At 45.3% G+C, this 140,271-nt stretch overlaps 16 protein-coding genes and 1 pseudogene across 28 annotated transcripts in view; 5 read left to right on the forward strand and 12 right to left on the reverse strand.

The window, feature by feature from the left end:
* LOC310803037 (ephrin type-B receptor 2) overlaps positions 1-14,983 on the forward strand; it is a gene marked incomplete at its 5' end in the record, with an annotated part of 17,920 nt that extends 2,937 nt beyond the window's left edge. Inside the window, 10 exons of the mRNA XM_083667674.1 lie at positions 1-104; positions 1,887-1,995; positions 2,555-2,619; positions 5,013-5,135; positions 5,330-5,577; positions 9,688-9,903; positions 10,342-10,491; positions 11,916-12,109; positions 13,039-13,194; positions 14,856-14,983. The exon at positions 1-104 is cut by the window's left edge and continues 59 nt beyond it. Of these exons, the coding sequence (XP_083523800.1) occupies positions 1-104; positions 1,887-1,995; positions 2,555-2,619; positions 5,013-5,135; positions 5,330-5,577; positions 9,688-9,903; positions 10,342-10,491; positions 11,916-12,109; positions 13,039-13,194; positions 14,856-14,964 (1,474 nt within the window). The 3' untranslated portion in view covers positions 14,965-14,983. The remainder of the gene's footprint in view (positions 105-1,886; positions 1,996-2,554; positions 2,620-5,012; positions 5,136-5,329; positions 5,578-9,687; positions 9,904-10,341; positions 10,492-11,915; positions 12,110-13,038; positions 13,195-14,855) is intronic.
* Positions 14,984-26,797: 11,814 nt separating this feature from the next.
* LOC310804126 (BOS complex subunit ncln) lies at positions 26,798-33,316 on the reverse strand (the record flags this gene model as incomplete). Its single annotated transcript, XM_083669231.1, has 14 exons — positions 26,798-26,854; positions 27,239-27,317; positions 27,547-27,600; positions 27,852-28,024; positions 28,257-28,295; positions 28,586-28,673; positions 29,969-30,287; positions 30,467-30,555; positions 30,744-30,847; positions 31,323-31,400; positions 31,582-31,679; positions 31,904-32,048; positions 32,549-32,739; positions 33,172-33,316. The coding sequence occupies 14 exons, from the start codon at positions 33,314-33,316 to the stop codon at positions 26,798-26,800; spliced, it is 1,659 nt and encodes a 552-aa protein (XP_083525357.1).
* Positions 33,317-34,355: 1,039 nt separating this feature from the next.
* Positions 34,356-39,750, reverse strand: LOC310803360 (protein FAM219A-like). 2 transcript variants are annotated; one of them, XM_083668099.1, is made up of 6 exons: positions 39,560-39,750; positions 38,157-38,241; positions 37,956-38,058; positions 37,748-37,828; positions 36,724-36,778; positions 34,356-36,290 (listed from the first exon to the last, which is right to left on the reverse strand). In XM_083668099.1, exons 1-6 carry the CDS (start codon positions 39,617-39,619, stop codon positions 36,132-36,134), a joined length of 543 nt encoding a protein of 180 aa, XP_083524225.1. In that variant the 5' UTR covers positions 39,620-39,750; the 3' UTR covers positions 34,356-36,131. The 2 variants fall into 2 exon arrangements, with proteins under 2 accessions (XP_083524225.1, XP_083524224.1); XM_083668098.1 differs by having other exon boundaries at positions 36,703-36,778.
* Positions 39,751-41,940: 2,190 nt separating this feature from the next.
* Positions 41,941-49,687, forward strand: LOC310803965 (ras-related protein rab7-like). The gene is made up of 6 exons (XM_083668999.1): positions 41,941-42,253; positions 45,193-45,255; positions 45,839-45,965; positions 47,474-47,692; positions 47,831-47,959; positions 48,153-49,687. Exons 2-6 carry the CDS (start codon positions 45,203-45,205, stop codon positions 48,246-48,248), a joined length of 624 nt encoding a protein of 207 aa, XP_083525125.1. The 5' UTR covers positions 41,941-42,253; positions 45,193-45,202; the 3' UTR covers positions 48,249-49,687.
* A 1,010-nt stretch (positions 49,688-50,697) lies between these two features.
* On the forward strand, positions 50,698-51,883 carry h1-10 (H1.10 linker histone). Its single transcript, XM_083669291.1, has one exon. It carries the CDS (start codon positions 50,748-50,750, stop codon positions 51,390-51,392), a length of 645 nt encoding a protein of 214 aa, XP_083525417.1. The 5' UTR covers positions 50,698-50,747; the 3' UTR covers positions 51,393-51,883.
* A 1,056-nt stretch (positions 51,884-52,939) lies between these two features.
* Positions 52,940-56,863, forward strand: arpc4 (actin related protein 2/3 complex, subunit 4). Of its 2 annotated transcripts, none has more exons than XM_083668120.1 (6): positions 52,940-52,994; positions 54,301-54,419; positions 54,565-54,676; positions 55,093-55,188; positions 56,001-56,185; positions 56,298-56,863. In XM_083668120.1, exons 1-6 carry the CDS (start codon positions 52,992-52,994, stop codon positions 56,311-56,313), a joined length of 531 nt encoding a protein of 176 aa, XP_083524246.1. In that variant the 5' UTR covers positions 52,940-52,991; the 3' UTR covers positions 56,314-56,863. The 2 variants fall into 2 exon arrangements, with proteins under 2 accessions (XP_083524246.1, XP_083524247.1); XM_083668121.1 differs by having other exon boundaries at positions 56,001-56,171; positions 56,285-56,863.
* A 2,160-nt stretch (positions 56,864-59,023) lies between these two features.
* LOC310803038 (uncharacterized protein) lies at positions 59,024-60,314 on the forward strand (the record flags this gene model as incomplete). Its single annotated transcript, XM_083667675.1, has 3 exons — positions 59,024-59,212; positions 59,437-59,583; positions 59,715-60,314. 3 exons carry the CDS (start codon positions 59,024-59,026, stop codon positions 60,312-60,314), a joined length of 936 nt encoding a protein of 311 aa, XP_083523801.1.
* Positions 60,315-60,341: 27 nt separating this feature from the next.
* Positions 60,342-62,380, reverse strand: LOC310803039 (contactin-2-like; the record flags this gene model as incomplete). Its single annotated transcript, XM_083667676.1, has 5 exons — positions 60,342-60,347; positions 60,631-60,805; positions 61,135-61,237; positions 61,501-61,636; positions 62,372-62,380. The coding sequence occupies 5 exons, from the start codon at positions 62,378-62,380 to the stop codon at positions 60,342-60,344; spliced, it is 429 nt and encodes a 142-aa protein (XP_083523802.1).
* Positions 62,381-62,898: 518 nt separating this feature from the next.
* On the reverse strand, positions 62,899-77,145 carry pfkfb4b (6-phosphofructo-2-kinase/fructose-2,6-biphosphatase 4b). Of its 10 annotated transcripts, XR_014554168.1 has the most exons (15): positions 69,863-70,246; positions 67,669-67,785; positions 67,466-67,562; positions 67,109-67,175; positions 66,939-67,013; positions 66,780-66,836; positions 66,377-66,498; positions 65,943-66,150; positions 65,471-65,617; positions 65,277-65,381; positions 65,045-65,174; positions 64,765-64,827; positions 64,490-64,554; positions 64,317-64,385; positions 62,899-64,083 (listed from the first exon to the last, which is right to left on the reverse strand). XR_014554168.1 is itself a non-coding variant. In XM_083667753.1 (14 exons), the coding sequence occupies exons 1-14, from the start codon at positions 70,095-70,097 to the stop codon at positions 64,024-64,026; spliced, it is 1,548 nt and encodes a 515-aa protein (XP_083523879.1). In that variant the 5' UTR covers positions 70,098-70,246; the 3' UTR covers positions 62,899-64,023. The 10 variants fall into 10 exon arrangements, 9 of the variants coding, with proteins under 9 accessions (XP_083523879.1, XP_083523880.1, XP_083523881.1 ...); XM_083667753.1 differs by lacking the exon at positions 64,317-64,385; XM_083667754.1 differs by having other exon boundaries at positions 62,899-64,385.
* A 231-nt stretch (positions 77,146-77,376) lies between these two features.
* On the reverse strand, positions 77,377-83,474 carry LOC310803040 (actin nucleation-promoting factor WAS; the record flags this gene model as incomplete). The annotated part of the gene is made up of 11 exons (XM_083667677.1): positions 77,377-77,505; positions 77,705-77,795; positions 77,984-78,210; positions 78,727-78,880; positions 79,083-79,125; positions 79,457-79,577; positions 79,768-79,809; positions 80,012-80,099; positions 80,528-80,614; positions 81,524-81,670; positions 83,376-83,474. The coding sequence occupies 11 exons, from the start codon at positions 83,472-83,474 to the stop codon at positions 77,402-77,404; spliced, it is 1,203 nt and encodes a 400-aa protein (XP_083523803.1). The 3' UTR covers positions 77,377-77,401.
* An 814-nt stretch (positions 83,475-84,288) lies between these two features.
* Positions 84,289-91,008, reverse strand: LOC310803041 (MAP kinase-activated protein kinase 2-like; the record flags this gene model as incomplete). Its single annotated transcript, XM_083667678.1, has 11 exons — positions 90,170-91,008; positions 87,872-88,011; positions 87,454-87,518; positions 87,241-87,320; positions 86,779-86,878; positions 86,447-86,522; positions 85,572-85,696; positions 85,199-85,284; positions 84,981-85,061; positions 84,562-84,738; positions 84,289-84,303 (listed from the first exon to the last, which is right to left on the reverse strand). Exons 1-11 carry the CDS (start codon positions 90,437-90,439, stop codon positions 84,289-84,291), a joined length of 1,215 nt encoding a protein of 404 aa, XP_083523804.1. The 5' UTR covers positions 90,440-91,008.
* Positions 91,009-91,359: 351 nt separating this feature from the next.
* efcab12 (EF-hand calcium binding domain 12) lies at positions 91,360-94,878 on the reverse strand (the record flags this gene model as incomplete). Its single annotated transcript, XM_083667681.1, has 8 exons — positions 91,360-91,585; positions 91,993-92,100; positions 92,349-92,556; positions 92,802-93,015; positions 93,329-93,468; positions 93,772-94,030; positions 94,113-94,319; positions 94,411-94,878. 8 exons carry the CDS (start codon positions 94,876-94,878, stop codon positions 91,360-91,362), a joined length of 1,830 nt encoding a protein of 609 aa, XP_083523807.1.
* A 3,301-nt stretch (positions 94,879-98,179) lies between these two features.
* Positions 98,180-105,045, reverse strand: uroc1 (urocanate hydratase 1; the record flags this gene model as incomplete). The annotated part of the gene is made up of 19 exons (XM_083667587.1): positions 98,180-98,320; positions 98,611-98,710; positions 98,918-98,999; positions 99,196-99,295; positions 99,426-99,524; positions 99,653-99,842; positions 100,097-100,169; positions 100,396-100,493; positions 100,681-100,860; positions 101,053-101,115; positions 101,316-101,404; positions 101,516-101,659; positions 102,597-102,663; positions 102,853-102,914; positions 103,052-103,180; positions 103,713-103,772; positions 103,882-103,975; positions 104,152-104,282; positions 104,920-105,045. 19 exons carry the CDS (start codon positions 105,043-105,045, stop codon positions 98,180-98,182), a joined length of 2,028 nt encoding a protein of 675 aa, XP_083523713.1.
* A 783-nt stretch (positions 105,046-105,828) lies between these two features.
* Positions 105,829-107,845, reverse strand: chchd4b (coiled-coil-helix-coiled-coil-helix domain containing 4b). The gene is made up of 3 exons (XM_083669222.1): positions 107,663-107,845; positions 107,185-107,283; positions 105,829-106,995 (listed from the first exon to the last, which is right to left on the reverse strand). Exons 1-3 carry the CDS (start codon positions 107,682-107,684, stop codon positions 106,619-106,621), a joined length of 498 nt encoding a protein of 165 aa, XP_083525348.1. The 5' UTR covers positions 107,685-107,845; the 3' UTR covers positions 105,829-106,618.
* Positions 107,846-108,686: 841 nt separating this feature from the next.
* On the reverse strand, positions 108,687-109,747 carry LOC310803044 (beta-1,3-galactosyltransferase 2-like; annotated as a pseudogene). The gene is made up of 2 exons: positions 109,730-109,747; positions 108,687-109,228 (listed from the first exon to the last, which is right to left on the reverse strand). The product of its transcript is annotated as a beta-1,3-galactosyltransferase 2-like (transcript).
* sec61a1a (SEC61 translocon subunit alpha 1a) lies at positions 109,461-115,034 on the reverse strand. The gene is made up of 12 exons (XM_083669140.1): positions 114,927-115,034; positions 114,161-114,228; positions 113,966-114,031; positions 113,769-113,847; positions 113,328-113,459; positions 113,112-113,221; positions 112,844-112,997; positions 112,307-112,467; positions 111,890-112,087; positions 111,455-111,646; positions 111,150-111,226; positions 109,461-110,957 (listed from the first exon to the last, which is right to left on the reverse strand). Exons 1-12 carry the CDS (start codon positions 114,931-114,933, stop codon positions 110,771-110,773), a joined length of 1,431 nt encoding a protein of 476 aa, XP_083525266.1. The 5' UTR covers positions 114,934-115,034; the 3' UTR covers positions 109,461-110,770.
* Positions 115,035-129,045: 14,011 nt separating this feature from the next.
* ip6k2b (inositol hexakisphosphate kinase 2b) lies at positions 129,046-135,596 on the reverse strand. The gene is made up of 5 exons (XM_083668009.1): positions 134,986-135,596; positions 131,783-132,020; positions 131,431-131,600; positions 130,960-131,135; positions 129,046-130,855 (listed from the first exon to the last, which is right to left on the reverse strand). Exons 1-5 carry the CDS (start codon positions 135,197-135,199, stop codon positions 130,235-130,237), a joined length of 1,419 nt encoding a protein of 472 aa, XP_083524135.1. The 5' UTR covers positions 135,200-135,596; the 3' UTR covers positions 129,046-130,234.
* Positions 135,597-140,271: the final 4,675 nt, after the last annotated feature.

The following is a 140,271-nucleotide window of genomic DNA, read 5'->3' on the forward strand; positions in this document are numbered from 1 at the left end:
TGGTCTCAAATCAGGCGCTATCTACGTGTTCCAGGTCCGCGCCCGCACCGTGGCCGGGTTCGGACGGTACAGCGGCAAGCTCTACTTCCAAACCATGACGGAAGGTGAGCGACAAGGTGCAGACAAACTTCCCATTTTTAACCCTCTAAATGCCCAATGTGTCCTTTTTTGTTGAGATAGGAATGTCGAATTGTCGTTACTGGCCGATGCGCTTTATTTGCATGCAAGGGGAATCTGGGTTGGGGACTTCTAAGGGTTAAATATGGAGAGATGTTTCTCTCATCACGTCCCATGCATGGCCCATAAATACAACACGGACCATTAGAACCTTCTCCCAGACCATCGCATGGATGTTTATGGGAAAAAGATCTGACATGAATGTAGGATTGCAACTATAATGCGTAGAAGCATTTATCCAGATATCTTATACCATATTGAGATATTTTTGTTGTTGTATCATATGTGCTGTATCATATACATTCATCACTGTTTATTTCTCCCTCCCTGTTTAAAACACTATAACACTATAACACTATAAAACACTAAAATACTACTACTCTGCCATGAAAACATGCCTAATGCCCATCCATATAGCGTGTCTCACTCATTCTAAGACGTGTCCCATGGAGGAGTTTGAATCAGGTCATTTTCTACTCAGCACATCCCAAGAACATGTCATTTTCTGCCATTGAATAAGATGATACGTTTGAAAGCAGATATTGGGTTGAGTTAGCTATCAGTGCTATCAGTGCTATCAGTGCTTTCCGACAGTAGCAACAAACCTGTGAGTCAGAGATCAGGTTAGAGCAGACTCATCTCTATACAAGGACACTCCCATCTGGCCAGGCTACCCTCTCCTCTCGCCTCCTAGCCTCCTAGCCTCATAGCCTCATAGCTTCCTAGCCTTCTAGCCTCCTAGCCTACTAGTTTCCAAGCCTGCTAGCCTCCTAGTTTCCTAGTTTCCTAGCCTGTTAGCCTCATAGCCTCCTAGTTTCCTAGCCTGCTATGCTCATAGCCTCATAGCCTCATAGCCTCCTAGTTTCCTAGTTTCCTAGCCTGCTAGCCTCCTAGCCTCCTAGTTTCCTAGCCTGCTAGCCTCCTAACCTGCTAGCCTCGGAGCCTCATAGCCTCCTAGCCTGCTAGCCACCTAGCCTCCTAGCACCTGCATGTCAGAACGCAGGCAAGCCTGGGTGTTCTCTAAACATCTCATTACCTACAGAGCCGAGTGCCAGCACTAGCCTGATCTCTCCTCCACACAGCCACGCTGTCTCCAAACTCACCCAGACCGAACCCTCTCTCCTCCACGCTGCTGCCCAACTCACCCAGACACAACCCAACAGTATAGGAGGCGTGTATACATGTGCTCTATTGTAGGCTCCCCTGTAGAACCCAGAGACACTATCTATGGCAACACATGGACCCGTTAGCTCTTAGACTGAGATATAGCAGTCATGACTGGTTCTGGGAAGACAGTTCTGAGGAGCATCAATGCTGGGTTGTCTCACACGTACACACACACACACGCACACACACACACACACACACACTCTCTCTCTCTCTCTGTGCCAGATGAACAGCCATATCGCTGGCATCTGAGCCTGCTCAGTGGGCTTTGGAGAGAGGTTTCTCTGCTGCCAGCCAAGATGCCCATTGGTCTCCCCGACCGTCTGTCTGTCTGTCACCCACTGCTGGCTCCATATGCATCCGCTCAGATGCCTGCCCATATGTTTCAGTGTGTGACCGACTGTGTGTGTGTGTGTGTGTGTGTGTGTGTGTGTGTGTGTGTGTGTGTGTGTGTGTGTGTGTGTGTGTGTGTGTGTGTGTGTGTGTGTGTGTGTGTGCGTGCGTGTGTGCGTGCGTGTGTGTGTGTGCGTGTCTAATCACAGAGGAGTACAACACCAGTATTCAGGAGAAGCTGCCCCTCATCATCGGCTCAGCAGCAGCAGGCCTGGTTTTCCTCATCGCCGTGGTTGTCATCATCATCGTTTGCAACCGGTGAGTTATTCCTGCTCCAGCTCCAACCAACACACACACGCACACACGCAAACACGCACATGCACATGCACGTGCACACACACACACGCACACACACACACACACACACGCACACACACACACACACACACACACACACACACACACCCACACACACACACGGCAAACCATCCAACGCTGTCAGCCCGCCACCCTGCTCCTGCTCCAACTCCAACCAAAACACACTCACACACACACGCACACCCACACACACACGGCAAACCATCCAACGCTGCCTGCCTGCCTGCCTGCCACCACCCGGGCCACAAAACATTTACACGAGCCAGCTTTAGTAGACACTCACTGGCTTCAGTGATTGTGTTTTTTTCCCCCTGCTTCATTAGTGCTCTATAACTGGGTCCTGTGGGTTGTTAAAGGTAGGGTTTACAATCTGGATGTCTTTAGTGGTCGTTAGCTAGCTGGGGAGGGGAGAGAGGGAGAGAGGGTACCGTACCCCCACCCCCCCCACCACCCCCTTCTCTAGGCCAGCGCTATAGCTCTTTGTCTTTCTTCCCAGGAGGCGTGGCTTCGAGAGGGCGGACTCGGAGTACACAGACAAGCTGCAGCACTACACCAGCGGCCACAGTGAGTACACCAAACCTAGCCCCTCCCTCTGTTTCCACCCATGTCCCAACCGGCACGGCCCACCCCCCCCCCCCCCATCCCCATCCCCATCCCCCACCACCATCCACCTCACACACACCTGTCTGTCGCCACGGCTACCGCCGTCTCACACAGCCGTCTCCGTGGCTACCACCACCGTCTCACACACCTGTCTCCATGGCGACCACCGCCTCACACACACCTGTCTCCATGGCGACCACCTTCTCTTGGCTGGTGCCCTTGGCTAGCGCCCAACCTTGTGCTACTTCATGTCGTTTCACTCCCCTCTCCTCTCCTCTCCATGAGTAATCTTGTTTATGGTTCGTCTGAATCCCTCTTAATGCTGGGATTTAGCCCCATCATAACCTGTGTATACAAGAGTGTGTTTTCACCAAACACGTGGTCTCATTTCATAGTTAACTAAGTCCATTGTTGTGGAAATAGCATTTTAGCTCTCCGTCTTGTTAATGCCATTAACATGCTAATACCACATGAGTCATTGGCCATTGTTGTACAAATTGAAAAGGAACGGTGGGTGAAAGAACATCATTTATGAATGATGCTGTTAATATATACTGTATATTGGCACCGGGGGAGGCCTGGTGGAGGTAGAAATCAGGGGATTGTAATGCATGCAATGGAATGAGGAATGGTATCTTACAATGAGCCCGTCCTCCTATTTCTACCTCCCCAAATTGGCAGGGAGTTCCATAATACAGAAATAAATCTGCAGGATATGGGCTCAGGAGCAGTAATATAAACTAGTTGGCTCTTTCTGAGAGATTAAGGCTTATCGTCCTCTCCTCCCTAACACAGCTCAACACACACACACACACACACACACGCACACTGATGTATTTCCTGCCTGGGCTTATTCCAATTTAGTTAGTTATTTTTTTGTTTACCTTTTCCGCCCTTCCCGCTTAGCAGCGGGGACAACGTTCCCATGTGTAATCAATAGCGTATCAGATTGCAGTAAAAGCTGTATTTACAGAAGACGTTCCTATCACTGTGTGATTCAGTGAGGAGGATGTGTCAGAGAGAGAGAGCAAGAGAGGCCATTTCACAGCTATTTATACTGTTCCACGCTCCTGTGTGTGCGTGTGTGTGTGTGTGTGTGTGCGCAAACTCTACTCCATCCTTCTCCCTGGTCCCAGTCTGTGGGTCTCCCCCCCCTGTGTGAGGTGGTCTGTGCTGCCCATCCACGGGTGTGTGGTCTTTGGGAGCGCTCCATAGTCTGGGAAGGGAAGCGTTAGCGGGGTTCTGACAGGGAACGTGGGGGGTTCTCGTCTTGGAGGAGCCCCTCCATCTGTTCCTCTCCAACTCCCTTCTTCTTCAGCCCCAGTCTGGCAGCTTTCATGGCTCCTCACCGGCGGAGCCCGGTGGAGAGAGACACCGGAGGACAGGCTGATTGTAATGGACGGAACAGAATGTGGGAATGGTATCAAATAAACACGGGTTTATACCATTCCGCGAATGAGCTCCTCCTCTTGATTTCTACCTCCTCCAGCCTCCCCTGCTCCACACTCGTTCACTCCGGTTTCTCGGACGGCCTGCGCGTCGCGCACGCACGGGCCATAGAGTTATAAAACATGAAGGAGGTGCCTCCTCTAGCCTCTATAGCTCTACGGCACACCGCACAGCATCCATTTAAAAAAACCCTGCGGCCAGGTGTTAGGAGGAGTGTGAGGCGGATAATCGGATTTGAAACCCAGGACACTTAAGTCCCTGAACACTTAAAGGCCACCTTAAGCCAATTTACCTGGCATCAGGGGCTTAAGAGAGCCAATTTATTTTTCCTGGAGCAGAGCGATGCTGATGTGGAGTCTGACTGTCCCTCTCCTGGGTGTTAATGTAGCGCTGTGGCTCTCTGTAGGCCATACATACATTAACCTGCCTTGTCACTCTGCCAAGAGGCCAGGAAATACCATGCCACTGGCTATTATCGTTACGAGAATCATCCAGTCATAACGACATCACCTGCACTGTCACCTCTGACCCTCTGTCATCATCACCTGCTCATCATGGCTACTCACTCATTCACGTGTTCTACATGTATTAACATATAGTTGCACCGTTTGTGTTTGAGTGTGTCTGTCTACGTGTGTGCGTGCCAGGGGAGGCTGCTGGAGGTAGAAATCGGAGGATGGGCTCGTTGTAATGCACAGAACGGACGGAGGAATGGTATCAAACACGTTTTTGATACCATTCCTCATTCCGTTCCGTGCATTACAAAGAGCCCGTCCTCCGATTTCTACCTCCAGCAGCCTCCCCTGCTGTCTATCTACATGTACGCACGCTTATGTTTGTGTCCTCTACTGTACCGTATGTGTCTGGAAGAATTGAAAATTATAGCGGCCTTTCCTTTTCCCAAGTGACTCCAGGAATGAAGATATATATCGATCCGTTTACATACGAGGACCCCAACGAGGCGGTGCGGGAGTTCGCCAAGGAGATCGACATCTCCTGCGTCAAGATCGAGCAGGTCATTGGTGCAGGTAAAGAGAAGGCATCGACTGGTAGGCTGAAAATAACAAATCACTTTTGACAACAATGACATATTGGCTGCTGTCCTCTGAAATTCCTGTCTGGTCAAAAATGAGTATGTTTTTGATAAATGATTCTGTTTATGTTCTGCGAGACTTGAGTTCGAAACGTTGTGTCACGTACCACCGTGCGTTGTCTCTTCCAGGAGAGTTCGGGGAGGTGTGCAGCGGGAACCTGAAGCTCCCGGGCAAGAGGGAGATATTTGTGGCCATCAAGACTCTGAAGTCTGGCTACACAGAGAAGCAGAGGCGGGACTTCCTGTCGGAGGCGTCAATCATGGGCCAGTTCGACCATCCCAACGTGATCCACTTGGAGGGCGTGGTCACCAAGAGCAGCCCGGTCATGATCATCACTGAGTTCATGGAGAACGGGTCGCTGGACTCATTCCTCAGGGTGAGAGGCTGTGTGTGTGTGTGTGTGTGTGTGTGTGTGTGTGTGTGTGTGTGTGTGTGTGTGTGTGTGTGTGTGTGTGTGTGTGTGTGTGTGTGTGTGTGTGTGTGTGTGTGTGTGTGTGTGCGTGCGTGCGCGTGTGTGTGTTGCGCGTGCGTGCCCGAGCGTGTGTGTGTGTGTTTGTGTTGTGTCTCACTGAGTTGAATATTAACTTGCTAGACAGGTAGACACACAGATAGAAAGATAAACACACGTCGGCAAACACACACACCACCCCCCCCCCCCACACACACACACACACATGCTCATTCACTTACTCAGTAATTACCACTAAATACACGCTCTAATGCACACCCATCTCCGTTCAAGTGAACATTAACATGCAGAACATTAATCATGTGAAGTTCTTCTCTCCTCCTTAGTTAGCATAGCGTCCATCAATCGGTCCTTAGAGAGACCCTCACCCTAACCCATCCAATCACGCTGCAGTATTCCTGCTCTCCGAGAGGCTGTCTAGCCCAATTATTGATTCATGCTCTGCTGCCACTATTGCTGGCTGTTGAACGGTATTTTCCCCATGTTGTGATTCCGGTTAAAACAGGAGTCTGACAGGCTAGCTAGCTGGTGGTGAGGAAGAGAGTTGGACAGAGAAGAGTTATAGTCATGCTAGTCATGTCTTCATGCATCCATCAGTAGAACCCAACCCACATCCAGTCCCTTCATGATGAGTCACAGTGTCAGACTAGGACTCATGAGTCACGGTTTAAGATTAGGACTTATGGACTTACTCTTGACTTACTGGCAGATCAAAACGTACACCTTGATCCCAAGTCATTCAACTATCTTCATAGTTTACCTTAGTATGTGGGAAGCAGAACACACACGAATGCGCACGCATACACACACACACACACACACACACACACACACACACACCACTACTCACATCCTATGAGTGATTCATGATGTTATTAGTTAAGAGGAAAACATGTCAGATTTGAGAAAATTAAGTTGGATAGAAGATGAGAAGAATCTGTCACACAGCCCCGCTCCTTCTGTCGTAAGCAGTTACACTCCAACATGTCTCTGCCAATACGACGTCTTTCTCCCAGCTTTCATCTCTTCTAATTGGCCTCATCGTGTTTTTGAAGAGAGTGGAAAAAAAGCTACTGATTTATGGTAATGGGGAGTGTATGATCTTCCCTAAAATATGGGATTTATTTTTGTCATTAGTTGAACTTCAATTTACATGAATCACGAGTCGAAGCGTATGTCGTACGTGGCACATGGCACGCGCAAGTGTGACGAGGCTCATCATTACCTCAGAAATCGAAACCATCATCATTATAACATGGGGAGAAAAAAAACACTCAGTTTAACAAGAGCAGAACATTACCGTCTGTGTTTAATCTAATCCCCCCCCAAAAATCCCCCCCAAAAAGAAAATAGAGATAGATATTTTATATTCCCCCCAAAAAAGATAGAAATAGAGATGGGGGTTTTTTCCGATTCAGTTTTCACTTGCTTTGTGTTTTGTGTGTGAAGGCTTCCCCTTCAGCACGTCTGCCATTCAGTCACCCCTCATCAGGTTGTCATTCTCTGACTCTGCATGGTTCGTACTGACTCAGGGCTGAGGGCTGTTCCAGGAGAACACACTGATGGATATGGAAGCCTGAAGCCATGGGTGGATATTAAAAGGCGATGTGAACTCTGTCTCTGAGGATCAGAATATACCTCAAAGTCCCCTGCTTTCCAGAAGAAAAAAAAAAAAGAGCCGCCATGCAAGTCTCCTGTCAGCGCGCTGCTCTGACAACAGTAGGGGTGCAGAAACCCGCAACTCTTATTTGCATTCTGCTTCAGACCTCGAAGACTCTGTGTGCCAACTCACTCCTGATGGAGGGGTGGGTGGATGTGTGTGTGTGTGTTTGTGTGTGTGTGTGTGTGTGTGTATGTGCGTGCGTGCGTGCGCGTGTCTGTGTGTGTTCGTGTCTGTGTGTCTGCGTGTGTGTTCGTGTGTGTGTGTGTGTGTGTTCTGTACATGTACTGTACATGTGTGTGTTAAACATATTTGACAGCTCATTGTATTCAAAACAACATGGCGCCACAGTGGCACCTCACTTTGACAGCTCATGACAGCGTTTGCTGACAGCGGCAACGCTGTTCCAACACAAGGCTGGTGTGTTTCTACTGGAGGATGCTGGGGTAGCGGGGGGTTAGTTACGACGGACACCTTTGACTGGAGCTGCCAGCTGAAGGATTGGCTTCCCTACAGCTCACTGTGAGACACCCGCTGCTCCGAGGCATCTGCAAGGAAACGAGGGAGCGAGAGAAAGACAGAGGGATAGATCGTTCACGGCGATCGGATGGAAGGAGGCAATAAACAACCAGAGAAGACAAAAGTTGGAGGCCCATTTACAATTTAAAATAAAAAGTACATGTCTGCAGTTTAGGAACACCGAATTATAAATACAGTACATTCAGTGATGTACAGAAAAGATAGAAAGTATGCCTCTCTCTGCTAACCTGATGATCCACATGACTTTGGACTAAGAATCCAGCCAATTAAAGTCTATGCAAACGCAGGGATTAGGCACCGTTGTGTATTTGTGAGGGATTTGGAAGCTAATGAATAATGCATGGTGTATGAGGAGCGGCTTGACGTGAGAAGTCTCCTCTCAGCTAATGAGCTGCAAAATGGTTGGAGGAGATATTGGCTAGAGGGGGAAGGCCAGGGGAGGCTGATGGAGGGAGATACAGACTAGAGGAAGCCAGGGGAGGCTAGGGGAGGGAGTTACAGACAAGAGGAGGCCAGGGGAGGCTGGTGGAGGGAGATACAGACTAGAGGAGGCCAGGAGAGGCTGGTGGAGGCTGATGGAGGGAGATACAGACTAGAGGAGGCCAGGGGAGGCCAGGGGAGGGAGTTACAGACAAGAGGAGGCCAGGGGAGGCTGGTGGAGGCTGATGGAGGGAGATACAGACTAGAGGAAGCCAGGGGAGGCTAGGGGAGGGAGTTACAGACAAGAGGAGGCCAGGGGAGGCTGGTGGAGGGAGATACAGACTAGAGGAGGCCAGGAGAGGCTGGTGGAGGCTGATGGAGGGAGATACAGACGAGAGGAAGCCAGGGGAGGCCAGGGGAGGGAGTTACAGACTAGAGGAGGCATGGGGAGGCTGGTGGAGGCTGATGGAGGGAGATACAGACTAGAGGAGGCCAGGAGAGGCTGGTGGAGGCTGATGGATGGAGATACAGACTAGAGGAGGCCAGAGGAGGGAGTTACAGACTAGAGGAGGCCAGGGGAGGCTGGTGGAGGGAGATACAGACCAGGGGAGGCTGGAAATTGGAGGACAGCTCATTGTAATGCATGGGATGGAATAAAGAATGGTAGCAAACACAACACATAGGTTGTGGGTTTGATTGCGACTTGCACCATCCTGTCTGTATGCACTGTGATTTAAGTATATTATATATGATACATATATTACAACCAAACCTAGTCAGCCTGTAGTGTGCCCCCACCCCACCCTAGGCCAAATCAGCGTGTCCAGACCCCACCCTAGGCCTAGTCAGTGTGTCCCCACCACATCCATGGGCCATAAAACTAGGTCTGTCTGTCCGCACTCCGCCCCATGCTCTCATCTCTGCTGATCCCCCCGGATCCCCTCAGCTCTCTGGTCCTCGTGGTGGGTGGTGGGGAGACTGCAGGTGTGCCCAGTTGGAGGCACAGCTGCACAGACTGCACAGCGGCTCCAGACACTCCTCATGAATGGGGTAAAGCCCTCGCCAAACCATGGAGTGGAACAGCTGCAGCCAGACCCTGCTGAGCCCAGTCCAGGCCAGCCTAGCTTATCCCAGCCCTGCCCAGCCCAGCCCAGCCCATCCCTGCCTTGCGTAGACAAGCCTAGCCTCGCTTAGCCCAGCCCTGCTGAGCCAAGCCCCGACTAGCTTAGCCCAGCCCTGCCGAGCCTAGCCTAGCCTAGCCTAGCCTAGCCATGTCACCTCAGCCCTGCCTAGCATAGCCTGTCGTAGCCTAGCTTAGCCATGTTGCCTCAGCAACAACGCTGGGAACACAGAGCATAACATGGGTTCATAACATGATAATGCTTTTGTTTTTACAGCAAAACGACGGGCAGTTTACTGTGATCCAGCTGGTGGGCATGCTGCGTGGCATCGCCTCGGGCATGAAGTACCTCGCCGACATGAACTACGTCCACCGCGACCTGGCCGCTCGCAACATCCTGGTCAACAGCAACTTGGTGTGTAAGGTGTCTGACTTCGGCCTGTCACGCTTCCTGGAGGATGACACGTCGGACCCCACCTACACCAGCGCCCTGGTGGGTACTATGATGACCTCGTCATCACACATCCATCCACACACACACACACACACACACACACACACACACACACACACACACACACATGAACGCACGCATGAAAGCATGCACACACATGTACATGCACACACACACACACACAGATATGTACGCACACACACACACACACATACACACATATGCACACACGCACACACACTTCCAATGAAAACAGACCCCCCGTCGTCGTCGTCCTCACCTCTGCTTCCCCTCCCCCTCTTGCAGGATTCCGTGTCCCTAACCTCACTCCCAGGAGTTTACTTGTATCCATCCCACAGTTTAAGTTACAGAGCATTGTTGCTGTGAATAATCTCTTGTCTCCAGAGTCAGGCCACTGTGACGGTCAGGTTTCAGCGTGACTTCCCTCTGTGAGCCTGTTTTCCTTTGTGCTTTCAGGGAGGGAAGATCCCTATCCGATGGACAGCCCCCGAAGCCATCCAGTACCGGAAGTTCACGTCGGCCAGCGATGTGTGGAGCTACGGCATCGTCATGTGGGAAGTCATGTCCTATGGAGAGAGACCTTACTGGGACATGACCAATCAAGATGTACGTACTTGAAATAAAGCGGTTTATACAGACCCCCCCCCCCACCCCCCTCTGTCTTTCATAATGATGTCTAATGGTATTCAAAACATTCCTCAGGATGGATAAACGGTTGTCTCTGAATGTCATTACCTCTCTGTGTGAATTCCACGGAGATCCATTTTTGTCATTGCGGTTCCATTCCCCTGGCGAAACAAGAGGCTTTTCGAACGCCGGTTTGATATAAAAGCCCCACATTAACCACGGAGCCATAATAAGACCATTTGGAATGCGAGGCAGACTGAGTTCCACGTGGACCGTTTCTGCTTGTGACTGGAGAATCCATTTCCCATCTCCCTCTGGGTGGTGGAGAGAGAGAGACTGAGAGAGAGAGATTGAGAGAGAGAGAGAGAGAGAGAGTAAATTAGGGGGGAGAGAGAGATAATGAAAATAGTTTCAAATTGAAAGTGTGAACACTTAATGTGCTAAGAGAGAGCTGAGGAGGACGTTGGCGGTTATCTGATTAACGGCTCCAGATAGTGTTCCCACTCCACCGGGGTTCCTCGTTGCCGGGGCCTCCGGATGAGATTCATCTGGGCCTGGATGGAGCGCCATAATGGGCACGGTAATGAGCAAGGGATTGCGAGTCCTCCTAAGAACCCTCCTCTGGGTCGTTATGCTGCGTTAGCCATGCGTCACCTTCCTCCGCCCCCCCATCCCCTCCCAAATTCTCTTTACACCCCCCACCCACCCCACCCCACCCCGTCTCTCTGGCCCCCCCCCCACCTCTCTCTACCCCCCCCCCCCCCCAACCTCTCTCTCTACCTCTCCTCAACCTCTCTATATACCCCCCCCCCCAACCCCCTTTCTATCTGCTCCCACACCCCCCAACTTCTCACTACCCCCCATCCACCCACCAATCACCACCGCCGACATCCCATCACTGGCCAATCCTTCTCAGCCCAGGCTGAGGCTACAGTAGGCCTATCACTCAGACATTTTAATGGAAGGAACATTAAATACTTTGTAAAGGCCCTTGATGCTAGGCAGGCAGAGATGAGGTCAGTGTTGGCAGAGTCTAAATGGATGTGGGGAAGTCATTGCCACAGGGCTGTGATGCTTTTTTTTATGAATCAGCTGGTAAATATGCTCTCAGGACAGAGCCAGTTATATGCATTAAGAGTTTACCCTGGCCCCTTTACCTGTGTAGTAATACAGTGATTACTGCAGTAACAACATTGTATAAATTGAACATGTTGTTTTCATCTTTTTTTTTGTGAGATAAGGAACAGTCCTTGCTCTACTTGTGTAATAACAAGCTCAGCTCATTACTGCGCAACAAACAGCTTGAGAAGATGCTTTCCAATGGGACTGTGCTCTCTCTCCGCTCCTCCTCCTCCTTGTAGAGCCTTCTAGGAACCCTTAGAGATCTTTGTCTCCCCCTGCAGGTGATCAACGCCATTGAGCAGGACTACCGGCTGCCCCCGCCCATGGACTGCCCCAGCGCCCTGCACCAGCTCATGCTGGACTGCTGGCAGAAGGACCGCAACAACCGGCCCAAGTTCAGCCAGATCGTCAACAACCTGGATAAGATGATCCGCAACCCCAACACCCTGAAGGCCATGACGCCCCTGTCCTCAGGGTGAGGGAGTGTGTGTGTGTGTGTGTGTGTGTGTGTGTGTGTGTGTGTGTGTGTGTGTGTGTCTGTGTGTGTGTCTGTGTCTGTGTCTGTGTCTGTGTCTGTGTGTCTGTGTGTGTGTGTTCGTGTGTGTGTGTGTGTGTGTGTGTGTGTCCTCTGGCCAGACATCACAGTATAAAGACCTTTAGTAGTACTATAATGTTGCTGTCGTGAATCCAAACAAAAACACTTTGATGTCAGAGGACTTCATGCATCGGGTTTTTCGTGGCGCAATGTCGCCATTCTTGGTGCAATTTATTTTTGCCGAACATTGTGTCTCTTATTTCTTCGGGCGCCGAGTGGTTATGGAAATTAAAGCCATTTGGTTTGATAGATCAAGTCCTTCCCATTCATGCTTGGGGCATAATCGTGATTCGAAGCAGTTGCAGAATTTCAAAACAAAACATTTTGAACCACTTTTACCGTGGGTGTTAGTTTCCTCTCGGAGGGTATAGTCATTTCCATATCCTCAAAGTGCTCTCTGTATTTTTCATTCCTGCTAGTGTGGAGAATACAGGACCAGATTTCCTCCAGACACAGAGAGGAGACTGGCTCCCCTAAGCCTATCACTTCATTTGGAAAGAACATTTTCTAAGAAATTAATTTGGAAAAATGTTTTCATATGAATAAAGCTAAGGCTACTTACATTTGACATTTCAAATAATCTATTACACGTATGTCCTCCAGTATTATTATTAATATACAGATTCTTTTGAGTTTGGACAGTCTTTGCCAAGGTTGTTTAAGTTTATTTGAGTTGCATTTTATATAGAGACACAATACACTGTACATTTAGATAAAACACACACACGCATGCGCACACACACACACACACACACACACACACACACAACATTTCCTAAGTGTCTGTGTTTGTGTCTGTGTCCCTCCAGCGTCCATCTGCCTCTCCTAGACCGCAGCATACCGGACTTTTCCAGCTTCAGCACCGTGGATGAATGGCTGGACGCCATCAAGATGGGCCAGTACAAAGACAACTTCGCCAACGCTGACTTCTCTACCTTTGATGTGGTCTCCCAGATGACTATGGAGTAAGTGCTGCTCCCAGAGCTCTCTTCCTGATAGGGTTGAGAGTTTATTCATTTAAATAACTTCAGCCATTTTCAGTAGACCTACTGATGTTCAGAAGGTTTTCAGAGAGAGAGAGAGGGGGGGGGGTTCCCTGTGCTGCAGAGGGGAGAGAGAGAGAGAAGAGGGTTCCCTGTCCTGCAGAGGGGGGAGAGAGAAAAGAGGGACACTGGAAGAGAAAGACGTGAGAGGAGAGAGAGAGGGGAGAGAGAAGGACATACAGGGAGGACTGGACAGAGGGAGAGCAGGCAGGTGGGCTGTTCCCGAAGAGTCTCGTACCCTGGAGTCTCATACCCTGGAGTACTATCCTGACTCATCCAGTGGAGGCTGATGGAGGGAGGAAATCGGAGGACGAGCTCATTATAATGCATGTTCTTTATTTATCCACGCATTACAATGAGCCCGATTTTCTCCGATTTCGAGCTCCACCAGCCTCCCCTGTGTCTGACTCATCGTAATTCTGGCTCTCATCGTACTGTACTGTACTGTAGTATATTAGCAGATCCTAATGGTGCAGTGGGTATACAGAACAGCTCCAAGCTATTACAGAAGCTCTTTGTTCTTCGCCATGCGGCTGCTAGCTTTTGTTCTTTAACTTTTAAGAACAGTTCACAGAAATACTGTAAGAGATATTAGAATGAGCAGAAGGGATTGTGTGCGGATGTCTAGAGACACATCCCAGCCTTTGTCTGCTGATAACTGACATGTTTATCTCACAGTCTTCAGAGATTGCGATCTAATTCGCCGCCTCGGCCTGTTTCGGAACAAATATACGTGTTACTCTGCTTATTGTCTTTTCTGTACGTCTCAGTATAATCCGTAAAGATGGCAATGGAAATTGTAGCCCCGACAAAGTCGATTTTTTTCAAATTCTTTTTCCACCCACATCACTGGTTATCATACTTAATCCGGCTGCATAGGGTTGGGGTTATGGAACAGAAATTCCATTGTCTTGTGAATGAAAGAGATTGTGCAACAGACAGAGTGAGTGTGTGTGTGTGCGTAAACAGTCATGTCTGGGACGGAGCGAGGAATGTTCACTGTTTATCCTTGCACTTGTGTTTGCTTGAGTTTACCTTGGCATATGCCATGTGACGTGCAATGAAGCCTCTGGTGTTATTTATTGTTGTCTTTGCCTCATGACTCCTATCACTGTTCTGGATATAGAATTAGAACGAAATAGAACAGAAGAGAAGAGAATAAGAATAGAATACGCCCATTAAGTGAATCCATCATAACCAAAGAACTCCATGACAACGAAGCTGTCTGGCGGACAAACATAGCAAGCTCCGTAGGAGACTAGAATAGTCTCTATAGTAGTCTTAATAATAATAATAATTAATATATTAATAATAGTCTTTTTTTAGCGTGATCAAATATTTGTATTTGATATATACCACATTTGTACTGGTACAAGTAACGTGGCTAACGTGACCAGTCGCTAATGCAGCTGAAAACCATTTCTTTTTTATAAATCTTCTAACCTGCACAGCTTTTCTCACTGTCTCTGTTTCTGTGATGATGGGGAAAGCGAAATAATGAAGACTAGTCTCCAGTGACGTTCCACTTCACCAGCGTATCAAAATGGAATGTAACTGTCTGGTTGTGTCCCCTCCTCCTACAGGGACATCCTGCGAGTGGGCGTGACGTTAGCAGGCCACCAGAAGAAGATCCTGAACAGCGTCCAGATGATGAGGGCCCAGTTGAACCAGATCCAGTCTGTGGAAGTCTGACCCCCCCTAGAGAGGAGCAAGGGAGAGGGGGGTGGAGGGGGTTGGGATGCAGGGCTCTGGATGGGGGGATGGATGATGGATGGATGGAAGGATGGATGGATTGATAGATGGAGTGGAGGTGTTTTTGCGTGACCCTGGTCTTCCTATACCAGACCACTACCGTCCGTCCCCAGACCCCACCCCCCCCACCCCGACCTCCGACCCCTCCTCTCTTCCTGACCTGACCTTTATCCCCTCCCCCATAGCCCCCCTCAGCCTCGGGATCACCTCTGGAGGGGTGTGGCCAGCATGTCTGAATGACAAGACGTCAACAAGGCCTCAACCAACCCACCTAGGAACCTGTATACTGGGAGGTTCACTGACCTGCCACATCTTTTTAACTTCCATCTTCCAGAAAATTTGCATTTCGTTGTTGAACTTTTTTCTTCCAATATTTCGGTTTGTTTGTTCGTTTTGAGAATTTTGTAAAGAATTTTTTTAAAGATAAAAAAAAAAAGCAGAGAGAAAACACAAGGAGTCTATATAAATATATAGATTGGTGTAAAGTTGTAAACTAGTTGAACTGAATAGAAAGGCTACCCTTTAAAAGGGCAACAGACAAGAAAAACAAGCAAAATTGGGAGAGACAAGACCAACCTTCTCAAAAAGGCTCTGATATCTTCTGTGTCGTTGTTTTTCCTTCTTATTTGGGATATCTAGAAGAAAAAACTAATCTGTGATGCCTCCCCGAAGGCAAACTGCGGAGAGACTGATGAAACGAATGATTGACACTCCTAAAGTTGACTTGGGAGAAAAAATACCTGTGAGAACCATGAAATGGACCTCTTTAGGCAGAAACGACTGCCACGAACAAATTCAACACTTCAGTTACCTACCATTTTAAATCTACACATAAAGATTAAAACAACAACAAAAAAAAACTTTTCTCATAAGAGAATCATTTCCTTTAATGTGTGAAATTTTGCGATGAAGATTTTCTCCCTCACCATGCTTCCTCTCACCGTGGGAAAATTGATATTTTCGTCTTTTTCAATGGAAACATCACAACCAACCTGCCAAATGGACCATCTTCCCTGTGTACCTCAGATGTCACAATCCTGTACAGATTAGATGCACTTGACATCTTGACATGGCGGTGTCATCACTATGAGCCGTGGGGGTGTCATCACTATGCGCCGGACATAGTTACTAAAGCCCTGACTGTCTGTTTCAGTTCAGGAGTTGATGGATTGACATGTTTCTTAGGGTGACTAGAGGGAGGTTTCTATTTGTTGTGTTATTATTCATTTTCCTTTTTCCTTTTTGCAAAATGTTAGTTGTGGATTTTGAAGAATCAGTGTAAAAAATAAACAGCAGCAAACATACTTCCTCCCTGGATGTATAGAAAAAAAGAACATGTTTTGGGTGTGTTTCCCTTTACTGTTTACATAGACCCTGAGTGCACATATGTTTTGGTCGTCACATTATCTAGCGTTTTCCCTCATGTTATCAACTGCACCGTGTGTGTGTGTGTGTGTGTGTGTGCGTGCGTGTGTATGTGTGTGTGTGTGTGTGTGTGTGTGTGTGTGTGTGTGTGTGTGTGTGTGTGTGTGTGTGTGTGTGTGTGTGTGTGTGTGTGTGTGTGTGTGTGTGGCTAAGCTTGCTCCGTGCACAAAGCACCGGCTCCTAAATCTGAGGGGCCGGTGTTTGATAGCATGCTGAGTTAATGATTGATTTCACAGAGAGCTTTGATTTGTTACACTTATAAGAATACTATTCTGTAAAAGCTTGGATTTGATACACTTTACAAAGTATAATGTGCTTACATTATATTTAGCTGTTATTCTTCCAGATTTGTTCCTTTGAAAAGACATTTATATTGAAGTATTATACAGTGTTTTAATACCACACATGTTTTTCTTTTTTTTTACAACCATACAGTGACATTGAAATTCAAACCAACTTTATTATTATTATTATTATTACTCCATCATAGATGATGGGGAGCACCTGTGGGGTCCGAGGGCTTTCCCCATTGCAGTCTATCCACAGTGTGTGTGTGTGTGTGTGTGGGGTCAGATCATAAATAGACTGCAAACCTTTGGACTCTCAGAGCAAGCTCCCATGCCGTTTGGAATGTTTTAGGAATTTTTTGGGAATAATTAATCATGTTGATGCACAAAGACATTGTAGATAAACAGGGGATTGATTCTCTGTGACTGGTTTCTGTTGTTATTCCATAGACAATATGTATTGCATTTACTGTATGGCTTCTGTGTGAAAAACTGTCTGCTGAATGGAGAGCTGTCAATCATTGTCAGTGTTGTTGTGGGCGATGTGTTCCATGGACCGGCGGGTGGTTAAGGAGACTGGCTGGGGTGGGGGGGGTTGTTTATTTGGGAATAGGGACGTGGGGGAGGCGGTGGGGGACTCCTCTAACCCGTCGATTTCCTCTGGATGGTAAATCACGGAGTGTACAAACTCAGCCAAATGAGATCAGCACTGCAGCAGAGATCCGACCGGGCTGAGCTGAAGAGACAGAACCAGAGCCGGGCAGAGGTACAGACTAAAGAGCCAGACACACACACACACACACATACACACAGGCCTCCAGCTGGGCTCCATCGGTCAGATGTGTCCAGCCCCAGTGGGGGGTCCACACCCTGATCACAGCTCCTCTGACCAGACTGTGATTCCCTCTATCTCTCTGTCTCTCCCCTCAGAGCTTACACTAACCCACGCCTTCCATCCACCTGCCTGCTCTTCCCACCGCTCTCTGTGATCTAGCTCCAGCGGTGGTTTCGTTGTCATGTCGACAGCCATCAAAACAAACAGACAACCCATGGACAGTTTATCTGTCTCGGTGGCGGTGCAGGCGTGTAAATGCCCCCCTCCCCCCCATTTCCCTCCCTGACTATGAAACAATGGGCTCTTCCAGAAACAGCCATCCTTCCATCTACATGTGGCCAATCCTCAGGTGTCCGCTGTCCATTTCGAGGTACTTTGACCTCTCTCTGAATTCTCCTATGCTTAGCGAGGGAAAGAGGAGAGGTGTGCTCTGTTCTGTAGGCCTATAGTGCCGGAGCCCACAGCACAGAGAGTGCAATACCTCACCCTATTCCCTCCCGATGTCGTTCCACCCTTCATGGCCGTCCAAAAGTCTTGGAACGGCGGCAGGAGAAGCGCAGGGTTTTACAGTATCCAGCTTCTCCAACATCACCCTCCTCCCTTTCGTGTTTTCATCAGCAGTTCCGATGCATCTTTGTGAATATTTCAGCTCAGACTTCCCTCATAACAGATGAACAGGAGGAGGTGCGTCAACCTCGTTATTAGTCATTGTTGAAAGTGAGAGAGAAAGAGAGAGAGAAAGAGAGAGTGAGGGAGAGAAGTCAAGCTGTGACCTCACTGTCACCGACGCTACAGTGCCGTTTTGTTTCCTTTTGAATATAAGAGCTCTGACTCTTTTCCCTTCCATTGCACAACGCTTTCATTTTTAAGGGCACCTCAGTGTCAAAGTGTTCAGTAAAGCGCCGTCGTCAGCCTGAGTCACGAGGCTCCATGTCTTCCTACGCTACAGCAGATAGATATCCAGACTGTCAGGTCAGGGCAAGCAGGGGTACTTTCTGCTAAAAATAATAATAATATCACGCTCAGCTCATGTTTGTACTGACAGACAGACGGACGGACAACTGATTCTAGATGCTGTGTGATGTGGAAGGGTCTCCATGCATGCTCTCTGAGCAGTTTGGTCATAGGTTCATAGGGTAGTCCTCGAGGAAGGTGCTTGCTTCAAGTGATTCGACTAGTGGTGTATCTATGAACTGTGCTTCCTTCATATGTTGTTCAACTCCAATCAAATCAAATACGGTTACAAATAAATGATGTTTTGTTGAGATAAAGTGATAAACACACAGTAGGGGCAGGGTTTTGTGTAGAATTATAGAACACGAATATAGGTATGAAGAAAGTGTTTTTATTTTTTGAATTACTCTTGGAAGAGTTGGCTTGGTGTGTTAAGAGTTAGGAGTTAGGCTTGTGTTCTCTCTTAAGGTGCACAGTGTTGGGCTATGGAGATTTATGGAGAGCTGTAAGCACTGTATCAACTAAGTATTTATTTATTCTGTACCTGACCCCAAAGTAGTCACAGAGCAGCCATGTTTCTATCCCACTAGTTCATACAGAGGTGCAGTACAATTTGCTCTTGTATCAGAGGTGAATTCGGAATCACTAACTTGTGGTTCACGTCTGTAAAGCGACCCTGTGAGAGGTCCCCCGGTACAAACAGCGCCACTAACAGTCTCAGCAGATAGAAGATGTTGCCCCTCTTTCATTTTCTATCAGATTGATCGTCCCAACACTTCAGAGCATCTCAGTAGTACTGCTTTACACCCCATAGCTTTCGCTGTGTTGGAGCCCCCCAAGCCCAGTGATGTTATCTCACACTGTGTTAATGGAGGTGTAGAATAGCTTGTGATTCATTGATCTGGTGTGACGGTGATGGGCTTATTTCAGAATAGATTCCACTGGCTGTGAGGATTAGAAGTTGCTATGGTTATTATGCCATTACCTCCCATTCAATGTCTCACTCAATATTTCTCCCTCTCTGGGGTGAAATGAAAGCTTTTCAAGCGCCACTATAAGTATTGTAAATGGGTTTCTTTATACAGAGAGGGAATCAATGTTTTTTTCTTGCATTGGCGAGACGTTGTATTACGATTTTGCAGCTGGTCGAAGATGAATAGAGGCTGAATGGTTTTATCTAAATCAAACATTTAACTTTTTTTTTGTTCTTCGATTGTGTGGGGGGTTTTTTCACCGGCCTTCAAAGTAACAGGCCTTCTAAGGACTTCAACTGTAAACTTCTCCAAAGCACATGCCAGTGTTTCTGTGATTCATCAGTGAAAAGATGGCTGAATTAGCTTCACCATTATGAAAGCAAAGAACATAAAGACACAGTAAACAGTTGTCCCTGTAGCATTTCAAGATGGAGCCAGTATACATAAATATACATAGGAAATGTATACATGCATTGTACATGTACAGTACAAAAGGATACAAACACACATGGAGCAGAAAAGATCACGTTGGTAGAGTTCTTTGTTTGTGATCTTCTCAGATAACTTGCTCATGTACCTCTCATTCACTTATTCAACGGAAACAATGTGGTCTCGCTGCTCGTGTAACAAACCTCTGATATACCATCTACAAGGTCAATCTCCTCCTTCTAATGGTTGAGGAACAAACATAACCAGTACTGCATCATTTCCCTTCTTTTATTTATGAATCAAAGAAAAAACCAATGTACCATATCTGAGCCGTGGATTCAATCCAAGTCGATGCATAGAACATTTCCCCAATCGCGTGCCAATTTTTGAAGGACGGAAGAAAACCGTTATGTCTCAGTGTTACAATTACATGACAGTGTGCATAAACACAAGCTGTGCGGCCTCATAACCATAGGTCCGTGTTTGTACGCCATCCAAATATGGTCGGAGCAGAAGTCCGCTTGCCTGCCTGCCTGCCTTTGTGGCAGTGTGTGTGTGTGTGTGCGTGCGTGCGTGCGTGCGTGCGTGCGTGCGTGCGTGCGTGCGTGCGTGCGTGCGTGCGTGTGTGTGCGCGTATGTACGTGTGAGAGTGTGTGTAAAATGGCTCCTGTTGATAATTATCTTGCTGAATCATCAGAGCGCCCTCTGCTGTCATGGTGGATAATAGCAGTTTAGTTGTGACAAACTTCCTTGTGTCCCTCATGCTGCCTGCCCCCACCCCCCCACCACCACTCTGGCTGTGGGTGACCATGGCCATGTTTCCCTCTGCCCCCCCCCCCCCCCCACTCTGGGTGACCACAGTCATGTCCCCTCTGACCCCCCTGCCTGTCCCCTGCCCCAGGTGACCAGGGCCATGTCTCCCCCAGTCCCCCCACTCTGGCTGTGGGTGACCAGGGCCATGTCCCCTCACCCCCACCCCCCACCCCCCACCCCCCAACTCCCGACCACTGTGACTCACGTGGGAGGTCCTGTATTTCTGTATAAATGTACATTGACTGTAACCCTGTGAATGATGTAACAATTTCATTATTTGTAATATTGTTATTGGTTTATTTTCTAAAAATGGAAAGCCCAACTTGACTCTCCTCAATAAAAAATGAGATCTGTTATACCGCTTTGTTTTGGGGAATTGTTTTATTTATTTATACTGACGTATATTTTCGACATGGTAGACATATTCAAATAATTTCATTGGACGTTCCCTTCATTGGATGATGTAGTAGTTTATAGTATTGATGAGGTGGTCACTTATTTTCAAACCTCACTGACACAACAGTTTTGAGAAATGCACCATATCCTTCAGACACAATATTAAGTATTACAATTTTCAACCCAAATGGGACTCAGACCAGCTGAACTTTTTTAGGAAACTTTTGAGGAAACTAATTTCACGGTATTTACAGCCCAATTATGGAAAATGCATTACTGAGGGAACATACTTTCAGATTCAATCCAAAGAGAAGGGATTCTGTCAAGGAAAATACAGAGACCCAGGCCACAGTGTGTATTTTATGTAACAATTTTCCTGATGAAATTATTAACCCACAACTACTAGACCCAGTCTTTCTAAATTGTTTCTACTTTTTTACCTGATCCAGCCCGACCCGCAAGTCCCCTAGTTATGGGGCCTGTAGCGCTCACACTTCACATACAGCATTAGTGTGGCCTGATCTGTTCCTCTCAGAGAGACACACAGCAGCAGCAGTTCCCAAACTTGGCGTCGGGACCCTTTGTGGGATCCCCTGATTTCAAATTGGGGTCCCCCTGAGAAAACCAAACGAACCTCTATCATTTGATAGATAAGACACAGACATTTTATTTAAGTATGAAGAGAAACATTGTCTGTGTATCGCACCTGTAGCCCAGATTGCAGTGTTTTCGGAGATAAGAATACATTTGATAAGAATAAGAATCATTTAAGAATCATTTAAAGATAAGAATCATTTAAGAATCATTTAGAGATAAGAATCATTTATAATGTGTTGGCATCGCCCGTAATCAAGTTGTTGAATGGAGTTCAGCCTCTCCTCTCCATGTTCCAGTCCTCATTAGAGGCTAACGTGTGAAAGGCAAGCAACCTCGTCATAACCGTCATAATCAGAGAGTGGCATGTGTTGAAAGGGTTACCCCATGAGTGGGAGTTGGGGTTCAGGAGTTCAGTGGTGAGACCCTGCTGCTCTGGAGGACCAAACCCTGTTCTCCTTCCCTCTAATCCTCCCGGGACAACTCCGGGAGTCTTTACATGCTGTTAACTGTGATGGCTTTAAGGCCCAGCGCGACCAGGGTGACACGCCTGTCGTCTGAGATCTACGGACATCAATGTACAACTGAGAAATTAAAATGGTGAGAGTGTGTGTGTGTGTGTGTGTGTGTGGGGGGGGTATGGTACGGAGATTACAGGACAGTGGAACGTAATGGAATACACGAGTTGTTCAGAAAAGGTTTGACAGTGTGTCTTTCGTGTCCATACAGACAGCAGTCTTGGCCACTACTCAGCCATGCGTGAAAACATGGTTAACTTATTTTACAGCCCAAAGTTACGGTAAGTACTTACTTAGAAACTACTGGGTAAAATCAATATTACGAAATAATTGCATATTGATTATGTTTGCTGTTTCTTCTAGATTCACAGGCTCAAGCACCTCTATGCACCATTTTGTACCAGGTAGTTAATTACCCATTGTGCTGAATCTCTAGAGGTTAGACCCCTTGTTACCACATAGTTACTACATTTCTTAGTAAATACTGGGTAGATACCAACAAAAACAGGGCTGTAAAATAAAGGGTAACCAAAAACTGTTCATGTTGATAATAACTGTGCATAACAGTCAAATGAAACCCCAAAAGTTAGATGAACGAACAGATGAAAACAAAAGTGTTCAAAGATCCATAATATATGCATAATACAGTATACCACACTTTCACACCTCCTCATATACACTTTGGATCAAGCATAACATTAAGACAACTTCACAGAATAGCTCGCAAAGCAGAAACAAGTATTTCTGATGCTAGTTTTGTATAGTGTGTAGTGTAAGAAGAGGTGCAATAGTATAATATCTCCCCCCAACCCTTCTGCCCTGAGTCTGTCTCAGTGTGTTGCCTAATGATCATTCATCACTGTTTGTTACCGCGGTACCTGCCTCGCTGCAAATGTCACTACACCCCGGGCCATCTGAGGGGGACGGCCGTCCGCAGGGATTCTATTACCATGCCTTGGAGATCATAACAGAATGCTGACACAAAGTTCTTCCCAGGTCAGTCCATTACCAGGTCAATATGAGTCTGCAGGGCAGGGTTCAACGGTCACCTGGGTGGGTGGGTGGGTGGACCCTGAGAGAGGGAGGAGCTGTCACAGCAGGGCAGGCCCATGTGAGGAGGGAAGAACAAGAGGTGACATGACTGACCAGGAAACCAATATGGAATTTCCGAATTGGTTAAAATTTGGTTAAGGTTAGGGTTCGAGTTAAGAGTTTTGTTAGGGTTAGGATTAAAGAGATGCTACAGGAGTTTTTTTTATTGTTAGTTCTAAAATGAGCAGTCACAAGCCCAAAACGGGTCCCCAAAAGAGCAACAAATCAAGAAGACAAGCTTATTTTGGGCCTTAAACTAAGGACTGTGTCTAGTGATAAATCGATTAACAATATATCATGAACCATACAGTCAACACTGAAGCCAAGATTTGATGTAAAGAATCAGCAATAAAAATCCCGTAGCCTCTCTTTAAGGTTAGTTTTGACCTACTCTTGCTGTCAACTGAGTGCTTGTCCGAAAAGTCCCTTTAGTCTCTCCCGACCTGAGGACATGATGGAAGGCGGAATCAGAATGAAATAAGACATAAACGGTCCTCCGGGGCGGGAGGGCTGGATCTGCTTACCACACAACTGCTCTTAATTGGCATCAAACTCAGAACTTCGTCCCAGGAGCCAGCTTTAGTGAGAGTTATGGGACAGTGGCTAACGCAATGCAGGCTGACTAAAAAGCCCTTTGTTTCGATTGATGATGAATTAATGCGTCAAAAGGAATGTAGACATCTGGATTGGAGGTTAGAGAATCCTATATGACCTGTATGGGACTCAGGCTCAGTACAGCAGTAGTGAACCACTCTTAATCCATGCCAGTAGGAAGGGAGAGAGGACAGAGAGATTGTGTGTCTCTGCTGTAATAAAGCCCAGTTTGAGAGGCTCAGCACTTAACCCAAACCCGTCATCCATAAATACTAACATCAAACTAGAGTTGTTGGAGCATTTTCAGGTCAGACAGAACAAACAAGGCCTCTTAGGGATTGCTTTTTTGGAGATGTACTGTACTGTACACGATCCAATCTCATTCCATTCACGTCCCCATCGCTTACAGCAAAACAACTCCCAGATTTTGTTTTGTGCTGCGTTGTCAAGCCGAAGCAGAGGGAATATCTCTCACGGAAACATTAACCTCGTTGTAGGGCAACTTCTCTCTTCCATTCTCGTGAAGAATGGAGGAGGAGGGAATGCGCGCTTCGGGCCGCTGCGGTTGCAAGGGGTGCCTCGGAGAGGAGAGGGATGCATGTGGAGCCTGGATGCATAATTCAGAGTGAGAGTAAGGCACTCTGGAAGCGACAGGGCTGTGTCTGACCTGCTGGGTGTGACCTATATAACACTGTGAACTACAGGACCCCAGACACCTCACAGACAGCAACACACACTGACAGCATAGAGATCTCTCAGAACCAGGGCCCAACTCAGATTAACACATTCACGCACATGACGACCATTTTGTGTGACGCTCTTCTTTACCAGATGACTGAGAAAGCAAACGAGGACAGAGTGAAAAACTGTATTTGTATGATTTCAACACTGAATAGGGAATGTGTGGTGAGTTCCATGTTAGTCGCAAACTGGGGAGTTGTCAGAGAAGCAGAATAGGCTACCATCACCAAGTCTTACTGGCTACTGCCTACAGTCTGGCTGCTCTATTCAAGGATGCTGGCTGCTGTATTCAAAATGTATGCTTGCACGCCATCTAGTGGCAGGGAGTCTGTAATGCAAACTGCATGACCATATTCAGCTTCATCACCTGATGAACTCAGGTCATTTAGTAATATAAAGGCACCATATTTACAGCTGTAACTTGTGAGCTTACTGCATGAGTGGAATTCTACTTGCGAAGTATCTGGAAGTGTTTGCTACTGCATCATATCCTTTCTGTGCACATCATCAGAGATACATTTGGGATTTTGTAGTGGACCTGTCCTGTACCCCAAATGTGTTAGTCCCCCAGGATCATTTTCAGCAAAAGAAAACAATTCAATTTCCACCAGTTTGCATTGAGCATGAGTATCTTCCTCCCTCTTTTCCTGCTGAACAGCATGCCTGCTCCCTCCATCAAACCCCTAAGGACAGAACAAAGACAGAGACAGAGAGAGAGAGAGAGAGAGAGGGAGAGAGAGAGAGAGAGAGAGAGGGAGAGAGAGAGAGAGAGAGAGAGAGAGAGAGAGATGCAGCAGAGAGAAGAGTGTGATGTATTGAACTGTTTTGACTGATATAGGCAGAGGGAGACGTTTCGGCGCTAGTCCTTCTCTCTGAGGACTGGCTCACACACACATACGCACATACACACATATGCACACACACACACGCACGCACGCACGCGCACGCACGCACACGCACGCACACGCACACACACACACACACACACACACACACACACACACACCTGAATCCTGTTTGAGAGAGAGGCTGGAAGTCTGGCAGGATGGTAGTGTGAAGGATGATAAGGGTGCTTGAGAGATAACAGGGTACTTCATGCCTCTACGCCCCCTTGGACACATCCATTAGAGCAGAGGGGGACAGATGAGAACAGATGAGGACGTCTATTCCTTATTCATGAGAGAATAAGAGAGTTCAACGACCGGCACCTTCGGATAAAGTTGAGACAAGAAGAGCTGGAGTTTTCTACCACTGTGGTGAGGAGGTGTTCATACATGGGTTCATAATGACTTCCAAATCAACGTCTACTAAAACATGTGCAGGAACAGGTAGAACAGGTAGAACACATAGAATAGGTAGAACAGATAGAACACATAGAACAGGTAGAACAGGTAGAACACATAGAATAGGTAGAACAGATAGAACACATAGAACAGGTAGAACAGATAAAACACATAGAACAGGTAGAACAGATAGAACACATAGAACAGGTAGAACAGATAGAACACATAGAACAAGTAGAACAGATAGAACACATAGAACAGGTAGAACAGATAGAACACAGAACAGATAGAACACATAGAATAGGTAGAACAGATAGAACACAGAATAGGTAGAACAGATAGTCCTCTGTGGCTCAGTTGGTAGAGCATGGCGTTAACAACGCTTAGGTTGTGGCTTTGATTCCTGCTGGGACCATATATACTGAAATGTGTGCACTCACTGCAATGTAAGTCGCTTTGGATAAAAGCATCAGCTAAATGGCATATATTATATATATTATATAGAAGGCATACAGTATCTTGCAGTTCTTTATATCAATGAGCCTGAATATCGCATCAATGAGCACATTATGCAGAAAGCAAGCACAAGAAAATGGGGGTGGGGTGGGGGGCCAGACACAAACAATGGATGCAGGTTATTCAGAGGATTTGTGTTTAATCAAAAAGGTAATAAAATGCTTCGGTAGGATTACAAAACATACTGAAGTGGGGATTATCATGGCTTTCAAATTCTGAAAATTCTGAAAATGTCTCTGATCCATATGGCAAGACATTGAGACTGGAGAAAATGTAGGCATGGTAACACTAAGACCCTCTCCATTCTCTTCCACCTTTTACATCACTGTTGTTTGGACTTCACAGCTGCTCTGAGTTTAGTGTACATTTGTTCAAAGTTCTGAAAGGAAATTGAGCACAAGGTCAGTGTTTCCACCTGATACTCATAATGGCATGTAGAGCTGGGTGGTAGAGATGTAGGGCTGGGTGGTAGAGATGTAGGGCTGGGTGGTAGAGATGTAGGGCTGGGTGGTAGAGTGGGATGTAGGGCTGGGTGGTAGAGTGGGATGTAGGGCTGGGTGGTAGAGTGGGATGTAGGGCTGGGTGGTAGAGATGTAGGGCTGGGTGGTAGAGATGTAGGGCTGGGTGGTAGAGAGGGATGTAGGGCTGGGTGGTAGAGATGTAGAGCTGGGTGGTAGAGATGTAGGGCTGGGTGGTAGAGAGGGATGTAGGGCTGGGTCAGGTGGTAGGGATGTAGGTGGTAACAGTAAACAGTGGTACAAACCTGGATGGCAAGGTAAACTATCCCCAGATAAGCTGTGATACAGCCACCAAGGAACAAGTCAAAAGCTGCAGGCTTTACTCTGGTGACAAAACAAGCAACAATAATCAGTTTTGCATGAATTAACACAACATCCTAAATATGTCTTAAAGGTGCAACATGCTACATTTCAGCAATCCCTGTGATTTTAGAAGGTGTATCAGGTTAGGGTTAGGGTTGGAGTATAGGGTTAGGGTTAGGTTTAGAGTAAGGGTTAGGGTTAAGGTTAGGTTTAGAGAAGGGCTCTTTGAATGTTGATGTTGCTCTCTTACCTGTACATTGTTATTGGTTGGTCCATTTGGTTGAAGAAGGTAATCTCAGGATCCCTGAAACAGAAACACAGAAAAACAAAGACTTGGCGTGTGTGCTTGTGTGACTGTGTGACTAAGTGTCTCTCTGTGTGTGTGTGTGTGTGTGTGTGTGTGTGTGTGTGTGTGTGTGTGTGTGTGTGTGTGTGTGTGTGTACATGTGTGCGTGCGTGTGCGTGTGCGTGTGCGTGTGCGCGTATGTGTGTATGTGTGTGCGTGTATGTGTGTGTGTGTGCGTGTGTGTGTGTGTGTGTGTGTGTGTGTTGTACCTCTTGTCTTGGCGGAACGTGTGCCTGTGGACCTGATGCAGGTAGTGCCTCAGCTCCTGCTCTAGTGAGTTGACTAGGAGGCCGTGTCTCGCCTCCTTGTCCAAAAGCTGCGTGGCCCGAGGGACGGATGTCAAGAAGGACATGAGTGACGCCAAACGACTGTCCTGGATCTCCTGAAAGACACGTAATGGAGACTTAGGGTTAGGGTTATGACCTGTGATGCCCTAGTAACAGAATGACTGGCTCAGAGTGATTCTGAACATTCTCCAAGTTACTGCAATACTAGAGTATGAACACTAGGTGGCAAGGATTCCCTTTACAGCTTGTGCTATGAGACATTACAAGAAAGATATGTACTGACTGAGTTAGTGTTTTGTTTGAGAGCAGAAACCTTAAACATCTTACCATTTGACCCTTGAAGACTTGTATGTCTTTCGGGGAACCCTGGAGGAAAACAGTTCAAGGGATAATTATCCAAGACAAACAAAACAACATGAAGTCTGAGTTGATGTGTGTGCATACATTCATGGTAATAAAGACTATTAATAATAACTTACGATGTCAAATGCTTTTCAAATAGTATGCTTATTGTGGTCATACATCTGTGACTTCTCAATAGTATAGGTTCTTGTTTTGTAACTTTGTTTCATGGAGGTTTCAAATTCAGTTCTGTGCGTGCGTGCGTGTGTGCGTGCGTGCGTGCGTGCGTGCGTGCGTGCGTGTGTCTTTCATACCTTATCAGTAAGATTGTACATAAATCTCGCAAGGGACTCTGCAATAACAACAGCATTGCGCTTGAGCTTCCTGAAGTCCACTTGCGACCTGTGGAGAGAGAATCACCATAATACATACAACACTGTCATAACACTGTCATAACACTGTCATACATCCCCTCATACAGTACATCACTACCTAATCCTCTCATACATACATGCTCATTCAATCAGATTACAGTACAAAAAAACATGCTTTCCCCCCCTTTTGAAATGTGCGATAAGCACATTCTATAATAGGTTTTTGATATTCTGTTGGCAGAAGACCTAACTACGGCCCAGAGGTTTTCACATGGTCAGGGAAACAAGGCATTTAGGGTTCGGGTTAGGTTAGGTTAGGTTAGGTTAGGTTAGGTTAGGTTAGGTTAGGATAGGGTTAGTGTTAGGGTTAGGTCAGGGTCAGGTTAGGTTAGGTTAGGTTAGGTTGGGTTAGGTTAGGTTAGGTTAGATTAGGTTAGGTTAGGATAGGGTTAGTGTTAGGTTAGGTTAGGTTAGGTTAGGTTAGGTTAGGTTAGGTTAGGTTAGGTTAGGTTAGTTTAGGTTAGGTTAGGTTAGGTTAGGTTAGGTTAGGGTTAGGTTAGGTTAGGTTAGGTTAGGGTTAGGTTAGGTTAGTGTTAGGGTTAGGTCAGGGTCAGGTTAGGTTAGGTTAGGTTAGGTTAGGTTAGGTTAGGTTAGGGTTAGGTTAGGTTAGGTTAGGTTAGGTTAGGTTAGGTTAGGATAGGGTTAGTGTTAGGTTAGGTTAGGTTAGGGTCAGGTTAAGTTAGGTTAGGTTGGGTTAGGTTAGGTTAGGGTTAGGTTAGGTTAGGTTAGGTTAGGGTTAGGTTAGGTTAGTGTTAGGGTTAGGTCAGGGTCAGGTTAGGTTAGGTTAGGTTAGGTTAGGTTAGGTTAGGTTAGGTTAGGTTAGGGTTAGGTTAGGTTAGGTTAGGTTAGGTTAGGGTCAGGTTAAGTTAGGTTAGGTTGGGTTAGGTTAGGTTAGGTTAGGGTTAGGTTAGGTTAGGTTAGGTTAGTGTTAGGGTTAGGTCAGGGTCAGGTTAGGTTAGGTTAGGTTAGGTTAGGTTAGGGTTAGGGTTAGGTTAGGTTAGGTTAGGTTAGGTTAGGTTAGGTTAGGGTCAGGTTAAGTTAGGTAAGGTTGGGTTAGGTTAGGTTAGGTTAGGGTTAGGTTAGGTTAGGTTAGGTTAGGTTAGGTTAGGTTAGGGTCAGGTTAAGTTAGGTTAGGTTAGGTTAGGTTAGGTTAGGTTAGGTTAGGTTAGGTTAGGTTAGGGTTAGGTTAGGTTAGGGTCAGGTTAAGTTAGGTTAGGTTAGGTTAGGTTAGGTTAGGTTAGGTTAGGTTAGGGTTTGACTCACATGGTGTCCAGGATGGAGCGTCGCAGCTCATCTCTGGGGTCCTCCAGGTGAGACAGCGTGAGCCCTGGAATCCTGCGCATGCCGTAGCGCTCGTGTTCCCAAGATACAGTGGACTCCCCCAGGTTGATCTTCTTATGGACCATCCCAAGCTTCACCCAGGGGAATCTGGTAGAAACCACCTGCTCCAGCTGTTGTATGAAGGTGTGCTGGAGGGTTCCAGGTTTGGGAGGGCGGGACACATGCAGGAAAAGCTCGTCCCCATTAGCCAGTGTGTCCAGACACAAAACAAACGCCACGTTATCATGGAGGAGGCTGGACTCTGATTGGAGGAATAACACACATAAAGGTCAAACCTGCCTGCAATAGTCTGGAGAGCTGAAGGAGTTTAACTAATATACTACTACTATGTCTATGGTTAGTAATATACTACTAACCATAGACATATACAGTATATTCATGTGTGTATAAACATTGGTACTAATCCTAACCCTAACTCACCAGCGTGGTCCATGTTCTCGTCAATCCATCTCTTGGTTCCCAGGAAGTTGTACTTGCCACCTCCAGTCAGAGAGAACAAGAGATGGTATCTATAACACCAAAACAGACATGTTATATACAACACCAAAACAGACTTGTTATATACAACACCAAGACAGACATGTTATATACAACACCAGGACCGAGATGTTATACACAACACCAAGACAGACATGTTATATATGAAGAAAAGACTTTGTGTAACTGTGTAGTCAGGTCTGTGTGTACAGTAACTTACGGTGACTGGGTGCGGGGGTTGCTGTACAGCTTGTGGAAGAGACGAACCAGCTCAAGCAGGATAGTGACCCCACTACCATTGGAGTCTGCTCCATACGACAGCCACTGTTACAGAGAGAGAGAGAGAGAGAGAGAGAGAGAGAGAGAGAGAGAGAGAGAGAGAGAGAGAGCGAGAGAGAGACAGAGAGAGAGAGAGAGAGAGAGAGCGAGAGAGAGACAGAGAGAGAGAGAGAGAGAGAGAGAGTGGCATTGAAGAATGCAATGTGAAGAATGCAATTTTGAGGGAAGCCGGGACCACATCTTATATGTCATATTTCTTATATGTTATTGTTCTTATATGTCTATATTGATGTACACCACATCACATCTCTAAATGGAACTAGACCTCATCACATCTCTAAAGAGAACCAGACCACATCACATCTCTAAATGGAACTAGACCTCATCACATCTCTAAAGAGAACCAGACCATATCCCATCTCTAAATGGAACTAGACCACATCACATCTCTAAAGAGAACCAGACCATATCCCATCTCTAGACCGCTGCCTGAAGTACTCATGTTTATTTCATCACTTACCGGGGTAAGGCCAAATGAGTCATAGTGTGCGGTGATTACGATAGTGGGTGGGTCCTCTCCGGATCCAGGAAGTACACCCTAAACACACAGAGGACCAATCACACTCAAGAAGCTATCACCATTTACAGTAACTGTAGAAGCTCCTGTAAGAACTGAACTAGCAGCAAATTAGAGGGGGAGGGAGCGGCACAGAGACGTATCTAAGGCCGGCTAACAGACTCACTTCTCAAGTATTGATATGGCCCGCTAACACACTCACCTCTAACGTAATGATAGCGTTGTCAGTGATGGGCTTTATTGGGCTGGTATTGCTGACTAAGATCTGGAAGGCGGTTGCTGTGACCATACTACGAATAACTGTAGAGGAACACATAGAGAGAGGGAGAGGGAGGGATGGTTAGTGAGAGAGAGAGAGAGAGAGAGAGAGAGAGAGAGAGAGAGAGAGAGAGAGAGAGAGAGAGAGAGAGAGAGAGAGAAAAGCCTTACCCCCTCTTACCCTCCCTCCATCCCCTCCCCCTCTCTCAGAGTGCGGGTGTGTGTGGGTGTGGGTGTGCGAGCGTGCATGTGTGTGTGTGATTTACCTCTGACCATCACAGAGGAGGCTCGCGTGGCGGCAGCCTGCTTCACCTCCTCATACATACTCAGCAGGTGCTCGTCCTCAGGCGCAACGTAAACAGGCATGATGGTCTCCTTAGACAGCGCCTCACTCTCACTCACCATAAACGCCTAGGGAGGAGAGAGGTGGTCCACTGTGGCTCAGTTGGTAGAGCACGACGCTAACAATGCTTAGGTTGTTTAGGTTGTTTGATTCCCGCTGGGACCATGTATACTGAAAAATGTATGCACTCACTGCAATGTAAGTCGCTTTGGATAAAAGCGTCAGCTAAATGGCATATATTACATTAGAGTTAAACCTCTAGAAAAGAGAGCTGGACGGGCCCTAATGTTTCTAATGTTATAATATAAAGTACAGGGGGCTTAAGAGGTTAAACCTCTGGGTGAGAGAGTCAAACCTCTGGGTGAGAGAGTTCAACCTCTGGGTGAGAGAATTAAACCTCTGTCTGAGAGTTAAACCTCTGGGTGAGAGAGTCAAACCTCTGGGTGAGAGAGTTAAGCCTCTGGGTTGGAGAGTTCAACCTCTGGGTGAGAGAATTAAACCTCTGTCTGAGAGTTAAACCTCTGGGTTAGAAACTTAAACGTCTGGGACTGATTTAAAGCTGTTCTACCTGTATGACATCGTGGGAGATGGCGGAGGTGTTTTTGGGGAACAGTATGAGTACTGCAGCAGCGTTCTGCCTCTGCGTCTCTGCGTATCGCTCCGCAGTGAAGTCCTGTAGTTTCATGATGACACAGCGGCGTGTCAGACCTGGGTCGTCTGCCGAACGTGCCTCCGCAACCACGATGGCACCACGGCAACCTGCACAGCCAAGTACAGGGGGCAAAGGTCAAACATCCCCACACACACACACATATTATACAACTTAGAGAGCCTGACTCCGATTTACTGACAACCAAACATATAATCACATTCATTGTTTGCTACTGGTCTCTTCTGATAGAAGAAGGCACTTCGAGAAAATGGTTGAGAATCAGACCACAGTTGTGGTTTCTGTCTGGCTAGGCAGTAGGGAGTAGGGGCTAGGGGCTAGGGGTTGGTATGGTATAGTACTATGTTTCTGTATGGCTAGGCAGTAGGGAATAGGGGCTAGGGGCTAGGCAGTAGGGAGTAGGGGCTAGGGGTTGGTATGGAATAGTACTATGTTTCTGTATGGCTAGGGGCTAGGGGTTGGTATGGAATAGTACTATGTTTCTGTATGGCTAGGGGCTAGGGGTTGGTATGGAATAGTACCATGTTTCTCCTGCTGCAGGTTGTACTGCTGCATCCTGTAGGCGTTGAACTCATAGGAGGAGATAGCCGGGAGGGCGGAGCCATACAGGAGCTGTGCCCATATAAGGAGTGGCATTGCCACACCCATCAACATCCTCAGCAACATGGCTACACTTCCTGGTGACACGCTCTTACCCGGGCGTTACTCTGTTGTCCTGCCTCACTGGTCTACTGGCAAGTAGTTACTCCAATACTGTGACAGAGACAGAGATAGTTACTGACATAGACTCTATACCAGAGATAGAGATAGTTACTGACATAGACTATACCAGAGAAAGAGATAGTTACTGACATAGACTCTATACCAGAGAGCGATAGTTACTGACATAGACTCCATATCAGAGATAGAGATAGTAACTGACATAGACTCTATACCAGAGATAGAGATAGTAACTGACATAGACTCTATACCAGAGATAGAGACAGTTACTCCCACCCAATAGACACTATGACAGAAATAAGGGATAGTTACTGTACTCACATAGACATGACAGAGATAGAGATAGTTACTGACACAAATACTGTGACAGATGGAAATAGTTACTCCAATCGACACAGAGATAGAGATAGTTGCTCCAATAGACACAGAGATAGAGATAGAGATAGTTACTGACATAGACACTATGTGGTAGTGGTTTGACCTTTGCTGATCATATACAATACTTAAGAAAGGCACTGACCCATCTCTCCATGCCCTCTACCCAGAGACAGAGCTGACACTCCCCAAGGACAACCTCCCTGGGCCTGGACGGCTCACTCACCTATCTCCCAAGCTTGTCTCTGCCTTCTCCCCTTAAGTGAACAGTGTGTTCTCTCTTCTTCTCTCCTGGATACTACCTTGCTCCAGAGAAGAGGCTCAACTCGCCTGGGAGCTAAGCTGCCCTACGCCATCTGTCCCTGGGGGATCAACTCCAGGCTAATCACTCCTCCCCCTCTTCTCTCAACCACCCTTCTATTCTGCTCCTCTTCTTCTCCCCCTTGCCTCACCCACCCCCTCACCTCCAAAACCTCCACCTCCACCTTCCCCCACCTATGTAGTCATGAGATGAGAAGTGGTGCTGTATTTGGGTGTTTTACTATGTCCTGTACTATATACATCATATAGAAACATGAAATCACAAGACTTTCTCTTCAGATATGCGATATTTATTTGATGATATGTTACATTACACATAACAATAACATTGTTCCAATATTCAAATGCAAGTTGTTCACATCTTCTTTACAATCATAACAATAAGCATCTGAAGAATAAAAAAAACAACACTGTGCCTATGTTCAAATGCATACTTTCCCATATTTCCAATAAATTAAAACATACCACAAGCATTAAACATCTTCCACAAAAAAAACGCATTGCTTAAGGCATACTCTACTTTAAACTCAGAGGTGGAAGTGAGGCAACGTCGCAAATGACACTCTAGTACCCAAACGCAGTGCTCCTGTAGCGGCCATAGACACCTGCACTCAACTTTAATACACACACATCTCCCATTGGCGTTACTGTATGATATAACACAGTCAACGTTACGCACACAGTTCTCAGCCAAAGATATGTTGGGTGAGAATCGGGTGTCATTTGAGACACAGCGATAGGTGTGAATCTGCAAGCTCGTTAACCGCTTGTCCGCTAACACGCTACCTCTGAGCACAACCGGAGAATGCATAGCTGATAAAATTCAACAAGCGATCGCTTCCCGTTTGATACTCTTGCATGCGAAAGCCCCGAGCAAGCCTTGGCATGCACTGTCATGTCTGCTTCACTGGCGTTACAGGAAGTTTTGGCTTGTTGAGTTTCTCAACTTTAGATTTCTCTAGAACTAGCAAGCAGTGGTTCGCTCAGAGGTAGATAGTGAATATATACTACATACAGTAGGCCCTTCCTCAACTGTTAGAAACGCGATTCCTCACATCCCTCTCCTCTGTCCTCCTCTCGCTACCTACTCAAAACGTTCTGGAGGAGGTGTGGTACCTGTCTGTAGGTTCCTCCCCTTTAGATATTCTCCTCCAATGCTTTTTGAGGAGGAAGCAAGTGGAGGACCGAAGGAGAGGACGGCGAGGAATCGAGTTTCTAGAAATCAAGAGAAGGGCCACTCTCACAGCTCGACTTCACTACATCCCCAGCCCTGACCCTATAGCTCACAGCTCACCTTCAGGTCTGATGTAGAGGACACACAGGAGAGCAATACAACTGATAGGTGAAGATGAAGAGAGGAAAGAGAGAGAGAGAGAGAGAGTGGACCGAGCGAGAGAGACACAGAGAGAAATGGGACCCAAGGCAACTACAAGTTCCACCCAAATCAAAACTTGTCTTGTTGAATTTCAATGTACTGTACAGTATGAGGTGCTTGAACGTGACCAAGTCACATATGAGTCCCAGTTTTAGTGTTTCCCCTTGAGTCTGACCTGCTGCTGTATTCCCCTTCAACCTTCCCAGGGGTTTGGACATGTTACACACATTATGATACACTCTCCAGACTGTCAAATCAAATGTCAAGTTGTTGTTTTTTTAAAACACACAGTTCATTGGCTGTTGATCCCTCTGTCCAGAACAGCAGCAACACAGGAAGGAAGTCCAAATAAGGCGGAGAGTTCCACAAGCAGTAGTCATGGCAACAACAGCGCCGTCATCGTCATCGTCTCAACACTCTTCAGTCCGTCTCTTCTCTTTTTCCCCCTGAACCCTACGTGACCGGACAGCACGTCCTACCATAGGAGGACCCAGTGACTCATTTTCATATCAATTCTAATATACCTACACCATATCTATAATATACCTAACCCTAACCCTAACCTTATGGGGTTTCTCTCTGTGGCTGTCCTGGTAGTGGGCGGGCAGATGACGTGATGAGGGAGGGACTACTGTATTCGGCAGACGGAGGAATAGGTGGAGGGGTCATGTGATGGAGTAGGGGGAGAGGCTACTGTATTTGGCAGGAGGAGGAGGGCGTGGCTTGGCAGCACATGCAGGTGGCGTTGACGGACTTGGGCGGGATCAGGTCCAGATCCTCGTCATCAGGGATCTCGTCTAGCCGGTAACCGTCCTTCAACAGCTGGATGTTCAGGTCCTGGTTGATCTGCTGCAGGAGACAGGAGGACAACAGCACAACCGGTTACTAACTAAGTAACTTACCACTAACTGACTAACTAATTAACTAAATAACTAACCATTACTAACTAACTACCACCATAGGTCCTGGTTGATGAATGTGATTAATCATGTAGTGGATAGTGGGCAGTGCTGTAGACAGAACCATGTTTCAGGTTGTTATGGTTACAGTGGGATGGCACGGTGCTCAGAACCATGTTTCAGGTTGTTATGGTTACAGTGGGAGGGTGCGGTACTCAGAACCATGTTTCAGGTTGTTATGGTTACAGGTCAGAGGGCATGGGAGTTGGAATAAGTGGTGGTGACCATGGAAGTGATATGACAGGTTATGTCATGCTTATGACAGCTCACAGGGCTTAAGTTAAGCTGTAGTGCATAGGTACCTGGTCCCTCAGACATCTCACCTCGGCTGAGGAGTATCCTGATGAGGAGTATCTGGACACATCGCAGTCATCATCACTGCAAAGACAAACACACCACACACACACACACAAAGTCAGTGTCACTACAAACACATACAGAAAGAATACATCACTTGTGTGGCTTGTGTGTGGGCACCTGCATGCGCACATCTGACGTGTGTTCAACATATTAATTATGTTCCAGCAACGCAATTTGGTCACTTAGTCATGCATATGTACTGTATATACATGTGTAAATCTGTAGGCTAGAGGAAACCATTACAAAGAGTGTCGGCTGTACCATATGGCTCTGCTGTGTCAAGCGCTGAGCAGGCAAGGGGGACACTGAGCCTCTTTTCCCCTTCCAAAACCCACCCAAGCCCCTCACCGCAACCCCCCTAATCCACCCCCCCTCCATCCTTATCCCCCTCCCTCACCCCATACTCCCCCCACCACAACCCCCGCACCACAACCCACCATTCCATACTGACCCTCACCCACCTCTCCCTAACCGCACCCCTGCCTCACCACAATGCCCCTAATCTCACCCCCCCTCCATACCAACCCTCACCCCTAGGGCTAGGGCTAGGGCTAGGGCTAGGGCTAGGGCTAGGGTATGTCAGTATCCAGCGCTACCAAGAGCTTCTCATCTGGGCTCTAGTCTAAAGACGAGTAGGGTTAGAGTGAGAGTTAGGGCTAGGGTTAGGGTTAGCTGTGGTACCTGTCAGTGTCCAGCGCTACCAGGGGCTTCTCATCCGGGCTCTGGTCTAAAGACGAGTAGGGTTAGGGCTAGGGCTAGGGTTCTAAAGATGAGTAGGGTTAGGGCTAGGGCTAGGGTTAGGGCTAATGTTAGGGCAAGGGTTAGCTGTGGTACCTGTCAGTATCCAGCGCTACCAAGAGCTTCTCATCTGGGCTCTGGTCTAAAGACGAGTAGGGTTAGGGTTAGGGCTAGTGTTCTAAAGACGAGTAGGGTTAGGGCTAGGGCTAGGGTTAGGGCTAATGTTAGGGCAAGGGTTAGCTGTGGTACCTGTCAGTGTCCAGCGCTACCAGGGGCTTCTCATCCGGGCTCTGGTCTAAAGACGAGTAGCCTTTATTTGGCACCACCAGCCTAGAGTAGAGGAGACAAAGAGAATAGAGTTGGAAACACGCCAAGAGGGAAGAGGAGCGATACTGAACAGGGACATTGTATATGGGTGCCAGACAGTACTAGTTAGTCCTAGTTAATAGTTAGTTACCTCGTTCTGGCCATAACATTGTTCTTCTTGGGCTGCTGGTTGACGGGACTTCCCACAGTGCCGTTCTTCACCGACCCCTTCCTGGACAGCTCTCGCTGTTTCTCTGCCAAATACAGGAAATGGTGTCATCAGTTACAAACACACCGCGTTGCCAGACTTAGCTGGACTCACCTATCCGTGTGACGGGGTGGCTGGACTCACCTATCTTCACCTGCAGAGGGGAGGGCTTGTAGTTGAGGGCTACAGTTTCACCTTGTCTGGTGTCTGAGTCTGCCTCCGAGGCATCCTGTACGACAAACACATGATGTTATAAACATGTCATCGGCACAGAGGGGAGAGGAGGAGAAGGGGGAGGAGAAAGGGGGAGGAGGAAGGGGGCGGGAGAGGGAGAGGGTGGGGATCAGGTCTGGTCTGACCTAGTCTACTGACAGAGCCCTCTATTATATCCTCCACAACCCCTACCTTGTTCTAGCCAGCCAAGGGCATACATGGAGGCAAGTCACACGGGCCTGGACTGCATTTATTCACCCTGCCATGTTCAAACAAGGTCTCCCTGGACTACGACCAGGCAGTGGGAGGAGCTTAGACTGCTACATGTTGACATTAGCTTTCCTCCATACAGGCTCTTTGCTGGACGGAGCCTCTCTACTGCCAATCACTGTCTAGCTGTCTCATGGTTCTGGAGTCATCTTCCCAATGGTCACTGTCAGGAAGGACGGCATTACTTGACAACATTACTGTTGTTGGGAAGTGTAATGTAAAAGTCTAGGAGGGAACCTAACTACTCTGTATTCAATAGCCTACATCGTATTCCCATCATAAACATGTGTGTGTAAACTAGTGTCCCCTCCCTACACATTCCTACAGTGGTAGGTTTTTAGAGACAGCTGAAGTGAAGTGTGTTTAGGACGTTCTGTCCTGTATAAGATGTGTCATGAGAAACCAAACCTGCGTGAATCCAAGCACATATTCATGTTCTAAATAGCCTATTCACGGTTTATTTTTAATGCTAAGACAACCTCTCTAGCAATCTTATACCTTCTTTTTTCTTTTTACATGTTTTATGTATTGAAAGCAGCCCCTGTAGAGGGAGCGAGTGCTGCCTCCCTCTCTTCCTCCCTCCCCCCTCCCCCCCTTCCAACTGCTCCCACCACTTCGGGCACGGCAGCTGCAGCAGCCGCAAAACGGGACACAGCGCCTCTTCGCCCAGCCCCGGGGAGCGCGGCAGGCCGATAACAGCCAGCTCATCAACGACCACAAGATATAACACGTCACCAGTCTGGTGTAAAGGATAGAGTCGATGGCAGTGGCCCAAACGAAGTCAGCTCAATCTAATGATAAATGTCGGTACTGATTGAACTGAATGAGAAGAGAGACAATCAACGAAAAATGTCAAACAGAACCAACTGGGGCTGTAGTGCATTATGGTTAGCCATTACTGGTCCAGCTGTGCGGTCTCTAGTCGACAAAGCTCTGACAACCCCGTAAAAAGCACGTACTGATCTCGGAATACATTTTTGGCGTTCCAATTCAAAACATTTTGGCACAATACCCTGAACAATTTCGCAGAGTAATATAGCTATAAACGCAAGCATAGCACTTACCACTGGCTGCATCTCTGTGTCGACTGGAGGGACTTGGTACCTATCAATTTCCTCCATCATTTTTGGCAAAGCATTCGTCTTTACGACAGCAGAAACGATTTTAAGGGTGATCTGTAATTAGAAGGAGAAATAGTTGCTCGAAATAGTCCTACATTGGTTATTTTGCCACGCTCCGTTATTTTGCATTATCCCAGCTTGTTTTCAGCCAGTCGTCAGAGGTGACATCTATGTTCTCTGAGCTCCAATAGTGGAACTCCGCCCATCTACCTCCGGTCAATGTAAATGTATGTAAATAAGAATTTCTTCAAAATAAGAGATAGATAGATAGATGGATACTTTATTGATCCCCGAGGGGAAATTGAGGCGTTACATCAGCTCACATCACAAACAACAACAACAAAATAAAGTGACAATAGAATAATAAAATAAAATAGACATCTGAAACATTATCTACAGTAACAACAATCCAGTATGATTTAACATCCCCCAGCCTGACTCCGATTACCCCGATCGAGCCAGACGGAGGAGGAGTTGGACAGTCGTATTGCGGCAGGCAGAAAAGATCTCCTATAGCGCTCCTTAGTGTAAGGTGGTTGTAATAATCAGTTGCTAAAGGAGCTTCTCTGCTCTGCCACAGTGTCATGTAGGGGATGGGAGGGATTGTCCATGATGGCCAGGAGTTTGGTCCTCATCCTCCTATGGGCCACCTCCTCCACAGTGTCCAGGGTGACACAGAGGACAGAACCAGCTTTCCTAACAAGCTTGTTCAGCCTCTTGGTGTCACCTTCCTTGATGCTGTTCCCCCAGCATACCAGTACAGCACTGCGCTGGCCACCACTGATTGGTAGAACATGGAACTGGTAGAGCGCCCAACTTAAACTTTATTTAGCATTTAAACATGGTAAATAGCGATCAAGGAACCACAAACAACATGCTAATTATCTTAACATATATAGATTCACAGCTTGAAAGTGCACCTGAATATACAGTATATATGTATATTATAATTCCTCTCTGGTACCACTCTACTCAACAACACTTCTCAGGTGAGTTTGAGTCTAAAGCAATGTGTTGGCAAATGTTTATGGCTATTTACTGGCGCCATATACCTAAAAGTGCCCTATCTGCACTGTGTAGGACACAGATAATGGACTGAACAAAACTATTGTCTTAGCAAATGTTGATGCCGGCCGCTATTTACTGGCGCCATAGACCATAAGGTGTATGGCGCCAGTAAATAGCCATCAACATTTGCTAAGACATCGCTATCGACTCAAACTCACCTGGTATGATGGACTGAGCAATATTCTCCTTTGCTCCTTCCCCTCTCCCCCGCCAACCAGTAAACATATTTCAGTCACGTTACAGTAAGTCTGTCAGGAATCGAAGGCAGTCTATCAACCCTTTCCCCGTTTGAATACACAGACAAGCAAAGAAGACAGAATGGCTTCAGCAAGCAGCTATCAGGCAGACTGGGCTTTTCAGATATACATATTGGGGTGAGATGGGGCAAAACAGCGCTCACACATGGTTAGCCTATAGGGTTCAGGGCAGGAATATATAATCAGAGTTATACTGCAGAGCCAGGAGTGAAATATAAAATAAAGAATGCACTCATTATGTAATAAGGATATAGTTCGACATCGGTAATTATAATAACAATACTCATCAAGAAGGTAATGACTAGTAGATATCAATGCAGCTAAGGTAAGATGAGTTTTGGGCAACACAAGCCCAGACTGCGTTATCATTCTCATCTTGAGCTCATTCATCAGAAATTAGCTAAGAGTGCCCTCTAGTGGTCTTTATCAGTGTTCTCCTCATCAACACCCTCTGGTGTTGTTATATCTATTTGAAAAACAATATAAACCGTTGGATAATAAAAACAATTATATATTCAAATGTAATCAGCCTATCTGCTTGATCATTAATAGAAATACTGTACCATAAGGAAGGCTATGTTGTGAGGTTTTATGAAATCTTCCATAATAGTCAATTATTTCCTACAACCTATCATCTCCCACTGATGCTTCATCTTGACAGGTCCATAGCACATGTGTTTATACAATTTGGAGAGCTGTTTTAATAATCCAAAAATTAGTCAGTCGGAGGGGCCAGACCCTGACCAGTGAAGTGGACGGAGTCAGTCCACTGACAAGCTTTTTTGTCAACTTGAGTAGCAGACCAAGGGCATACATTACAACATAGAGCATATCAACCAGAATGTATTCTAAAATCTCTGGTTACAACCTTACCACATCACCTGGTACGGTTATTTTGAATTCTTATTTGACATATATTCTATGGGCGTGGCGTTATAGACTGTGTGTGCGTGATCACGTTCCAGCGTGGTGACGTCGGGGTTGTTTTGAAGGAAGTAAAGGAGTAGAAGAGGAAAAAATCGGTCGCGAACAGCAGCTGGGGCCACAAGACCAGACAACCCATCTGATTCCCAACCTAGCCTACTAGCACTAGATATTAACATATTGCCAGTGGGAAGGGCCAGAATATACGTTTTAGAGAAGCTGAAGGCTATAGCGATCGATTCTGCTATTATTCTCCTCCCAACACTTGATATATTTTCTATTACGTTACCTAAAACTGTGTCTTGCTAAACATTTTTAGCGAGCTATATCGCAGCAAAAAAAAAAAGAAAGAAAAAAACATCGTTCCGCGGTGTTTTCTAAGTTGAAGGTAAGTTCTAAAGAAATGTTATGACAGCAACGTATTGTTTAGCTAGGATTTGATGCGTAGTAGGGACCGGAGAGTTTGAGAAACGAGTGACCCGAGAGTGGGGCGGCCGCAGTTTCTCAGATGGATTGAGCAATAGTGTGGGCCTGTTCTACTGTGTCCGACACAGGAGCGAACATTATGTCCGACCTTAGCTATGAATTACTGAACCGTTAAACCGGCTTTCCGACACTACCACATCGGTTTCTATCACCGAGATATGGAGGCTTCGACATCATGGACATTGTATTAGGGAATCTGCACAACCAATCCTTAACACGAAGTCACTCAATCTTTCCAGGACTGTAAATGTTTTGCTTGTTGACAATAAGGTATTGGTATTCATTCTTGAATATGTGTAGATTAGACTGATTTATGTTGTATAGCCTTACCTCAGGTCCATTCGGGTTTAAAATCGGGGAAATGTTTCTCCCATGTGATCCGATTTCCCGAATGCAGTATCATGGGTTGCAGATTAGGCTAGTAGGCGTGGGGGTGGCAATATTACAGTATTAAAATCCTACATTATGGCTCACTGCAATGCAGTGAACTAGTTTAAACACAACGAGACTATATTATTTCCATTAGGCTTCATTTAATTTGGGATGTTGGTCCCTCTGACAGGTCTGTCAGTTACATTATACAGGGGCATATGTGTGTTTCCAGCTGGAGAGTGGATAGCGTTGTAGCAACACAATTGCCACAGCTCACCCTACAGGGATCCAGGTGCTGCTGTTATGTTGACCTGGCTGACAGCAAGGAGGGAGAGTGTTGTAACTTTGTGACATGTTGGAGATGAGTTGAGCAACGTGTTCATCAAGGCTGTGCACACATCTATTATTAGGCTAGAGTGTGTTTGTGTCTGGGTGCTTGTCTGTGGGTCTGCTGTGCATACAAATCAGTTGCACTGATTTACTCCAAGTAACTCTTGGAGTTCTAGCTGCCTCTTCATGTGCAGTGTTCAGTGCAGTGTTAAGAGTCCAGTACCCAACAGTCTCTCTGTGGGGTGGAGGGGCAGAAGGCAATGACCTCAGTCCAAAACAAAATAATACTGCTTTGGGTTAGGGTTAGGCTTAGAGTCATGTTATGCATATTTACGAGGTTGTGTCAGAAAGTGAAGACGCATCACAGCAACCATGAATCACTGCCTCCTGATCGGTGGCCTCTCCGAGCTCAAGGGTCAAATGTCAGTAGTCAGGGTTGAAGGTCCTGTCTGCAGCCATGTGACTGTGGCAGTGGTGTGAGCATGCTCAGTGTGTCATGCTGCTCTGCTGAAGAAGGGCTATTCCCCACGCTTCAGAGTCACTACTCTACACTACTCACTACACTTCAATACACTACACACGTCACGGTGGAGGACAGAAGGGTTGTTTTTGTACCCAAAAGAAAACTAGTGGACTTGACCCACTTGTGTGTCAAGATTTCAATGTAAGCTGCGTGTGTGATAAATTAGAAGCGTTGTTTGTAAATATGGGTGTCATTGGTCATTTTACTAGGGTCTTGGATTTGTTGAACAAGTTCAACATTTTTACTGTGTCTATTTGCTGCATCACACAGATTGAGCAGTCTGTCTGTCATTGTAGGCCTTAGGCCAAGCCTTTGTCTGCTGAGAGGGTCACCCATGACTTGCAGTGGTGTGTGTGTGTGTGTGGGGGGGGGCTATGGGGGCTAGTTTGAGAGTAGACAGACTTTATGAGATGCCCATTAGAGTGCTGTAAGAGGCTAGGTCTCTGACCAGGCTGTTGATGGACTGTGACAGAGAGGGGAGCTAATGTCCTGTCAGTGACCCTGATTCTGGGCTCTAACTCAACAGAGACACAGGGGCCTGTGAGGTAGACCACAGAGACAAGAGAGTGTGAGGTAGAGGAGGGGGGGGCAGGACCAGGTGTGTATTACTAAATTAGGATCCTTTATACAACAGATTGCTCTATAAATAGACTGCTCAGAGAATTATGAGACGTGGCCAGACGGGACATCCCTGAGCGAGTTAGGGGTCGGTATCTGTTCGAGAAGGATGGATAGGTTAATACAAGAAGGGGGAGTATATGTATATTTGTGCATTTGCATGAGCAGTTCTCTCTTTGCTCCTTGTAAGCTGCCCTCTTTGTTGAGATGGCCAGATATCTGGTTGAGAATGCGCTTCACAAAGGCTGTTATTCTCCTGAATCAGACTGTTAGCCTGCTCCATTGTTTTTTCGATGAGAAACACCCAGTGGATTTGAATGGGTTACTCCTGGGTCACTTGTATTCTCAATATTATCTCCATCAGTGCCTTGGTTCTCACCAAGAACTGCAATTTATCTGCCCTGATCACTCACGCCTCCAAGAACACTTTTTTTTTTGTTCATTTTTTTAAATGCAAATATATTCCATATCTGAGTCGGCCGGCAGTGTTGTAGCCTCAGCTCAGACTCTTCTCAGGGTGTGTAGGTTTGGCCACTCGAGGAGATTGGTAAAAAGTGTTTTTTTGTTTGTTTAAGAGTTGGTTCCTATAATGGGAAGCATAGTGATATAGCCAAGCCCTCAGGTTCACTTCCTCTATTAATGTGTGTAAGAGAGAGAGGTTGAGTTGGAGAGAGAAAGAGAATGATGTGTTCCTCATGACTTGGCCAGCGGCTTAGAGAACACATGACTGGAATGAATGGAGCGCAAACCGTGGCCCAGTCACACACTGGCATACTGTAGCACTCTACACATATGACTAATTCACACACTCATCACATAGCCTAGCCTCGCGTTGTCTACACACAGGGCCACACATCATTGAACAGAGCTATGATTTAGAAAATATAAGGTATCTCATCGTTACTGTATTCCCAGGTGTGTGTATTCGGCTGCGCTATGTACAATGTAGCATACAACGTGTTTGTTGTCCTGACTTTGTGTCTGTGGTCTCTCCTCAGACGTGACAGAATGACATCCAGGAAGAAAGTGCTCCTGAAAGTCATCATCCTTGGGGATTCCGGGTAAGTTACAGACTTTTTGTCGTCTTGACGCCTGGCTATGGTTTTCCAGTTGAACGATGGACTCTTGCTGTTGATGGTGTTTCGGCTGAATCAGAAACATATCTGCAGTCTTTATGGCCAGACTGTTCACTAACTCTTATGGTTATCTGATGCTGACTTTCACTTTCTGTAGATGTTGCATGGCTTGACTTTGCTCATTGCTGTATTTATTTGCTTTTATTTCAACTTTCCCCTCCTCCTTCTCTTGCTTTCTCTTGCGCTTTCTATGAAATCTGATCCTGCTATGTTCAGTCAGCACTGTAGAGGAGAAACAGTATAACAGTCCACATAGTCTAGACTACATCTGATGGGCTTTTAAGTGTCTGGCCTCTCTCTCTTTGTCTTTCTTTCTCTCTCTCTCTCTCTCTCTCTCTCCCTCTGCCTATCATTGATTTTTGATATGAGTCACGGTTGCTCTTTCACCATTGGGACCGGATAGAGTAATGCAGCCATGCCAAGTAACAGCAATTCATCAACCGTTAACACTGTTCTCTCCCCCCTGCTGTTCTCTCCCCTCTGCTCTGTCCCTCTCTATTTCTATCAGTGTTGGGAAGACCTCCTTGATGAACCAGTATGTGAATAAGAAGTTCAGTAACCAGTACAAAGCAACAATAGGAGCAGACTTCCTGACCAAGGAGGTGATGGTAGATGACCGGCTGGTCACCATGCAGGTACACACAGCAACACGGCCACAGTGCCACCATGGCCACAGTGCCACTACAGCCACCACGGCCACAGTGACACCACGGCCACAGTGACACCACGGCCACAGTGACACCACGGCCACAGTGACACTACAGCCACAGTGACACTACAGCCACCACGGCCACAGTGACACCACGGCCACAGTGACACTTGTTATGGAAAATACATGGATAGAACTGTTTGAAGAACCTACACTTTCATATGACTGGTAACTTGTGTGAATACTGTGATTACATTTTGTCTTTTCTTACCACACCTCTAAGGTTCTATAGCCATTGTTCTGAGAAACATTGTATAATTACCAGATGGATAGCTGTGATTCCGGGCTGAGGGGTAGGAGGGAGAGTACAGAGACTGTCACATCCTGCCAACCGGATAGTGGAAGTGTGAAATGTTGAACGCCGATTGATCAATAGGATATGGTAGGAAGTCTCCACATTGTTCTTTCCCTCCCGCCACCTCTCACGTAAGCACAAGCTCGCAGGTGATAGCCTTTGTGGCACCGACATTTGGTGTTTCATCTCTAGAAAAGACAATCTTGAGAATCGCCTCTTTAGACTTGCGTTGAACAGACCTCCGGATTTACACTGGGCTGCTGTTACGCTCTTGTCTCTTGTTTGCAAGCAATAATAAATACCGGACTCGAATATTGTGGCTACTCAGGACTTTATTTCTTGAATCTTACCTCAGAAGAGCTGAAGTACAGAGTGGTAAATCTTAGACATCCACCACACACCACAGCCACAGTGACAACACGGCCACAGTGCCATCACAGCCAAGACGTGTCCAGAAATACATTGTACGCTTGGCAAATAGGGATGCTATCTTTGACAATCGATGAGTTGATGGATTTGATACTGACAGGGAGTGAATGAAAGAGCAGGGTCTGCTGCTGTCGGATAAAACGATTAAACAAATCCCTCCCAGAATCGTAACAGGCAAGTGTGCCGCTGAATGTTAATCGGTTACCTATTTTATGATAGATTTTGATGTGATCGATTGACTGATCAAACCCATCCCTAGACGGTCGTTTAAATGTTTGCCAGTCAAATTAAGTGGAGGTATTATCAGTTGAGTCGGAGAGCAGGGAAAACTGCAAAGGCAAACTGCTAAACTGGCAGTTCTATCGAGAATATTAAGGACTAGTCAGCATTTTACATACACTTAAAGTTCATTACCTTTGTTTAAGATACAGTTGATCATCAAGTCGGTGTGATTAGTCAAATTTGATGCTGGTCTGATTTAATCTAAGGAAGACCAAAGACATCCGATGACATGATACTTTAAGTGTGTGTTTTGATCAAGAGACTTAAATCTCATCCTAGTTAAGAAGAGAACTGTTGCCCAACAATAGTTAATCCTCTTTCCTTCCGTCACTGTCTCCTTCCCTCTTTATCTCCCCCTCCCTGTCTCCCTCCCTCCCTCCCTGTCTCTCCCTCCCTCCCTGTCTCTCCCCACCCGTCTTCCTGGTCAGATCTGGGACACGGCTGGGCAGGAGAGGTTCCAGTCCCTGGGCGTGGCGTTCTACCGTGGGGCGGACTGCTGTGTGCTGGTGTTTGACGTAACCGCGCCCAACACCTTCAAGACCTTAGACAGCTGGAGGGACGAGTTCCTCATCCAGGCCAGCCCCCGAGACCCCGAGAACTTCCCCTTCGTGGTGCTAGGCAACAAGATCGATCTGGAGAATAGACAGGTGGGTGATAGCGATGGCTGTGGGTTCTGACTTAAGTCACTGGAACAACTGCTACTTGGTCCAGTAGTTGTGTCTGTGTTTCTTCAGTCTTGATTGCCAACTCATGTTTGTGAATGTCATTCCCTACGCACACCACAGGTGACGACAAAGCGGGCTCAGGCGTGGTGCCAGAGTAAGAACAACATACCCTACTATGAGACCAGCGCCAAGGAAGCCATCAACGTTGAGCAGGCCTTCCAGACCATTGCACGCAACGCCCTAAAACAGGTGGGTGGGATGGGCCTTGTTGCCATGGCAGCTGAGAGAAGGAAAAGGGGAGGGTTGTAGATGTACAGCATTTTGATTATTGCTTTCAGTGCAACAATGTTGGTTGTCGACTATTGTTGAGGATCAGTAAGAGACAAGTAGCACACCTCGGATTCGTCTTTCTTATTACCATCTCCTTCTCTCTTCCTCTCAGGAAACCGAGGTGGAGTTGTACAATGAATTCCCGGAGCCCATCAAACTGGATAGGAATGACAGGGCTAAGCCTTCAGCAGAGTCCTGCAGCTGCTGAGAGGGGGACTTGGACTATCTTCTTTGGCTTTCTCGTCTCAACACCTGCTCCCCCCCGCCTCCCAAGGAAAAGACTGCCCCTCTGGTCTTCTGCACCCATGTCACATTCCCCTTCCCACCAGGATCCCAACGAGTACCGAATTACACACAGACACATGGGCACATGGATGTATGCCATGTACACACTTACACACATCCACACACACCAATACCCATATGCTGATGAGTCCAATGCCCAAAGATTATGTGAGAGAAGAATGACACCCCCTACTGACCTCACATTGCCTCACAGTTCCTGTCTCCATATCATGAGTGACCCACCTACCCCTTCCCCACCTGTCTGTCTCCCCTTCAGTCTCCCATTGAGGAGGCAAGATGGAGTCGTGTCCTAAGAGTGCATTTGGGAACTCTTAGGAATGGCTGATGCTCCATAATGTGAGATGATGTCGACTTGGGTCAGCGTCCTGAGACATCTTATCCTCTGTATTTTCTGTTCCTCAGAAATATATTTGTTTTTGACTTGAAGTTGCTCTCTGTTGCCTACCTAACTGATGAGGAATAATCAGCTGTACTAGAGTTTTTTTTGTATTGGTTGTAGATGTAGTCTTAAGCCAATCAGAAGCATATACTCATTGTTTTTGCACATTGTTGTTTTTGTTTTTTTTGCCTTGAAATGTTATAAACGGGGAGGGTGGAAGGACTGATTTGGGCAATGTTTGTTACACTCTTGGCAAGCCACAAACAACAACCCCACCACTCGCACCCACCCTTTTCAAATACCCCAAGGGAGCCTGTTGATGCTATTGAAAAAATAATACTCTAATGCATAGTGTGACCATGTCCTTTGTCAGGAGTGTACTGTGCATTGATTGTGTTCTCAAATTTCTGGGCAAATATTCATAAGTAGCTGATGAGAGAAGCTGACAAGTTACATAAATCCAATTAAAGACATGGAGAAAGTTCTTATGATATTAATACTATTTACTACTTAATTCTACTACTGCTACTACCATGTACTGTATGTCCTTTGTCAGCCATCTTGTTTCAACACTGTGGAATTACAGATATGTCATCTTACATCTGTCCAATGTCATGTCTGTCTTTATTTCTACTGTTTCCCTCTCTCTCTCTCTCTCTCTCTCTCTTTCTCTCTCTATCTCTCTCTGCTGGTAGCTCAGGTTGGCAAGAGTTTGTTAATAAGTGCTTAATAATATTACTTTTTAACAGATTGTTTGTGTACAGCACTACTATTGTGTGCAGATATAACAGGGACAGCAAAAAAAGCTGAGATGAAACACAATTCTGTTCTTTACCAACCACAAAGACTTGCCCTGGTATTATTCGTCTTAATTAAAGAGTCAGTGCTATGCCAATGATGAAGTTAAAAAATAAGTATTGGGATTTCAAAAGCAATGATAATAAAAGGTTCTTGAATATAAACAGCTTTGTTTCTGTGTGGTTGTTGTTGTGTGTGTGTTTTCATTTATGACCAAAGCTTAAGGCAACATGAAAATTAACACTTGATAGATGAGTTACCATACTTCCATAAGTTGAGACCCAGATTTCACATATTATGATATTACTGCACTGTAAATGTATTGGGAAATTGCTGTACAGGGTGCATATGTAGCATGCAAGCTCCCTTTGTGATGCTTTACTGGACAAATAAAGAAGATCAAATGTCTGCGCGTCGCAGGTTGACATAGGCCTAGTGTGTCTATTTCTTTCAATAATAACCAATTCATTTTGTCAGTGTGTGATATTAAATCACTGCTGGCCAAGTATTTACCTCTCAATTCTCTGATAACGCTCTCGATCTTTATTATCTATTTTTGCTTTCTAATTTTTATCACCTCGGTTTCTTAGGATGGAGTGCATCGTTTTTCATTACGGCTAATTAGGCTATAGTGTAATTATGTTGGTGAAGCGCGTGAAAAGGGGGTGCATATCTCGATTTGTCAATGAGCTGCCACGCGAGGGCGTTTTGCTGTGTTAGTTTACACAAATTAAATCGTTTGTATTTGAGTGCTATTTCGGTTTACCGGGATGGCCTTAGTCAATTTCGATTGACAGCACTCTGAACAGTTGCTTTAAAACTAGTAGTTTGTAAAATACGGTATATTTTTCAAGCATTTGACTCCTAAAGTGGGTGCCCCCATCCGATTTAGTGCTGCGACTGTGAAGAGCCCTCTTGACTTTCACTGTTTTATAGGACATTTCGACAGTGACTGATATGGCCGTAATACAGCAAGAATGTCATCGTTTAAACTTTCAAAAGGTCACTGATTATCACATAAAAACCGTCCCTGATAAAAGAAAAACACCTCTAAACTAGCGTCAAAAGCACAACTCCGAACACACTGCAACAATCTGTGTTGTTGTTCCCAATCACGTCCGCGTGATGGTTATATGGGCAAGTCATCCACATAGGCGGTCCTGTATCCGGAACAGACTAGACGTTTGACAGGTCTTACGATCGTCCTTTCAAAGTTCCTACGCCATGGCAAACGACAGTGAGGGGACTGATACCGAGGTGGCTCCGGTGGCTGCAAAGAGAGCGTCTGCCAGTAGATCGAAATCCTCGGTGGTTGCAATAGCCAGCAGTCCAGCCAAGAAGAAGAAGAGAAACAAGAAGAAGAAGAGCAAGCCCGGCAAGTACAGTGTGCTGGTGGTAGAAGCCATTAAAACGTTGAATGAGAGAAACGGTTCGTCTTTGGTAAAAATTTACAACGAAGCTAAGAAGGCTAGCTTCTTCGATCAGCAGAATGGGCGAACCTACCTGCGGTATTCCGTCCGCGCCCTGGTGTTGAATGACACGCTGATCCAAGTCAAGGGCTTAGGGGCGAACGGCTCGTTCAGGCTCAACAAAAAGAAGTTCGAGAAAACGGCACCGAAGAAGCCAGCAGCCAAGACCACAACGAAAACCACAAAAAAAGCACCGACTCCCAAAAGGGCTGTTGTCGCGGCCAAGAAACCCAAGGCAAAGGTTAGTCCGAAAAAGAAGACTCCTGCTAAGAAGAAGCCCGCTGCTAAACCAAAGAAGGTGGCTGCCAAGCCCAAGAAGGTTAGCGCAGCAGCCAAGAGCAAGAAGCCAGCGAAGAAAGCCAGCAAACCAACACCAACGAGGTCTCCGAGGAAGAAGTAGAAGACGACATAAGACTTTATTTTAGATTTTTATTTTTATACATCTTTTTTTTTGTTGTAAAAAAAAGAAGAAAAAAAAAAGCAATGGTTATACTTTTAGTTTTGTAAAATATCATGGTTGGGCCTATGTGCATTTAGGCTACGAGTTTCATTTATTTTTCTATTTGTATTATGCTTGGCAGATTTAATTCTGTTTTGATGTTTGCGAATTATTCCGTTTCTTAATGTTTGTCTTGCATTGGGGTAGCGGTTAGCTGGGATCATGGCTTTAGCGCCCACATTTGATCTGAATTGTAGGTAACGCCCCCATAGGCTACGCTGTCCGATGCAAAATGGGTTACAAAAGTGAAACTGATTTATTTCCATCGACCTCCTCAGCTGTAACTGGTCATTTTGTCAAGAACTGATGGTTGTGTTTCAGACTATTTGCCATATGTATTGCCTATCGTTGCCTTCCAAATCCCATGCATCCCCTGTAAATAAATGTTGATACATTCAGTTTTTCTCTTTTCTTTTTTACTTGGAGGCTCAAAAAAACAAATATTATTATCAAAGTGACTATATAAAACACACATCGGCCCTATCATTTTGGGTGTATACTGGCATATAGGCTAGGAGATTTATTGCTTTCTACATTTATTTATTTATATAAATGTGTATATATACACACACATTTGTGTTCCCACTGCACTCCACTTGCAAATATTCCACTGTTCCCTTTTCCTTAGTGCCTCTACTTTGTATTTGTTGATAACCTGCCGTTTGACATGAGGTTCCTAGTTTTTCTATGGGTAGATTTATGATGTTTAACACAAATAGAGGGCTATTAAGAGCATCCATTCAGCAAGGGTGTGCGGCGTTTGCTTCAGCCCAACATTAAAACACATATGCTGCATCCCACTTGCTGAAGTATGCACTTGATCACTTTTCCACATTCATTTAAAAGTATAGGACAGAAGCATAGGCACCATATGGGAAAGTGCACAAATGCATACTTCAGGAGAAGGGCAGAGAAATGGGACGTATTAGAGTCATCTAATATGCATCATAACCTGAGTATATGAATCAGGCATTTCAGTTATAGACAGAAACAAAGGCTCAGCCTTTGTAAGTTTTCCCCCCTGCTTTGGAGAAATAGTGGAGAGGTCCTTTTACCTTATAAGGAAGAAAACACCAGCTACAGTGATAAGAATGATGAGACAATTACCGTCATTCAATATTGAGTAGGCTATTGTCTCTTTTGAACCCATTTGAACAAATTAATTCATTTGTCCAAATGTGATCACAAAGTTGATTTGCAGATCGTGTCATTTAGGATTTAACTGTTCATATGTTCCACTGGTTTAAATTGGGGAATTATATAACTAATTGGTTTTTATTTAAACAAAATAATAGGGTAATAATAGGGTTGAAATAAGACGAAAACAAATAAATTTTTCCTATTCACTTTGCAAAATAACGTACATTTTGGGCATCCCGTAGTCAACCAGACTCCCCTATGAGGTCCAGTAAGTGGTATATTCTGGTGAGTACACAGGGTCACGGAAGAGCCCTGACGACGAAGTGTACTTCCGTCTTCTACCCCTGCGGATACAGAGAAATGGTAAGGGAATTTTACATTTACACTGAAATTAGACATATTTTCCCAACATCTGAACGTCAATCACACGACGAGAAATATATTAAACCTGACATTTAAAGAGTGGCCATACGCGAGCAGTGGCTTTCTACGGTAGTTCGCTTGCTACCTAACCTGTCATCGGTTTGTTAGCTCGCTAGCGAGGAAGCTAACGTCTATTAGAATCCCCACCCAAATCTGAGATCTACATTCATTGGAACCTTATACTGAATCGGATCATTTATATTCCATTTTCGTAGACCGAACATCTTTTTGACACGGGTGAGGGGTGGGGAGTTGCACATCTCTTGCACATCTCAGTCAGCTAGCTGGTCCCCATCAGAGCCATATAGAACTGTCAACTTCTGCCTGCCAAATGAATGCACCCAGCTTCAATACTTAAGCATTATTGAATCAGTGCATTATTATCCGCATCCACTATTGATTGGTAATGTAATAAGTAGGCTGGTGGACAGATGTGACAGTATATGCCTAAAGAGTGCATGGATGCATTCCAGTAAAAGACATTTATATCAAATGAATTGATGTCGACGGTTAATCTTGAGTTATTTTACGATAACGATACGGGGGGAAAATAACGATACGGGGGGAAGAACTAAAGAAAGTGTACGATGGGTGATTCAGAGGTCCCTGAGCAAAGCTTTGCCTTTCTTCTTTAAGCCTGCTTCATTGTCCAATGTGTAACAGCTATCATTAGGCCTACAACTGTGTAATAGTGAGCCAAACTCCTATGTTGTTGACCCATTTCTATGGCCAGATAGCCTGCTGTGAGCAGAGGCAGAGATGTATGAGATCTATTTATATATCTTACTCATGTCGGTGGTTAATTCTTTTTATAAAAAGCATATCTGAAGGTTTGGTCACTGAGTCAACATTTGGTATCACGTCTCCTTTTTGCAGCCATTGTTATTTCTTTCATGCATTAGCCAGCCTTGGTGTACAGTATGGATTGTGAAGTCAGTGTTTTGCTGTTAGAAACCAGTGTTAAATCTGCACTGCTGAGCTCTGTGGTTAGCCTTAGCCCAAGCCCAGCCATTGCAAGGGAGGACTACAGTATGCCAAGAATTCTAGCTGCAGGTTTAGACCTGTACTTCAGCACTTCTGCCTGCTCTTCAAGGTGTAAGATTTAGGCAAAGGGCTATTGACTGCACTGTATGTAGAGGGGTGAGGCGGTGGTTTAGGAGGACAGAAGTATGCACTTTAAAAAAAAAAAAAAAAAAAAAAAAAACACCAGTCAGTATTGACAATCTTCCCCACCCTCCTATTCCAGACAGCGACTCTGCGCCCGTACCTCAATGCTGTGCGCGCCACTCTACAGGCCGCCCTCTGTCTGGAGAACTTCTCCTCACAGGTGGTGGAGCGCCACAACAAGCCAGAGGTGGAGGTCAGGTGAGTCTCTGTCTGCAAGACAGAATCTGTGTGTGTGTGTGTGTGTGTGTGTGTGTGTGTGTGTGTGTGTGTGTGTGTGTGTGTGTGTGTGTGTGTGTGTGAGAGAGAGTGTGAGAGTGAACTTGTGTTTGCTGTCCCCTCTCAGGAGCAGTAAAGAGCTGCTGCTGCAGCCTGTCATCATCAGTCGTAATGATAAGGAGAAGGTTCTGATCGAGGGTTCCATCAACTCAGTCCGAGTCAGCATTGCTGTCAAGCAGGTCAGTCGGCCTCAATGTTTCTGTATGACTTACACCACCGGCTACAAGACTCTAACCTAGTTTTAGGCACAAGTCAGGTTTGAAAACGTTGATAAATCCCTGTTGCCGAAAAGAATCCCTCGGATTTTAGTTGCTTTCATGTACACCTTTTTATATATATATATATATATATATATATATATATATATATATATATATATATCGCAAACTCTGTCTTGTCCTCAATTGTTGTTACCCAAACCAGAAGTGCCAGGACCGGGGCTGTAATGGTTTTCCTCTATGTAGCTGACTATGCTTTTTTTTTTTGTGATTGACATGATGTGATTGGCTTACTTTTGTGATTTCATTACCAGAGCTCTCTGTCCTGTGATTGGGTGGTGTTGAATCTTGACTGCTCTGTTATTATTGGTCTGCAGGCAGATGAGATTGAGAAGATTCTGTGCCATAAGTTTATGCGCTTCATGATGATGAGAGCCGAGAACTTCTTCATCCTGAGGAGGAAACCAGTGGAGGTAAGAGACGACTGACAGCCTTGGAATTTGTTTCAATAGTAAATTGCTACGGGGGGGCCTTGCAGAGGGGCACTAACTCTGGTCCAGTCCAATCAGTCGTAGGGCCGTGCCACGTTATACTGTACTGAATAGCGGCGTGACTGCATTGTCTTACGACAGGTCATTCTCATTCTAGCATGACCCGTGTCGCCTTAACTACCTGTCTTGTTGAGCGATCGGACACAGCAGTGTGGATGGAGTTGCACTATCTATCGGAAGACAATGGTGTCACTGAATGTGGATATTCAATTAAAACATGTTTTCCTAACATCTCAAGGTTTATTCACTTTTTACTTCTGCTTCCTGTTTGTTGTTGCCTACAATTACTTTACCGCAGCAGTGAGAAAGCTAATGATGCTTCTGAAGCGGAGGCTGAAAATATGGCCTTTCAGAATAGAAATCCCGCCACGAAACCGGCGGTTTGTTTTTCAAAATAAAAGTCATGCAGCAACATAATCCTATTATTATTGAGAGGGATAGTTTGGCAATTTTGGCATTTGGGGGAGGTGGGGGGACGGATGGCGGGGATGACATGTCTGCACTGACCCCTCCTGTCTCCTGTCTCCCCCTGCCCTTGACTGATAGCCCACAAGTAGTCATATTCACACTCAGTGTGGGCCTTGTTTCCCTTAGCGTTCTTTGAAACACTTGAAAGACGACAAATGCTGGATGTCCGGCCACTAGAGATTTGGCAGTAAATAAAGCAAAACAGTTTCACAGTGTCACATTATTCCATTAACCATTCCTTTCCCTCTCCTTTTATTCCTCTCCAGGGCTATGACATCAGCTTTCTCATCACTAATTTCCACACAGAGCAGATGTACAAGCACAAGCTGGTGGATTTTGTCATCCATTTCATGGAGGAGATCGACAAGGAGATCAGTGAGATGAAGCTGTCCGTCAACGCCAGGGCCAGAATTGTCGCTGAGGAGTTCCTTAAAAATGTACATCTGAGTCCGTCTCTCTCTCTTTTTCCTGTTTGCTTGTCAGTCTGTAGGTCTCTTTGAACCTTTTAGTGTTAGCTTGTACATTTCATCTTTGTTTGTGCTTTTTGCAGTTCTGAAAAAAAGACCCCAACATTCCTAATACTGATCACCAACGTCGCAATGGTTTCTTGGAGGATGCGCATCACAGGACAGAGAGATGGAAGAGGAGGGCCACTGGTGTGACCAGCCAATCGCAGTGGAGAAACACAAAAAGTAAAGATGCATCTGACCAGTCGGGTGTGGCCCTTCATAATCCAGGTATCCCTGTGCTCAGAAATAATGATGTTTGTACATATGAATATTTACAGCCTCATTTAATTTCTGCCTTCAGAACAAAGTATTAAATCAGGGCGGGTCCTTAAAATGAAACCCCAAATCAATATTAGTGAGCACAGGGAAACGCATAGAGATTTTTTTCCTGATAATTTAAATGGTTTGTTTTATTTTGTTTTTTTTTATATAAATATTATATGCACACGTATATCATTTTTGCTAAGTTTTTGTTACGACAGACCTTCAACCATGAGGAAAATGAGTTGGTGAACATGTTTCTTGTCTTAATACAAAGGGCAGACCCTATCATTGATGGAAATGATTATGATGATAATAATATTGCTGGCAGTGATGATGAATAAATCCCTTTATCGCTCTTTTGTATTTTGTTATTATTTTTCCATGCACGTGTGTATTACTTGGATCTGTTCTCACCTGCAAAACTCTTTATGTATGGCACTAGGATGTGATTTGATATTGTTGATTTGTATATACAGTACAAGTTTCAAACAATGTCGAAGAAAAGGGAACAAGAGAGGAGACCTCACAGTGTCAGTCAGTTGATAGTGACAGAAACATATCATACTTTATATGAATTTTTTATGAATTAAGTTTAAACACGTTGGCCAGAATGACAAATTTAGTTTGCTAAATGCACTAAGACTCTCAACATTAAATACAGGACACAAAATCAACTACCTGCATCAAAACATACTTGTTTGCGAATTAAAAGTTATTTCTATCAATCGGTACACAATGGCCCAATAAATAACTACAACCATCAATATACCCTTATTGACTTTACACTCCTACCCAATACCTGGGTAGTGGGCGGGGGGGGCTGACAGGCCAGGAAGGTACCTGCCCCCTCGTACGCCGTTTAGGGACTCTTGGTCTTTGGGGGGAAGTCATGGAGGCCTGGAGAAAGAGAAGAGAGGAAAGGAAGGATGGAAAAGGAAAACAAGGAGATAAGGGAATGTAAACAGATGTCATCACAGGATACAGAATGAACAGCGTTGGCTAAGGACAGGAAGTAGTGGACAGATCCACTACTACTCCTACTACTACCACTACAACCCAATAGAAGGAACTGAGATCCACTCAAAATAAAGGTTGAATGAAGCCAAGACCCTACTGGCACCTCTGACCATTCAAAATGTCCAGTTCATGTGATTCTCAATGGCAAGATGATTATGTGACATCACATTACAAGATAACTCAAGCTTGTTTACAATGTTTACATTTAGAATGTTTGGTAAATAAGCACCAGTGTTGATTTGAATACATTCCATTTCATTACCATGGCAATTCTGAGTTGCAGAAAAACAATGACATTTGACTATGATATCACAATGAAATATAGCAACTTCAGCGGAATGTTGGAATCTAGAATGGTTGATAGGCGCCAATGTTGATTTAGAATTCAGTTTCGGTGGTAACAACCCCAAAACTAGACACATGATTAATTTCTGCTTCCAAAGACTCCTATTTTTTCCAAAATGAGCTTCAATTTCCAGCGAATTGACCCCTCTGACCCAAGACTACCACAAGGCATCAATAGACAACTTAGACGACCATCAAATTCCATCAACAATGGTGAGTTTCAAACTTTACAGCATTTGTTTCTGCAGTAAGGCAATTGCCAAGGCTTATTTTGAAGTACTTCTCAATAGTCCAATAGTTCAAAATGAGTTTAAGTGCTTTATAGAACTGCTTGTTAAGTTCTACAACCATGTATACTGTATGTGTCTTTCAGGTCAGCCACAGCCTCCCATTCCACACTTCTTGTTAGGCCCTCTGATCGCGATCCCAGTGAACCTTCAAGGGCAGACCCTGAGATATGTGGGCAATTTCAACCTGCAGATAGTGCAGCCCCCTAGACCACTGGTGGTACAGGAGGAAGAAGAGGAGGTCCTGAATATTACAATATCCTACCTATTGGTTTATTTGACAATATGTTCATTTTCTTTTCTTTTATTGTCATTCATATTTTTTATTATTTGTTCATCTTCTATAGTCTTATTCAGCGGTCCCCCTCCGGGGAGGGGATGCACTGAGCCATTTCCATGTGCACTGTGTTGGAGGGGAGGAAGCTATGCTGTTACCCCAGCCTCAGTTCACTGCTCCAGTGAGTACCTATCTCTCTACCAGACTCTCAATACTGTTAACTAATAGTGAAATAGAAAGAAGACGGTTAATCTACAAGTAGGTTGATAACATTTACCATAGTAAGAGTTCTCCAAAACTTATCCTGACCACTTTTTCTCCAGCCTCCTCCTCCTCCTCCATCATCCTCTGATTCAGAAGAGGAAGACAGGCGGACACCTGATGCACAGCCCACCACGTCCACAGTAAGTGCCTCTCTTTTTATCTCCTAGCAAGATCTTTAGACTATACGGTCTATACTATACTATAAAGTCACTGTACATCTTACTTATTTGTTTATTCTATCATTTGTTCATTTTCTACAGCCTCCCTCTTCTCGATCTTGCTTGCCAGAGCAGGCGGCCTCCCCTCGCTATGCTGGTGCACCCAACATGCCCGCTGCCCCAGTGCTGCCCCTTGGGCCAATCAGATTGGAGGACCTCGGAAACGTGGGCACATTCAACCAGGCTCAGCCTCCCACCATGGTGGGGTACCCCCCCACTGCACCACGCCCACCCCAGGTGCTCCCTGCTGCAGAGAGGAAAGTATGGTGGACCCCCCAGGCTCAGTTCACTGCTCCAGTGAGTACCTCTCTATCTACCAAACTCTCATCACAGTTAAAAAGCACTTTCAATGAATTGTTAATTTGTGTTAAATGTGCACCATTTGAGAAATTATTGCTTAGAAACAAGTCAGATTACCTGCATTTGGAATGAGTGAATTTACCATGGTAAAAGTTCTCCAAAACATATCCTGACTTCATTTTCTACAGCCTTCCCCTTCTCGATCTTGCTTGCCAGAGCAGACGGCCCCCTCTCACAATGCTGGTACACCCAACATGCCCTCTGCCCCAGTGCTGCCCCCTGGGGCAATCAGAGTGGATGACCTCAGATACGTGGGGACATTCAATCCCCCCCCTGCACCAAGCCTACCCCGGGTGCTCCCAGCTGTAGTGAGTACCTCTCTATTTACTAAACTCTCAAAACAGTTTAAAGAACTCATGAAATTGTGCACCATTTGAGAAATGTTAGCCAGAAACAAGTCAGATTATCTCACACATCCTGACCTCATATTTTTCTACAGCCTGCCACGCCTTGCATTCAGACTACTTTGCAGCCTGACACGCTCAGTGTCCATCAGTTGGACTGCATGGAGCGGTGCCAGCAGAACCTGTTCAACGAGCTCATCTCTGTAGAACAGTACCACCTCTCACAGCTACAGTCCAACAGCTCCCTGTCTATGAAGGAGAAGGCGAGGCGGTCCTGCTTCCACTCAGAACGGGAGGACTATGCTAAATGGGTCCGCTCCAGAGAGCGTGAGGTCTATGAGCGGAGAATGAAAAAGCTGAAGAGAAAGGCCCGGAGAGAGAGAAGAGAGCAAGAGATAAACAGGCAGCGTGAAGAGGTGGTGGAGCCTCCACAAAAGAGGCAGCGTGAAGAGGTGGTGGAGCCTCCACAAAAGAGGCAGCGTGAAGAGGTGGTGGAGCCTCCACAAAAGAGGCAGCGTGAAGAGGTGGTGGAGCCTCCACAAAAGAGGCAGCGTAAAGAGGTGGTGGAGCCTCCACAAAAGAGGCAGCGTGAAGAGGTGGTGGAGCCTCCACAAAAGAGGCAGCGTGTGAGCTCCGACTCAGAGGGGGAGATGGATGAACTGGAGGCCATTCCAGGGACCTCCAGTTCTTACTGATTGAATAGACTGTGCCCATGTGTTTACTCAATACTTAATTATTTTGTTTAAGTAGTAGTAGTAATACGAAGGTAATAACAGGATAAGATAAAAGTAATAATATAAGATAAATAAAGAATAAAAATAAAGAAAAATTCGGATGAGTCTTTTTTTTTGGTGAGATTTCTCTGTAGGAAACTAATCAAACAATGTCTATGCTTTAAATTTGGTGTGTGTGTGTGTGTGTGCGTGTGCGTGCCATACCCTTGCTTGGTGATGGATCTCTGATGTGTGTGTGTGTGTGTGTGTGTGTGTATGTATCTTCCCTACCTTGCACATTGATGCGTCCCTGGTGTGTGTCGCGGCCCTCTGAGTTGTAGGCCTCACACTCGTACACTCCCTCGTCATCGAAGCTCAGATCAGGCAGGGTGAGGATGGGACCCTCGGCACTCGCTCCAGCCTTAGACGGCAACAAGCCATCCACCTTCCTCCAGCGCAGCTTTGGAACAGGACTGGGAGAGATGGAGATGGGGGAGGGAGGGAAGGGGAGGAGAGAGAGACAGAAATGAGAGAGAGAGAAAAGAAAATGTGAATGCAGGTGGAAAGAGTGGGGTGTGGGAAAGGGAAGGTGGGAAGGTGGGGAGAGGGAAGGGGAAAACACAGAGAGAGAGAGATTGTTACTAAGGCAGACATGAGGTGAGATGAGGCTCAGAAATTGAACTAAAAATAGGAAGAGCTAGTTGTGTGTATTATGTGTGTCAGAAGAGGCAGGTGGAGGCAGAAATCGGAGGACAGGCTTATTGTAATGCATAAAATGGAATGAGGAATGGTATCAACTCACTTTCCATAGGCGAAGCACTCCAGCTGGGTGGTATGTCCTGCTAGTGCGTAGGTCTCTGTCAGGAAGCGCACTTTGATGCTCGGAGCAGACTTCCTAGGGTTCGCTGTGGCGAGAGAAATGGAATGTTACCTCAGAAAATGTGAAAGCAACATGAAAGCAAATTGTTCAACAGTCGTTTAAACGCCTTCTTCATCCAAAAGCAGCATACTGCACTCTATTGTCCACTGTTTGTTGCTAAATATTCTCAACTACTTAATCAATAATTAAAAAAGTATTGTGGAAGTCACAAATAGCTTATTTTATATCTCACACCCAAACCTAATTCCAGACACAAACATATTTGTGCGCACACACACACACACACACCGTCAGGATGCACTGTGAGCTGGTTGGCCTTGCTGAAGATACTTGTGATGCTGGTGTCCATGTTGATGGTGGTGAAACAGAAGTAGTTCCCTGTGTCGTTAGGCTCCGCCTTCGCCACGTACAGGTTCCCTGTTACCTGGGAGACGAACCACCTGCCCAACCATCAGTATACCCTTATTGACTTTACCTCTGCCACCAGTGTGGTTGTTTTTGAATTCTAGAAATACAATAAATATGTACAAACATTTTCATGGTCACATGAAGGGAATTGAGAACAACTGTTTTATACATATGTTGTACTGTATACAGTACAGTAATACTGAAATACAGTGTGGTATAGCATTATAACTTACCTATTGTCATTCCTGAATATTCATTCCATAGATTGGGCCGGACCCGCTGCCCAGCCTCTCTCATGGAAAGGCCATGATTGACAACATGGTCAATAATTGTGGCATGAATTTCATCTGAAAGATTAGCTCTTTGTATTCCCCTCTGAACATCTGAACCCCTCTTCCTCTATGAACCCCTCTACCTCTATGGGCCCCTCTTCCTTTATTGACCCCTCTACCTCTATGGACCCCTCTACCTCTATGGGCCCCTCTTCCTCTATTGACCCCTCTACCTCTATGGACCCTTCTACCTCTATGGACCCCTCTACCTCTATGGGCCCCTCTTCCTCTATGGACCCCTCTACCTCTATGGACCCCTCTACCTCTATGGACCCCTCCACCTCTATGGGCCCCTCTTCCTCTATTGACCCCTCTACCTCTATGGACCCTTCTACCTCTATGGGCCCCTCTTCTTCTATGGATCCCTCTACCTCTATGGACCCTCGACCTCTCCTTTGTCCTTGCCCTCTGCCTCTTACTTGGTCCATTCTTGGAAATATCAACTCAGAGTTGACCTCCTTTATGCATGAATAAGGACTGATGGCTGATTGAACGATTGTGCAAAGACATTTTGCACGTGGGCAGAAGAGGTTCACATTCAAGAGAGTAATTTGCATAAACTGCGACCAAATGTTTTAATTTAGTTTGACATGATTTACTCCACTGAGTAAACATGCATCTTTTGTAGAGTTGTGTTTACTGTTTTGCAAAAATGTGCTTAGCAGTTGCATTGTGTGTGAAAGCAATGAGAAATGTTTTGCAGAAAAAGAACTGTTGTGCTCATTAGATTATGATGGAGATCAAGTGGACACCAGTTTCATTAAGTGTCTTAGCAACCGAGAACAACTGTAAAATATTTATATTATATATTTAGTAATACAAACAGAAATCCAATCCACCAGAGTTACTGGTACTGTACCTTGGTGCATACACTCGTCATGGAGCCATAGTGCAGCAGATAACCCTTTCATGAACATGTCATAATGAGAAGACAACAGCAAAGGTCAACTCTTAAAATATTTATTTTTTCCATCTCGATCTTATTTACATTAAAGCATTGTTGTCCTGACACTTTAATAAGAGAGCAACAATGAATAAACAAGACATTGGTAAAATAAGGAGTGTGGTGTTGGAAATCACATAGGAAGTTAAGTTAATTATGACATTTCACAGCATTATTGATGATTAGAGTAATTATGACTTGTGCATATACACAGGCAATAGCAGTCCTTTTCATGTGCATTGGTGTGTTATGATACTAGCAACATATGTCCACAACAACTATCAATGTTTAACAGTTGGTGTTACTGGAGTACAATAGAGTTGACATCAAATACCCTTCACTTGTATACATTAAACACAGCAGAACACAAATTAGGGATAGATCACTTATGAAACATGGTCAAAACTTGTCAATCAGTATTTAACAGAAGTTATCTTGGAATGAATATATGTGCAAAAATGCCTTTACATTGCCTGGCTAGACATATCAAAATACTTAAATTCACGTCCCTGCTTTGCGTCTTTCACAGCCTCAGCAGCTTGTAAACATAAGATATGTATTAAAAAGGTAATACAATGAACACGAATGTAACAAAACGATTGATTAACGTGAACAGAGCTGACAAAAGGCTGAACACATTTAATAAGAATAAGACATATTTTGCCACACACACACACACACACACACACACAAACAGATATTGTCAGACAAAACAATATGATCTCAGTAAAGTTCAAAGCTACGTTTTGATTAAAAGCCATATATATATGTACTGTATTCAAAATAGTATTCACATCAGATGTTCATATGTACAGGCAAACAGACACGTGTGCACAAACACATAAACACACACACACACACACCCCAATAGTGGGGTTAGTCACCATTGAACTGGATTCCAGTTGTCTAGTCTTTCATCGCTGAGAAGGATCAAGAACGATCAGGTGAAAAACAGAGTAAAAAATTAATAAAAACAACCTGAAAGAGAAATCTATCCAATAAAAGATCAGGAAGCACTCTTTTCCATCCCAGTGAGGAACAAATAGGAAAAAGCTAAACATTGTTGATAAGAGTAGTGAGAGTGGCAATAGTGAGTGATGTCACAAGGGTCTTGGCCGCTGAAACGGATCACTGGTGGGCGGGGACTGTGTACAGGGCTTCCTCCGGCATGCGTGATATTTCTACATTCTGTAGAATGAGAAGAAAGGGGAAGGGTCAGCACTGGTCACAAGGACTGTATTCAAGAGGGTGCAGTGTATATATATATATATATATATTATTTTATTTTTTTTTATTATTTTTTTTTATTATTATTATTATTTTTTTTTAATCAAATGTAGAGAAACCCCAAGATTCTCTGTCATGCAGAACAAGGAATTGTGCCAACTGCCAAGTATCTGAATCTATATCTATAACTCTACTTATTGCAATCTTTTGAATGAGTCCGAGGACACAGATGAGGTTAGGGGACTTGGTCAGTTGGGCTCCTCCTACAATATGGAACAGAGGACATGTTTTAATGAGACTGGTACTTCCGTCCCCCTTCAGTGGACTGTGAAAGCCCAGCAATAGTTGACCGCTCTGGGGTACGTACCTCTGGCCTGTCCCTGTGGGTGTTCACTGCCTCAACATTCAAGGACACAGACTCTACTTTACAACCTAGAAAGACATGTAGGTAGAGAGGGAAACAATCATTAGAAAAAGAAAGAAAGAAAAAGAGGAAGAAACAAAAAGGGTGATTGTGGACAGCAGACAGCTATGTTTTGTAATTCCTCAAGCCTCTAGGGGGCAGCAGTGCACTGGATTTAGCACAAATGAACGCAATTTTCAACTGGAGGAACTGTACATCAGTGATGCAACTGTACTCACCGTAAGCCACAGGGGTCAGCTTCAGTACAGTGTGCAAAGGGCACTTCAGGTAAGGCAGCTCCTCTGAAGACCACAAAAGAAAAAAACATTGTAAGATTAAATGAATCCAATTTAGTTTGATTGGATCTGAAGCGTTCACATTAATAATGCATTAATGTTAGACTAATGGATAAGCACAAGAAAAAAAGACTCCCCTTGTACCACTGGTTTTGTTTGTTGAGTAATCAGGGTTAAAGCTGTTATATGGAGGGGTGATAGTCGTTTAAAGGTTATACAGTACCTGCACTCTTGTCCAGGAAGTAGGCAAGCAGGCACCGCATGACAGCCTGGTGACAGATGACCAGTACATTCTCCTGCCTCTCCAGCTCCATGATGACCGGCTCTAACCGCTGCACCAGGTCCTCATACGACTGAGGGGAGAACCAGAGACGTGTCAACCACACACACACACAATATACACACACGGTTAGTTTGGGATGGTAGTATCAGGATGTTTGCCATGATGGACTCACCTCTCCTTTAGGGTAGCGGTAGCGGTATTTGTCCTGGTCTCTCAGTGCAAACTCCTGAGGAAAATGTTCCTGGATCTCTTCATACATCATCTCCTCACACACACCCTGGGCAGATGGAGAGGACAAGTCAAAACAAAAACATACACACAAATACATTCTCTCTCTATTTCTCTCTCGCACACAGACACACATACTGCGTCTATCTCATTGAGGGCCTTCCATTGCTCGTAGGGCACTGCCACGGCCTCTGCTGTCTGGATGGTCCTCTTCATCTGACTGGTCCACACCTTCAGGTCTTTGATGTTCTGGTCTTGGATGAACTTCCCCAGACACATGGAAAACTGGGAGGGCAGCGGAGAAACAAGAGTAAGATACGGTCATGTAATGAGAGTAGGAGAACTGTGTGATGTTTCAAGCACCATTGTATGTACAGTACTGTACGTGCATATAAATACAATTCCAACTCTCAGCATTTCCAAGTGTTGGGTGTTTATCAGGGGAGGCTGGTGTGTTTGGTACCATTCCTCATTCCGTTCCATGCATTACAATGAGCCCGTCCACCCAACCTCCACTGATTACCCTGATCCAGGGTAAAACCATACATTATCTAGGCATGTGTTTACCACTGTCAAAAGTCTCAACACAAATAGACACACGCGCACGCACCTCCTTGCCCCTTGCAGATAGGCCAGAGTCTCCTCCGATACGACCGTTGACGTTGAGGTCGCTCTCTCCGTGTCGACACAGGTAGATGGAGCGCGGTGTGATGTGAATGTTCATCAGGTAGTAAACAATCCTGCTCTGGATGTGGTCCAGAACCCGGTTGACCAGGTACCGCCGGCCCACATCCATGATCTTAATGTAGGACAGATCTCTGGAGGTGCAGGGAGGGAGGGAAGGAAGGAAGGAAGGAAGGAAGGAGGGGGGGGTTACAGTACGAGTGACCATTATTCTGGTGAGCTGGCTGGTGACCTTGTTTTAGGAGCTTTAAAGCTATAGTGGATGTGTAACTAGACCAGACCAGCACAGCTTAGTTCAGTTTGGCTCCGCAGTGTAAATTAAGGTTTAATGTGCTTTGAGTAAGTCTGTATTCTTCTGACCTGTCTAGAACCTCATCCAGTGGCTCGTAGGAGTTCTCGTAACACTTGATCCTCTTCATGAAGTCCTCGACGGCCTCCTCTGTGTTACAGTCAATGTAGTCAGGACTACTTAGCTTCACTTGCTGAAGGAACCGGAAATAGATAACCGGAAGAGGAAATTATTAGACAGAAAATCGGAAGAGCTTTATCTCACTTTTGTATGATGCACACTCTAAAAACACTTGAAACTTTGCCCCTAGCATATCAACACAACATTGAAACAATTTGTCTCACAAGACACAGAATATGAATAATTTACTTCTTGAAAATGTCATGAGTTATAATTGCCGAGTCACCTCTGAAATCTTATATAATATCAGGTGCAACACAAAGAATAAACAAGCGTATCAGAGATGTCACTCACCACTATGTTCTCAGCAATGACATCCGGGTCTTCACAGACCGACTCCACAAAAAACACCTAGGAGATGGACAGACGTAGGTGGGTACACAGTAAAGCACTAGAGGTCAACAAAAGGTCCAATAACAAACTCCATCAAAGCCTGGCCCTGTTTTAGCATACCTTGAACCCGTTCTGCTGAGCAAACCTGGTGATGGTCCCTCTCCTCTCTCTGGTGGTATTAGTGGCATCAAACACCTGAGTCAGGAAGACACTTCAGTCATTTAGACAATCCTTATTCACTCACACTGACAACTACATCTGTCACCTAGAGCCTAATCTGATCTACTCACCGCCACCTGCCCTCCCTCCACATTCAGGTACTGGCGGACATCATTCAACGCAGCCAACGCACACTGCCTATGGACACACACACACACACACACACACACACACACACACACACACACACACACACACACACACACACACACACACACACACACACACTACATTGATTCAAAGTACTGAAAACTGGCTAAAAGACATGGTCAGTCAATCTATTGATTCAAGGTATTACAAACTGGCTAACAGGCAGTCCCCAGCCATTTTAACCTAAACAAAGAGGCTGTTCTTTATGACTGTTTAATAAGATAAGTATAATAAGATAAGGACAGTGATTGGCTAACTAGGCCCTCTCCCTTCCTCACTTTCTGATCTTCAGCCCCTCCTCATTGTCTGGATGGAAAAACTCAAAGGACTTGTAGATCTTCACACACTCTCTCCGGTACTGACCCACGTTGAACTCTAAACACAAGACAGAGACTCTCAGGCATAGAGCGCAACTTACAGGGCGGAGAGAGACAGAGTAAGAGAACAAGAGAGAAGGAAAGAGTGGTGCTGGATTTGGTACCTTTGGTGGGCACACCTATCCAGTTGAGGTATCGAGTCAGCTTCTTGGAAATGTAGGTCTTCCCTCTCGCGGGCAGTCCAACCGTCACTATGAGGGTGGGACAGTTGGTCATACATACTGAGAGAGAGAGAGAGAGAGGGGGGGGGGGGGGTTAATGACTGCCCTATTGTACACACAGTGAACATCAGTGGATGGCACAGTCTGTTGTTAGTCGAGTGGAGCACTGCCCCATTCAGGCAGGATCTAATTACACAGTTAGTCAGACCTGTATTAGACTAGACCACTGATCTATATACCCTATAGATAGATCAGTGGACTAGACCACTGATCTATATACCCTATAGATAGATCAGTGGACTAGACCCTGGAGACTAACATTTTGGAGACCATTTCAGCTCATTTGTTTGAAGGTGAGGAACTCTCAAAGAGACTTTCATATAAGGAGAAATCTTATTCTACAGATTATCACAATCACAACAGAAAGGCTGTGTCAGACAGATGACCCATGGTCTTTTGCCAAACACTTTAGGACAGACTTCCAATCAGCACATGTAACAGACTTCTGACACCTCATGGTGCCTAACAGATTTGGGAGACTACAGGAAAGACAAGAGGGAGGAATGTGAGGAATGAGGTAAGAGGGATGGAGAAAGTAGAACAGAGAGATGAGCAACAGGCATGAAGGAGCCCTTTGTGTTGTCAGAGAGGGGATCTCTGAAAATCATTCCCATACGTGAGAGCAACTCGAGCAGAAAATGTCCTCTGGAGTCTCTCTCTCTCTCTGTCTCTCTGTCTCTCTCTCATCATTAATTAAGCTATGGTGAATTGCAAGGTGTGCTGGGAGTGAAGTAACACCTCAACTACTGTGTAGAACTGGTGCCAATATGCACATTTGAGCGACATCATGAAAACACTGACCACCAACCTTGTTGGACTAAGTCATCTATGTAGCCCCCTTCAGAACAAAGGGAGGGAAACGACACAATCTTTCAGCCAACTGTAATCCCCACCACTGGCCCTATTGGTTGATTGAGAAAGGGTGGAACTCAGGATTAGTGTAAACATATAATACCTGGCATGGTTCTTTGTTCTGCCTTTTCAGTTTTTTCTATATTGAGCCTAATACTACTAAACAGGTCAAAGGGGAAAGAAAAGAAAAGAGGTTGACTCATCGAAAATGGGACAGAGCTTTAGAGGTTGACTCATCGAAAAAGGGACAGCGCTCCAGTCTAGAGACGCACCAGGAGAGACCGACACAGACTGCAGCATAATCACCTTCTGCCTGGTTAACAGTCAGGGCACTGCCGTCTCTTATACACACAATCCTTTCCAAAACAACTTAGGACACCTATGCGAAATGTATTTACTTTAATGTAAAGATTACATAGGATCTAGCCTACAGTCCTTCACAAACACGCCTTTCGTAGGACCTTTATGAACCCACAGCGGGTTATGTGGGGGATATCTGGGGTGACTCGGTGCATTTTCCGCCACATTTTGTTTTGACCCTAGGTGGCTACATAGCTGTTATTCTGCGGCGCAACAATAACAGCGGCTTACTTAATAGTTTACCAGTCCCTTCTCAATGATGCTGGGCTACAAAACAGTCGGCGGTCCAAACAAACAATTACTTAAACAAACATGGTGCTCTTATGTTATATCACAAATTCGCTTACAGTGTGCCCACATTTGCTAAAATACTGTTGGATTAACAATGGCAACTTCAAATAAAAATAACCTTGTTAACAATGACTGTAGTCCTACGGATAGGATGTTTGGTTAGTATGCGGTCAAATTCCAAATTGGGTGCGTTGTCATGTCATCTGGTCAAATTCAGTGCGCTTCCGTGAGCGTAGGTACGCTCGTTCCTCTGTTGCAATTTATGTGTATGCAATGTTCTCCTAAATTAATGGTTTGAATTCAGCATATACATAGAGAATATACCAAGTCGAATAACAATTAAATCTAGACTAAATGAATATGATGCAATATTGCACCCTTGGTAAACCTTGAGAGCGCGGCGGCACCTTCTGCGCCACGCCGCAGTGAAGACACCTCACGAGTGGCGCGTAAAATGAGATCCTCAAAGTTCCAGAGAGTACAACATTAGATCAGAGATCGGAACATTTAGTCCACACTTGTCCCCCTCTATACTGGCGTTGGCATTCGTCAGTTGCTCACCACGCCAACTTACCCTTTCTTTGTGAAATGTGCTTTTCAGGGAGCCCGTTTTTACATGGCATCCATATTTTCTTCAGTGGATTTTGAGTGAGTTCGCGGGGTGATGTTGCCATAATAATGTCTTCGGTGGAAGTCATCCTGGTTGCTGCACCATGACCTGTTTCTATGCGACAGAGGTGGTATTTGATGTTCGCTGATCTGAGCAGCAGAATTGCGAGGGAATGGATGTCATATCGGCAGAGGAACATCAAATGTATATCATTACCGTAATGTCACTAAACTGAGCGCACAAAATAGTTAACATAATAAAAACAAAAAAAACGTCTTACCAGAAATGCCTTTAGAACTTGTGATTCATAATGTGCATGCATCATGTTAAGTATGTGCCTGCATCATGTTCATTTACGTTTATGGCATTTAAAAGACGCCTTTATCCAAAGCGACTTAGAACAAATACAATTGTTTAAGTAAGTGAATCATCTATTCATCAGTCATCATAAGATAAAGTAATCAATGCTCAGACCAGGGGCCATAGGCAGTCACAATGCTAGAAGAAGGAATTATTTTATTTATTTATTTATTTTATTAACAGGAGAGAAACTAGTACAGGGGGGTAGTGGGGGTGAAGACGTCTTTAGGAGGGACAGTATGTGTCTGCATCATGTTCAGTACGTGCCTGCATCATGTTCAAGGTTTAATGCGTAATTAAGGGGCAGAACCATATTATCAAAATGATACAGGAGAGCAAAAACAAAACTTGATAGGAATTTCGTTGCATTTAAAACAATAAATACAGGTTAACCATTATAAGAACTTATTACTTTGGGTTCTCAGATACATGTTTGTTATAATTAAAACAGGCAAAGTAGACCTTTAATTTCTACTGAACGTCGACGACTACCCGTCCAGAAAAAAACAAAACCCAACGTTTATGATGAGTAATGATCGAGTTATTCTTCACAATGGATTAATACCTATCGTGAATTGGAAACCGTCAATGTCACAACAGTTTAAGGATTGTTTCTTTCATGCACCTTTTCCACCGCATTTCATGTTTTTGACTCGGGCATAGATAACAAGTCACTGACAGCTACCGTAATGCAGGAGAACAGCGTCCTTCAAAATGCATAGAGTAAGCAAGAGGGCCACTCAGGAAGGTAGGGAGAAGAAAAACGCACGAGTTTTAGATCAAAATAAAAGTCTTCTGCTGTTCACATGCAGCACACATGGGCAGAGAATGATGATGGGAATTCAACCAATTAGAGATGAGAGAGCGAAGTTCCTAGCCAATGGTAGGGGGAGAGACGGGGGTCGGGAGGGCGTGTTCGCTGCTGGGAGCTGCTCATAAACACCGTGGTAAAAGCGTGGACAGTTCCTGGTCGATACCAAATATACACCATGGCATATCGAAACTGTCTTGTCAGGGATAAATTATCTAAACCCAAATACTAACAGTCTGTGCTTTCTAATGGCACAGAGACGCAGCATCGTCATGCACAGAGCTCCACGAGTGATACGCTTTTGGCTGGCTAAATACTCTTTATGTTAGTTACGATCACATTCTGATCATGAGAAGTTTCGAGGCGACCTCTTATTAACAATGGTCGACTCAGTTTTAAAAGAGGAAAACAAATCTAATCGCAATAATAAATGCATCTTTTTGCAATACTGTACATCAAACAATACAGAGAAAATACCCCCATTGCTGAATGCGGCAGCGCCCGCCATTGTTGTCGATGAGCACTTTAAGCAGCACACAGGTTTATTTGTTGACGAACAGATGCAGTATCTCCATTGCAACACTGGGTGGTGTTGTATACCAACTTTCTCCCAGGGCTGCTCAGGACCTTTAGAGTCCCACAGCACAGGAGGCCTCTTGACCGTCACAGAACCAACCAATTATGGATTTAGGCTATTACCTCATTTGTATCTCAATAAGGATCCACCTCAAAGTGTAAAGTTCTATAGCGACGTAGTAAACACGTGCATACAAACTGAGCAAATCACTTCAGAAAAGTATGTCAACTGACAAATTGACAAGTCAAAGTAGCACAGTGGTCCTCTGTCCCTTAGAGATAGCTCCATCCTTTCTCTGCCTGTGTTGACAGTGCTAAGTGGTCAGTGCTAAGTGGTCAGTGCTAAGTGGTCAGTGCAGGGTTACAGCAGTCCCAGACCAGTCAGCGTGTCAGCAGGACTAATCCTATTAGCCAAAAGGCTAAAAGGCTACTTTAGCCTACACAATCTCTGATCATCTTACTCTCACTAACTCACTCACACACACACACACAATTCCTCCACTCTTTATGGGCAAACACGTTTTTTTGGAACTGAGGACGTAAATAACGCGACCACATCCAGTAATAAACGTGGTTTCTGGGTTAAAGTGTCACTTTCCTATAAGCAGAATAATGACAGCGGATGACAAAAGATCATGAGACAAGAGGATTAATGCTGTCTAGGCACTGCAGACAAAAAAAAAAAAAAAAACAGGATGACAAATCCAGAACTGACCGGATTGAGGCTGCATCGTTCTCTCTCATCCTTTCTCCGTCTGTTCCTCTCTGTCCTTACCTCCTCTTTACCAACGCCATGCTCTTCTATCAATCTCTTTGTCCCATCTCTCTCGCTGTCTGTCGTCTTCTGGGCTACATGCCACCCGTTCTCTCTCTCTTTCTCTCTCTGTTGCGTTCGTCCCTATGATGACACCAGAGGAGGCCGGCGGAGGTAGAAATCGGGAGGACAGGCTCATTTTAATGCAGGGAATGGAATTAGGATACCGTTCCTCATTTTGTCCCGTGCATTACAATCAGCCCATCCTCAGGTTTTTCTACCTCCACCAGCCTCCCCCCGCTGGATGACACAGAATGTTCCAGTGGGTGGACTGGCCTTCAAACATTGACAAAGACAGACATGTGTTGAACATGCCGGCCTGCTTTAGACCAATGTGGCCTCCTCACCTCTGTATCACAGATTGTCAGCATTAATCATCATCATCATCATCCTCCTCCTCCTCCCTGAACAGCTTCCAGATCCACAAGAAGTGTTCTTCCAGAGCATCTATTTCTAGACCTTGAGCAGGAGTAAGAGAGCAGCCACAGAGGAGATAGATACAGTTAGATAACAGGGGATCTGTCCAAAGCACAAACAGTGCCTATGGCCACGAACAAGCCTTCCCCTCCATCTCTGATGTCTCTGTCTATTACCGACTAATATCTTATCGTTTATTATATTTGTTTTTATGTCTGTCTAACGAATAGGCCGACGGGGCTGCCTTGTCAAAGAGAGTGAAAGAGTTCTTTCAAGGACAGAGCAGAAGATTTTTTAAAATGGGTTTAACATGGTTCTTCTCTTCATGTTTATTTAATTTAATGTGTGTGTTCATGTGTGAGTTTGTGCATCTGGCATAGCGTACGTACATGTGTGTGTGCGTGTGCGTGTGTTGCATTGGGGAGACAGGCGAACAAATTGCATGTGTGGACATGTCATATGTTGTTAATTGCCGTTGACGAGGTACATTTTTATCTCTCATCAATTAATCATCACTCCAGTCATCCTGTTAAGCTCACATTGCCACACAAATCCACAACACATTTGTCAAACCAACTCATCAGGTCCATGAGATACTTCCCGAACAACCGCATACCAAAAGGGTAAAGAACTAGACATGCAGGAAGCAATGCTCCCATCTCAACAAAGGACAAAAGAATGGCATTCAAGGACGGCATTGACATTTTTCCTCTCTCTTCAACATGTTCCCTGCAGAACGTTACTGGCCATGAGAGACGAACTGGTTGTCACGGAAATATCAGTCACAATGACTTTATGACGATAACCACCAAGGGCAGACGCTAATCGAGGGCTAATACGGATCAGGATTCATTTCGACACAGAGGTTAGGTTCTACTCTCTGCCTCCTGACAGCTCTGCAATGGAAGGCCTACACTCTGAATCTTTTAATCCTTAACACAACTAAACAACACACACCCATACAAACAACTACACCACCCTCTCTCTCTCTCTCTCTCTCTCAGACTAATATTGACTCATGCTGTAGCACACCCACCAATCAGTCCTAACAGTCAAACAGTAAACCTCAGGGTAGGAACATGAGAGTAAGGTCATATTTCTTTATCAGTAATAAAGATTTTATTTGACCATATTGAAATGCAAAATAAAAACACCTTTTCATGCTGCCCCTGTGCTCATAATGTGTGCTAGCTAGGTAGGGGGGGAGAAGAAACGGTTGCTCTCTCAGAGCCCTACAGACTCATGCTCACAGACAATAACATAAACCCATGAACATGCAATTGCACGTGCACACGCAAAATAAAAATCCCCCCCCCAGACCCCACCCGAAGCCTTTAATGGGATTCCAAGCATAGGGATGAACTTTCACACAGATAGAGAGCAGGAGGGAGGGAGGGAGGGAGGGAGGGAGCGTGAGAGTGAGGCAGCAGGAGAGGCAAACAGCAAGTTAGAAAAGGACAGATTTACAATGACTATCAGAGAAAGAGGGAGAGAAAAGGGAACAATGTGAGAGGAATGGGCAGAGAAAGGGGAGGGAGCGAGCAAGAAAGAAGTGCATGGGCTTTATGAGAGATAGATTGAGGGAGAGAGAGAGAGAGAGAGAGAGAGAGAGAGAGAGAGAAAGGTGCACACAGACAGATTTACAGGCACTGGGAGACGGTTGTTGGCAGAGCTTCAGGCAGCCCAGGGAGATGAATGGCCAGTGGGGTGGGCTTCAATGTTGTGGCTACAGCCAAGAACATAGGACTCATCCTGTCCCTGTCCAGTCCAGTCATACTGCAGCTCAGGGCACAGGTGCACTGTGAGAGAGAAAATCCTATTCTCTGTTCATCTCTTATATACACACCCTTCATGAGAACAGCCAGAGCACCAATCCTTAGTACACTGACATGACATCATATCATGAGAAACCAACAAACATAGCCTGCTTTTAGCCTGCTTGGGGTAAACACAGAGGGAAATTATAGTAATCCTGTCCCTGTGTGGGTGTGGGTGTGGGTGTGTGTGTGTGTGTGTGTGTGTGTGTGTGTGTGTGTGCGTGCGTGTACATACGTATACATATGCCATCGACAATGATGCAGGCACAGAGAGGGAGATCTGGTCTCGCCCATAGGGCTTGCTCAATTCTGGAAAAGACAGAAGGATTTACCAGAAACTAGATGACAGTGACATGACTGAGGCATGACATACTGAGACATGACATACAGTAGGCTCCTGTTTTTCTGTGACTCTACACCGTAGGCTGTGCACTCACGATGTGTGAACCACATGGCAACAGTCTCTAAATGCGTTATAGAGAATTAGCATTGTTTACCCACTTGTCACAAGCTGTCACAGGTCTCACCTTTGATTACACTTATGCATACCTACGCAATGTGAAGTTAAAGGTTTATCGTCCCTGTGTGAAACAACACACAGGAGACAAACGCTGACAGACAAGAATGAAATAGGGCGGTGATGTTGCTGATATCATCCTTAAAATCCTTCAGACTCTCTTGCCCAGAGTCTTGCATAATATTGCAATGCTGCAATAACTGAGTCATAGGATTAGGCCTACATTCAATAACACCTGTTCAAATCGGCCTATGTAGAAATGTTCCATAACAGTAACTCAACCGCAGACATTGCAGTGCTATATTGAATGGACGAATGAATGGACAGGTGTCAAAAAGTTGGTTTGTTCCATTAGGCCTCGACACAATGGCAATATTTGGGAAGTGAAACCAGGAAATACACATTTAAAAAAACAAGCAAATGAAACAATACACTTTCATCTTTTAATATCTAACATTTTACAGAATGCTGGTAATGCTGACTTATCCTAGTGAGTCTATGTGCAGCACAGAAATTGAATAAGAAAAAGGCATTCTGTTCAACTGTTCAAAGAGAAAGCAACCTTCTGTCTGCACAAATCTGACATAACAATCAGACCTCTAGTGATTTTGTAACAGGAAATGGTGAGTTAAGCCTGTGTGATATGAAAGGAGGTTGGATGCCAGCAGGGCCAGCTGCCTCTCCTGCAAGCTGCACTGGCTGTAGTTTCCCCAAGGGTTTCAAAACCAATGCACATTGCTTAACAATTGACATTACTGCACACAAACATCTGAGCATCTGAAATGTAGCATCTGACAGGCAGATGGACCATGAGATGGAGCCACTAACAATCACAGCAACCTGTAACAAAGACTGGCTTTAAAAAAAAGAAGATCCAATCTATTAAAAACTGGCAACGTCTAAAAACAACTAAATATTCCCAGGAGCAAAAACCTCGACATAAAAAGCATCAAAAGCTTGCCCTCAACAGGCTGCTGCTCCCAGCTGATCTCTTGCTATTAAGCTACCATTTTTTGGTCTATTTTTCCAGCAGCTGTCAATTCAAGAGCCTGGGGTGCAGGGCAAGGAATAAACAACATATTTGACATCAGTTTGAAGCTGTTTCTTCCACCATGAACAAAACAATCCTAAACATCGATTCCATATCCCCAGTTGTCGACAGCTTTAAATGCACCGTATCTCATTCAAATGGGGGTGTCCATTACAGCCCTGCACATGTCTGAATCTAAAGAAATCATTCATGTTGGCGCAACATGTAACCACTGGACACTATCGCTGGCACAGCTAGCCAGACTGTGATGCTAACAGGCAGGAGAACTAGCGACGGCCTTTGCAAACACTCAAACTTACATTTGCTTCTCTAAAACATTCGCTTGTAGCCTCCTCGACACCTGCGTTGACATCGCTTTTTAAAAATGACCTCCGGAGGGAAAAAGGGAACTGTTTTCTGGACCTTGCCTACGTGACGAGCTTGTTTACTTCCTCCGCCGTGCGTTAGCTAGCCCCACACACACACACACACATACATACATACATACACACTCGAGCTGCTGCACGTCCTCGTTCCAACTCACTCATCGCATCCAACCATGAAATGACAAACTGGCAATGAACACAATTAGCCGTGCTCGACTTGATCGGTGTTGAAGCCTACCTGACCTGTCTCGCGTGCTTAGTGGGCGACAAGAACCCCTCATGGTCCAGGATTGAAGGTGTTGGACGCCAGCGGTGGTGGTGGTGTGTTTCGCTCAGAGAGTGCGTCTCTACGCCGCGCTCACACTAAATGAAATGAAGCTTGGAGGCTCGACTCTCTTGCATGGGAGCGCGCACAGCAGATGCAGCAACCAAAACAAGGAAAAGAGTGGACACGCAGAAATGCTATCACTGCGTCGTATCTCCACTTTTCTTTTCTTTTCTTTTTTTTGTGCTGTTTCAGTTCTGAACCACAATTAGAATGGAAGCATGACTCTTTTGTTTATTGTTTGAAAACCTCCCATAATCTCAGGTCATGCCCTCGCCCCTCCCCTCCCTCCCACACACACGAACATGCGCGCACGTACACACACAAACCTCTGCTTTGAGTGAAGAGGGCTTTTCATGACACAGCTTTAATTGGCAAGATATTTACTAGCCTTCTTCTGCGAACAAAAGTTTGTGAAGATACATTAAAAAGCAAGTTAAGTTTTGAGGTTCAAAGATCTAAATCGGTGTTTCCAGGTTCTCCACCACTGTGCTGATATTTCAGCCTCACCCCGAGGTCATAAGAATCTTGCTCCAAATGGCCTTCGGTATCACCTGCAGTGGAGTAGATACAGTATATTGATAACAGAGATGAGCTGAGAAGAGTTGTATAACAGGACTGACCTCACTGTCACCTCTGTTACCCCAGGCTGAGCTAACAGGACAGACCAGGCCAGGACAGGACAGGACAGGACAGGTTATGAGAAGAGGGGGACAGGGGAGAGAGGACGGTTGTGAGGTGAGACTAATTCACCTGTATGATGCAGGAGACTGAGACTGTTCCTGAATGCCTCTCTCAATGCTGTCAGGATAAGGTCAGACTCCACAGCTGAAGGTGAGCTCACCTATTACAATAAACACACAAACACACATTTTGATGACTTTATTTGGATTCATAATGAAACATTGAAGTACAAATAATCTTACTCACACACACACACACACACACACACACACACACACACACACACACACACACACACACACACACACACACACACACACACACCATGCCATGTCACAGTCCTGTTACCGGTTTGAAACTGATGCTCTTTTTGACCCTCACAGGTGGAGGGGGAGCTGGTAGAGAGGGAGGTGAGGGGACCCAGGAGGGCAGGGGCCTTGTGTTCAGGCCCTTGGGGACATGCTGGAAGGTAGTAGCACTGCTGGTGAGGGAGGGAATTGGTGGCAAAGGGCCTTTCTTCAGGGCCAGGGAGAGGGACACTGATGCAGACCGAGGTAAGGTCTGAGATGCTGGACCTGTGAGAGACACAGAGGCAAATCTACTGTGTAGCATCACTTTTAACTGTTCAAGACACATTTTGTTGATCTGTGTCTGGCCCTGTATGTATCTATGGTCCCTGTATGTATGTACCGTATATGGTCCCTGTATGTATCTATGGTCCCTGTATGTATGTACCGTATATGGTCCCTGTATGTATCAATGGTCCCTGTATGTATGTACCGTATATGGTCCCTGTATGTATCAATGGTCCCTGTATGTATGTACCGTATATGGTCCCTGTATGTATCAATGGTCCCTGTATGTATGTACCGTATATGGTCCCTGTATGTATCTATGGTCCCTGTATGTATGTACTGTATATGGTCCCTGTATGAATGTATGGTCCCTGTATGAATGTACGTCCCCTGTATGTATGTATATATGCATGTATGTATGAATGTACTGTAGTTTCTTTTAACAGCTGTGTGCCTGAGAGTTGAGAGAAGCCTGGAATGCAAGAACACAGGAGCCCTCCTGGCCAGCAGCCATACCTCTGTTCTTCGTCTCCTTGCGCACCGCCTCCAGTCCCCCATGACCATCAATAATGGAGTGGACGACCTCAGAGGTGTGTCTATCCCTTAGATCCGCCTCGCTCAGGGTCGCCCATCTGAGGAGCTTCTTCAGGGAGGGGTGGAGGTCACCAGACTGCACACAGGGGGGAGACAGTGAACAAGAATGATGATGATAAGTGTGTCATTACAGTGGCATTGTAACATTTTATGTCGGCACGGTGAAATAAGTAGGATTAAGGCAGGTATATATAGATATGTTGTGACAGTGATATGAATTACGCCATGACACTTTGCTACGCCAAGTGATTGATTGTCATTGATGACGCTGTGCTCACACTGAAGCCTTCCTTTGGGTCCCAGTCCACCAGGGGTTTCTGTCTGTGGGGAACAACAGAGACAAGACTAAACCACAGATGCAGTCTTGTCACTTTTCCTTCCGTATCATCACAGTGGAGGCGAGGGGTGGGGGGAGAAATATTAGAGAACGGGCTCATTGGAAAGGATGGAATGGGGTGAGGAATGGTATCAAACACATAGTTTGTTATGCGTTCGATACCGTTCCTCATTCCGTTCGTTCCGTTACAACAAGCCTGTACTACTCCAATGTCTCTCTCCACCAGCCTCCCATGCATCACAGAATGTTCATAGGAATGGTGATAGGTGAGTGTGTCTTAGGCCCAGTGTGTGCGGAATCAGATGTGTTCCTCACTCTGCCGCAGTGGGAGCACTGATCTCAGATTTGGCCGGGTGCTGCTCCTGTGTGCCGTCATGGCCTGCAGAGTCGACCTCACTGTCAGCATGGGTCGTCTGAGTCCACCGACTTGTTCTGTCTGGGAGTGCAAGAGACAGAGGGGGAGAGAGAGAAAGAGAGAGGGGAAAAGGGAGAGAAAGAAAAAAAAAACTGATCCACAAATAGACAGAGTGAGAAAGAGTAAGACAGAGGAATTAGAATGAATGATGGAAGGAGATATGGAGATATAGAAAGAATAGAGGGAGGCAGTGAAGGAGAAGTGGACTGACCTGAGGACTGACCTGAGGACTGACCTGAGGACTGACCTGAGGCTAGCAAGAGAAAGAGCAAACAAATGTTGATATAGATATGATTTGATGGTTGGGGATGAGGGTGTGAGTGCAGGGGGTGTTATGAGGTAATATTTTGAAAAGTTAAGGAAAGAGTGTGTGTGTGTGTGTGTGTGTGTGTGTGTGTGTGTGCGTGCGTGTGCCTGTGCCTGTGCCTGTGCCTGTGCGTGTGTGTTCTCCAAACCTTGGGCTTTTTGGATCCGTCTTTCCATTTCTGTGCGGAACCTCTCTGCCTCTGCCTCGTCTGCAAAGTTCAGACCTGCCTGGCAGTCCTGCACAAACACAGTCAGTGTGTGAGGCTGTTCAGGGCTAAAACATACCCACAACCTGTAGAGGGCCTGTGCTAATATGACCAAAACCTTTTTAGAGACAATACCGAATGCATGTCCCAAAGGCAGACACACCAGTCTAGTACCAGTCCAGTTAACACACAACCTCATTAAGGACACAGGGTTAATAGCAACCTCTACTCTCGTAAGTGGTTACAGGTGTATGTGTTTGTGTGTGTGTGTGTGTGTGTGTGTGTATGGGTGTGGGTGTGGGTGTGGGGGTGTGTGGGTGCGTGTGTGTGTGTGGTCTTCAGAACTATTCTGTGGGTGGTAGTGGTGTTGTTGTTGTGGTCATTATGGTTATGTCAGGGCCAAGGTGTCAGGGTGGAATGTTTCAGAGAGATCCCCTGTGGTGTGGCTCTGTCACCTACGTCTGCCGGGAAGGTATGGAAAAAAGGGCGGGGTGCAGTGTACTCAAATGGACTGTATATCTCCTGTTCCCATAGAACCTTCGCACGCTGGGTATAAGGGGAATAAGAAAGAGAGGAGATTAGAAGTTTTATATTAGTTAGTCATATTCAGTGATAAAACATTGTTTTAAGTGTTTGTGAAGGTGTTGTTGGAGAAAGCATCTAAGGGGCTTTACACTCTACAGGGCCAACCAGAACCATGCTCTGCTGGCTGGGGTATTATCCTTTCACATTGTCCTTTCACATTGTCCTTTCCAGGAGAGTTTCAGCAACTGTGGTGGATGTGTAAGCAGGCTAGGCCAGTACAGCTCAGGTCTGGTAAACTCAGTTCGGCTCCGTTGTGTGAATTAGGGTTTTGAGTCGACAGAAATATGGAAACAAAGGAAACACACCCACCAACACAAAAGCTAAAAAAAAAAAAAAAAAAGTTAAACCATTTAAATTAAAATGCTAAACTGTCCTTAGAACAGTGTTTATGGGTGAATGATCAAGATAAAGGAAAACTCTGACATAAGGAAGCAAATGCAGATGCACACTCACATGCAAGCATGCACGTATACACACACACACACACACACACACACACACACACACACACACACACACACACACACACATACACACACACACTCCTGCTCTATTGGGACTGGATAAACAGGACAACTTAGTATATTGCCAGAGGTCAAAAGGCATTTCCTGCTTGTAAACCAGGGACAAAAGCTCTCATGGAAAAATACTTTATTTATGCACAGTACTGGAAGTCTCTCACTCTAAGAACGTGTTCATAAATAAATAAGCAAGTCTTATCAGCACAAGTTGGAAGACATTCTATGTTTTGTTTGAGAAATAAAGAAAGAGGGATGGGGGATAGAGAGAGATAGAGAGAGAGAGAGAGAGACAACAATAACTCTTCCTCTAGTCTAGCTGTTGTCTCATGTTGGCTGTGCTTCTTCTGACCTTTACACAGTAGAGACGCAGGAAGTAGGAGCACAGTGTGTAGTCTTTGACCAGACACACCACCCCACAGCCCCCACGCTGCCACACCAGCCCCCCCGGCCCTGGCTCGGTGGCCACAAACACCTGGGCTACCGCTGAAGCCACCGCCTGAAACACGCACAACCCGTTAGACACACTATCAGGAACATAGTCACAGGTCATCGATATGGTCTCAGGTGAAATGCTCATGTCACAGAATATAAAAACAGATGCGGAAATCCATGCTATGATAGATGAGAGAGAACATGAAAGAGAACATGTCATTGAAACATGAAAGACCTTTATCATGAATAACGGTTATGAATAACCTTTATCATTGTCTCGTTACATTGCTGTAGCCCTGTATCCCTGTCAGGTTATGTGACGTGAAATGGTGTGATTGCTGGCTTGTGTTGTGGTATCCAAAACAGAGACCTCATGTTAACCATAAACAAATCAGCCCCTCTGTCCTCTGCCCTCACACACAGCCTGTTCCCTTACAAGGTTTTGTTTACCCGTACGATCAAAGGACTGATAACTGGGAAGAATACCTCATCAGGAAAATAAACAGCATCAATATGTCGGATTATTCAAACACAGCCAAAGAACATAGGTACTGAATTAAAGGTGTCTCTCTCCAAATCCCTATTCATCATGTTGATTTTGCCAGATATAGTTGTTGTATATCATATTCCCTCTCCAGTTTATGCTTGTATTTATTTATTATATTTATTATTATTATTTTATTTATTTTTTATTAGCCCAGCCACCTAATTTGTTTTAATGATGTTCCAAACAGTTAATTTTGGCAAGCCTAAGGGTTTGTCTATGTTTCAGGTTAGGCCAAATAATGGCCTCTTTGACTTTCATTGACACCTCTTTGGTCACAATGACAACTCTCTTATGCCAAAACAAATGACAGAACACGTCTGACTAACCAGAAAACCCTGTCAAGCCAGTTGTCCCATTACATTTGGTACCCTAAAATAGGGGGACTATGTATAAAAAGTGTTGTCATTTCTAAATGGTGAAACCAATATTTACACAAATACCATCAAATAAAAGCGAGAATCTCTACTTTAACCTCATGGTAATTGTTTGATTTCAAATCCAATCTTTTGGAGTATAGAGCCAAAAGAACAAAAAATGCCTAACCCTCACCATTTCCTACTGCTTAGCAGGGCAGTATACACAGTATAATATATACAGTGCCTTGGGAAAGTATTCAGACCCCTTCACTTTTTACACATTTTGTTGTGCTATAGACTCAACTTAAAATGGATTAAATTAAAACAATTTGCCATAAAAAACAAAGATATTAATTCCAAAATGACATGAAATATTATCCTTGCATTAAGATGGACTCAATTCAACTCGTGATTTGTTGATGACATTTTTGCATTTTAAGAGTGTCATAGCATTGGGTCTGAATACTGATACATGGAAAACTTGTACATGAGGTATTTCTGTATTTCAATTTTAATAAGGGTACTGAAATTTCAAAAAACGTGTTTTCGCTTTGTCATTCTGGGGTAATTTGATGGCAAATTCTTTTAATTTAATCCATTTTAAATTGAGTCTATAACACAACAAAATGTGTAAAAAGTGAAGGGGTCTGAATACTTTCCCAAGGCACTGTATACAGTGGGGTTGGCTGGCACACAACCACTTGAGGGAAAATAAAACACACCTTATTAACCACCATCAGACGAGAAAGAAATTAAAGTATGAGAAGGTAGAAATGCAAAGAGGGGTTGCAGATAGAGTAAAAGAGGTGTTCAGATGCCTCAGACAATATGCGGGTGAAGTAACACTCAGGGGATATAGACTGTACCTTACACTGGGGTCCGAGTAAAGAGAAGAGCAGGGCATTCTCCCGGGCCGAGAGCAGTTCACTAAACACCCGACATCCACATCCCATATTGCTGGCCATCCCTCGCTCCCTCTTTTCTCCAAGGTCCTACTCTTTCTTTTCAAATGACTACTGTATCTGTCTAGTTCAGTTTATCCTATCTGTCTATGCTCCACACACTCGGTCTACCTGAGCTTGATCGAGCTGAAAAATAAATTCACTGTGTGCAAATTGCTCTTACACTTTTCCAAATGGTACTGTATAACGTACAGTGCTTTCATTTAGTAGGCTACTGCACTTCCTTATGCAAATCTGTGAATATGTATTTATGCATGGTTGTTTGTGCGATGCTGTGCGGCTGAGGCATGTGTTATTAGGGACCCAGCTACAGGTCCCCTTTAATAACGTGTGTGTTTTTTAGTGGAAGACTTGTTTGTCATGACTTAGCATTCAGACACACAGACTGGTGTGTAGTGGAGGTGGGAATTATGACTGGTGTGTAGTGGAGGTTGGAATCATGACTGGTGTGTAGTGGAGGTGGGAATCATGACTGGTGTGTAGTGGAGGTTGGAATCATGACTGGTGTGTAGTGGAGGTTGGAATCATGACTGGTGTGTAGTGGAGGTTGGAATCATGCTCCTGTGATGAGGTAGCCCTGCCTGAGACATATAAACGTAACTGTCGCCCTCAGACCATAAGGATGTCCTCTTAGCCTAATGGTAGACACACTTGGGTCTAATCACATGTGCAACCATATGGACATACAGAACATAGATATAGAGCAAAATAAGGCGACACAAACATCATCAAAACAAACCTTTATTTCATTAAAATAGTACCAGGAAAGAAAAATGACAGCAGTATCTGCAAATGAAAAGCAACAATGTAATTGATCTCATATGTGCTGGTGCTGGAAAGAGTAAAGGATAAGAGGAGACAAACGTCTCTTCTAAGCCTTAGTCTCATGTCATACTGACTGTTGCCAATAGGGGGCAGAGTGCTGCCATCTCATCCTCCAAAGGGTCCCATTACACTCCTCTTGTCCAATATGGTAATAACACTCCCCTCCTTCTCACTGGCTGTTACAAACCGCTCCTCCTCCTCCATCTCCTCCTCCCCCTCCTCCTCCTCCTCCTCCTCCCCCTCCTCCTCCTCCTCCTCCTCCTACATCCCCTCCTCCTCCTCCTCCTCCTCCTTCTCCTCCTCCCTCTCCTTCCTCGGCGGCTCCAGGAGCAGGTCTCTTGCGTCTCTTTTGTAGCAGGGAGTTGTTGGACGTATCCAAGTCTTTGATCATCACCTGGTCATAGTCCACACGCATGGTGGCCAGAGCACTGGTCATCTCCTCCTGTAGCCAGAGCAACAACATGAGGGGAGGTTACTGTATAAATCTAAAACTAATGCTTTACCTCCACCTACTGGCTGTTCAGTGTTACAGCGGAAAGGGAGAATTTTGAAAGGCTGGTCATGATCGTTTTGAAAGCATTGAATATATGATCCTTTCAGCTGCCTGCCATTTTGATTGGTAGGCTACTGTGGTTGGTTGGAAGTCTGTTGTTCTGAGAGAGAACAGTGTTTTACAGCTCTCACCTTGACATCGTCCCACAGCTCTCTCTCCTCCGTCAGAACGCGAGAGGTGTGCAGAGGAGTCGGTGGGACCACCATCGATTGCTGTCATATCAAAACACCATGAGTTAACAAGAGCCAGTGACACCGTGCTCATGCTGTATCCACAAGGCTAACAAGGCTAACGAGGCTAACGCATCCACAAGGCTAACACATCGTTCGCGGTAGATGGAGGTACCTACATTGATCCAGGGGTGGTTCATGAACTGGCCAATGCTCATCCTCTCGTTGGGGTCTGTCTTCAGCAGCTGGTTGATCAACTGTTTGGCTGCACACGGGGAGGTCATGAAAGTGGAGCAAATAAAACCAGAATATCAGACAAACTAGACAGTTTAAAGATGTACATCAAGACCTACCCATCCCTAACCAATGATTTAAAATCGTAAAAAAAAAACTGAAAGACTTGTGTAGTTCAGTGCTACTCAACCCTTATCCTGACCCTAAAAAAAACATCCCTTAAACTGAAACCATACTTGGTCCAGTCCATCAGTCTTCTAAGTCCACTCTATCCCACTCCAACCCAAACCCATGTACAGTAGTAATCAGTGGACAGACCTTCCTCAGACACCTCGGCCCACTCTGGGTTGGGGAACTGATACTGGCCCATCCTGATTCTCTGCTTCATCCCTGGAGAGATGGCCTGGCCTGTGTTGGAGTAGAACGGAGGGAACCCACAAAGCCTGGAGAACACAGCACACATTCATAGAATAGAATAGACTAGACTAGACTAGAATAGACTAGAATAGAATAGAATAGAATAGAATAGAATAGAATAGAATAGAATAGAATAGAATAGAATAGAATAGAACAGAACAGCATAGGATAGGATAGAAATAGGGATTCTTTTTCCAGCCGGAACCAACCTTCTGGACAACACACAGTCACACATACATATACACACGAGGCTAGAGGTAGCATACACACGAGGCTAGAGGTAGCATACACACGAGGCTAGAGGTAGCATACACACGAGGCTAGAGGTAGCATACACACGAGGCTAGAGGTAGCATACACACGAGGCTAGAGGTAGCATACACACGAGGCTAGAGGTAGCATACACACGAGGCTAGAGGAGCACAGGAGTAGCTGCAGTTGCATATGACTATAAAGACGGTGTTACACCAGCTATACACACTCCCATAGGACATTCATCATAACAGTCATTCATACACAAGGAGGAGAAAGGGAGAGAGGGAGGACCGATGGACAATGTTGAGCTGAGAGACTTAAAAAAAGAAAGATAGAGATAAGAAAAGGAAGGAAAGCGAAAGTGAAGCTTGTGATCTGATTCTAACATACTCATACACACACACACACACACACACACACACACACACACACACACACACACACACACACACACACACTCACACACACACACACTCACACACACACACACACACACACACACACACACACTCAGTACTCACAGGATGTACATGATTACGCCCAGAGACCACATGTCACATGACTTGTCATATTTCTCTGGCCCAAGCACCTCAGGGGCTGACAGACAGACAGACAGACAGACAGACAGACAGACAGACAGACATAGACACACATGAGAGAGGCAAAGACACATTTGACAAAAGCATGCCATTATTTCTGTATGTCCGGATTGGTGCAAATATGAGCTTCTTAGCATAAAGAAAAAAGACCTCAGTAAAATTAAGTGTAGACTCATTGGTTATGCACACCCATCCAATGTCAATATTGTGGCAGGAAAATCACCCACCATCGGTGCAAAAGAGGCAACACTCACCGACATAGTACGGGGTGTAACAGGGTGTCTGGAGGGACTTGTGCAAGGTTGTCTCCTTGGCAAAGCCAAAGTCAGTCAACTTCAGCACTGCGTTGCTCTCCTTGGTGGTGTAGAGCAGATTTTCAGGCTGTGGAGTGAGTGTGTGTGTGTGTGTGTGTGTGTGTGTGTGTGTGTGTGTGTGTGTGTGTGTGAGAGAAAGAGAGAGAAAGAAGGGTGTGTGTGTGTGTGAGAGAGAGAGAGAGAGAGGTGTATGTGTGTGTGTGTGTGTGTGTGAGACAAAGAGAGAGAGAAAGAAAGCGAATCAGGTTGAGAAGAGACTCACTCAAGACATCACCACTTCAGCCCCCAGGGTTCAAGTGAAAACCTGTCTTCGCTTCATATCTATCTGAAGCTTTGTATCTGTGAGTGACAGGTGAAAGAACCACATGTCTGTGTGTGACGTCTGTTTGAGAGCTGACCTACCTTCACATCTCTGTGGGCTATATCCATGTGGTGCAGGTATTCGATGGCTGTGCCTATGTCCCTCATGATCTCTGAAACCTCTGGTGGAGAGACATGCCAAAATAGGGATCTGATCAACACAGAGCATACAGCACAGGGCCCGCACTGTAGTATTATAAATCATAGAGCAGCAGTGTGAACAACCATGGACCATTAAACTCCATCATAACTCACCTCTCTCCGTGAAAGCCTGGTCCCCTCGGGCCTGTATACGACTGAAGAGCTCCCCTCCCTCCATGCTGAGAGGCAGAAACAATAAGAGCCACAGATCAGAGGTCTGCAGCGAGACTTCTCAACAAAGCCAGAGATTGCAATTATGTCCTTGCCAACAAGGCTAACATTGTGCTTCGGCAATTACTGGGTAATGAGTTGGGCTCAATCTACAGGGCCAGAACACGATAACCATGAAGGAACAGCAGGGACACATGTTTAGACGCTCCTTTGTAAAGGTTTATAAATGAATTCATAAAACACAGAATGAATGAATGAATCAGGAAAAACAGAGAGGACATATCAAACACATGAGCTCATCTCTGACTCTGACAGGGCCGCAGAGGTGTATTGTGGTCTATGTAGTCCTGGTAGTCCTCACCACTCCATGATGATGAGCAGGCATTTCTTTCCCTGGTGGAAGTTCTCATACAGGCTGAGGATCCGGACGATGTACGGCCCACCGGACACACGCCAATGCAGCTCCACTTCTCGCCGCGCTTTGGGGCTGTCATACAGGATCTGCCCCCCCCACCCCCAAGGAGAAGGGGAGGAGGAGGAGGAAGAGGAAGAGGAAGGAAGGAGAGAGAAAGAGAAAGTACTGCAGATGTGATAATGAAAAGGTTTAGAGAGGCTGTTTACCTCTGATTGAATATGATGATGGATGAGGCTTGCATCTGCACTGAAAATGTGGGAATGTGTTTGTACTTCATGTGTTTGGATATGCTTGTTGCCTGAAGTTTACTAACACTCACGCAGGTTTAAGAATCGATCAAGGACCAAGGGGCTTCAATCAGGTTAAAAGCCCTGGCTGTGATTCATTACAGTCCTACAGCTCTCTTGCTCTCTCTCTCTCTCTCTCTCAGACACACACATACACACACATACACACACCCACACACACACCCACACACACACACACACACACACACACACACACACACACACACACACACACACACACACACACACACACACAGTCACGTCACTGATTCCATCAGCCCAAATCCAATCAGCCATCATTCATATTCATTTGCTTGGCAGGGGTGTCCCTTGGGGGGCTTTTAGAATGAGTACTGCATTCCAGGAGCACATTTACAGCTGTACTGTACCCGTAACCTTGCATGGGGATTGGATAAAGGGGTGGGAGGGATCCCATTACCTACTACACCCACAGCTAGAGAAATGAGCCTCTATCAGGAGGAGGAGGAGGAGGAGGAGGCAGGTTTATAAAGGAGTAACCTAACACCAGGACCTAGCACTGTGCACAACATAAAAACTAGCGGCACAGCACAGCATTACACACAAATACATGTGGGCAAGCTGATCCCACCTCATCACATTTCATTCAGCTCTCTTTGGTCTCACTGGAAAAACAATAGCAATCAACTATTATTCATGATGTGACTGTTCCGATGACAACATGGCCGGTTTCTCTTCCCGTTCGGTTCTGTCTTCACAAGAATCGACTGCCGGCCGCACCGGCTACAGCCGGCTTTTACAGGCTCTGAAGAACACCAACTTAACGCCCATTTGTCAATATTGTTGTTTATTATTCCAGTGGTTGACCTTCAAAGTACAGAATGGAACACTCAACATGTAGTCAGAAGAACATCCTCATACCCTGACAGGACTTGGGGAGATGGAAGACAGATGGGAGCAGACACAGAGTGAGCCATTGTCCAACACAACACGACAATGACCACTGCCACACACAGCAGACCCTCTGAGTCAGACAAGGTCCCAGACAGCGCATCACTGTCTCCAGACGCATCCCCTGTCTGTAGACGATCACTAATAGAGTTAGCTTAAAGATCACTGCTGGCGGTGAGAGAGGGAGAGGGAGAGAGAGAGAGAGAGAGAGAGAGAGAGAGAGAGAGAGAGAGAGAGAGAGAAAGGGGATAGATAGAGATAGATTGAAAAAAGACAGAGAGAAAGAGAGAGATAGATAGAGATAGATAGTGAGAAAGAAAGAGACAAGGGGGGGTTAAGTGAGAGAGACACAGAGAAAGAAAGAGAAAGAGAGAGAGAGAAAAGAAAGAGAGAGAGCGAGAGAGCACTGATCTCTTTATATGATCAGTTCAATACACTTCCTCTTGTTTGTGGATACAGTAGCAGAGAAGGGAAGTGGAAGAAAGTCAGGTGACAATGAACCTCTGCTCACCCCTCACCTACTGTAGTGTATACATAACATTAACCAAATGCTGCAAAACCTATACCTGGTTGTCACTGGCAACATAGATAGAAAAGAAAGAGAGAGAAAGGGAGAGAGAGAGAGTGACAGGTGGGGGGGAGGGAGAGTCATAGAGATAGATAGTGAGAAAGAATGGTTTGGGATGTCACTGGCAACCCGAACCATTGACACCTGAACCAGTGACACTGACACGAGCCCTGTAAGAAGGAATCCCAAACAAAGGAGAGGTCCCACTGGCATCAAACCACATACGAGGGATGAGAGAGACTGAGGAGGAGTAGCGATGAATAATTTATGAATGTTCTCCTCTGTATCAACACCAGTGCAAAGACATCCTCAAGTAGCCCATACGCCTCTATGAGAAAGAAAGGACCACATCTAGCGGCACTTGGCTCTCTCTCTCTCACACACACACACACACACACACACACACACACACACACACACACACACACACACACACACACACACCACACACACAAATACCTTCAGCGCACATTGCTCGCCTGATTTCTTGCAGTAGCATTGCAGAACTTTGCCGTTGATACCCAGTCCCAGTACTTGAGATGTTATTTTGTAGTCTTCAGTGACTGCGTTGCGTTTGAACTCCAGTTTTGGATGAGCGGACAGTTCGAAATGTGTGCTAACGGTGTCACTCCCTGGGCTGATCGAGCCGCTGCCACTCGGCGTCCCCTGGAGCTCAGGGTCGGATTGGTTCGCCGGCTGCATCTCCTCCCCGTTACCATTATGATGCATGGCTCAATATATGTCTCTTGGTGTACAGATGACCTATACACCTCTTCTGAAGGCTGCTGTCTGCGGACACAGACTGTCACCCCGTCCACGCCTCGGCCAATGTCCGGTCAAGGCCCGTTACTTTCCTTTTGACTGACCCGCTCAGTTCTGAAAGCCTGTCATCTTCCTCCGACATAAAATGTTTTCCCAATTCTTGCGCTTCGGATTGTTTTTTTGTTTTTGTTTTTGCTAATCATCTATTAGGCTAATCATGATCATTTGGTCAAAGACCACAGTGAAGAGCGTTGCCACTGGTTGCCTCTTTCGAGGAATCGCTCTCAATTACATTGGCACATTATTCACAAAATAGTTTCCAGCGAACACAACTAGAATAGTGCAGTGAAGCCTTTTGTACACCAAACTAGGCTCATTGTTATAGATTTGTTATCACTTGTTTTCAATACAGTTGAATTATAGCCTACGTCAACATATTATCACAATTGATCATATGAATGCATTAAAGCACATATTACTTATTTACGGATGTCCAGATTCCAAGGATTCAACCAAAACGCGCAAATGTATCCTATAAAACGACTGGCCAAATAAAACTGTGATTGAGTAGTCGGCAGTCCGGTCCCTCTTCTCCGTTATTCTCTTCGCCTGCGCCCTCGGTATACTGTACACCAAACTCTCCAAGTCCCTTACGTCAGCGCAGTGCAGTTCAAGTTCATTTACACTGACGCTTATCTTAAAGGAGCCGCTACACTTAAATACGCGCAATAGCGGTAGAGAAAGTGAGAGCATCAGACACTAAAAAAAGTTTGTTTTGTTTTCAGGGTTAGTCTTTATTACCTTTACAGACAAAATAAACTCAACGACATATAGGTAAGAGCCAAGACACTTGAATTTGACTGAACTTCAACATGGAGTAAAGAGCTCTACAGGATGTAGGCCTTGTGCCCATCGATGTCTCCTGAGGTAGAGTATCCTCTGTCGTTGACGGGCCAGTTTCCTGGACTTGGGGCCGGGGAGCGGACAATGTGCTCAAAGAGGACTCCCTCAGGAGTGATCTCCGTGCTGGGCAGGTACAATCTGACGTGATTATCCTGACCGGGCCAGAATGCATTAGGGTCGGCACGGCGACAGGACGGCTTCATCATGTTCCTGATCCAAACACAAAGCACACATTATGTAGCAGGGGTGATTTGGAATCTCACTCTAGTGATGAGGTATTGTAGCCCTGCCTGAGACATGCAAACTCAAGCGTCGCTCTCAGAACTTGAGGATGTCCTCTCGGCCTCATGGTAGACGCTTGGGTCTGTCACCTGGGAGACCCAGGTTTGACCCAGCCCGTCACAATGACACGTGATGTCATATAAATCTGACACAATCATTACACACAACCATCGACCTGTCGACATATTTCCATAGCAACCACTCTTCCCATAGTGCCCAAGACAGAATGTTGAAAACCACACAACCACAAATCCCAATGTGATGTTGTCGATGTTGCCAAGGCTACTGTCGCTGGCTGCTTGCCATAGTAACAGAGGAGGATGTGACATCGTTACCTGGTCATCTGGGCGTACTCCTCCCTCGTCAGCCAGCACTCTGTTTTATGTCTGACCTTGGCACGATCTGTCGACAACATTATCGCCTTGGGCCCATGCCGCACAGACCTGTGGGAGGGGTACACAGGCCTAGCCAGTGGAGGACGTACACACACACACACACACACACACACACACACACACACACACACACACACACACACACACACACACACACACACACACACACACACACACACATTAGCATACACAGGGGAGAGGGTGTGTTACATTAAAGTAACATACTGTATGTGTGTGTAATAACATGACCTGTATATCTGGAAGTGGATGTGCAGGTGACTGAAGCCACTACTCACGTCTCCTTGCCAACTTGGTGTGGAGCAGCCACTTCCTCCAGGCCAGCCTCCTCCACCTCCTTCTCCTCCCGTGGAGGGCTGCTGCTGCTGTTCAAATTGATCCAGCCCCTGAGACGGCCCCCGCACCCTGGCAGGGGGCTGGACCCCACCTGCCTCAGCACAGGACACTCAAGACCTCCCAGGACATGGTCCCCTGGGTGCAGCAGCACTGAGGAGCAGGACGGACACACACGAACACACACGCACGCACGCACGCACGCACGCACGCATGCACACACACACACACACACACACACGCACACACACGCAATTTGTTTGAATGTGCCAGAGTAACATAATACTGTATACGGTATAGGTCATTGCTTCGGTGTATCTGTGCAGTCCGAGTGTTTATGCATGTGTATAGATGCTGGACTATTTGCACATACTATGTGTACTATGTTTCAGTATCACCTCTCTCCAGAGTGGACTGGTTGACCGTGACCCCCTTGGTATGACACTGGTCCAGTGAGTCCAGGTACTCTCCCAGACACTGCCTCCTGAACTTGTCCACGGCACGGCCCGTGTCCCCGCCCAGAGAGGACGGGTGGGAGTGGGCGTCCTGGGTGGGGTCCCCTATACAGACCGTCCTCATGATGGCCAGCACTTCCTCATCCTGCATACCGTCCTGTAAACAGGGTCAGAGGGCATCAGAGACATTTCTATACTTTCATATCTAGGCTATACATTTCTATACTTTCATATCTAGGCTATACATTTCTATGAAGAAAATGCCCGGGGAGAGATTTTGATCTTCAACTCTTATGGGTGGGAGGAATTCTATCATAGAATTAACATTTATTTCCTTGAGGATGTCCTCTTGGTCGAAATAGTAGATGTTTAGGTCTTCCACATGGGAGAACCATGGGTTTGAACCCCCCCACCCCCCCCCACCCCCCCACCCCCCCCCACCCCCCCCCCCCCCCCATCACTCCCCTCACCGTCCTCCTGGAGCGGCGGTGCTGCTGGATGTGAACCCGCTCTTCCTGATCCTCCAGGGACAGGGGGGTCTTCAGATACAGCTCAGGGCTGGGGTGGGACAGACGGTGGGCACCGCGACTCCCTGCCAGGCCCCTCTTTCCTAACAGGAGAGGAGAGGAGAGGAGAGGAGAGGAGAGGAGAGGAGAGGAGAGGAGAGGAGAGGAGAGGAGAGGAGGGAACAGGAGTGGAAGAGGAAGAGGAGAGGTGGAGAAGTGTAGGTGATGGCTATGTCATTCAAGCACTGCATTTACTCTTCAATTACCATTACCTGACAATAATACACAGCACACAGCTCAATCAGATCATGTGAAGCAACTGACTGGCTTTAATCAAAACCACACAGCAGGTCTCATTCCATAGCAGTTTGGATGAAGATGGCATTTGGGAGTTGAGTTCTTCTTACCTGGGAGGCTGGAGGCACGTTGCTCCTTGCCCCTCACTCTCCTTGTCTCTCCTCTATTCGCCCCCCTCTCCAGGCCACCATCCAGGAACAGGTCCCCTCTCTCTGACATACCCCGGCTGGCCCTCTCTCCTCTCTCTGTCTCCTGACTCCAGGCCGTGATGCCCTCGGCCAGGTCCCTCACTGTCACCTCGTCCCCCTCCCTGCCGCTCAGACTGGACACCAGGTCCTTCAGACGCTCGGGGGCCACCGGGATACCCTCCTGACATGGATGCATGAATGTGAATAAACACATATAGGCTAACTCAGATTTCTGGTGTATCATAAAGAATGTTTAGCACCACCTTCTCAAACACAGCTCGGAGGTCCTCTCTGCTGAATTTCCCCGTGCCCTGCCGGTCCAGCCGCTTGGCGAGCTCACTGGGTCGGAGCTCATAGGTGCGGAGGTACCTTTTCACGTCCTTTACCTCGCGCTGCGAGGATTGTACCAAGCGCGCTCTTGGGACATTTGGCCGCTGCAGAGGACGGGTCGCGTTGGCTCGTGCGCGGGCCTAGAGGGAAATATTAATTTAAGTAAATATGTTTTAATAGGTTGAATAAGTCTAGAACATGCAACATTAGACTAGCTCGATTATAATTTACCTTGGTCTCAGGAGGTGTCATAGAAAAACGCGGGACTGGTGTAGGCGTCCTTTCCGCCTTTTTCTCTCTTTCCAGAACCAACATCTCAAGCTCAGTGACCGTCGGCTTGTTGTTAATCCACTTTGTCAAATCTCCGATATTATCGAAATCTCGACGAAAACACCTCCTTTGGTTAATCCAATCTTGATGATTCGCGACATCAACCCCCGTCATCGATGCCATCGTAGCGCCCCTGTTTCGGTCCCCAGCTCCTGACTCATTGAACGGCAGAGAACTTTTTGTTGGAACTTGGTGTGGAGGTATTTGCCCCGAGTTAAATTTGGGCATCGGTGGCGCGATGATAACCCTATCCCTTGATTTTGCTGGACCGAAAGCTCTCCTTGCCATCTTGTAAAAATATGTCTGGAATAAATCTCTCTTTTGTATTCGCTGCAGTTGCTCCGCTATGCCTATTTCTAAATTATCCATCTTTTCGAGATTAGGTCACAGTAAAAAGTAAGATTTAGGCCAATTGTAAATATGCTTTTTATAATTTGCTTTGGGCATCTCGTTTAGTACTCTGGGCTAGTCTGCTCTCGGTACGTCGACTCGCGCGTGTTTACGCATGGTAACCATGGCACCTGTTGTGGCGTTGAGGCTCGCGGAACAGAGTTCTTGAGTCCAAAGAAGACAATCTTTTTTCACATAAACACTACAACACAAACACTACTTTCTCAATGACTCAATCACATTATTGCGCTTTCCGATTATCATTCACTTCTGTCTGTCAGTCTGAAGAGAGCACCACATATACTCTTGATATAGACAAAGTAAGTGCAGAAATATCAATATCAGACAGACATACAGACATTTCTGTATTTTTTTCGTATGTTATAGGCTAGTCATGAGTGGAAAATCTCGGAGGACAGAAGAGAAGAATGTTCTGTCATTTTAACATTGCTTTTGAAAATATGATTGATTTGTATGCCTATAGTGGGTCCTATAATGAATAATGTAAGCCATGATTTGGAGGAACTAGACTGATGAAAACCTTTACTCATTCTCTTTAAAGAGAGCTGAGCAAGAGGCACTTCTAGGAGAGGACATGGCCAACAAAAAAACTTCTGAACGTAAAATCATCATTATCTCACATCTTTGCAATTTTAATATAGTTTCTAGGTAATTACTGCTACTATAGCTCACCATGAAAGAGTTAAGTGTGACAATGAAACAGCTGTCTATTTCTATAGGTCAGTAACACTGACAAAGTTAGAGACGCCCTTGACACCGTGGAGATGGCGAGGAAGGAGGCAGCTGCCTTCCAGGCTGACGACCAGGAAGAGAAGCCTGCCAGGAAGTCAAGAGTGGGCCGTATGTGGGAGTAGGTGGCCGAACAGAGGAGGCTGGATCAGGAGGAGTGGAAGACAAAAATACAGGAGCATCATCTGGAGTTGAAGAAGGAGAAGGACGAGACCACACAGATGGAGAGAGCCCTGATGGAGGAAATAAATAAGGTTAGAAGAAGAGAGAATGACCTTCTGAGGGAGATGGAGAAAATGAAGCAGCTGCTGAAGCGAGAGAGGGAGAACATCCTGCAGAGGACAGTTGAGCTTGAGGAGGAGAGAGAAATGGTTGAGAAGGGCAAGAAAGTGATTGAGATGGCCTCAGAGAACGTCAACAGTTTAAGAAATGAGCTTCAGCAGAAGATGAAACAGGTGGGGGGAAAAATAGTCGGCAGATAAAGTCCATTAAGATGAAGCGAAGGTTAAGCAGGCTCAAGTACTTGTTGACAGGGACAGCAAGGATGTTGACAAGAGGAAACAGGAGTTTGAGAGGGAAATTGAGGCCTTCCAGATGATGAGAAAAGGGTTGGAGGAGGATAAGGAGGAGGTAGAGAGGGTTACCCAGATGGTCGAGAAGGAAAAGCAAAAGGAGGGCCAGAATAAAATGAAAAAGGAAAGACTAGAGATGGAGAGAGGGGCCAGAGAGAAAGACAAAGCTATCATGGAGAAAAAAGTCAGAATGCTTGTAGCTGAGAAAGGGAAGGAGTGGGAAGAGAGAGACGCATGGTGGCAGCTGAGAGTGGCAGTGGAGGAAGACAGCAACACAAAAAGCAGGCAGCATGGCCCAACTCATGGAGTGGGAGAAAGAGAAGGGTTCTATTGCCCTAGCAGCCCTAAAACGGATTAACCCAGAAGAGGGATTAACCCTGGCCAAGAGCACCCAGCTGGAGATAGAGAGGAGCACCAGGCAGGCTAAAAAGGATAAGAAAGACAAGGAAGATGAATGGAAGAAAGCAGCACGGCCTGAAGAAAAAGATTAACGTACTGGAGAAATAACAAGAGACCTAGAGGGAATTGTCCCTCTTACAGGTACAAGTACTGATAACTTACATGTAGTCTAGGTTCGGATTCATGGCAGAATTACATTAGAACGTTTTTACACTGATAAATCAAACTAATTGTTTTGGTAAATCATTTTTGTCTTTGGTGCTCATTTGTTTGTTTGACGAGTCTGTCAATGTTCTGTGCCCCCCTCTTCCAAATGCCCTATCTAAAGAGATACCTGCAGCAGAGGAGAGAAAGAAAACAAGAAGGTGGATGAGGAGAAAAGAGCACAAAAAAGAAAGAAAACTGCATCTCAGACTCTGTGAAAGGGAAGAGAGACTAAGTGAAGTTTAAACAACATAAAATGCAAAATAACATAAGCAAGGGGCCCATAACTAACAGGCTGGGGCGGTGGGACGACCAACAAGTGAAACTCTCATAGCCAGTGGGGTTACACTGTTTAACCATGGTGGAGTGTTGCCTCTTTTAAGCCTTGTCCCAGAGTATCAGAAATATGTAGATGATTATACATCTTATCAAAGGCAGAAAATGGACTCTTAAAAACCACTGTCTCAACATACAGCAGGCCCTCATAGTGGCACACTCCCTTCAGCTTGAGCCATTCCAAATACACCAAACATCAATCATCGCCATTCAATAGCCTAGAAGCAGACTGGCAAGTCATTCGTTTTGATTTTGAAATATTCAGTCTGGGTCGAGCCGAGTCATCCACAGGAAAATGTACACAAATTTGCAAACTGGCCAAAATTCACCGGCATAGATATACGTATTTATTTACACATGAACCATCATGTTAGGCACGAGACATATAACAACACGCCCTATGCATTACAGAATAAAGTGAGGAAATGTCATTGTGAAAGGAGTCAGGAGTTTAGGTTAGGCAACTATCCAGGGCAGAAGAACATCATATTCCTTCCTATGCCATCCTCTACCCTGAATGCAGCTGTAGGAGTGTAGCCTAATGCAGTAGGTCTATAGCCGGTAACTGTTCAGCCTACCTCAAATCCATGGACTACCTTCAAATAAACATAAAGATACACCAAAGAACACCATGGTGTAAATGTTGTGTTGTATGTCAGTCTATACATTGTGTTGTGCACAGACAAAATAATCCAGATTATAACAGATAATAATAACAGATTTAATATAGTCATCATTATCATCATCATATCATCATCATCATCATCATCACCATCACGTTGGTAATACATCTTTTGGATCAGATTTGTGTGTATAATAAACACTGTTAAATGAACACTCCCATGTTTACCCTCTACCTCTGCTTTACTATCCAGTGTGACTAGTTGGTTGACATTAGCTGGCTGTGTTGCTGAGGTCACTGTTTAGCTTATCATTAGCTGCTAATATTATGCGGTTCTCAACCTATGTGAAAGTAGCAGTATGTGAGTATGTGTGTGTGTGTGTGTGTGTGGGCTGGGCTAGCCCTGCAGGGCACGGTCTAACACATGCTCGTCCTGCACGGGGAAGGGCATGGTGACTCGTAGCTGCGTCTGGTTCTCCATGGTGCGCTGGATGGTCTCATAGGCGTTTGAGTTACCGGACCAGCACCGACGAGCCACCTGTAGGGATGAGGCACAAGGAAGGTTCAGGAACATGAGGAACATATCCAAGAACATGAAGAACATATCCAAGAACATGAGGAACATATTCAAGAGCATGAACATATCCTCATATCAGGGTGAACAACATGGATATCAATTACATTTGACATCTGGGATTTACATGACATGTGCCGTTATGCTGGGTATATTGTGACACATCCCATGTCTGAAAAAATATTTTGATAAAATACATCTCCCAGGCTGCTGTCCTGTCCAACCAGCCCCTACCCTCCCTCCAACTCCCTCACCCCGTTGGAGACATCCCAGTTGAGCATCAGACTGGCGCGCTTCGCTGCCTCCTCCGAGCCGTCCAGGAGCAGACCAAACCCTCCGTTCATCACCTCACCCCTAGAGGGAGACAGAGCAGAGAGACAAAACGGTCAGAACTGAAGAGAGGAGGGGCAATGAGTGGAGCCAGAATCTGTTGTTTTATACCGTATCAAAGTGGATATCATTAGGGCCCAGAGAAGCAAGTTTTCCCTGTTCAGGGGGTCAGGAAAAACTCCTGGTCCTTGATATAAAGAGAGATTGAGAGGGTCAAGACTAAGGACTCACCAGCCGACTCCTCCTCCGTTGTGCAGGGAAACCCAGGTGGCTCCTCGGAATGCATCGCCCACAAAGTTTTGGACGGCCATGTCTGTCAGGGGGGAGGGGTGGACGGTGAACAATTCGACACTTTTATACAATAGTAGATTTATTTTAGTTATCGCTGCTGCTGTTGGACATAAAATTAATTTTATGTCATTGAGACTAACCTGAGGTTAACTCAATAAAATTGCCTGATAATGGAATAATGGCTGTCCAGACGATATGTGTGCTACAGTGCAGTGTACCTGCGCAGAATGCAGATCCGTCGTACACGTTGGAGGTCTCTCTGAAGGGGCTGTCTGTGCCGCTGACATCATGGTGGTCTCGGCTGATGACCACTGGAGCCTGTGCAGTGGAGAAGGAGAAGGACACTCACCAACATCACTCCTAGGGGTCCACTCACCCACTCACCCACTGCACACTCAAACCCAAACCCCACAGCCTCATGTTAAAAATAAATTTAAAAAACACGTACCGAAACCTTCCCATCAGCAATAGCTTGATTGATGGCCAATGCGATGCAGACACGGCCTTTCTGGTCTGAGTAGAGGATCCTGGCTTGGGAGCCCACCACCTACACACAGAACAACCAGACATGAAGGAGGTTTCATTGTATGTAAATCGGACCATTGTGTGCTTATCTGACTTCTATTGGGGTGGTTAACGATTAACTTGACCTGGGTTGTAAGTACAGTAGGTTACCATGTTGTGTTTTCCCGCCTCTCGGATCCAGCGGATGTTGTCCTTGTACTGCTGCCGAACACGCTCAGTCACATTGGCACTGATCTCCTGCAGGACGGTGGCAGCGATGTCATCAGTCAGCGCCAGGTCACGGGGGTCACCAGAAGTGCAGACCCAGCGGAAAGGCCCGAAGCCCAGGGAGAAGATATCTCTGTGGGCAGAATCAGAGGGGGAGAGGGGTCACGGGCCACTAGAGAGAGAAGGTAAATGTCTGTTCACTGTTCGCTGTTCCTAAATCATCTAGAAATGATACATGTCAGCTGACCTAGTCTTTGTCATGCTACTGACCCCACATGACCCACACCACAAGTACTGTCCACGCCCCCTGTGTTGTCTCAATCTTATGGAAACTTAAGGGGTTGTTGTTCTAAACATCTAACTATCCAAACTGCCCCTGGCACTCACCCCATGATGTGCTGGACGTAGGAGGGGTAGCGAAACTCTGTTGCTCCACCCCCTTCCTTCCCAACCTCCGCTCCTGAAAAGAGAGAGAGAGCCCAGTCATCCACCTGGAGGGGACCCAGCTTTGTCTTGGACTCAGGGGATCAATATTGTCGAGTGTGCTGTGCTGTCCATTCTTGTGTGTGTGTGTGTGTGTGTGTGTGTGTTCGTGTGTGTGTGTGTGTGTGTGTGTATGTGTGTGTGCGTGTGTGCATGCGTGTGTGTATGTGTGTGGACTGTGGTGGTTTAAGTGTGAGACTTACCAGCTCTCTGGGCCTCCAGGAGGAATGCGTTGCCATAGTCCCAGAAGAACATCCCTGCCTCTGACAGCTTGTTGATGGCTGCTACCTGCCTGCGGAGGCTGGAGGAGCAGACGGGGAGACAACAAGCTAAAGAAACCTTCAACACCATCCTCCTCTCACCCTTAATTAACTAAACCAACTGCATACTCTTTGTAAAGGCCCTGGGTGACCAGAGTAAGCAGGAAAACATCAAATTTTGCTCATTATTTGGAATATCATCATATTGTGTGAGCCCTTTGGCCTGACCTCTCGTGGACCGCAGTGCGGAAGCGGTCAGGGTCAGAGGCCATGAGCTGGTTGGCCTGGCGGAGGCTGAGCTGGGCGGGGTAGTAGCCTCCGCTGAATGGGTTGTGGAGGGAGGTCTGGTCTGATCCCAGGTCCACCAGGAGCTCCCCCGTCCTCTCATACTCTGTCAGTAGCCTCTCCCTGACGCGGGAAACATTGGAAAGGCTTTTATCAATCAGGATCTTTTTTAATGAAATTACCTCAATTCAATTCAATATTATTTGTTGTTAATCCCCAAGGGGCAATGAGAGGGGATGCCTTATTAATGGTTGACCCATTACCATTTCCCAACCACTTCAAGTGTAGCACATTTTTTTTAAATCCCTAACTCACCATAGGTCCACAATGTTGCCATGGTAACCTAAACTGAGGGCAGTCTTGGAATTCTTGGCCTCTCTGTAGGATACAAAATCATAGACGACACAATCTGATAAATGACATAAATTGTAAACAGAAAACACACATACACATCAGGTGCTATAGTCACCTGGAATATTGGCAACTCCTTGTCATGACCGAGTTTATGAAAAGGTGGCACTCTGTGTACTGTACAATCAACTAATAAGTGTGAGTCTATATGTCTGTTGTACTCTTACCTAATGCGCTGGATGCAGTAGTCTATGTTACTGGTGACCTCCATCAACCAGCCCTGCTCATGTCTCTTCTTCAGGGGAGCTTCATCCACCTACAGGGGATGGATTCAACACACAGTCACAAATGATATTTACACACGCACACGCACACGCACACGCACACGCAAGATAGTACTCTGGCCAATGACAAGCTGAACACTGACCTCAGCAATGACCCCTATACAGCCAGCGATGACAGCAGCCTTGGCCTGTGCGCCGCTCATGCCCCCTAGCCCCGAGGTCACAAACACACGGCCGCTCAGGTCGTCAGACCCCAGGTACCTCCGCCCAGCATTCAGCACAGTCAGCTGCAGACGAAGGGAGAGAGAAAGGAGGGAAAGAGTCAGTCACAACGTTAAATGGATCTTAAAAGGGGCACTTCACCACTTTTTAGGCCATACTTAAGCACATTAACCAATTCACATTAACCAATTCCCCCGAAAAGACTTATGTGTTTGCACAGCCGGCTTGTCGGCGTGTGTGTGTTTTGTTCAGCAGGCATACACACAGGAGAAGTAGTAGTGCACTGTGAGGTCGTAGGAGAGATTGTAGTAGGGCATGATGCGTTTCTATTGTTTGTTTGCAACAACAATCCACACACACACGCAAAATGCATGTACGCACACACAAAAGCATGCATGCACACACAAAAGCACGCATGCACACACACACACACACACACACACACACACACACTTGAGTCATTGAGATGGGCATCAGCCAACAGAACAGCAGAAGGCTGGGCCAGGCCAGGATGGGAGACTACATAATGTATGATTATATTAGGTTCGTGCTACATCAGCTGCCATACACTGTGTTGGAACCTGCATCAAGGAAATGAGATAACCTTATCTGACTGTTCTGCGGAAAAAACATGCAGTTGTAATTGTTCTGCTTTACAGTGTGCTGTGTTTGAGTCCTCTCACTCCTGCTTGCATTCATGTGAAAATGTATAGATTTATTTCCATATTCTATCTCTTTCACTAAGCATGTCAACCCCACTGTTTTGGTCTGTCAGTAAACCGGCAAGAGCCACTCAGTCCCTCTACTGGTTGTTTTAGGTTTTACACGCACACGCACACGCACACGCACACGCACACGCACACGCACACACACACACACACACACACACACACACACACACACAGTGTGTAGTCAAAACATAGAGTATATGTAGGGAGGAGATAGAAAATAAACAGTGATTTTCAAAAGGGACAGCCGCAAACGCTGATTGAAAGGACTGACCAAGGTGCCATGAACGATCCCCTGAGGCCCGATGTAGCAGTAACTACCCGCAGTCATCTGACCATACCTGAGAAAACAAACACACACACACACACACACACACACACACACACACACACACACACACACACACACACACACACACACACACACACACACACAGAAGTGAGTGAATTCATGTATTCACACACCTATCAAAGCAACATCGTCCCTCAAATTGCATAACGAATGAAAGAAATATATTAACAGCACGTACATTGATACACCCAAGGCAAACATCTTCTCATACTGTTCTCTGGAGGAGTAATTTGGAATGACCTGGGAACCCGAGGGAGACACTTGGTTAAGTGAGTAAGGGGAAGAGTACCATACCCAACTATGAATGAAAAGCAGCATCAAAAGGAGAGGCAGGAGGACAGTGAGGAGAGGCAGAGTTAGGCATGTGTCATCATTACCAGGCCGTTGGTGATGATGGCACGAGGGGAGGAGGGCAGGCTGGGGAACAGCCCCATGGGATGACCACTGTACATCACCAGAGTCTGTTCTTCTGTCATCTCACTTAGGTAGTGCATCACCAGCCGGAACTACATATACACACAGACAGACACAGACAGACACACACAGACAGACAGACACAGACACAGACACAGACACAGACACAGACACAGACACAGACACACACAGACACACACAAACACACACACACACACACGGTAAAGAGTTCAGACAAACTAGGAGGATATGAGACATGCCATGTTTGACACAATAGTGTTTGTCTATATTGCTGGGTAGTAGGTGGTCTGAGAAAGAGGATCAAAGTTCATCAACAAGTAATACATGGTTTGTCTCCAGTCAGTAGACTCTCAGTTGACTAACTTTGTGAGCTTCAGTGGCATTACTGACTTGCTTACACCACATGCTATAAGGGTTATGTTGTTATGCTGATGGGTTGTGTGATGTTATGGTGTTGTGTGTTGTGACATTCTGTTTCCTTTTCTATCTGTAACAATGGACTGTGAACCAAATGTTCCTCTCTGAGGACAATAAAGTATTTATTTTTCTATCAATCTATTACACACACACATCAACAGACTTGACCACAGTGCCGACGCTTACCTGGGCCCAGTTACTAAACACCTGTCCATTCCCCCCGTAAGTGACCAGCTCCTGTGGAAACTGGAGAACAAAGATGGTGGAGAAGTTAAAGCTGCCATTGACACAGTCATCTAGAGGCGCTGTTAAAGGGAGAACACAAGCTGCTGAGAGAGAGAGACATCATGGTTACCTGGGCAACTGTGTGATCCAGGTTGTTCATGATCATAAGCATGATGGATGCAGCTTGGCGTGTCCGACAGGGATACTGATCTATAGGGTAGGCCCTGAGGAAACACACACACAGATATACACACGCATAGATACACACAGACACACACAGACACACACACACACAAAGGACTGTGTAATGATACTGAGAGAGACAGAGTTGGGAAAGTTTGTATGTATTGTGTTGGGGGGGGTAGGTCTGTGTTCTGGTGGGGAGATTACGTGGGCTTACCTCATGTGTATGGGGGGACAGAAGCGATACATGTAAATGTGTCCATACTGTCGCAGCTCCTGGACAAACTCAGTAGCCAGGGTGATGTGGTGGGAGGGAGGGAAATACCGCAGGGCATTCCTCAAGGCCAGCTAGATGGTGATTGGTCAGATTGTGGAGTCAATATTTTGAAAATGCGTAGTGAGCACTGTTTCTCTTTAACCACATGAGCACTCAATCTTATCTCTCTTAATCATTGACCGTGTCCTTTGCCCCCAGTTTTGGCAAACCGTAGAGAAGTTTTTTGGGAGAGTATGTGAACCAACACCGTTCCCTACCAACAGGCCACTGTACTGAACATGACATGGAAATCCTACTTCCATGCGTGACTGACAACCAAAAGCTTGATAGAAATAAATCCCCATGAACCGTGCATTGTGTTGCATATTCTTTCTGTCCTCTTTCTCTTCTGACAACATTATAAACACAACAATATTTTGATGTAGCAGCGCGCACACACACTCTGCTCATTTGACGGTCTAGCTTTGCCACCAGACTGCTCAGGCCTCATCTGTTACCATATCAACCATATCTCTAAGCTATGTCTGGGTCAGATAAGACAAGCTCTAGAGTCTTCTTATAAGACCTATCTTCAAGGGATAAGATGTTAACCTTTTTATTCAGATAAAAAAAAAAAAAAAAGATGCAGCCTGACTACAACAGCACGATGGTGGTATAAGCGATTCACATTCAAAATCTCTCTCTCTAATTTGTGTGTACTGTACTCACCCGCTCCTCCACTGGCGTGAGGTTGGGTGTCCGGACGGGTGCGTGTGGCACACCGGGGTCCCGGCCCCTGTTGGGAGGCAAGGGGTCCAGAGGCAGCCCGCTGCACATCTCCTTTAAGTTAGACATCCTGCCAATGATGTACTGTCACACTCTTTAGTAGGACAAAAAGACAGGAATGGATAGAGAGAGACAAGAGATTGCCGTGAAAGTGGGTAAGCAGCTCTAAAGCTCACTGCTGTCCACTGTCTCACAGAGTAAGAGGCTTCAGTCTGTGGTACAGATAGCTGTGTATGTTTGGGGTGAGGGTCAACCTCCTCCCGTCCAGTCCCATTGGCTGTTGGGACTCTTTTCCCCTCCATCCTCCACCAATAGCACAGGCAGAGAAGGGCATGTGGTAATTATTGACCCCTAAGTGAACATGATGTGGCACACACTTCAGTGGACAAACATTGGCACAGACCTCTGGCCTCTCCTTCTAAAACATGTAACTCAGTTACACAAAAGTAAAACATACTCACGTATTTTAGCCATCCTGGAGAAAGCTTGTACAGGTTTCTACTAAGACGACTTTTCACGACTTGAATAAAAGAGGTATGTTCTATGATACACTTACATAGCCTATTGAAATTTCGTATTTGAATGATTTGATTAGCGCATGAAACCAGAGTTACATATTCAAAGTTGTGGCTTGATGACTTTGCATGTTCATATTTGATATTCTAGGCCCAATGTAATGCTGTGACCTTGTTTTTACAATTCCACCGTTAAGTTACTTTATGGTATGTTTTTGTAACAAATATTGATTGTTATTAGTTCAATCACACTTCATAACAGACACAGGCAAACACAAGGGTTCCAATTTCACACAAGAACTTAAAGATATAATACAATTTATTATATTACTTCCATTATTATTCACTTCAGCTCAAGATGATTCAGTCACACTTATTTGGTAAACACTTGATCCACACCTCACAGCAACTAAATGAATAATGTCAATTAGATTTGATGAGTCACAGAGATTAGATTCTCGTGGTTCTAGGTCCACTAGCACTAGAAATCAAGTTGGGGTCCTATGGTGCAGAGCCCAACTTTGGATTTATTAGAATAATTTTCTTATTGGACAGCTACTGTATATTCACTTTGAGCTTCCTTCTTCAAGTGTCGGTGGATTTAGTAACAACAGATATCAGGGCTGGAAGCACCCAGCACACAGACAATGAATGAGAATGAACAAAATGTAAAACTCAGTGCGATTAAAACAAAAGTATAAAAGATTAAAGTTAACAACATAGAAAAAAAAATAGAGGCAATCGTTAACGTACTGTATACAAAGGTATTAATTTAGCTACTAATAGGTTTCATGGAGAAGAGACAATCAAAAACAAAGATTCCACAGGTACAATGACAAAAGGGAACACATTGGATTGTTCTTTAGTGAAACAAGAGAGAGATATACACACATCAGGGACATGTACTGAGTATGGTCATCTCCTCTCCTTTTTAGGACCAGATGTGAGATTGTTGTCTCTTAGAGGAAAGCCCAAACTGGGTTAGTGGGGAGATAGTTAACGCTTTGAATGAACACTTGAAGTAATCAATAAAAACTAAAACTAAAACATCGAAAGTAATACATCCATAAATACAAGTAATTGCACCGAGAGCTTTGAGCTCACGCTTTCATAGACAGGGCTAGGACTTAGTCTAAGCCTGACGCTGAGTTGTCTGAGGGGGGATTTGGAGTGTCAATTGGGGCAGAGGGTGGGGTTGTGCTAGAGTCTTGGACAGGGACAGGGGTTGGGGTTGGTTCAGGTTCAGAGTCTGTGGTAGGGGTCTCAGTTTCAGGTGCCCCTCCTTGCGTCTCCTTATTGTCGTCCTGGGGGTAGAGCTCGGGGTAGCTCTGCATACACTCCTGCATTCCCTTGAACTGCTCCAGGCAGTCAGAGCCTTTCATCTCCTCCTTACTGTAGTGGAAGCAGGAGAAGGCCTCCTTAAACGCCGACCCACAGGGGCCACTCGCCATCCCACCCAAACAGGGACAGTTCCAGTTTATATCCCCATTTGGTAGGATCAGACCTGGGAAATGATGTTGTGAGAGGGAGAAAAATTCTGAAATGTACAGTAATGTAGATTGAACAGTAGCCAGAAAGTCTGACCTTATGCAACATAAGTCAACAAATAAGGCAGGGAATCGATGAAAACAGTGGGACATGACGTCATGTCACGGCAACAAGTGACCACTTTTCCCTGTCCCTCTCTACTCACCTCGTTCTTCATAGGGGTCATCGGGATCCTCCTCGACCAGCTCAGCCTTACTAGGCGTTTCATGTTCCTCCTTGGTGACAAAGATGATACGGTCCTTACCTGGTACAGAGAAGCAAGAGGCAGAAGTCAGTGGTTCCCGATCAACTTCATTCATTCACACCCCCAACTAAGTGGATCCACCTGAGAGGAGTATTGAGTTCCAATAGCAGTCACCCAGAAGTGTACATGCACCTCTCCTCAACATCCTCACGCATTTAGACCGCATAGCTACGACACACGATCCCTGAGTATACAGCTACTATTGCAATACAGTTGGTAGGCGCATACCTTGCACTTGGAGCTATAAGCTTCAATACAATAAACAATGAAGCCTGGAGAAGGCAAACATGCTGAACGGAATGCGGCCAACTGTGTCAAGCAGGCACTGTCTGCAGTAATAACGTAAGCTTAGCTGTTAGTTAAGTGATAGATACGTTACCTTCCTCCCTGATCGAGGACATTTCTTTGTGGTATGGTAGCTTAATCAGGGCCCTTTCTGTCACTCTCCGGTCGTGGTCTCCCCGCAGTGGGTCTCACACTTGATGCTGTTCAACCTTTTCCCTCAAAGACGTAACTTTGGTCCCGTGTGTGTCAGTTTTGTAAGTACCCCTTTCACCCACGTTGTAACCGGTTGAAACCTCATTCCTCCGATGACGTCAATGCGTAAGGAAGGCCCCCCTTTTTTAGCTGTTCTTTCTAGTTCCTGACCTAAATTGATGAACTTTCCATTTCTCTCTTTGGTTGAATTGTGAGCATAACAACTATCCCACCAGATATCTTAGCTACCCTAAACCAATGCCCCCTAGAATAGGCATTAGATATAACGGAATGAAAAACTGTTAACTGTATCAGTTGAGAAATCAGTAGCCAAATGATCATCACATATGGTCGCCTTACTGACTACTGTGTGATGAGATTGGCTAGATGGGTCATTGTACAGAATTTATGCAATTTGGGGGTAGGGAAAAAATACTACATTTCCATTCAAGAATTCTGAATCTTCCAACAGTGTGCCCAGTATCTTTACATGCTAACGGAACACATTCAGACTATATATGTATTTTCTACAATTGCCTTAAATTGTCACAACGGAAACATAGAGAAAACATTAAAATAAAGACAAAATCTTACATGATTCAAAATGTAAATTGCATTAGGATTACAACATTTAGATACATGATTGACTCATTATTTTAGGGTATTTTAAAAACAATTAAGCCTTAAGGTTAGTTGCTAGTAATTAGTAATTCATTTCAGAGTAAGGAGTATTATGTAAGTTAGTTTTTACTGTTAAAGGTGTGAAAAGGTATACATGCTAATTATCTCTAAATGGAAAGACAACTAAAGCATAGAAGATTTATTTAGACTCATAGATCTGTTTTTTTTCTCATCCAAATAAGTGGATATTTATGGATATATATAAGTATATGATATATAATAAGACAAAATATAGCAGTCTGTCACTACCGAAATGGTGTCACTATTGCAACAAAATGTAGGATGGTTGTTATGACAGAGCTGTAGTAGCAGCTGTTCTGGGTTAAAGTGGGGTTCTCCTGAAACAGGTTGCCATTGGGTGGGTCAGTAGGGGGATGCCCAAATGTTCCATACACAAGCCCAGATAGACGTCCTCTATGTAAATGGCTTTAACCTGCCCGGACGCTTCCACTAGCTTGATGGGGAGGTCCAAGGACAAGATGTAGCCCAGTCCTAAAGCATAAGGTGGGTAGAGTGACTCAGAAAATACCTCCTTGGGAAGATACCATTTAGAGCTGGGGTCTTGTAAAACCGGGGCCCTCCTCGCTACCAGTCCAGTCATGTAGTTGTGCTTTGGCGCATTGAGCAGCATGTTGACCAGGTTGTGCACGTTGAGGAACATGTCTGAATTGATCTTCATGGTGTAGGAGGCTTTGGGGCAGCGGGAGCTCAGCCACTCCAGCATCACCATGGTTTTGATGGTCAGGTTTTTGTAGCTGTCCCTGAAGTCGCTCTGCAGCAGGTCCTGCTACATTGATGAGGAAATTTTAAAATAAGACTGTAACATAAGAAAGTATGGAAAAAGTTAAGGGGTCTGAATTCTTCCCGAATGCACTGTAAATGCATTGTTTATTAATTTATCGTTATTGTAAAGTGTTATCTTTGCTTTCAATTGAAGTGCATTGTGATTTAACCACACCAAAGATAATGACCTATTGAAAAACAAAACAGTACTCTAAGGACAAAGAGAGAAAAGAAAAAACATTTTTCCCAAAATGAGCTTTTATTGAGAATGATCTTTATTTCCCAGAATACATTTGTTCGGAACAGCATTTCTTTTTACATATTCAAAAAACGGTTAATTTACACTGTAGATGAATTCAATGCATGGCATATATACAGAAAACCACAATCCACAAAATGTGAAGAAATCTTAATGCGTAATACAGTCATGCTCAATCTGTGTGCTACAAAGCAGACAATTAAAAAACACACAAACAAAAAAAAATCTATCCACACCCAATCTTACAAAGTGGGCAACGGGCATGAATGTGACATGTCAGTATGATTACCTCTCCCTAGAAACGCCATCCCCCTTCACCCCGATTTCAACAGAGGACTTCTTCCTGCTGCATGTGGTTTACTGGATGAGACTCTTCCAATGCCAACTTTCACAAAAATAAAAAGTTAAGCAAGTGTCTTTTGACAAAAGCTGGACCACATTCTTAGAGCCCCATGCCCCAAGCTCCTCTCCCTTGACCCTTCCAGTTTTGCAACACGGTCCCATTTCAGGCAGACAAACATGGTTATATTTTGAATAGTTCTGAGAGTCTGGTCCAAACCCTCTCTTGCTACTCAATCAGTAAAACAAGTGACCCTCAAGTCAACACTCTTGATAAAGGTTATATTAAAAAGTCCAACTGTGAGGGTGTACACTCATGCCAATAGACTCCCAGTGATGATGATGATGGAATTTAATGAGAAAAACAAATGGTCCTGTGCATACCATCTTAGGTAATGTGAAAAATGTCCAGTGGAGAGGAACTGCTCTCGTCCCAGTGCAGTATGCAATGCATGCATACTCCAGAGCTCTATTCTCAGTCTGGAAAAAGAAAAAGCCCACTCACAACCATAAACACTTGAAGTTCACATCATTTCATACAGAGATGAAGCATTTCAAATGACCCTAAGGAAGGTTTACCAGTCCCATGAATCAGGACAACTGTATAACAAAGTTGAGAGAGAGAGGTTGGTCTGTGTGCAAAAAAAGAAAGAAAAAAAAAGAGGAAGGGGGGGCAGGGGTCGTGAATGTCAGGATGTAGTCCCACCACCTCACTACACAAATGATCCAGTTTGAGCTGCAACTCCTGTGAGCCATGTCAGAGAAGATTCCAGAATGAATCCAGAACAATGGCATGGGGAGAACAGATTGTGCAGATTAAAAAAAAAAAAAAAAATCTAAATTGATATAAAATAATAACAATAATATTAATAGTAGGAGGTTTGATGGGACTAGTCCGGGGCTTGTCCATGTGCATTAAAGGGTGGTGAGCGGGTGTTGTTGGCGTGTCTAGAAGAGCAGGGCTCCCATGCTGCCCACTTCACTCTGCTCCTTTACAAAGATCTCAAAGTACTGGTAGATGATAGTGACAGCCAGCAGTATACCCGTGCCAGAGCCGATGGCACCCAGGAAGTCTGCCATGACTGACAGGCCACCGATACAGAGACCACCAAAGGCAGCAGCCGTGGGGATGTACCTAGAACACAAACAAGAGAGATTTAGAGTTTATAGTTTACCAGAGGCACCTCAAGTCATAATTCATCAATCATTCCCTAGGCCAAGTTTATCCGAAATAGTGCACTATTCAACCCTGTTAAAGCTGTCAGGTGGATTGATATGGGTAAAGGTCAGAGATGGCTCAGTGGATGAGATCGGGCCTTGTTTGTACCTGTTGAGTTCATGGACCATGGAGGTCTCTCTGTGTCCCCTCATCACCATCTGCTGCTCCTTCAGCTGTTTGGCCACCTGGGAGACGACACAAACACAGGGAAAACATCAGAAAACATGCACAGGTCCTCTGATTTCTAACTCTGACACCTACTACCGTCTTAGCGTAAGACAATCTAGGGGAGAGAGAGAAATTAACATGAAAAGGAGTGGGTAACTTCAAATAAGCTTATGAATGCACAGGCTAAGACAATAAAAATGCATATCTGCTACGTGCAGATACCCCGCCCTTTGAGAAGGACTTACATCTTTGGCAGAAGAGCCTGAGACCTCAATCCAGGTCTTGGAGAAGAAAGCACAGGACCCCAGCATGAAGACGATGTAGATAGCGGCGTGGACTGGATCGTCTAAGACAGACCCAAACGACTCTGGGGGGGAGAGGTAGTAACAAAGCCCAGCCACAGGGTAGGCACGATTCGGGCCGCCAGTCGAGGTGTCCTAAACACACACACACACACACACACACACAAATACAAAAAGCTTAATCTCCCAGGTATCACTATTACAGTATATGTATGATAGAGAGTCGCTCAACATGTTCATTTGAATACAGGAAAATGTAATGAACCGAAACGGGTTCAGAAGCTAAGACTAATGTAGTGTGGTGAAAATGACAGTTTGAAACATGGAATTGGTGCCAGGTGAGATGCATATGTATGCGTATCTTTGGGAGGTACTTACAGACCATGTCCCAAGCAGGTTAACCAGGAAGTTGCCGCTGAATCGTGTGGAGAGCATCTGGGAGATGACATACAGGTTGGACACGAGGGCAGACTGGAGGATGATGGGAATGTTTGAGGTGTAGAAGAGCTTGATGGGATAGGTGTTGTACTGGCCACGGTAACGGGCGGATTTGATGGGCAGGTCCACCCTGAAGCCCTGTAGAGAGAAACAAGGAAGAGAAGGTTGAGATTGGGACGAGCTGAATCCTCTGAGAGAGGGTAAAAATACTATCGAGTGGCTTTCACCAAATGTTGGATATTGAAGTAAAAGCTAAATGTTCATTTAAAGAAAAACTATATTGCAGCATACAGTTCTTTTGCTGAGGTCAAATCTCTGACAATAGCAAAGAAAAGGAGAGACGGCCGGGCCACTGACCTGGAAGTATATGACTACAGCAAAGACGAAGACGGTGGCGATGAGGTTCATGAGGTTGGGCAGGTTCTGTCTGTAGAAGGCCTCTCTCAGGGCTCGCACCTTGTCTGTTCGCGTGGCAATCAAGTGGAAGAGGGCGATGATTGCTCCCTCAAACTCCGTACCTGAACACAAGACAGACAACACAGACCCAAGCGTCAGCCTCCTCTCTGATGCTAACAGTACCAACCTATGGGCTTTGCTTGTGCCAGTCCTTTTCTTAGTCCTAAATGTTACGTTTAGTTAACGAGGACCCCCATTAGCTGTTGCTAATGCAGCAGCTACACTTCCTGAGGTCCACACACAGCATAAAAAGCATGACACAGTTATAGACAAGAGTAACACAAAGAGAATACCACAATTAATTTAAATAAAAAGAGACAGTCATAACACCAAGAGCCAAATACATTAGGCCATGCACAAGGGTGTCAGTTCTCCAGACTAGACCCTATGAACACACTGACGTCCTTCTCCCACACACGCCACCCCTCCGTCTCTTACCTCTGCCAGTGTTGACAGTGGTTGGGCTGAAGGCCTTCCAGACGATGGTTTCACAGATGTTGGTGGCGATGAACAGGGAGATGCCAGAGCCCAGACCATAGCCCTTCTGCAGCAACTCATCCAGCAGCAACACGATCAGACCTGCCACAAACAGCTGGAGAAGAAGAGATGGGTTTAGGGTCACACAGAAACAACAGTCATACTGGGGCTGAAGAATGAGGTCAAGTGTAGGGACAGGGATGTGCCTGATCAGGGTGGTTGGGCTCACCTGGATGATGATGATCAGACAGATCCCAGCGCCCATCTCTGAGGGATCTCCGTACATCCCAGTCATCACGTACACAATAGCCTGGCCAATGGTGATGATCATTCCGAACACTACGGGAGAAGACCAGGGGTTAGAGAGTGGTTGGCCTGTTTCATGGCACTGCTCATGCTTTAAATCAACTTGGAACTAGAAGTGGGGCTTGTGTTGTGGCCTTACATTTCTGGGCTCCGTTGAAGAGGGCTCTGTCTTTGGGGGTGTCTCCGACCTCGATGATCTTAGCCCCGGCCAGGAGCTGCATGATGAGGCCTGAGGTGACGATGGGAGAGATTCCCAACTCCATCAGGGTTCCTTAAGGCAGAACACAAAGGGCGGGAACGTTAGGGAAGCATTACATTTCTCCTTCATTAGGAAACTACCCATCTACATGATCAACCTGCTCATGTCATAGATGACGTAATCAGCATGACGAATATTTAACATGTCATTCACAATATTTGTTATAAATTAATAAACAGTTGACTAATGACGGACTGACTGATTGATATAAAACCTGTGATTCATTTATCAATTCACTCCGCTGTTCATGGATTCAGGCACATCTAAAGATTCGTTGATCTCAAAAGTGAAATTTCTATATCTCAAGAGTGAGAAACCTACCTCTGTTGGAGGCCAGAATAACTCTCATCCAGTAGAAGGGATCTGCAGAGTCTGATGACATGATGCCAAACAGGGGGATCTGGAGGTAGAGATAAGACACACATGAAGGTGAGAAATGCATTAGTTAATTAATGGCCTGTTAGTATGATAGGCCATAAAAGAGAATAACGTCAACATTGAGCATAGCAGACGTTTACCTGGCAGCACACAAGGAAAATGAAGAGAGTGATGGCTGTCCATAGTACTTTCTCTCTGAACTGGATCTGTTGATTAAAAACATAACAATTACAGAGCGAACTGATGCAACAACGACACCAGGAAACATTGCACATTGCTGACAGCAGTAAGAGAAATGTTGGGCTACTTCTGTATGTATGTAGTAAATACTGTACCTTTCTTTCGGGTTTCTGGATTTCAGGTAATACCGCACAGAACGGTTTTATTACCTCCAAGAATTTGACTGAAAATAGGACATACAGTGAATGTTATTCAATAGGCTTGACAATAAACATCAAACAGGGGGTAGTGTCATGTACAACTGAAGAGGACGTGGCATAGCGGGACGTGCTTAACGGAATCTTCAGAGATGTATGAGAATCACAGATCATAGACCATTACATCAAATCAATCTCACTATTAAAAACTGTAAATCCATGTCAATCATTTGTATGTCAAGATGGTTATCTAGCTAGCTATAAGAGTTCCCCATGCTATGGTGGCAAGCCAAGCAACATTGAATTGTTATGCGTCGTCATCACTAGAATGTCTGAGTTTTGAATGAGGAAGCGTAAGCTAGCTAGCTAGCTAGCTAACTAACTGGTAGCCAAAACTGATTTCTCAATGTATGGGAAAATTGAATGAACATATCAAATGCAAGCTAGTTTAATGTATACAGTTAACAGATTACTAAGATTTCACTATAGTTAGTAGCTACTAGCTATCACACCTGACACTGACAACAGCGAGGGTCAGTCTAGTTGGCTAGCTAGGTAGGTAACTAGCTAGCTAGCTAGCTTCAGTGAAAATGGCCTCCGCACACATCCAATATTTTAGAGAAAAAATGCTATGCCATCTACGACTTCACATAAGGTTAATCAAAGCATCGCTTGCATACATCAAATCATATGTTGCTACTATTTCAGGCTAGGCAATACTCACTCCCCATGATGATGTCCCAAGTGTCACAATCTCGGAGTGTGAGGTCCCTTCGAGTAGGGTCAGTTCAGTTTCTGTTCTACCGGCGAAAAGCTCCAGCGCTGGGGAAAGAAAGCACTTTAGAGACACGTCACCACTACACAGGCGATTCAACACGTCAGATCAACAGACTGGGAGTTTATCTTTAGTTTCAAGACTATTCAGTGGACTGAGAGCTATCCGGGAGGGTCAATTTGACGGTTCTTCGTTTTGTCTCCGTTGTGCCTTTTTATATAGTCTTTTCTTTTTTTTATCTAGAAGATTTTGAGTCAGCTCAGCCATATTATAGCCTAATAGTCTTCAGCTTTTTTTTTTGGGGGGTAATGTTGATGGCTATATTTAACTTTAACTGACATATATTAGCAGTAGGCTAGTCTGTAAATAGATGACTCGGAGACGTAGCCTATCAACATACTATAGGTATTATTGTTACAGTTTAAAAAAAACAACAACAACAACATTTATTTCGATAATTCTTTAATCACGAATTGAACGAGGCCTGAATCAATCATAAACCAGAATAATGTGGTAGATTGAAAGTACGGCTACAGTACAATGCAAAATAAGGATACGGCGATGACATTAATCAATAGAATAAGAAGTGTAGAAGATGTCAGTGTTCATTACATTTACTCTTAGCTTAGCCACAGAGGGTGTGTCTCAATGCCTTGGTGGACACTACAGAAGATTTATCCTAGAGCTCTCCTGAGAGATGTCTACAACTTCATCAAATTTGTTTTATCAATGTCTATTGATTCTCTAAAGTCTAAAGGTTTGCAGAGAGCCCCAGATAATGTCATCAACTTATCAAACACACACACACACACACACACACACACACACACACACACACACACACACACACACACACACACACACACACACACAATCAATTGCCACCATAGGTTTATATTCCTCTAAAATGAAAATGCTTAAAGATTCTGTGCCCCAATTTGCATGTGCAAAAATGTGTCAAATTGGGGCAATACAATAACATCTGTATCTTAATATCATTGTCATTACTTATTGTCGGTCTGCTCCAAAATGCGAAACTGAGCATGGGCCTGTGGTGAAGGAGTTTGTTTAATGGTGTGATGATTCCGTCCTCCAACTAAATGTAACTAAGACCAAGCATATGACTCGGCCTATTGATTTTAGGAGACAACCACCTCCGCCATCTCAGACCTTCATCAAAGGGCTTGGTATTGACTTTGTCGATCAATATAAATACCTTGTTACGGTAATTGATGACAAATTGAATTTTGATGCCAATACTGACGTTGTCTGTAAGAAGTGTCAGCAACGTCTGTACTTCCTGAGGATTTCCTGGGGGGTTCTTTGTAATGTAGCTTACTGTAAATTGGGCAATGGTGTCGCTGTTTTATTGAATCTGTTCTTACCTTCTCCATGATTGCTTGGTATTGTAATCTTAATATCAGGAATAAGAACCGCCTGAGCTCTATTGTCAAGGTGACTGTCAAAGTTATAGGCCTAGGTGTTTAACAGACCCCCCTCGTTGTCATCCTTGACCAGCATCTTCTCCGTAAGGCTAGGTCTGTGTTGGACAGTAAAGACAACCCACTTGACTTTGAATTTGAAACAATCCCCTCAGGCCGTAGAGTAGAGTATCCCCGGTATATTGCAATAGGAGTTTTAAAAACTGTTTTAAAAAAATTAAAAACACTTTTTAATTTCCCGTGCAATAAACTTGCTTCATTTGCACATGTACATTTGCACTTTAGATTATTGATAACTTATATGACTGTTTGGTTGTAGACTATTCGTTGATTTGTATATTGTATGTTTTTAATTGTGACTCCTGACTGCAAGTCAAGTTTCCCATCTGGGACAATAAAGTAAACTGGAACTATTTGTAATAGACGCACAATGAAATAATCCAATTGGAGTTTTGAATGCTGCTTCTAATGTATCCATGATATGCAATGCATTTTCAGACTTTTTACAAAAACTGATTGAATAATTAGATTTCTCCGAACCGTTGTTAAAATCATGCAGTGTAGAGTATTCTCAATTGTCAAATTGGAGCCCTCTATGTTCATTCCGTTTTATTTTAAATGTATGTGCGGGTTCGGGTCATTGTTTTATCTGTATCATATCGAGTTGAGCGGGCTCGAGCCATGTCTATGAAACTGCGGAACGGGTACGGTTTGATAAATAGCCGACCCGCGCAACACTACTGTCTGTTCTACATTATAAAACTGAACTGCTCTCTGTGAGTTAGTCTTTGACCAGCAGGTGTCTCTATCACCCAACGCAGAGATCGAGAGAGTACTCAATCTGTCCATCAGGGGGCAGATGAAGTCTAACAATATACTGTACGTACAATATATTGATGGTATCCCAAAGTTTATCAGCAATTTTTGGAAAGACATTGTGAAGCACAGCGATATATCAAATCACACAAACCATCTTCTTATAAGAGTCCTAGAGGTTCTTGTGATATTCAAACATGACAGGAAATTACATTTTGAAAACGATCAATCAATTCCAAAGACTCTCCACGTCGATACTGATAAGTCTAACATGCTGCACAATTGTTCATTCCCTACAGCACATATGGCTACAAACACATGTCAAAATGTTTTATTTTTCTCTTATATTGTCCTAATAAGTCCTACGTCTGTATATGTCATGTACATGGTATGTCACTATGGTTTATAACTTGTATTTGTCCAATTATGTCATGTACTGCATGATACTATGGTTTTAACTGTGTCATGTATGTAATTATGTGTATCAAGTTAAGGACTCTTGGAAGATTAGCTTGTTTAGAGCTATAAGAGATCCTAATAAAACTAAACACACTCACTGTTTCTCTCTCTCTCTCTCTCTCTCTCTCTCTCACACACACACACACACACACACACACACACACACACACACACACACACACACACACACACACATACACACACACACACACACACACACACACACACACACACACACACACATACACACACACACACACACACACACACACACACACACACACACATAACCCCTAAAACAAAGTTATTGTTTATTCAGCCCGGTTACATAATAGCCTGAGGATTGAGAGCTGCCACTAAGTAAATGCTTCACTAAGTTAATGCATTGCTCTCTCTCTCTCTCTCTCTCTCTCTCTCTCTCTCTCTCTCTCTCTCTCTCTCTCTCTCTCTCTCTCTCTCTCTCTCTCTCTCTGTCTCTCTCTCTCACTCTTACTTGTCCTATTTATTCATTGAAAACTTTACTCAGTGTCCAGTCCTCTTCTATTCTTTGCAGTCATTTTCCCTCCCTTGTTCAATTGTTCTTCCCTTCTTTCTTTGTTTCTCCATCAGTCCTTCTGTACACAGGTGATTCTTTCATTCTCATTTTACCCACAGTTCAGCCAATCAGTCCTTCATCGAAACTAGGTCATAGTCTTTCACCGCTTCCACTGTTCAGATCAAACGGCTGCATTTACAACACGACCACCTCTGTGATGTGTTTCATGTTCTCATCATTCACAGCATGTTTCAATAGTGTTCCTCCAACACAAGAAGTGTTTGGTCTCGAAAATGTCAGTTTCCATTTCAACATCAGGATGAATCATTGGAATGGATTGTCCTTGTTATCAGTTATCTGATAGTGAGTTGCGTCTTTCTTCCTGTTAGTGATGGTGTGAACTTTCAGACACCCACCCCTGTCACAGGAAATGAAAGTGTTGCAGACAGAAGAGGCTGGAGGGGTTGTTGGGGGGTGTTATGAGGTGAGATGCAGGTGTCAGAGAGAGAGAAAAGTTCAAGTGTGTTTGTGTGTGTGTGTGTGGGGGGGGGGGGTCGTAAGACTGTGTGTGAGACCAGTGGGAGTAGGAGTCACAAGACCACCACGGGACGGAGCAGGGTAAGTCACTCCCTGCTCTGCTGTCTTATCCTGCTCCTCCTTTTTCCTGCCTGCTGCCTCTCCGGAATAACTGTGGAACAATGGAACAATGAGGGCCAGCCAGAGGAGCATGACCCTCATCATCTGTCTCTTTCTCTCTCTCTCTCTCTCTCTCTCTCTCTCTCTCTCTCTCTCTCTCTCTCTCTCTCTCTCTCTCTCTCTCTATTTCTCTCTCTCTCCTTCGGATGGATACTTCTGTGATATTTCATCATGGCTCATATTATCATCCTATCATTATCTGAATCATATTCTATTATTAGTTCAAATCATCAGCCCTATCAAAAAGTGTTCTCTTCTATTTCTAGTTAACATAATCATATGTTCTGTTGCTATGTCAGTTGCTACTGCTTCTGTATTATATTCCCTCAGATACATGTCAGGTGCTGCCTGGGATATTCTTAGCTCATGCTATTACTTCTACATGTATACTTTTCTTCTATTCAGAATGGACTGTGCAGTTAAGGTAAATGATTCCAGGCAGTCGTGTGCTGCTCTCATCTCTGAATAAGACTTACTGTTCTCTGATTGGGTTGCCACTAATTTTAGCCTTTGGACATTGTGGTCTTCTTTGACTCTTGGCAGCAACAGACATCAGGTAAACAGAAAATCCATCCTGATCTTCCTGTGACCCAGAGAGCAGAGATGTGTCCTAGTTCTGATCAGTTGTCCGCTCGACCACAGAGGTCAAGGTCGGTATGATTCCCTTTAGAGGGTTTAAATCTGGCCCACAATCCACTTACAGTGGCTGGTCAGAGAGGAGAACATTGTGTCCCTGACTCTAAGCCCTGGGTTACATAAACATCTTACAGATGAAAGACTCCTCCCTCAAATCCCTCTGTCCTTTTCTCCCTAAGCATTAAAACACTAATGAAGAACATCGTGCTCTTTCAGGTCCAAGTGTTTGTGCGTGATTAGCCAACTGCTCTCCAAATCCCCCTCCAAAGCACAGGGATTGCTCAAAGCTTCGTTGACATCACCTCTGTGACCCCGGGGAAGGGGTTGTTGTTGTTGTTGTTGTCGTCGTTCTGTTCTCACTGACTCTAAAGCGCGCTGTACGGTTGCGTCTTAAATGGATCCCCTCTCTGCTCCTCTCAGGATGATCAACAGCCAGGAATTGCAGATGTTTCCAGGAGAAATGCTCTTTGTCAAAATCAGGGTTATATTTCGAATGTTAGCATGACCTTGGTTATACATATTGTATCATTGGTCATAGGGAGACAGACTGCTATTGTTCCATGTTCGAAGACCACTGGTGTTCATTGGGTGTCAGTAACAGAATGTTTTGTTTCTCACTTACATCACCTACAGGGCTCATGCTATGTGTCATGCAGGTAAACACACCGCCGTCGGGCACCCTTATGATGAGGGCACACCTGTTACTCTCCTCTATCACTCTTGCTTTTAGACAATAGCACAATGGTATTAGAACACAATACAACCAAGCATAGCGCAACACACCTGTCTTAAACCTGACCGATAAAACAGCATTCCTAAACCAGGTACGCCACGTCAGACCAAAACCCCAAGAGACTCTGTGTCCTAAACCTGACCTGTGAAACAGCATTCTTAAACAGCATTCTTAAACACACCAGACCCAAACCCCAAGGTAAGTCACTGGAACATTGTGACAGAGCGTGAGTGTGATGAAATCCTATGGAAACACATCCTATGGAAACACAAACAAAGCTTTTTGTCATTTTGTGCCGTGATGACATTTACAGTCTTCCTGGACAATTACTCTCATGGATCAATGACCGATGATGACATCATCAGTGGTTCAGATGAGACGGTGTAGTGTAAAAAGCATGAAATGGTTCAATAAAACACCCTTGACTGAATAAACTACTCCACCCACACACGCACACGCACACGCACACGCACACGCACACGCACACGCACACGCACACACACGCACGCACACACACACACACACACACACACACACACACACACACACACACACACACACACCCACACACACACACACACACACACACACACACACACACACACACACACACAGCTGGTACAATTGAGCTGCTGAGGCGTGGGAAAGGGAGCCGATCTGAACCGTAGCAGGCCATGACGCAGACAAGTAGCACCACTTTAGCACTGACCAGAGATTAGTTCACAATGTACAGAATGTGTGTTACATACTGTATATAGACGCTGTAAATACTGGTGTCCAGTCAGGAGGAAAGACAGAGGCCAAACATGAATCACTCACAGCAGTATCTCCTACTCATCCCGACAACATCTAAACCAGACTTAAACAGCAATGGAAAAGACTTACTTCACCACTGCAGTATACCCAGTTTGCCTGAAATACATCCACTACCTCACATCATCATTCATACAGTATTTCTGCAGAAATGCATTTTCTTAATTCTGCTCTCTGCTGACTCCCCAACTCAGTCAGCTATAATAACCATATAATAACCATCTGCTAGAGTCTATACTCTTCACCTCTCAGGACTTGTGTTGGCTCGTGTTGTGACCTGTAATACTGTAGCTCAGTATCTACTGTTGACTGGCCTTGGTGTGATTGACACGAGCCAACATAACCCAACTGCAGTAAATAACAGTCCCTCACTGCTGTCCTGAATACAGTCTTAATCCAGATTATTTGAGATTACACACACACACACACACACACACACACACACACACACACACACACACACACACACACACACACACACACACACACACACACACACACACACACACACACACACACACACACACACACACACACACACACACACACACACACACACACACACACACAAAGCTCCCTCTACCCCTCCAGTCCTGTCTGTATTACATAAAGCATTGGACGACTTTAATCCCTGTTCTGCCCTTCCCTTTGTATTAAGTTTATGCTATTATTAGTTCTACTTGAATATGTAGAGTTATTCCTAAAAATGCAATGGAATATACAACAAATAGGAATAGGTAAGAATGCAGCAAAGAAATACAACCCCTAAGCTGTGTAATGGATGTGTGATTCATGATATTGTTAGACCGTGACTGTGTAAAGAACAGAACAATCCACAGGGAGATACCTCCAGGTTAGATGCAGCCTCTGAAACTCATACCAATGCCTCAGGACCTGCCTGCTCACAATAAAAAATAGATAACATCACAATGGCGTTATATAAATTGCTTATTAGTTATCTTTTCTGCTCTACTTTCTGTTTGGGTCGTTTCAGGCAAATTGTGGACACACAATTTGCCACAGTTAGGCCTTGAGGCAAAGAATTGTCACGTGCACACACATCTCTCCTCTCCAGACAGACTGCTATTGTTCGATGATCTTCATTGGTTGTAAGTAACATAATGTTCTGTTTCTCACCCAAATAACATACAGGGCTCATGCTATGTGTTCTGTAAAACAACCCTATAGCCAACAACACTGTGTGTGTGTGTGTGTGTGTGCGTGCGTGCATGCATTGTGTGTGTGTGTGTGTGTGTGTGTGTGTCTGTTTGTGTGTGTATGTCTGTTGTAAGTGGGTAGGTTATGTATTTTTGGTTAGGGTTCTTTCTCCCCTTGTGTTATATCAGGGTGTGTTTGTGTGGTGGCACAACCAGTCTGTCAGGTAGCATCATACACTGTCCACTAACCACCAGTCACTCAATGAATGACAATAGTTGCCGGTGGCAGCCATTGATTTACCCAATTAGATACAGAGGGTGTTATGCGTTCAGTGGATTAATTAGCACTGTGCTGCCTGTGTTTTGTGATTGGAGACGAGATTCCGTTCACCAAATCCCTCAGTGTACTGTAGCTGGTGACGGTGTGGCCTGGGCCCTGGGGGGATGGGGAGTTAATGAGACACAAAGTCCTGGTTCAACAAATCCTCTCTCAACACGGGTTGACACGTGCAGATACATGGGTTAACAACATACATGCCCTTGCCCTCCTATGGCACAGCAATGGGTGTGTTGTAACTGTATGGACAAAGTCAATGCATGCTTCTGCTCAAAGTTTATGTTTATGTCTGTGGTTTTGGTGTATGTGTGTGTTTGCGTGTGTGTGTGTGTGTGTGTCTGTGTGTGTGTGTGTGTGTTTGTGTGTGTGTAAGAGACAAAAAAAGACAGAGAGAGAGAGAGAGAGAGAGAGAGAGAGAGAAATAACCTGAGTTTTACAGTATAAAGACATTGACATTCACATGTGTTCGTGATGGGTTCTAGTGTGTTCTTTTCATAGAGGATTTCTGAGATATTTTTGGGTTACCTCAGTGGCCTAAAGGAGACACCGTGTTCCAGTCCTACAGTAGAGAGCTCATTATGCCCATTCCTATCAGATTGCCCTTCGACCTTTGACACCTCGCACTCTGAGTGCTGCAGAGCAGTGAAATTCACAGTCAGCACTTATCTCTGAACTTTGGCCACAGCCAATGCCACTGCCGAAAAGGTCAAGTGAATTCTCTCTCTCTGTCCTCTTGTTCATGAACAAAATGATGGCATGAAAAATGACATTAGAAGATAAAAGATGTTCACAAACACAGTCACTCATTTGAGAACACCACAAGACTTTGCCCCTACTCTTATGAAACACACAATGACAAAGGGATCAGTCATACAAATCAAATCATATTTCATCCCTGGATAATGGCTAGTCTGAAGTATTGTCTGTCAATGATTAGAGTGTCCTCCTACCAACCTTGACACTGTTTTGACGTCTCATATTACAACGCAGCCTCTTTGATGGTTATACAGTTATTGCATTATGGTTGGGTTTTGCTCATTGGGTGTGATGAACAATACTCAAATGTGTACACAAAACACACCAAAAAGACTACATATCATATATGCAACAAATATATATAACATATACACTACAGATTATACTACAAATATAGTTCATACAAATGCCATGAACCCAATTAGTAATGGCATGTGTATTGATAAGTAGCGCTGTTCCTTTTCTCAATACTTTACATACTGTAAGTTAGGGGTGAAGTCATGAGACAAGCTAATATCAAAATGAGCCAGTGGCAGTAGGGAGAGAGGACAGTGCAACCAGGTGTAATAGAACCTACATTCTCAGAGAGATCGATATACAGCCATATCTGATTTGACCTCCTGGTCCCACTGTACTCATTAGCAAGAGTTGTACATATGTAGTGATCTGATCAGCTGTTAGCTGATAGGAGTCCTTAGTTGATAAACGGGTTGGTTGCATAACCAGAGGTGAGGTGATACTCTGTAGGTATGTTTTCAGTCATGGCATGTCTTATGGTTTTTCCAACACCTCACCTACAGCTCTATCACCGCTAATACATATATACTGCTATACTGCTAGACTGCATTGCCTATACAGCTCATATGCTGCTTACACTGTTCATACTGCATCCTATTTATTCTGCTTATAATGCTACTACTAATTCAGATACTGCTTACACTGCACTACTTATACTATACTGCACTACTATACTGCTCATATACTGCACTACCTGTATATACTGTTCACACTGCACTTCTGGTTAGACCCTAACTGCATTTCGTTGTCTCTGTACTTGTACTCTGCACAATGACAATAAAGTTGAATCTATCTTGAATCTATCTAATGTACCTATAACTCCCACTTATGTCAGCGACATTGATGCTAATGTTCATGGCACGTGGTGACGGTACCCCTTTGTGTCATGTGTGAGTGGCCTTTGTCCCCACAATGTGTCGCATCACATCTTGACAAGAGTCTAAGGTCGCTCTGCTGAGGGCCCTTTTCTTTCAGCTTGTTCCAAAGCACGTTGAGTTTATGAGCAGGGTCACTTGAACGTGGAGGCAGGTGATTCTGTCTGTCACTCATCCACAAATGCTCAAACACAAGCACACAAACAAACACAATGATTGCTGACAGTTAGGGTTTGAATTCTGAGGATGACAGAAGATAAAGACTACCATCACAATAAACTACGCAGAGATAAACAGGTGTTAAACTCTCTCTCTCTCTCCGACTCACACACACACAACCACACACACACACACACACACACACACACACACACACACACACGCACGCACACACACATGCACTTATGCACACACACCATTTTCCATTATGTATTTCAATAGCTCAGTAGCGCCTTAAACCAATATTGAATGCCCGACTTCTCTGTTGCAATATAAAGGTTAGCTGTGGTTAATCATCTACATGGAGCAGCAGGATCTAATGTCATGTTCTACATCAAACTGTAATCATCCGACATTGCTCCCACTAGCAGCTTATGCCAAATCCTCCATATCACTCGATGCCAGAGAAATTTAATAAGCAGGCATTGTTATCAGTTCATTACGAAAGCACTTATCCTCATCATAAGAGCCTCATAAAGCACTTAAACTTGATGAACTGCAGGTGAGCTGTTGGCTGGTCGACAGCTCTAACTAAACCAGGCTGACCAAGCAGATCAGGAGGCTTATATGGGCCAGTACCAAGGACAAAGGCATGGCCACTCCATTTTTCAAGAGTGTTCCATTTAAGGAGAAATAGAAAAGAAATGGAAATTGAGATAAAAGGGTGCTGCTCTTTCTGAGAGAAATAGCGAGTATGTCAGATTTGTAGAGTTTAGGTGACTGTTGTGTTCTCTTCAAGGGTTAGGGTTTTCCCTATGCTATAATTTTTGGGTATCTGGAACAAGCTGAGCTATCACCAGCACTGCATTTGGGCAGCAACAAAGCTAAAAATACTGGTGCTGTTGCCATGGAGATTTAGCACCGCTACAAGACCAATTCAATCACTATGGCAACCTGAAAACCTTCAAAATACGGGAAGATGACACACAACTTCTCAGCTTCCACAGAGCTCAAATCTATGTCACAATATCCATTCTTCAAAACCACAGCACTTCTAGTGAGCAGTGATTTCACAGATATTTTTAGATTTGAAAGAGGCAGATTATCATCCTGCAGTGCTGATAAAAACATTTAGATTCATGTTTTTCAGACTTAATCCCCCTCACAACACACACACACACACACACACACACACACACACACATACACACACACACACACACACACACACACACACACACACACACACACACACACTTGACTGCTAAGCGCATAAAAGCATGCACAAAATCAGTCAGAGTTATACCAACAAAAACCTTGAAAGACTTATGGAAAAAGTGCCATAGAATAAAAGAAGACCATGCTCAGAGGCTGGGAACACAGCCAAAAACTGTTTCATACGAAAAGTGCATGATGTACAAAAAGGCACAGTGTTGCAGCCATTTGAACCATGAGCCTGGACAATTGATAAGAGATTAACTGAGGACAGGTTTGAAAACCTAAGATGTTCTATGTGCCTCGATAACTATGAAAGAATGTTATACAACATCTGTAGAAAAGGGTAGAGGGACAGGGACAGAGGGAGTAAATGCTCTAGTGGAAAGTTGAACTGATAGCAGATAGAATAGCAGTTCCCTAAGGCCCAGTATTTCACAACTTTTAATATGGATCAGGATGATCCAGACTCTTTTTTTGCTACAGTATACTGGATCAGATTGAGCTGGCTCATTCCCCCTATATTACTCAAAATCTGCCAAATAAATCTGATCCTGGATAGCAAAAAATAATCAGGATCATTCGGATCTAGATTAAATGTTTTTTAAATACTGGGTCCAGTTGATAGTTATGTTAGTGTTAGTAATACCTCAGAGGTAATTTATGTTTGGTAGGTGACTTAAAGGGAATGTGTGACATTTTGGCAATTCATTTTTTATATTTACCCAGAGTCAGATGAGCTCATTGATACCATTTTTATGTCTCTGCATGGAGTTTGAATGTAGTTTCAGAGCTCTAAGAACAACTAGCTAGCTCCTCTTAAAGGTCCAGTATGTAACATCCAAGCTTTCTAAAAGCTTCTTAATGGTTGTAATGATTATTTAATCAGTAGCGATCAAGGAATGAGATCCCTTGAAAGAAATATTTATTTTATGAATGCTGTTTTGGTCCAGAAAAGCGTTTTCTAAAATGAATTGTGCGAGCATGCAGAAACACAACAACTAATGTCTAACACTGTAGGTCCATTTCGGGTGGTTGTGGTTGTGACTCTAGTTGTTTTAGAAGCAGTTCTTTTTGGAACAATTTTCGCATTTCATTAACCAGCCGTGACGGTGGGCGCAAGGATAGGCTGTCTGCGGCCTCTCAAGTTAACAGAGCATGCTAACCTCCCAGCTTTGGAATAGTTACTTGGTCTATTTCCTTGCTTTTGAGAGGAGCTAGCTAGTTGTTCCTAGAGACTTCCATTCATTCCACTAACGTAAGCATTTAGCTCCGGAACTACCTTCAAACTGTATGCAAAAACATAAAAATGGAATCAATGAGTTCATCTGACTCTGGGTAAGTAGAACAAACATTGCCAAAATGTCACACTATCCCGTTAACAGTTCAATATTGAGTACACACACACACACACACACACACACACACACACTGTATTATATGTAAGTCGTATGCTGCAGGTTGTGAGTGAGTCACTCTGTTCAAACCGCCTGGGATTGGATCGTGACAACGCGGTGGTAGGAATGAGGTTAGGGGGAGGGGTGTGTGCTGTGACTCTACCCCAGGCGCTATGTGTTGTTGCTGGGCATCATCGAATCATCCCATCCCCCCGCCATCCAGCCAGTAAACATCACGCCAGCCGGCATGTGTAATGCCTCGCATTCCACACGTCATCAGCGCATCAAGACCTCAGCGCCCACTCTCATCCCCTGTGTGTTAGATCTGGTACATATACTTTCTATAGCATGGACCTCCACCCATATTGCTGAGGCTGAGTCAGTTCTCTGTCTGTCAGCTGTCTCCATCACTCAACTTAATTACATCCTCTCTATCTCACTGTAAAGTCATGTACCTGAGCCCATCAACAGCATCTCAGCCTGTAACAATCCAGTACAAAAGCATATCTGGTGTCTCTGTAAGCCAACACTCAAATACTACATGCTGTCAATGCTCAGCTTACAGCTCTACTGATTAAGGTCTATATAGGCCTCTCAGTATATCCAGTTACTGTTCTCCCCTCCTCAACGATCAAACACAGTAGATTAGGCTTCTGCTATTCACCTATTGCTAATTATACCCATCATCACCTATAATACTGCAGGTATCTGTGGCCAGTTTCCACCCACCTAAAGCTTTGTATAAAGTCGCTCTTTCATAGATTACTTTTTTCTTTTTTTTTTTTCCATGAGAAGCAGCAGGTGGATCAAGCCTCTACCAACTCATAGTGTGAAGCAACATTCCACACATACTTTCCACATGATCAATCCTTCGGTGGAATTATCCTCCACCTCCAGTTTTCCGGCCCTAGAGAGCCGATTTGGGCTGAGTCAAAGCTCCCGCCGTGTGGAAACAGCTCTCACTCCGGGGGTCAGGGTGCACAGGTAAACCAAGAGGTCGGTTGAGGCGATTGCCATGGGAATTACAGTGTCCAGCTTCAGCCAACATCACACCACCTCATGGTTCTGCTAGCATGCGTTGTCGCAGAGATGCAGAGTGCAGCATTTTTTTCCAATATAGTATTTTTCCAGATTTTGAACGGAATATAATCCCAGCAAAGGGGGGGGGGGGGGGGGGCTAATGCTGGGAACATGCTGGGACATGCGCGGCAGTCACAGACGTCACCAGTCGGCAGCCAAGAAACTAACAAAAAAAAACGTAAACTGCTTAATAGGATGAACTTTCGAGGAGCGTTCCGAATGCAATGAGGTGTCCAGTGTTTGGCTTCCCCTATTTACCCTCTCTTTAACGCATTTATGTTGCACATAAACATCAAGCCTAGGTATTCAGCAAGCCTCCATTTTTCTCAGTTACTCAGTTATAGTTATTGTGATGCTGCTTTTTAACACACAGGGTCAGCTTGTTAAGAGATTTATTGAATTGTGAGATTTGGTGGGAGGCTTAAATTATCTCATTCTCTTTTAATTATTTATTTTTGGGTGAGGCTTAAAATGTCATTTCTATCGACCAAAGAGTGGGCCACTGACAAAAAACTTAAATGATGGACATGCAATTACCACTTGATTTCTATGATGTATCTTTGCAATTTTTCCTCTGCAAAATCCCCCTTGTTATTTCACCCTCTGCCCCTACCCACCATTCACATGCCTCAATCAGGCAATACACTCAAAGACCAGACGCAAAATGCTTTTACCACAAACAAATGTCTTTATTTTTCCAACATACTGTTGACACACAGGAACACAAGAGAGAGGTATCTGCACTTGCAAAAAAAACAATATTCACTAATGTCAATATCAGAACAGAACATTCATTAACAGTAATATGGAATGTAGTCATTGTCCATTTGTTTCTCATTTTTTGTTTTTATTCATTTTTTTTTTTAGAAATATGTCAAATAAATAGTCTCTATATAGTCTTTGTATCTATTGTTCTTATCAATATATTCTCTTCTTTAGTCACCATTTCAGGAATGAAGAGGAGCAAAATCAGACAAAAACAAAGAAAGTGACAAAGCAATGATGTCATCCCCTTATAAAACTCCCCACTATAAATGTCTTTCATTCAGGGACAAAACAGTACAGGGGAGAAACATGGTTGATAAAAAGGTTAAATCCCTTCTTCTTTTACACCTAAATCTTATTCTCCTGCCAAGAAATAACAAATGTTGATGTTGTAAATCTGGACACCCAAAGGCAGCACAAAAGTCTATATTTCTTTGTTGCTGGGGTCGGCAGAGACATCAGGAAGAATACAAAATGTCCGTCGTAGGGGAGCGATGAGTCGTCGCTTGCTACAGGGCTGCCAGCGGCCAGAACTATTCCCCACTCATGTGTGCTGTGCTTTTGGGGAAGTGGCAGAACTAACTCCTTCCAAAAAACTCACTTTTCATCTTACAGGTTTAAGCACCGAGTCAGACTCCAACAACTACACTTGAGCTTGCCTTCTCTCTCTCGTTCTCTCTCAGAGAGCACTTACAGTAAGAAAACCACAGTCTGTAACAGAGGAGGAGAGGAGAGACAGGGAGAAGAGAGGACGCTACAGGAGTCCCTGAGGCCGTTCATAGACCAGAGTCTCATACACCACCTCTCCAAGCATGTCGAAAAAAAAGAAAGAGAGGAAGGAGCAGTCGTAGAGACAAGAGAAGTGTGCAAGCGAGTGCACAGGGAGTCCTATCCTGTGTTAGTCAGGTGGGGGAGGGTGCAGGACCAACCGCAGGGGGCCCCTCCCCCGACCCAGAAGCGTCCCAGTTTCCCCCCCTGGTGGAGGGTCGGACCCCCGTGTGGGCATTAGGGACAATGCATCGACGGAGGAGTCGGGCTAACAGCATAGTAGCTTTTTTATTCCCAGGTTCTGTGTTTCCGAGGCCAGGCTCAGTCTTCAGCGCTGTGCTCCTCCAGCTGGGAGATGATGGTGATGAGATTCTGGAGGCCGAAGATGTAGCCACTGTCCTGACCCTCATGCACCACGCTGTCCTCCCCGTAATGACGGCAGGTGGTGTGGGCAAAGTCAATCATACGCACGTCCACCATGGGGCTGCTGGTCTCTCCTCCTCCTCCACGGGACGAGCGGGTAGCCTTACCGTTCCCGCCAACTACGCCACCACTGCTGCCCGCCGCAGAGGCACGGGGGAACCCAAACGCCGCCCCCTCCTCTTCATCCTCCTCCTCCTCCTCTTCCTCCTCGTCCTCATCGGAGGGCTCGTCCTCATCGCCGTCCTCTCCCCCGCGGTGTCGGGGTCTGAAAGCGGCGCGGGGGGGCTCACCGTCGTAGATGATGAGGAGGGAGCTGGAGTAGAAGCGGTACGACTCGCAGGACTCCAGCACGGCCTGCATCTCCTGGAGCTTGCGGAGGACCGGGGAGAGCAGCTCGCGCCGCAGACGGTGCCCGTCGTGGAAGAACTGGAATAGGGCCTCCTTGAAGCCTGGCAGGGTCAGCTTACGACCGTGGTACTTGTTCATGAACATCAGCTGGCCTGAGTCGGACTGGTAGACCTAGGGGGTACAACAAAAACACCATCAGCGACAAGCATGGTCATAATAAGAAAACTAATTGACCGTTTGTGTGTGTGTGTGTGGCGTATCATTCCAGGCTGTACCTGCATGCCACATAGGCGGACCCCGATGGAGGCCGATGTGCTCTGTTGGCATTTGCGGATCTGATTGGCCTTCTTCTCCTCTGAGGCGTCGTCTCCGTGCTGGCGCGTGCCCATCTTGAGGTCCAGGACACAAGGCACTGCATGACGCCACGTCAGGTTCTCCAACAAGATGAATTCTGGAACAGGGTCAAGGGCCAACCAACAAAATAGAACTGGAAACTGTTTCTTTTATCTATCTATCTATCTATCTATCTATCTATCTATTGTCTCAAAATCAATCCATAAAGTTCAACAGAGGGAGAGAGCTCTTCTAATGACTTCAAGTCACACCTGTCATTTTTGGATCAGTCTAGCTCCACAAAACTCGAATAATCCTAACTGAAGCCATAATGTACGGTACCATAGTAAAACGAATGCAGAGTAGACCTTGTGGTCTTATGAACGTTCAGTAACAGGCCAGTGAAAGGATACTATATTGGTTGCGGTGCTTGGAGTTCTCCTTCATCCTCTGGAGGTGCTGCTGGTGGCACTTGAGGCTCCAGGGGTTGTGTTTGATCTGAGGGACCACGTTGCCCTTCTCCAGGTTGTAGCGGAGCACCTCCGCCTGCTGCTGCTGCTGCTGAGACTCCTCGCGGTTATAACTACACACAGGAGAAGACAGGCACAGAGACGTTCAACATCTGACACTCGCCATACATACAATGGAATATAGTCCATAGATTGTTGGTATGTGTGCGCTTGTGTGTATGTGTGTGACATGCAAGAATGACATTGACATTGTGTGTGTGTGTGTGTGTGTGTGTGTACGCGTGCGTATGCTCACCTCTTGATCTTGTCCTCCTTCTGTCTGATCTGTCGGGCCCGGTCTTTGGTGAAGTTATCGTTCTCCAGGAGCAGGGAGGACGACTGCTTCTTGTTGCCCCACTTGATCATCTTGCTCTTGGGCTCACAATCGGCCAAGGGGTCCTTGTTCTCGGAGTCAGCTGCTTCACTATGGAGGGGGTAGGCAATGAGGCACAGGTTCTCCTCCTCATCCTCTTCAAAGCTGACTGATACCACACCTGAGAGTGAGAAAGATGGAGGGAGGGGGGAGAGAGAGAGAGATGGATCGGTTAGTACAAGGCATTGGAGACCCTCTTTTATTATGCAATGGCTGCTGATTTAGCCAAGACCTCCCAAAACTGGGATTTCTTAGGCAACTCTTACCAACTGTGTCCAGTCTCCAGCCATTAAAATACACTCTGTAAAGAGATAGATACACAGACACACACACACACACACACACAAACAAACAAACACAGGCATCCTATGGAGGGAGTACAGGTTTCAAAGAGAGAGGGAAGGGATGAGCAGAGAGAGAGAGAAATAGCATGAGGTAGCAACAGCAGATGCATGAGCACTAAGAGTGTGTGTCACTGATAAAAAAGCCCTGACGAAGTGGAGAACAGAGAGATACACAAACACCACAGGAGTCCAGAATGTGTGAAACTCAAATCTCATCTTTATTGACTAACCGCTGCCCCAACCCCATCCCCATCCCCATGATCCAACCACAACTGATGAGGAGTACATTACAACGTTTCAATCTGGCACAACAAAGATAAGATAACCCTTTTCAAAAAACCATAAAATTCATAAACCATCAGTCAACAACACTCCAATGAGCTCAAACACAATATTGACAATAACACACCAGCAATAAAGACATTTATCAGACATTTATTTATTTAGACATATATCAGAGGTATATTGGTTCCATCTTCAGATCAAACAAAAATAAAGCCAAGTCATACAATTGCACAGACTCATTTATGGGTGCATTTAAGGTCTGGCTTGCCTTTTTACAAAGTAAAGTTTTGGGCAACAATCCCAATAATCTGACAAACGAAAAAGGGGAAGAGAGAAATGAGAGTTGGGATGAGTGGAGAGTCGGGGGAGAGGTGACAGTTTCTCCCTGGAACAGTCTCTCAGAGAACTAGAACACTGTTTCTTAGTCTGTGGGATAATTTATGATGCGTTCCCCAAACATGCACACACAGCACACACACAGCACACACACAGCACGCACACAGCACCCCCCCCCCCCCCCTAATGACGCCCATAGAAGGGCCTGTGTACTGCAGTTATCTCTGCTGGGAAAGGGGAGGTGTCAGACAGGGGGAGTAAACAACACAGCTGCAGAAGCTGACAGAAAAACCAGATAGGAAGAGAGATGGACAGAGAGATAAGGAGAGAGAGAGAGAGAGAGAGAGAGAGAGAGAGGGGGGGGGGGGGGGTGGGGGTGTGTAGAGATAGGGGATTGGGATGGCCCATTGGGAATAATAAGCATGACAATGAAACACAAAAGCAGCTCCATGCCTTTCTGTGATATATTTACACAACAAAACCACCCTGAAAGGTTACCTTTGGCATAAATAAAGGCATGCTCTTCATTTTGAAAAGGAGGAGCCTGGCTAGTAAAATGGCCGACAATGAGACCCAGCGCTCATCTCTCCTCTACAACTTCTGCCCCGAGTGATGTCATGGGTAGTGATGTCGTTATCCTGCAGAATTCTCAGGTTGTTAACCCTCTCCTGACCGTGGATGCGGTCATCAGGACATGTGACACATTATGAGTGTGTGAGAACATGAATCAGTGCTTAGTGAGAATGTTAAATTGTGTGTGTGTGTGTGTGTGTCTTTGTTTGTGAATTGCTGTATTGATGTGTGAGTAAGAGTGTTGAAATATTCAGTGAGGTTTTAGAAATCACCGGTCTAGCTTTCTCTAGTAGATGTTCTCCATCTCCTCTCTTCTCTGAATCACGCTCTGTGCCTCTGATAGTATAGTGATACCATAGTCCCATGATGCATTGCTGTGGAGTCAGATACCACACCGGCATCTTAACTCGCACAACCTCTTTAAGACTGACGTGAGTCTGTGTGTCGCTATACGCGTGTGATGTAAGTGTGTGTGTGGGACTGTCTGTTCCTGCCACTGTCAAAGAGGCATTGAAAGAAACATCATGGCATTTGAGATACAATGCAGAACACAATATTCCATCCAATGGGTGTGTGTGTGTGTGTGTTTGTGTGCGTAGGTATGTTTTTTCCATGACGGGCTGGCATCCAGACACGAAGAGATCTCTCCCACTCAGCATTCCGCTGCTGATGATGATGATCTGTCCCATTAATTATTGACCTCGTCCGGAACTCTACCCCCCGTCCTGTAACCCTACCGTTCTTGTGAGGCACGACATGGTGGTCAAGTTGACTGGGAACTCACCCCCCCCCCCCCCCCCCGTGGCACGGAGTCAGAGACGGGGCTACAACCACAGCCTCTTCTCATATGGGGAGGGTTTACATGATATCCCTCTGTCACAAGAGGCCTGGGACTGGGCCGCCGTCTCACATACTGATGGGCCCAGAAGATATGGTTCCACTGTGACATGCCAACAACAGGGATCACACCTCCCGAGTTCCATTTGAAGTCTACTCTCTTGGACTTACCTACCCACGGACACCTTGGTGTGTGTGTGTACGTGCATGTGAGAGAGAGAGAGAGAGAGAGAGGCAGTGTGCTCTTGTCCTTTGGTAAAAGGGGTCATACCAATCCATCAAGGGATAAAGAGCCTGTCGTCTCCACACCGCTTCCCAAGAGGCATGCTCCGACACTGCGGTCCTCTGATGCAGCAGTGTGCACCATACTGTACATTCCCCCAACCCCCCCACGCTACTAAAGCCCCCTGTCAAACTAATCCCCTTTATACTGCTGCGCCACCATCTCCAAAAGATCCTTAATCCTCAACGCAGCCGACATTACACACAGCACAGCAGTGAAGGATATCAGTCAGTGAGAGAGAGAGAGGGGGGGAGAGAGACAGAGAAAGAAAGAGAGGGGAAGGAGAGAAAAATACTGGGCAATAGCAACATCATCACACATCAAACATACACACGCACATCCTGGACTGATGGTCTAATGTTGTTCAGATGGTTATAACAGGTTTTGAGATAAGGCGGGGGTGGCGGGGGTTGGTGGGGGTCCCTTACCTTTATATTGAGGGGTGAACTTCCTCATCTCGGGAGGCAGGCTCTTGTAGAACTGGTGCTCGCGGGGGATGAGGGGCTTGCAGATGGTCTGCTCCCCGAAGCGCAGCACGCAGGAATGGCCTCCGACCTGGTGCACGAAGGGCTCAAGCATCACCCCTTTTCCGGAGTAGGGTGTTCCGTCCGCCTGCATGAGGGCTTCTAGAGCGGGACTCATCCTCACTCCGCATCGGACTACTGAGCTGGGGGGGCCCACGGCGTCGGAGAGGCAAGCAGCTCGACCTCTCGTCTGGCTGCCTATGCTCTGGCTGTACCGCTCTGTCTCGCTAGGGGGCGCTGCCGGATGCCTGCTCGGGCAGACAGCACAGCAGCAAAAACAAAGGGCAAAGCAGGAAGGAGAAAGAGAAGAGAGGAGAGAAATCCTTTTAGTTCCTTTTGCTTTTCCTCATCCAAGAAATAGGTTAGTACAGTCCCTGGTTGGGTTAGGATCTCGTCCGTGTGTGTGTAGTGTTCATAAAATGGGGTTTAGACAGCTCTGGAGGCTGTAGATTGCGAATGAGAGCGAGCACGGATTCCTGTCTCACTCTGTCTCTCGCCGCCGATACTGAACTGACGTCTCTGCTGAGCTCACAGCGAGAAAAGGATCACAACAACCCCCCTCGCTCCTCCTCCTACCCAACCCTCAGCCTATCACAGGCCGGCAGCTGTTGTTGGGTGGGAACCAAGCACTGAGGACAGGAACAAGCAAACAAAGAGGAAGGAGAGAGAGAGAGACCGAAAAAGAGGGGGAGGGGAGAGGAGAGAAAAGGAGCATAGAAAAGAGAGAGAGAGAGACAAAACCATACGGAATAGTCATAGGTAGAGACACGGTTTGGTTGGATTTATATTAATAGCTGTTGAATTGTTAATTGCTTCTGCAAATTCAACTCAGCGTGACCATGTCGATACAGTAGAGAATTAGAATTGGGGAGAGAGGAATGCAAAGAGAGATATCTAATAATAGAAAATGAAACTGCTGTTTTAAGCCGTTTCTCTTTCCTTTCACCTGCTTGACTTGACTGTCCTTATCAGCCGAGATAGAGCAGGAGCAGGGAGGAAGGGACAGAGAAACAGACGGGAGGGAAAACAGAAGATGGAATTTGAGAGGGAGTGTGAGGCTGCTGTTTTAAGATGAAATAAATAAGGAGCACGAGACGAGAGACAGAAGTCTCAAGTCTCATATCAATATATCCGATCTGACCAAACCCAGTTCTGACAGGCAGGAATAAGCGGAGTCCAACACACAAACAAACACTCTGACAAACAAATAGGGAGCACAGTGATGTTTAAACCGTCTGCCCTTCCTGTCACCACCCAGTGTGCGTTAGCCTGCAGTCAACGGAGAGTGGTAGAAAGTTCGACCACAACAACTGTCCTGCTTCGAGTCAAAACAACAAATCAAACTCAAATTACAGCGTATTCACAACAACATTTGCAATGATAAACAACCATGTCCTGAGCAGCTTTGGCACACAGAAATATTCCTCTACAACTACCCCATTATAACATATCCATAAATATACCTACAGTCATATACACACACACAGGCATATACACACAGGCACACACACACACAGGCACACAGGCACACACACACACACATACACCTGAGGGACTACTAGTGAGTGAAAGGTGAGGTAAATCAGCATGGCTCGCAGGGCTGAGACAGTGCAGGGCTAGGAGAGCAGGATGGGTGGCCCAAGTTGGTGTGTTGACCACTAGGTACTAATCGCATGTTAATCCCCAATGTTCCACTTCACCACTTGGATTAGAGCTGGGAATAATCAATCCTGGAGCGCAAGGGTCCCACTCCTAATTGAGAGAGAGAGAGAGAGAGAGATTAGGTGGTGTATTCTGGCATGGGACTTCCCCTTTTGTCTGGCCATAGCCCGGGAGGGACTCCCTAGTGAGGGGGGAGGGGGAGGGGGAGGGGGGGGGGTAAAGGGCGATGGAGTATTATGTGTGGTTGCGTGCATATATGTATGTACAAAGGCTCCCGGTGCCTGTGATCCCTGGACCAACAGTACAATGCTGGCCTGATCCCTCTAATCCAGAGAGACCAGGGAAATGGGCCAAAGGAACACAGCAAAGTGCACTGGACTGTGGGGGTGTGTGTGTGTGTGCGCGAGATTGAAAGATTGAGCAAGGGTGTGTGAGTGTCTGTGTGTGAGTGTCTGTGTGTGTGTGTGTGTGTGTGTGTGTGTGTGTCTGTGTGTGAGTGTCTGTGTGTGAGTGTCTGTGTGTGAGTGTGTGTGTGTGTGTGTGTGTGTGTGTGTGTGTGTGTGTGTACGTAAGTGGATGTGCGCTTTTCTGGACTAGTCATCGAGGCCTGATGGATGAGTCACGGTTATATCAGTTTGGCCCAGTGTTGGGTACTCTCTCCCCATCACACGCCTGTGGCCAGGGACAATAGGCCAGGGGTACACTGCAGGGCAAGGCCTTGAGCCCAGTTACGCAACAGAGCAGTCAGCGTGCCAGGCTCTGACATCCTCTTCCAGGCATACAGGAGAATGGGGATGGCCATGTAGAAACATACAGTATCAGCAGTTAGGCTTAGGAGAAATACTGTACTGATGTTGACTCAGCATTTTCACTCCTATCCCAAACCCCAGCTGATTTGGGCACAAAGGGCCTTCACCTCTAACAAAGCATTCCAAAGGGGAATAGATGTTGCCCAACTACATCTACTAGAGAGAACATTAGTGTGTGTGTGTGTGTGTGTGTGTGTGTGTATATATATATCAGTACCAGTCAAAAGTTTGGACACACCTTCTCATTCAATGGTTTTTTCTTTATTTTTTTATTATTTTCTACATTGTAGATTAATATTGAAGACATCAAAACTATGAAGGAACACATATGGAATTATGTAGTAAACAAAAAAGTATCAAACAATATATTTTAGATTCTTCAAAGTAGCCACCTTTTGCTATGATGACAGCTTTGCACACTCTTGGCAAGGTATATATGTCCATACACACATGGATATATATGTACATTATATATATATACACACAGTTAGGTCCATATATATTTGGACTCTGACACAATTTTTGTTATTTTAGCTTTTTACCAAAACATATTCAAGTTACAGTTATATATAATTTGAGGGTATTTAGGAATTACAGCTCTTTAATATGTAGCCCCCTCTTTTTCAAGGGACCAAAAGTAATTGGACAATTGACTCAAAAGCAGTTTCATGAACAGGTGTGGGCTATTCCTTTGTTATTTCTTAATCAATTAGCAGGTAAAAGCTCTGAGTTGATTCCAAGTGTGGCATTTGCATTTGGAAGCTGTTGCCGTGAACGCACAACATGTGGTCAAAGGAGCTCCAATGCAAGTGAAACAGGCCATCCTTACGCTGCAATTTGGCTCAGATTCAGCCAAATTCAGCAGTTGATTGGACGGCGCTTCACAATACAGATAGACAATGACCCAAAACATACTGTGAAAGTCACCCAGGAGTTTTTTAAGGCAAAGAAGTGGAATATTCTGCAATGGCTGAGTCAATCTCCTGATCTCAACCTGATCAAGCATGCATTTCACAGTAAATCAGTTAAAGTGGAGATATTTATTTAGTTTAGTTATTTGATGGTATTTGTGTACATATTGGTTTCACCATTTAGAAACAAGGTACCCAAAAGTGATAGGACAATTGACAGGTGTTTCAGGTGTGTTCCATCACATCATTTGTGCAGTCATAAGAGAGCTCTCAATGTCTAGTATTAATTCTAGGCTTTGTGTTTGGAATCTGTTATTGGTGTCTGTCAACATGAGGACCAAAGAGAAGTCAATGAAAGCCAGGGAAGCCATTATGAGGCTGAAATATCAGAAAAAATCCATCAGAACACAGTCAAAACCTTAAACCTACAACCTAAAAATCAATAGTTTGGAACAACATTCAAACGAAAGAAAGCACTGGTGAGCTCAGAAATCACAAATGACCTGGTAGGCCAAGGAAGACTTCTACAATGGATGACCGAAGAATGCTCACCAAGATTAAGAGGAGGTAGTTGTGCATGTGGCAGAGACTAGCATTCTAGTTATCCACAAAAACAGGATGGCTAGGTTACGGTTTGCTAAAAAAGGACCTAAAAGAGCCTTCAGAGTTCTGGAAAAAAGGTCTTGTGGACAGATGAGACAGAGATTAACATTGCTTGGGCATGTATCGCTTCCACTGGACCTGGCTCACTTGTCTTAATTGATGATGTAGCAGCTGACAGCAGCAGCAGGATTCAGTATTCTGAAGTGTACAGAAACATCTTGTCTGCTCTAGTACAAGCAAACGCCTCCAAATTCATTGGATGGTGCTTCATCATACAACAGGACAATGACCCAAAACATACTACCATAGCAACTAGGGATTTTTTCAGGGCCAACAAGTGGAAAGTTGTTGACTGGCCAAGATTTCAGGCAAAAAGACCTCAAAACAAACAACTGAAGATGGCTGCAGAACAGGCCTGGCAGAGCATCACCAGAGAAGATACCCACAGAGTCTGGTGGGGTCAATGCGTCACAGAGTTCAGGCAGTTATTGCATGCAAAGAATTGTTGACCAAAATACTAAACATGAGTGCTTCAATCGGACAAATGGATGAATCTGTCCCAATGTACTTATGATGCCCTGAAACAGAGGGACGATGTATAAAACGTGTTGCCATTTCTAAATGATGAAACCAATATGTACACAAATACCATGACATAAAAGCCGAGAATTCTCTACTTTAACCTCATAGTAATCGTTTGATTATAGAGTATAGAGCTAAAATGAAGAAAAAATGCTTCACTGTGCCATTACTGTATATATGCATGCGCAGCGCAAAGCAGACCTGACCCAGACCACAGTTATTGCTCACTGCACTAAGATGATGATGATGATGATGAGTACGCTCTATTAAACACTGTCTCTCTCTGCCCCCGTAGAGTTGACCACTCTACCCCCTTTACACAGCGGTCTGTCTACTGGGGAGAATAGTGCGTAGGCTACGCTCTGCAGAAATGGACAAACTGGGGCATTATGCCACACACACACACACACACACACACACACACACACACACACACACACACACACACACACACACACACACACACACACACACACACACACACACACACACACACACACACACACACACACACACACACGTTTTAGCTTAGCTTGACGATTCAGGCTTGATTACACTGAAAATGCACTCCACCCCACAAAGACGTCACACCATGCTATATGACACACAGACACACATGGGAA

This window comes from Argentina silus (assembly GCF_951799395.1).
Source record: "Argentina silus genome assembly, chromosome: 4".
Lineage (NCBI taxonomy): Eukaryota > Metazoa > Chordata > Actinopteri > Argentiniformes > Argentinidae > Argentina > Argentina silus.

Coding starts and splice junctions, on each gene's coding strand:
- LOC310803360 (XM_083668098.1), bottom strand. CDS start 39,619: ATGATGGAGGAAATTGATAGGTACCAAGTCCCTCCAGTCGACACAGAG. Junction 36,779..37,747: donor GTAGCGCTGGACACTGACAG/GTACCACAGCTA, acceptor TTGTCTTTGCAG/TGATGATGACTGCGATGTGT. Junction 36,291..36,702: donor TGAGATGTCTGAGGGACCAG/GTACCTATGCAC, acceptor TGTCTCCTGCAG/CAGATCAACCAGGACCTGAA.
- LOC310803965 (XM_083668999.1), top strand. CDS start 45,203: ATGACATCCAGGAAGAAAGTGCTCCTGAAAGTCATCATCCTTGGGGAT. Junction 45,256..45,838: donor ATCATCCTTGGGGATTCCGG/GTAAGTTACAGA, acceptor TATTTCTATCAG/TGTTGGGAAGACCTCCTTGA. Junction 47,960..48,152: donor CACGCAACGCCCTAAAACAG/GTGGGTGGGATG, acceptor TCTTCCTCTCAG/GAAACCGAGGTGGAGTTGTA.
- h1-10 (XM_083669291.1), top strand. CDS start 50,748: ATGGCAAACGACAGTGAGGGGACTGATACCGAGGTGGCTCCGGTGGCT.
- arpc4 (XM_083668120.1), top strand. Junction 54,677..55,092: donor TCAGCATTGCTGTCAAGCAG/GTCAGTCGGCCT, acceptor ATTGGTCTGCAG/GCAGATGAGATTGAGAAGAT. Junction 55,189..56,000: donor TGAGGAGGAAACCAGTGGAG/GTAAGAGACGAC, acceptor ATTCCTCTCCAG/GGCTATGACATCAGCTTTCT.
- pfkfb4b (XM_083667751.1), bottom strand. CDS start 70,097: ATGTTCCTCTGCCGATATGACATCCATTCCCTCGCAATTCTGCTGCTC. Junction 66,499..66,779: donor TCATTGCTGAGAACATAGTG/GTGAGTGACATC, acceptor CGGTTCCTTCAG/CAAGTGAAGCTAAGTAGTCC. Junction 65,618..65,942: donor TATCTGCAAGGGGCAAGGAG/GTGCGTGCGCGT, acceptor CTGCCCTCCCAG/TTTTCCATGTGTCTGGGGAA.
- chchd4b (XM_083669222.1), bottom strand. CDS start 107,684: ATGTCCTCGATCAGGGAGGAAG. Junction 107,284..107,662: donor GTCCTCGATCAGGGAGGAAG/GTAACGTATCTA, acceptor TCTCTGTACCAG/GTAAGGACCGTATCATCTTT. Junction 106,996..107,184: donor TGACCCCTATGAAGAACGAG/GTGAGTAGAGAG, acceptor ATCATTTCCCAG/GTCTGATCCTACCAAATGGG.
- sec61a1a (XM_083669140.1), bottom strand. Junction 113,460..113,768: donor TATTCTGGCCTCCAACAGAG/GTAGGTTTCTCA, acceptor TTCTGCCTTAAG/GAACCCTGATGGAGTTGGGA. Junction 112,468..112,843: donor CACTGTCAACACTGGCAGAG/GTAAGAGACGGA, acceptor TCTTGTGTTCAG/GTACGGAGTTTGAGGGAGCA.
- ip6k2b (XM_083668009.1), bottom strand. CDS start 135,199: ATGAGTCCCGCTCTAGAAGCCCTCATGCAGGCGGACGGAACACCCTAC. Junction 132,021..134,985: donor GTTCACCCCTCAATATAAAG/GTAAGGGACCCC, acceptor TCTCACTCTCAG/GTGTGGTATCAGTCAGCTTT. Junction 131,136..131,430: donor CAAGCACCGCAACCAATATA/GTATCCTTTCAC, acceptor ACCCTGTTCCAG/AATTCATCTTGTTGGAGAAC.